General features: G+C 50.7%; 6 protein-coding genes and 3 long non-coding RNA genes across 17 annotated transcripts; 7 read left to right on the forward strand and 2 right to left on the reverse strand.

Moving 5' to 3' along the window:
* Window positions 1–8,204: 8,204 nt before the first annotated feature.
* Window positions 8,205–12,421, forward strand: LOC101937713 (phospholipase A2 inhibitor gamma subunit B-like). Its single transcript, XM_005313501.5, has 5 exons — window positions 8,205–8,355; window positions 8,797–8,913; window positions 9,357–9,509; window positions 10,138–10,278; window positions 12,061–12,421. The coding sequence occupies exons 1-5, from the start codon at window positions 8,307–8,309 to the stop codon at window positions 12,273–12,275; spliced, it is 675 nt and encodes a 224-aa protein (XP_005313558.1). The 5' UTR covers window positions 8,205–8,306; the 3' UTR covers window positions 12,276–12,421.
* A 4,274-nt stretch (window positions 12,422–16,695) lies between these two features.
* On the forward strand, window positions 16,696–33,180 carry LOC101937431 (uncharacterized). The gene is made up of 7 exons (XM_065574021.1): window positions 16,696–16,918; window positions 17,778–18,539; window positions 18,651–18,727; window positions 21,374–21,727; window positions 22,704–23,051; window positions 23,429–28,771; window positions 31,591–33,180. Exons 3-6 carry the CDS (start codon window positions 18,658–18,660, stop codon window positions 23,620–23,622), a joined length of 966 nt encoding a protein of 321 aa, XP_065430093.1. The 5' UTR covers window positions 16,696–16,918; window positions 17,778–18,539; window positions 18,651–18,657; the 3' UTR covers window positions 23,623–28,771; window positions 31,591–33,180.
* Window positions 31,637–33,180, forward strand: LOC135972132 (interferon-inducible GTPase 5-like). Its single transcript, XM_065573983.1, has one exon. It carries the CDS (start codon window positions 31,637–31,639, stop codon window positions 32,960–32,962), a length of 1,326 nt encoding a protein of 441 aa, XP_065430055.1. The 3' UTR covers window positions 32,963–33,180.
* A 5,122-nt stretch (window positions 33,181–38,302) lies between these two features.
* On the reverse strand, window positions 38,303–99,214 carry LOC101938176 (interferon-inducible GTPase 5-like). Of its 9 annotated transcripts, none has more exons than XM_065573968.1 (8): window positions 57,607–57,979; window positions 52,362–52,421; window positions 51,551–51,627; window positions 44,751–45,104; window positions 43,642–43,989; window positions 43,013–43,263; window positions 42,212–42,308; window positions 38,303–41,251 (listed from the first exon to the last, which is right to left on the reverse strand). In XM_065573968.1, the coding sequence occupies exons 1-8, from the start codon at window positions 57,894–57,896 to the stop codon at window positions 41,094–41,096; spliced, it is 1,635 nt and encodes a 544-aa protein (XP_065430040.1). In that variant the 5' UTR covers window positions 57,897–57,979; the 3' UTR covers window positions 38,303–41,093. The 9 variants fall into 9 exon arrangements, with proteins under 9 accessions (XP_065430040.1, XP_065430041.1, XP_065430043.1 ...); XM_065573969.1 differs by having other exon boundaries at window positions 42,239–42,308; window positions 57,607–57,976; XM_065573971.1 differs by lacking the exons at window positions 52,362–52,421; window positions 57,607–57,979 and adding an exon at window positions 96,443–99,214.
* LOC135976740 (uncharacterized) lies at window positions 66,853–72,321 on the forward strand. The gene is made up of 2 exons (XR_010594039.1): window positions 66,853–67,869; window positions 70,885–72,321. It is a non-coding gene; the product is annotated as an uncharacterized LOC135976740 (long non-coding RNA).
* LOC135976727 (uncharacterized) lies at window positions 75,172–85,433 on the forward strand. Its single transcript, XM_065573955.1, has 7 exons — window positions 75,172–75,661; window positions 76,813–76,889; window positions 78,771–79,124; window positions 79,856–80,203; window positions 80,582–80,829; window positions 81,495–81,606; window positions 82,578–85,433. Exons 1-7 carry the CDS (start codon window positions 75,639–75,641, stop codon window positions 83,366–83,368), a joined length of 1,953 nt encoding a protein of 650 aa, XP_065430027.1. The 5' UTR covers window positions 75,172–75,638; the 3' UTR covers window positions 83,369–85,433.
* LOC135976737 (uncharacterized) lies at window positions 95,118–104,675 on the forward strand. Its single transcript, XR_010594036.1, has 3 exons — window positions 95,118–95,860; window positions 96,371–96,500; window positions 99,209–104,675. It is a non-coding gene; the product is annotated as an uncharacterized LOC135976737 (long non-coding RNA).
* LOC101947196 (CD276 antigen-like) lies at window positions 100,393–118,963 on the reverse strand. The gene is made up of 9 exons (XM_065573999.1): window positions 114,969–118,963; window positions 112,881–113,052; window positions 108,791–109,060; window positions 107,571–107,647; window positions 105,096–105,449; window positions 104,034–104,381; window positions 103,405–103,655; window positions 102,613–102,726; window positions 100,393–101,667 (listed from the first exon to the last, which is right to left on the reverse strand). The coding sequence occupies exons 3-9, from the start codon at window positions 108,811–108,813 to the stop codon at window positions 101,566–101,568; spliced, it is 1,269 nt and encodes a 422-aa protein (XP_065430071.1). The 5' UTR covers window positions 108,814–109,060; window positions 112,881–113,052; window positions 114,969–118,963; the 3' UTR covers window positions 100,393–101,565.
* Window positions 114,262–120,836, forward strand: LOC135976739 (uncharacterized). The gene is made up of 3 exons (XR_010594038.1): window positions 114,262–114,709; window positions 117,812–117,888; window positions 118,958–120,836. It is a non-coding gene; the product is annotated as an uncharacterized LOC135976739 (long non-coding RNA).
* Window positions 120,837–121,896: the final 1,060 nt, after the last annotated feature.

Here is a 121,896-nt window from a genome sequence, read left to right on the forward strand (position 1 = left end):
CCGGACGTCTGGCAACCCTATGCAGTGCCCTTCCCCTCCCTTAACCACAAGGACTCCAACTAGAGTCCCCCCCACTGCAGTGACCCCCCCCATTCTGACCATAGAGACCCTGCCTAGAGCACCCCCACTCTGCAGTGACCCTCCCCTCCCCTAAGCACAGAGACCCCACCTACAGCGCCCCCACTCTGCAGTGCTCCTCCCCCACCCTAACTATAGAGACCCCACCTAGAGCGCCCCCACTCTGCAGTGACCCTCCCCTCCCCTAACCACAGAGACCCCACCTAGAGCGCCCCCACTCTGCAGTGCTCCTCCCCCACCCTAACTATAGAGACCCGGCCTAGAGCACCCCCACTCTGCAGTGACCCTCCCCTCCCCTAACCACAGAGACCCCGCCTAGAGCACCCCCACTCTGCAGTGACCCTCCCCTCCCCTAACCACAGAGACCCCACCTAGAGCGCCCCCACTCTGCAGTGACCCTCCCCTCCCCCAACCACAGAGACCCCACCTAGAGCGCCCCCACTCTGCAGTGACCCTCCCCTCCCCTAACCACAGAGACCCCACCTAGAGTGCCCCCACTCTGCAGTGACCCTCCCCTCCCCCAACCACAGAGACCCCACCTAGAGCGCCCCCACTCTGCAGTGCTCCTCCCCCACCCTAACTATAGAGACCCGGCCTAGAGCACCCCCACTCTGCAGTGACCCTCCCCTCCCCTAACCACAGAGACCCCGCCTAGAGCACCCCCACTCTGCAGTGACCCTCCCCTCCCCTAACCACAGAGACCCCACCTAGAGCGCCCCCATTCTGCAGTGACCCTCCCCTCCCCCAACCACAGAGACCCCACCTAGAGCGCCCCCACTCTGCAGTGACCCTCCCCTCCCCTAACCACAGAGACCCCACCTAGAGAGCCCCCACTCTGCAGTGACCTCCCCTCCCCTCACCACAGAGACCCCACCTACAGCGCCCCCGCACTGCAGTGACCCTCCCCTCCCCTAACCACAGAGACCCCACCTACAGCGCCCCCACTCTGCAGTGCTCCTCCCCCACCCTAACTATAGAGACCCGGCCTAGAGCACCCCCACTCTGCAGTGACCCTCCCCTCCCTTAACCACAGAGACCCCGCCTAGAGCACCCCCACTCTGCAGTGACCCTCCCCTCCCCTAACCACAGAGACCCCACCTAGAGCGCCCCCACTCTGCAGTGACCCTCCCCTCCCCCAACCACAGAGACCCCACCTAGAGCGCCCCCACTCTGCAGTGCTCCTCCCCCACCCTAACTATAGAGACCCGGCCTAGAGCACCCCCACTCTGCAGTGACCCTCCCCTCCCCTAACCATAGAGACCCCGCCTAGAGCACCCCCACTCTGCAGTGACCTCCCCTCCCCTCACCACAGAGACCCCACCTACAGCGCCCCCGCACTACAGTGACCCTCCCCTCCCCTAACCACAGAGACCCCACCTACAGCGCCCCCACTCTGCAGTGACCCTCTCCTCCCCTAACCACAGAGACCCCACCTAGAGCGCCCCCACTCTGCAGTGACCCTCCCCTCCCCTAACCACAGAGACCCCACCTAGAGCGCCCCCACTCTGCAGTGACCTCCCCTCCCCTCACCACAGAGACCCCACCTAGAGCGCCCCCACTCTGCAGTGCTCCTCCCCCACCCTAACCACAGAGACCCCACCTAGAGCGCCCCCACTCTGCAGTGACCCTCCCCTCCCCTAACCACAGAGACCCCACCTAGAGCACCCCCACTCTGCAGTGACCCTCCCCTCCCCTAACCACAGAGACCCCACCTACAGCGCCCCCACTCTGCAGTGACCCTCCCCTCCCCAACCACAGAGACCCCACCTAGAGCGCCCCCACTCTGCAGTGACCCTCCCCTCCCCAACCACAGAGACCCCACCTAGAGCATCCCCACTCTGCAGTGACCCTCCCCTCCCCTAACCACAGAGACCCCACCTAGAGCGCCCCCGCACTGCAGTGACCCTCCCATCCCCTAACCACAGAGACCCCGCCTAGAGCGCCCCCACTCTGCAGTGACCCTCCCCTCCCCTAACCACAGAGACCCCGCCTAGAGCGCCCCCGCACTGCAGTGCCCCTCCCCTCCCCTAACCTAACTTACTCCTGATTTACACCAGGCTGGGAGCAGATTTTGGCCCTTGTGGCTTTTGCCAGACACGGTTCTTCTGCTTCCTGTGAGCTCCCAGTTTCCCAAATTGTCTTCTCTGCTGCTGGGATTCCCTGACTTTTTAATTCTATTGTTTTCTTCTTATTTTTAGAGCAGACGTTTATTCTGTTGGATCATCTAACTTCCAGCCTGACTGAATTTCTGGCCTAGTGTCAAAACTTTGTCCTGATTCGATCCACCAATGAGGATAGCATTTTTGCAGCTGTTATTTGGCCGCTCGGTCCAGCCCTTAGTGTTTTTCCGCATGCCACTGCTTGTGTGTACAACTTGATTCTCAAATATTCACTAAAGGCAGTTTGCTATCTCCTATAACATCTTTCTCAAAGGCAAAAATCGATTGTAATTTTTGCTGAATGTTAGAATTGCTGTAGTGGGTCAGACAAACAATCCGTCTGGTCCAGTATCCTGTCTTGTGACAGCGGCCAGCGCCAGGTGCTTCTAAGGAAATGAACAGAACAGGGAAACACTGAGTGAACCATCCCATTGTCCACTCCCAGCATCTGGCAGTCAAAGGACGTTTTAGGGATGCACAGAGCATGGAGCTCTGATGATCTTGGCTAACAGCTGATGTACCTATCCTGAGGGACTGATCTAATTCATAGTACATAGTTTTGGCCTTCAGAACACAATGTACACACATCTACAACCCCAAGATACCTTGACAACCACAAGAATTCTAAAAACATGAGTTATAACACCCGGAAGTCAAGACATTTTAATAAATAAATGGTATTTTGTTCTTATGCACCTCTTCGTTCCTGAGCCTTTAGGGAGCAGTACGGCCAGTTCCACCAAAGCTGGAGCTTAAAGAGCCCACCCACAAACCAATGGTTTGGCTGAAAACACAAACAAATCCATCCAAACGTAATTTTACAGCTGGGAAAGTTACAGTATGAATAGCAAGGAGAATGCGCTAGGACAGAAGCTACAAACTGCTTCAAAATTTTAGTACAGTGCAAGTTCACTTGTCTTTTATTTCAAGAAAAAATAATTGTACCAATAAACTAGGATGGCCTCTTTACGCCTTTTGGATTGCCTACAATTTCTCTCAGTAAAGACAGTCCTTTCCCCTGCCCCCCCACAAATAATCCAACACCATTTGTTACAGAGCATTGCGGAAGTTGGTTGATGATACTGGGAGTACTTGGGACGAATTTCTTGGTGACATTTTATTTTCTTTGCGATCAAAACCAAACATGAGAACCAAAATGTCACCCTTTCAACTACTGTATGGCTTTGAAACAACATTCCCAGACCATGTCTTAGAAAACGACACACTATGTTTCTTTAAGAGCCATCAGCTTTCAGGTGAATATGTTATTCTGTGATTGTTCATTGTACAAACACAACTTCTCCATTTGTTTACCAAGCCAACAGATTTTGAGGAACTCGATGAACCATTCTACAAAGGGTACATCCTAAATATGGAATCTAGACGTGCTTCTGACATTGAAATGGGTCTTACTAATATTTCTAAAGCACAAGGAAAGCAACAGATACAGTATGCCAAAACTAAGACTCGTAAACATGGGATAATAACATTGGGAGGTTGGGGACAGTGCCATGTTACTGAATGCGCGAAGGAAAACAAGAAAGGGAGGGGCGCTGCAACCTACCTACCGTGGACCATACAAAGGCACCGCTGTAGAGGGTAAAAGAGTTAAATTAGAAACCATCTCAGGGAAACTTTTAGGATTTATGTACAGTATCTCCCCCTTAAAACTATTTAAAGAGCCCCCAACATTAGGTGCTGAAAACAGATTACAGGACAACATGGAAATGGAAACTGCCGTGGATGAAAAAAGTCTCCTCCGAAGAGGTAGGAGAAATGGGAGGCGATGTGTCCCACAAGCCTCACAACAGCCAAGCGATAAAGGTGGAGGTCACAGACATGGATGAAAAGGAGTGTTTTTTGGCAGAAGTTGCAAGCAGTGATCCAATCCAAACTATGACCCCCCCAAAAAGGAAAAGTATTTGCAAACAAGTTAATTTGTTTGGAGTAATCAACAGGAATGAATAAATCAAGATTTCTATTTACAGGTTTAGTTCCAGTGGAACCATCATTTGACAACGTTGTATTGATTTTTTCCAGAGAGCATGGAGGACTGTGGCTTATAAGGCAATTATGTGACTTGCAATAAAATAAAATAAATAAAGCTGGCATGATGGTAAGAAACAGAAAATGGGGTATGAGAAACACACACCAAATCCCCAATGAGATATTACCCCAGGAGCTTGCCGGAATCTACCCTCCATTTGATCAGAAACCTTTCTCAGTCAAGGCAACAGGACAAGTGCATTGCTGCCTGTGTGTGTCTGCTCGGTTGATGGACTGTAATGGTCAGAGATCGCACCAGCATAGAAGTACATTGAAGACGAACCCTAACGAAATTAAGATTTTAAATTATCCTCCACGGGTCCCGTGTCCCACTACGATGATTCCAGGCAGGGTCGTTTGGAAGCTGAATACTTTAAGCTTCCATCCCACAGCACTGTCAAGTTTTAGCAAACTAGGACAAGTCAGCACATAAGAACAACCATATGTATCAATAACTGCTAATGGTAACAATTCACTACCTCTCCCTACTACAGGCAGCAAATTCCTACACGGAGCAGTTTCACACACCATAGAATGTGAGAAACTGCTATCTGTAGCAATTAGCTACATCAGATAGTTTCTAGCAAAATAGGACCTGTCCCTACTCCAGGGAGCACATTCCTACAGTTAGCAGTTTCACACACCTCTTCCTGTAAGAAACTGCTCTCTGTAGGAATTTGCTACATCAGATAGCAGATTTTAGCAAATTAGGAAAAGTCAGCAAATACGAACAATCTTATGTTCTTGGTGGTGATGAGGGACTTCAACTCCCCAGACATCTGTTGGGAAAATAACACAGCAGGGCACCGATTAGCCAACAAGTTTTTTGAATGTATTGGATGCTATTTTTTATTTCAGAAGGTGGAGAAAGCTACTGGGGGGAAGCTGTTCTAGATTTGATTTTGACAAAGAGAGAGGAACTGGTTGAGAATTTGAAAGTGGAAGGCAGCTGGGTGAAAGTGATCATGAAATGATAGAGTTCATGATTCTAGGGAATGGTAAGAGGGAAAACAGCAAAATAAAGTCAATGGATTTCAAGAAGGCAGACGGTAGCAAACTCAGGGAGTTGGTAGGTAAGATTCCATGGGAAGCAAGTCTAAGGGGAAAAGCAATTGAAGACCAGTGGTAGTTTTTCAAAGAGACATTATTAAGGGCGCAAGAGCAAAGTATACCACTGCGTAGGAAAGATAGGAAGGATGGCAAGAGACCAGCCTGGCTTTACCAGGAGATCTTCAATGATCTAAAAATCAAAAGAGTCCTACAAAAAGTGGAAATTAGGTCAAATTACAAAGGATGAATATAAACAAATAACACAAGTAGGTAGGGACAAAATTAGAAAGGCCAAGGCACAAAACGAGATCAAACTAGTTAGAGACATAAATGGTAACATGAAAACATTCTGCAAATACATTAGAAGCAAGAGGAAGCCCAAGGACAGGGTAGGCCTGTTATTCAACGAGGGGGGGAAACAATAGCAGAAAATGTGGAAATGGCAGAGGTGCTTAATGACTTCTTTGTTTCTGTTTTCTCCAAGAAGGTTGATGGCGATTGGACGCCTAATATAGTGAATGCCAGTGAAAATGAGGTAGGACTAGAGGCAAAAATAGGAAAAGAACAAGTTAAAAATTACTTAGACAAATTAGATTTTTAGACATTGAGGGATAGCTCAGTGGTTTGAGCATTGGCTTGCTAAATGCAAGGTTGTGAGTTTAATCCTTGAGGGGGCCATTTGGGGATCTAGTGCAAAAATCTGTCTGGGGATTGGTCCTACTTTGAGCAAGGGGTTAGACTAGATGACTTCCTGAGGTCCCTTTCAACCCTGATATTCTATGAATACCTCAGCTTTAGAGATGCATCTGACCTTCACTTTTGGGGGGAGGGACAGCTCAGTGGTTTGAGCATTGGCCTGCTAAACCCAGGGTTGTGAGCTCAATCCTTGAGAGGGGCCATTTAGGGACCTGGGGCAAAATCAGTACTTGGTCCTGCTAGTGAAGGCAGGGGGCTGGACTTGATGACCTTTCAAGGTCCCTTCCAGTTCTAGGAGATGGGATATCTCCATTTATTATTATTATTATTATTATTATTATAGATGTCTTCAAGTCACCAAAACCTGATGAAATGTGTCCTAGAACACTCAAGGAGCTGACTGAGTAGATATCTGAGCCATTAGCAATTATCTTTGAAAAGTCATGGAAGATGGGAGAGATTCCAGAAGACTGGAAAAGGGCAAATCTACTGCCTATCTATAAAAAGGGCAACAAAGACAACCTGGGGAATTACAGACCAGTCAGCTTAAGGTGTGTACCTGGAAAGATAATGGAGCAAATATTTAATCAATCAGTTTGCAAACATCTAGAAGAAAATAAGGTGATAAGTAACAGCCAGCATGGATTTGTCAAGAACAAATTGTGTCAAACCAACCTGATAGCTTTCTTTGACAGGGTAACAAGCCTTGTGGATGTGGGGAAGTGGTCGACATAGTGTATCTTGCCATTAGTAAAGTTTTTGACACTGTCTCCCATGACCTTCTCATAAACTAGGGAAATTCAACCTATAAGGTGGATGCAAAACTGGTTGGAAAACAGTTCCCAGAGAGTAGTTATCAGTCATTCACAGTCAGGCTGGAAGGGCATAACGAGTGGGGTTCTGCAGGGATCAGTTCTGGATACCTTTCTATTTAAAATCTTAATCGGTGATTTAGACAATGGCACAGAGAGTACACTGATAAAGTTTGCGGACGATACCAAGCTGGGAGGGGTGGCAAGTGCTTTGGAGGATAGGATTAAAATTCAAAATCATCTGGACAAACTGGAGAAATGGTCTGAAGGAAATAGGATGAAATTCAATAAGGACAAATGCAAAGTACTGCACTTAGGAAGGAACAATCAGTTGCACACATACAGAATGGGAAGAGACTGCCTAGGAAGGAGAACTGCAGAACGCGATCTAGAGGTCATAGTGGGACACAAGCTGAATATGAGTAAACAGTGTAACATTGCTGCAAAAAACCTGATGCCACTGGACTAAACATCACACCCTCACCATGTGCTGGGATCTTATGTGCCAAACCCCCACCCTGCTTCACCCTGGTTAATGCTGGACAGTGACAGGGTTAGGCCACCCCTCCGGCCTCCTTAGTCCGTCTAAATTAATATAGCAGGGCCCCCTTTCCTCCTATGCTGGGGGATCTGTCATGTCCCCTATCTCCCCTTCCCCATGCCAGGGGCTCTGTGTGCCCCCACCACCCCATGCCAGGGGCTCTGTGTGCCCCGCATTACCCATACCCCTGCCCCCCCCACCCCCAATGCCAGAGGCTCTAGGGTTCCCACCTCTGAGATACAAAAACCCAGGACACCTGGGATGATCCTGACCCCGTGACACCGGCCGCCTGGTCGCGTGCATAGAACGCCTCGCAGATTTCCTGGGGACAGCTATCCAGGGCCGGCTCTACCATTTTTGCCACCCCAAGCAAAAAAAAAAAAATAATGCCGCCCGGACTGTGCCGCCCCAAGAATGGTGCCTGGAGCTGGCCCTGCAGCTACCCCAGAGAAGGGGCCAACCTGGGCAAACCTGGCACCCCTACTCTCCCCAGTGCCAGGGTCCCCCATCGTCACGCTCCACCGGCACCACCTCCCAGTGGAGGGCCGTCCTCGGCCCCTCCAATCCGGCGAGAAAGCAACTGCCACAAACCCAGCACCTGTCCCCCCAACCCGCTGCAGGTGCCGGGCGTCACCCCAGCCCATGGGGCCAGCACCCAAAGCCTGAATCAAACCCAGGGCAGTGCACTGAGCCGCCCACGGGCGTGTGATGAACACCGCATCCAGCCCTTACATTCCTGGGGGGCCTCCGTGTTGACATTCCAAGGCCTCCAATTAAAATCCTTCCTGCTTCCCATTTTGGGCTGGGTGACGCTAATTGCAACATCGCCCTCGCCTCTGTGGATAATTGCCAACCTCCAGCCAGAAAGTTTCCTGCATTAGAGACCCCTGGCTCACAGCACAGTCTGGCTCCATCCCCGGCAGCATGAAGACACCTCTCCTCTTCTGCCTCTTCTCGGCCCTGCTGGACACAGGTGAGAACGGCGTTTCGGGGGTCTTGGAACCCCTGCCCGGCGCTGACACAAAAAGACCCACCCTGGAATAGTTGCTCTCGAGGGAAGCAGCTCTCCTTCCCGGGGTGAAATATGCCTCAGTGCTGAGATCTTGCCCCTAGGCTGGGGGGCTGCTCGCCACCTGTCCCGTCTGGGGGAAATTCTCCCCACCGATCTTCTCTGGGGAGAGGGGGACCTCCAGCTCCCACTGAGCTCTAGGAGAGGTAAAGATTTCTCCCCCTTTCTCAGCTACATCACTCGGTTTTGCAATAGAGGGAGGGACGACACTGGAACAAAACCAAGAAATTCAGGGCCAGATCCCAGCTGAGGTCAATGGGCCGTAGCTCCACTGGAGTCAATGGGACTGGAGAGAGTGGAGTGAGGGCTGTGCACAGATGAATCGTGTTGCCTTTCCTTCCACAGGGACCTGTGTTTCGTGCGAGGTTTGCTTCAGCACAAATGACAGCTGTACGGGCGGTGTGCAAGTCTGCAGTGAGCGAATGGATTCCTGTGGGATCATTAAAACAGAAACCGTAGCAGGTGGGTGCCGGATACCTTGAACCAGCCCTGAACAGTCTGGAGTCAGCCATCCTTCATTCCCTTCCCAGTACCAGGAGGTGGGCAGGTCTAGTGGATTAGAGCAGGGGGCTGGGAGCCAGGACTCCTGCGTTCCATCCCTGGCTCCGGGAAGGGAGTGGGGTCTGGTGAGTTTGAGTAGTAGGGGCTGGGAGCCAGGACTCCTGGGTTCCATCTTTGGTTCTGGGAAAGGGAGAGAGATCTAGAGGGTTAGGTTGAGGGGGTGGAAGCAGCAGTGGGTATCAGCACTCCTGATTCTATACTGACCTTGGATGAATCATTCCTCCCGTATGCCGTGCCTCAGTTTCCCCATCTTGATCATGATCATGCATGTGAAGAGTTGTGATGGGGAGGTGGAGACAGCAACACCAGCGAATGAAGCCTCATCTCCTCTTCCTCCCATGCAGGCAAGATTAAGAGTCCTACCTTTATCAAGGCCTGCATGTCCTCCAAGCAGTGTGGCCTCAGTCCTCTTTACATGACTTTTGGGAACGGGATATCCATGAGCACGAACATCGCCTGCTGTGTGGGGCAGGCCTGTAAAACAGCCTCCGTTACCGGTACCCAGCTCCGTCTCTGTCTCCCTGCTCCTTCTCCCTCCAGCTCTTCCCCTTCCTCATGTCCTCTCCTCCTCCTCCTGACCCCTGCAGGAGTCTCTGTGGGAGAATGGAAAAAGGATTATGCAAGAATCCATTGGGGTGCCCCATGAAATAACACTCAGCCCCGGGAGTAGTCCTCCCGCCCTGCAGGGGGCACCCCATTGAATAACACTCAGCCCTGGGAGTAGTCCTCCCACCCTGCAGGGGGCGCCCCATGAAATAACAATCAGCCCCGGGAGTAGTCCTCCTGCCCTGCAGGGGGCGCCCCATGAAATAACAATCAGCCCCGGGAGTAGTCCTCCTGCCCTGCAGGGGGCGCCCCATTGAACAACACTCAGGTGGAGTTTAGTGGGCGGGGCTTTAGGGTCCTGCCAGGTGTGAACCCAGCTGGCCCCACCCAGGGCGGGGTCCAGGGATCCCTGCTGCAAACCTCTCCCCTGCCCCTGCTGCCCCCAGTGACCCCAGAGCTACAGCTCCCCCTGCAGGGGGCACCCAGGGCTGAGCTGTGCAGCCCCCAGCTGCTCTCCCTGCCCCGACGCCGCCTGGGGCTCGTCCCCGAGCTGACTGCTTTTGCTCCACTTCTTCCCAGTGCCCCCGGCTGACACCACCCTGAACGGCCTGCGCTGCCCAGCCTGCTACTCGGTGTTTACCCATCACTGCAGCGAAGAGATCATCGACTGCACAGGAGCCCAGACCCAGTGCATCCACATCAGCGGCACCGTGAAAAGCGGTAATGGCCATTTGGCTGTTTCTCTGTTCAGGTTTCCCCATCCAGGAGCGAGCCACGCACACCGGCAATCCCCTGCGGCGGGGAAGAATTGGGTAGAGTCTCAGCACACCTGGATTTTCTCCCTGTGATTTCTCCTCACTGTGCCTCTGTTTCCCCTACGCACCCATTGGGGTTTTATTTTAGAATTCATGAGGGTTTGGAGACAGGTGACAAGGAAGGTCTGGAAAAAACTGTGGAAAGAAGGGGAACCAACTGGGGCTATTTTTCCTTGGGAATAAGAGAGGCGACATGCTAGAACATATGAAATTATGATTGTGATAGAGAAGCAGAGAGCTGAACAAATAAGGGAGATAGCTAGATAGATAGATATTTAGTTCTATGCCAACATCAAAAAATAGGAAGAAAATAGTTGTTTCGGGTCCAATCGAAAATTAATTTTTTTTTGGCACTTCCAACAAGTTTCATTTGGGGTCAAACGAAACATCTGGTTTTGATTTTGAGGGGTTGTTAATGTTGTTCTTTGTTTTTTAAAACAAATGTTGGCAGGACAAGTTGTTTTGAACCAAAAGAGTGAAAAGTTTCTATTTTTTTTCCAGAGTTTTTTTTTATGGGGTTTCTTCCAACTGAAACAATTCTGTAACTTTGAATTCGCAAAATGTTTTCAAGTGGTCAAATCTGCATTTTTCACTGGAAAAAAAGTTTCAGCTGAAAAATGTCACTGAGCACTAGAGCGGGGAGATCGAGAACTTCTGAACGCCTGCTGTCACAGGATAGGACATATGCGAATGTTCAATGAAATTGAAAAGGGACAAGTTCATTATGATAAAGGAAACGCATTTTCCAGTCAATACACCGTTAGTCCGTGGAACTCCCCACCACAAGAAATGTACGTGGTCAAGAGTGGAACAAGATTCAAAAAGGGATTGTATGCTTATCGGAGTGATCATAATAAATGATTGTAAAAATGTTGGCAGGGATATTGAACCTCCTCTTTCAGGTCTTAAGGTGATCTCTAGCTATTAGCAATCAGGACGAGATCTAGAGTAGGAGGAGATTATCCCATCTATTGGGCGGTTTTGATCCCTTTCTCTGCAGAATCTAGTGCTGGCCACTGATGGACATGGGATACTGTCCTATGCACAGCACCCTGCACAATGGGCCCCCACACTGCCGTGGTGTCTCTAGAGCCGACTGTTCTACAAATCAAAAGTAATACAGAAAAAGTGATGGCACAAACACACCATCCCTGGGACTGCTGCAGAAATCCCCCAGCTGGTTTGACCTGGCGGTCCCAGAGATATTTCATTCTTACTGGTGGTAGAATGGTATAATGCCCCAACTGAGATCGGGACCTTTTTGATCCGGATGGTTGCACAGATCCCTTGGCTGAGATGTGGATCCCTGCTGTGCAAGGTGCTGCATGCCCCCACCTGGCTGAAATTGGGAGTCCCAACATGCCAGGTCTGTACAGACCCCTTGCCTGAGAGCTTCTTAAGGATCCCACTCTGCCACCATCGGTGAGCTACACCATTGCCAGGTGAATGGTGGGACTAACACAGGCCTGCTCCAAAGTTCATTAGGGATCAGAGCCCTACATGACTTGCCCAGAGGTCCACAGAGTGAGACTATATCAGAGCAGAGGATCGGAGACTGTTGGGAGTGGGTCTAGATGGGCAGCAGGGAATGGCGCAGAGGAGGAGGGGGAGGGTGTTGTATAGGGTGAGAGCCGTAAGAGGCCAGAGGTCCCTAGACACTGACCCCGCTGTTTTGCCCCCCCCACAGGTGGGACAACCGTGCACACCACCATGAAAGGCTGCGCCACCGAATCTGACTGCACCAATATACAAAAGTTCGAAGGGACCTTTGCAGAGTTCAATATGGATTACAGCAAGGCCGAATGCAGACCAGCCTTCCGTGCGACCAGCATGGCTCCAGAACCAGCCAGACTTGTCCTCCCAGGCCTCGTTACCGTCCTGCTGGCGAACGTCCTCTCGTGATCCCCATGCCCACGTCCCAGCCATGTGGCCCTATATAACCACACCGCAGGTGGCAGGCGGGCGCACCCCTGCTAAAGGCTCCCACGCTCAGCTCAGATTCACTTCCCCTTTAGTGGCATTAACGGAATAAAACAGACAAGAGAAAATTGTTGTGTGTGTCTGTCTGTAATCATGAATCTCAGATACTGTGTTTCTGTCTGTATGTCATTGTGAGTGTTGGTCTCTGGGTGTATGCAAACATGAGTCTCAGATTGTGTGTGTCTGTGTGTGATCATGAGTGTTGGACTGTGTGTGTGCATCTCTGTGTGATAGCAAATCTTACGTGTGTGTAATCATGTCTTGGACTGTGTGTGTGGTGTGTATAATTCTGAGTCCTGGATTGTCTGTGTAACCGTGAGTTTTGGATCATGTGTCTGTGTGTGAGATAGTGAGTGTGTGCGTGTGCGGGTTTGTGTCTGGGATTACGTGTATGTGTTTGTGATGATTGGGCTGATTTCCCCAAGTTTAATTCTAGCGGGGGTCGTGGGGGTATCAGAAACCCAGTTCTGTAACTGTTTAGATCTAGGATGACTCCCAACAGTGGAATCAGGAGAGCACACACACACACACACACTAACTAACTATAGGGACACAGCCATCGCCCATACCACACCGCCCCTCCTACAGGCCCTAGAGTCTGTTGGAAAATGGGGTTTGTTTATTGGGGGGGGGGGTATTTCTTAGAATATTCCAATTTTTTGTCATAAAACTGAAAAATATTCAGCTGAAAAACCCGATTTTTTTTTTAACGTAAATATTTTTTGTAGCAGGATCCACCAACCAGGGCTGGAGATCCTAAAGGGTTAAAGCAGCTCCCCCCGCCCCCATGCCGGGGGATGCCAGGGCAGCTCTGCTTCCTGCACAGAGCAGGTGTTGGAAAGATACCAGGCACCAGGATTGAACCTTGGACTTCGGGGGGGACAAATGCAGGAGAGTTTAACATTGGAATTAAAGGAGACACATCTGTAGCTGTGTGTGTGGCAACACAGCTCCCTAAACCACTTTACAGGATCCAACCACTAGAGGGAGTGACAGACACACACTGGTATGGATCTGGATTACATCGGTGCTACAGTTAACCATCCCACCGAGAGGGTGGGGGGAGAGCGCGAGAGCCCTCTAGGATCAACAGAGACCCACCCGCCATGGATAATGTGGATGACCCCTTAACCCTGTGGAGCTGCCCCTTTAAAACCTTAGATTTAAAGAGGATAAATGATAAGTTTTTTTCTGTTGAGATGGCATTAACCTGCGGAACTCCCTGCCATTGGAAACCGCCAGAGCCAGGATTCAGACATGATTGGCCATTTGGACAGACAATGAGATGATCCACAGCCTCATTAGAGAGATGGGTGTAAAAGGGACACAGGCCTGCCTGTTTCTGAGCCCATCAATCTCTGACTGAGGAGGTAGGAAAGAGCCCTCCCCCATGGCCCAGAATATTCCATCAGTGACCACTAGGGGGCATCATGCACCATCCCATGGAGCAGTTGGGCCTGGCTTCCCATCAGAGCTGGGACTGGACTAATGTCTTCCACTCACTTGCTCTGCTCTGGGATTACCCAGAAGCGGGGCAGGTATGTAAAATATAGACAGATCCCAGCTGGGGTCAATGGGCCATAGCTCCATTGGCATCAATGGGGCCAGATCCCAGCTGGGGTCAATTGGCCGTAGCTCCATTGGAGTCAATGAATCAGATGGGTGTCTCTGGCGGGGGGGGGGGGGGGGGGAGAGAGAGAGAATGATAGATTGTAGGGTGTATATGTAATGGAGAGATAGAGGGGTCTGTTTTGGGATAGATAGATAGATAGATAAGATTGGATTAGATAGCCATTCATTGGGCCTGGGTCTCCAATCTCTTCTACTGTAGTAAACTGGATCAGACCAATGGTCCATCTAGCCCAGTATCCTGTCTTCCGACAGTTATTGAGTGATCCATCCCCTGTCGTCCTGTCCCAGCTTCTGGTGGCCAGAGGCTGAGGGACATCCAGATCCTGGGATTGCATCCCTGAGCATCTTGGCTAATAGCCATTGATGGACCTATCCTCCAGGAACTTATCCAATTCCTTCTTTGAACCAGTTATACTTTTGGCCTTCACAACATCCCCTGGCAAGGAGTTCCACAGGTTGACTGTGCATTGTGTGAAGAAATACTTCCTTTTGTTTGTTTTAAACCTGCTGCCTGTTAATTTCATCAGGTGATGACTGGTTCTTGTGTTATGTGAAGGGGTAAATAACACCTCCTTATTTACTTCCTCTGTGCCTTTCAGGGTTTTATAGACTTCTATTGTATTCCCCCAGTTGTCTCTCTTCCAAGATGAATTGTCTCAATCGTTTTAATCTCTCCTCATATGGAAGCTGTTCATCTGCCATTTTCTCATCCAGTCACCCAGTTTTGTGAGACAGAGACAACCTGGCAACCCTATCCAGTGCCCTTCCCCTCCCTTAACCATAGAGACCCTGACTAGAGTACCCCTCACTGCAGTGACCCCCCCTCCTGACCATAGAGACCTCGCCTAGAGTGTCCCACATACTGCAGTTAAAAATTACTTAGACAAGTTAGATGTCTTCAAGTCACCAAGGCCTGATGAAATGTGTCCTAGAATACTCAAGGAGCTGACTGAGGAGATATCTGAGCCGTTAGCAATTATCTTAGCAAAGTCATGGAAGACACGAGAGATTCCAGAAGACTGGAAAAGGGCAAATATAGTGCCCATCTATAAAAAAGGAAATAAGGACAACCTGGGGAATTACAGACCAGTCAGCTTAACGTGTGTACCTGGAAAGATAATTGAGCAAATAATTAAGCAATCAATTTGCAAACATCTAGAAGATAATAGGGTGATAAGTAACAGCCAGCATGGATTTGTCAAGGACAAATTGTGTCAAACCAACCTGGTAGCTTTCTTTGACAGGGTAACAAGCCTTGTGAATGGGGGGAAGCGGTTGACATGGTCCATGTTGCCATTAGTAAAGTTTTTGATACTATCTCCCATGACCTTCTCATAAACAAACCAGTGAAATACAACCTACATGGAGCTACTATAAGGTGGATGAAAAACCGGTTGGAAAATCATTCCCAGAGAATAGTTATCACTGATTCACGGTCAGGCTGGAAGGACATAACAAGTGGGGTTCTGCAGGGATCAGTTCTGGATACGTTTCTATTCAAAATCTTAATCAATGATTTAGATAATGGCATAGAGAGTACACTTAAAAAGTTTGTGGATGATACCAAGCAGGGAGGGGTTTCCAAGTGCTTGGGAGGATAGGATGAAAATTCAAAATGATCTGGACAAAGTGGAGAAATGGTCTGAAGTAAATAGGATGAAATTCAATAAGGACAAATGCAAAGTATTTGACTTAGGGTACGTCTATACTTACCTCCGGGTCCGACGGTAAGCAATCAATCTTCTGGGATCGATTTATCGCGTCTTGTCTAGACGCGATAAATCGATCCCGGATCGAGCCCGGTACTCCTGCTCCGCGAGAGGAGTATGCGGAGTTGACGGGGGAGCCTGCCGGTAAGTTCGAACTAAGGTACTTCGACTTCAGCTACGTTATTCACGTAGCTGAAGTTGCATATCTTAGTTCGAAGTGGGGGGTTAGTGTGGACCAGGCCTTAGGAAGGAACAATCAGTTGCACACATACAAACTGGGAAATGACTGCCTAGGAAGGAGAACTGCAGAAAGGGAACTGGGGGTCATAGTGGATCACAAGCTGAATATGAGTGAACAGTGCTGCTGCAAAAAAACTGAACATCATTCTGTGCTGTATTAGCAGGAGTGTTATAAGCAAGACGCACTGATTAGGCCTGAACTGGAGTATTGTGTCCAGTTCTGGATGTCACATTTCAGGAAAGATGTGGACAAATTGGAGAAAATCCAGAGAAGAGGGGGGAAAAAAAGATGAAAGGTCTAGAAAACATGACCTTTGAGGGACTATTGAAACATGATAACCGTTTTCAAGTACATAAAAGCTTGTTACAAGGAAGAGGGAGAAGAATCGTTCTTCTTAACCGCCAAGGACAGGACAAGAAGCAATGGGCTTAAATTGCAGCAAGGGAGGTTTAGGTTGCTACATCAAGTAGCAGTTTTTTACAACAGCAGGTTCTTACAATCTATACACATCAATAACTGCTACAGATAGCACATTCCTACGGGGAGCAATTTCACACACTATAGTAAAAGAAACTGCTACCGGTGGGCATTTGCTACATCAGGTAGCAGTTTTATACAGTAGCAGTTTCTTACAATCCTACCTATCCATAACTGCTACCAGTAACACATTCCTACGGGGAGCAGTTTTAATACACTACACACTGGGGGACTATCGCTGGTCAGGAGGATGGTGCGTTTGGTGACAGGCGACAAACTCCGGGTGTGCGGGCCTGATCCTCCACTCCCCTGAAAGCCCTGAGCGAGCTGAACTTAGCTCCGGGCTCTAGATTGTTGCCTAATTTACTTTCACTTTCCATGTTCCTCAGAGCTCAGCGAGGCCGAGAGACACAGGAAGGGAGGAAGATGGAGGAACACGCGGGGATTATTCTGCTCCTCTGAGTTCATCGAGGAGGTCGGAGGGTCTGGTGCACTTGGGGTGGAAGGTAAGAGACTCTTCTCTCGTCTGGCTCTCATTTGCTGCTGCTCCTGCCGCTGCCTTTTGCCTGTAACTACAAGAGACATTTCAAAGGGCAGCTGCAAAATGAACAATAAAATGACTAACACGTTTATTTGAGCATCAGCTTTTGTGGGCTACAGCCCACTTCATCGGATGCCCACGGAAGCTTATGAGCAAATAAATGTGTTAGTCTCTAAGGTGCCACAAGGACTCCTGTTCTTTTTGCAGATACAGACTAACACGGCTGCTACTCTGAAATAAAATGACTGCTGAGTCATATGACCGTAGCATGACCAGACGTCCCGATTTTATAGGGACAGTCCCAATTTATTGGGTCTTTTTCTTATATAGGCTCCTATTGCATCCCCCCCACCCCCCGTCCTGATTTTTCACATTTGCTGTCTGGTCACCCTATATGACCGGCAATCATAGAATCACAGGGCTGGAAGGGACCTCGCTAGGTCGTCTCGTCCATCCCCTGTACTGAGGCAGGATGAAGTATTATCTAGACCATCTCTGATAGGGATTTGTCCAACGTGCTCTTAAAAATCTCCAGTGACGGAGATGCCGCAACCTCCCTAGGAAATTTGTTTCAGTGCCTAACCACCCAGACAGGAAGTTTTTCCTGATGTCTAACCAAAATCTCCCTTGCTGCAATTTAAGCCCATTGCTTCTTGTCCTGTCCTCGGTGATTAAGGAGAGCAATTTATCACCCTGCTATTTATAACACCCTTTGATTTACTTGAAACCTGATATCAGGTCCCCCCGCCCCTTCGTCTTCTCTTCTCCAGACTAAACAAACCTGTTTTTTTTTTCAATCTTTCTTCATACATCATGTTTTCTAGACCTTTCATCATGTTTGCTCCCCTCCTCTGGACTTCCTCCAATTTGTCCACCCCTTTCCCCAGGTGTGGTGTCCAGAACTGGACTCAGTACTCCAGCCGAGGCCTTATCAGCGCTGAATAGAGTGCAATGCGCAACCCAAACGGGTTTTGTTTAAAGCATCGCATAGACTATAATAGAGAATTATTTTCCCTCTCTGAACTTTTATAGCGTGGTTAAAAAAACCCTGCGGAAATGATGTGGGGGTGTGATTTCATTCACACTGAAGACCTATTGCACTGCTGTGACAGTGAACAAGGGGCTTAAAGTGGAAACACATGTTTTTTTCACCGATGTTAAAGCCCTGTTACACTGCCAGAGAGTTTTAAAGGGGCCTTAGTGTAAATGAAAACCAGGCTCTGAGTTTCTATTTGATTCTAGAGCGGTGAGTGTAATTTCTATAGACCCCCGTTAAGGGTTAGGTGTAAATTGGCACAACCACATTAATTCCAGTGGAGCTACGGCCCATTGACCCCAGCTGGGATCTGGCCCCTTCTGACTGCAGTGGAGCTACGGCCCATTGACCCTGGCTGGGATCTGGCCCCTTTTGCATGCAAATGCTACTTACCCCAGCTTAAAACTGTTCATCCTGATTCTCATCCACACTAAATCCCCTTTACAAACCTCTGGCTGACTGCAAGACCTCGGCGAAGGAGCCAGGACGTGACTGAGAATCAGGCCCGGTTAAGCGGCCTTCAGCGGAGTGACTCCCGGTTTGCGCTGGGGTGAGTGGGGCTGCAGGGAACCCGGGGCTGCAGGGCCCGTGTGAATGTTGTTCCCAGGGGCTGGTGTCTGGAATGCAGCTAATCGGAGCATTTTCTCTCCTTCTCTTGCAGATTTGAAATGGTCAGAGTCAGGATGGGAACGAGCCCTGGCTGGTCGCTGCGGTTGGTGGCTCTGTGGACTCTCTATGGTAGGTACTGCCTGTTCCTGCTTTGCTCTCCTGCTTCTATTGAGTGATCTGGTGTCACTTTAATTGTCCATTTCCCTCCTGGGTTTGCCCCATGTGCCCCCCCCCCTTTTTTTTTAGCTGGTCCCAGTCTGTCCCAGTGGCGCCGTTTCAGATTTTGGGGGTGGGGGCAACTTTAATCGTGATTCCAAGGGGCTATATAGGTACCTGAAAACTCTAGTTTTTTTCAGATAATAACTTGGGAATCAGCTGACAGGAGCTCTGTGTCTAATTTCTATAGAAAGAAAGAAAACGAAATACACCAATGAAAGCCATGTTTTACGTTTATATGTAAGCGTAGAACAATCAGGAGATAACACAGCAAGGTGTTCCCCACCCCAAGCCTGGTGGTATCAGTTCTGGAGCGTTAGCGCAGATCTCAGAAACACACGCTTGATACTTTGCACACCGTCTTTCATAGAGATGAATACCAATAAATAAAATCTACTTCAAATCAGCCCACTTTCTCTCGCGGACACGCTCTGTGTTCCTACCATTATCGCCTCTATTTTAGCCAATTGTTTTTCACTCCACTAAAAATGTAGTTACTTCATTTTAACATTACGATTAAGGGTTTTTTCCTAATTATTTTGACATTTATGTTTACCATTTACAATCATAGAATCGTAGAACTGGAAGGGACCTCACGAGGTCATGTAGTCCAGTCTCCTGCACTCATGGAAGGACTAAGTATTATCTAGACCTTCCCTGACAGGTGTTTGTCCAACCTGCTCTTAAAAATCCCCCATGATGGAGATTCCACAACCTCCCTGGGCAATTTATTCCAGTGCTTAACCACCCTGACAGTTAGGAAAATTTTTAACCTAAACCGCCCTTGCTGCAATTTAAGCCCCTTGCTTCTTGTCCTGTTCTCAGAGGTTAACATGAACAATTTTTCTCCCTCCTCCTTGTAACAACTTTTTATGGACTTGAAAACTATTATCCTGTCCCCTCTCAGTCTTCTCTTCTCCAGACTAAACAAACGCAGTTCTTTCAACCTTCCCTCATCGGTCATGTTTCTAGACCTTTACTCATTTCTGTTGCTCTTCTCTGGACTTTCTCCAGTTTGTCCACATCTTTCCTGAAACGTGTTGCCCAGAACTGGACACAAGACTCCAGCTTACACCTAACCACAAGACTCCAGAAGTCTAAGCACGGAGTAGAGCGGAAGAATTATTTCTCGTGTCGTGCTTACAACACTCCTGCTAATACATCCCAGAATGATGTTCGCTTTTTTTGCAACAGAATTACACTGTGGATTTATATTTAGCTTGTGATCCACTGTGACCCCCAGATTCCTTTCTGCAATACTCGTTCCTAGGCAGTCATACGTGACTCACTAACATTTGACTCCAATATTACTCTTAGTATCAGCTTGGAACCACGTTTATTTTTGTACAAATTTTAAGTTATTTTACAGATATATTTAAAAATACAATTTGAAAATAAGTGACCTTCATCTGCGCAGTGTCTAATTATCATAGAATATCAGGGTTGGAAGGGACCTCAGGAGGTCTCTAGTCCAACCCCTGCTCAAAGTAGGACCAATCCCCAGACAGATTTTTGCCCCAGATCCCTAAATGGCCCCCTCGAGAATTGAACTCACAATGCTGGGTTTAGCAGGCCAATGCTCAAACCACTGAGCTCTCCCTCCCTGTTTTGGTTATTATTTTTTTTTAAACTGGCACTGCTAAGGTGAGTACGAGCTAATTTTACATACTAGAAGGATACTATTATTTGATTGTACCACTTTAAATAATGACTGACAAAGCACAGTACGGTAATAATGGTAATTACTCCAACCAGGACAGGTCAGGTATTTTAGAACTCACTACTGAAAGAATTAAATACAAGCATAGGAGAGAAATAAAATTATGAAATGCAGAGACCAGCCAAAAAACTCAAATAACAGTGGAGTAATCCTTAAACTTTGAAAGAATAAAATTGCAGCGCGTATACGTGCATTGCGCATTTCGACAGGAAGTACCAAGACATAACAACAGCAACAACATTAATAATACAAGTGTGTGTATGAGTGTGTGTGTGTGGAGGGGGGGGCAGTGTGTGAGAGCCCGTGAGTGTGCCTGAGTGGGTGTGTCAGCGCGCTGTCTCTTTAAGCCCAGCACCCAGGAGCCTGAATGATTGTTCAATACAGCAGCAGCTGCAGCCCCCACTCCTGAGCCAGGGGCACCAGCCCAGACAGGTGCCCTGCCCCCGCCCCGGCTCAGCGGAGACCCACGTGGGCACGGCCACCTCTGGCATCGGGCGAGTTCACCCAGCGCCGCGCCAGCCACTGAACTCCTTCCCAAAGAAGGGGAGACTCTGCTGCAGCGGGAGATGGGAGGCCAGAGAGCGGCTGGTAGCTGCTGGCAGGATGCCCAGCTCTAGGAGGGGTAGCTACAAGTGGGCTAAGGCAAATGTTGGGGTGGCTTTACCCCCTGCAAATCCCATCCCCCAGTGCTGCCCCATATGTTAGCTACATATGTGCTTTTCCACTGATACAGTTATATCAGTACAACCCCTAGAGCATAAGCTATTTCTACACTTGTGAACTAGGGGTCTGATTCCCCACATGAAAGGCTCCCCCACCAACCTTTGCTTCCCTTTAAGGAGTCGCTGGAGCACAGCCATCCATCACAGCTCACTATGGCGAGGACATCACACTGGACTGCACCTTCCACCACATACCGGGGGTAAAACTCCATCGACTGAACATCACCTGGAAGATGCAAAGAGCCGAGGGAGCAGCTCTCCTGGTTCACAGCTACTATCTGCAGAGGGACCTGTGGCAGGGACAGGACAAGGTTTACCGGGACCGGACGCAGCTGTACCGAGAGGGAATCCACAAAGGAAATGCGTCCCTGCGACTCAGGGCTGTGCGCTTCCAGGACGAGGGCTCCTACCTCTGCTACGTCGCCTCTGAGCTGGGAACCTCGTCCCAGAAGATTTCACTGACTGTGATAAGTAGGTTTCTTCTGCCTGTGTCCCTGTCCGAGCGTCTGAGACACAGTCACTCGCTGTGTACAATGTGATCGCCCAGCAGAGCCAGGTCTGGCTAAAGCGCCACAATCCCCCAGTGCAGACACCGGCCACGTCTGCGCCAGCAGCGCTTTGCCTTGACTTTCAGCCACCGTGTAGTGTTATGTTTTTCCACATAGGTTTAGCCCACACAAGCACAGCGCTTGCCTTTGTCCTCTGCTAGTGGCTGTATCACCTACAGAGATAATAGCCTAAGAGTAGTAATAGCTGTTGGAGGTGTTCTTTTAGCTCATGTGATAGATGCACGTACCTTTAGTTCTAAGGGTCATGGGTTCAAATCCCACTGACAGCCCAAGTGGAGGGCTGGTGATGGTCTAGGCCAGGGGTTGGCAACCTTTCAGAAGTGCTGTGCCAAGTCTTCATTTATTCACTCTAATTTCAGGTTTCTCATGCCAGTGATACGTTTTAATGTTTTTAGACGGTCTCTTTCTATAAGTCTATAATATAGAACTAAACTATTGTTGTATGTAAAGTCAATAAGGTTTTTAAAATCTTTAAGAAGCGTCATTTAAAATTCAATTAAAATGCAGAGCCCCCTGGACCAGGGGCCAGGACCCGGGCAGTGTGAGTGCCACTGAAAATCAGCTCACGTGTCACCTTTGGCACACGTGCCATAGGTTGCCTACCCCTGTTCTAGACCTTTCTGTGGATGTGAATTTTGCGAAGTAATATAGTCTTCTCGGTAACTTGGAAGGTCTGTGTGTGTTGTTCTGTGTGTGTCATATAAGTGTGGTGGGTTGGGAGTGTTGTGAAGGTTGTGTGTGTTGTGGGTGTGCTGGGTGTCTGTCGTGTTGTGTGCATGTTATGAGTGTGGCATGTTTGTATGTGTAAAAGGGGGAATGTGACAAAAAGTTGCCTCTGGAGCTGGGGTAAATAATTCTGAGCCTTGTTTCTCATTAAGGGGAGAGTGAAATGAAGTCTCCTATCGTAGCTCAGCGGGGGCAGGACGTCACCCTGAGCTGCCCCTTTGAATTCGGATTAAACGGCCAGCCGTTGAACATCACCTGGAAGAAGGAAGAAGCCGAGGGGCCGGATCTCCTGGTTCACAGTTATTATAACGGGATGGACACGTTGCAGAGACAAGATGTCGCTTACAAGGGCAGAACACAGCTCCACCCGGAGAGATTCCCGCAGGGAAATGCGTCCCTGACGTTACGGAGAGTTCGCAGCCAGGATGAGGGATTCTACATCTGCCATGTCAAGCCGGAACTGGGGCGGTTTTCTGTGCGGATGCAAGTTACAGTGGAAGGTACGGGACAGTGTATAGTACAAGCCCCGAGGGGTTTTCCTACACTTGAGAAAAACGCTTGAGATTTGCTACCTGGATGTGACCGTAACCTTTTCCCAGCCTCGGCAGGTTCTACCTCCATAGCTCTGGTCCAGGGTGTCCCTGCTTCCCCCTAGGGTCAGTATGAGCCACACGTGCATTGCTGGCTTCTGACCCCACCACAGCCACACAAGGAAGAGGCCTTGCGGATACCTCAACGAAAGCTGCTGCTTAATGTGCAGCGACAGGGGAAAACGAAGCAGACGTTAGACTGCACAAGGGCTGGGAAGGGAAGGGCTGAGAATGTGCCAATAGCTTCCATGAGAGTTTTTATTTTGTTTTCTGTTTGTCTTTTACAGGCTCTGTGAGTGACCGGCCATCACTAGATGCGTACTATGCCATGTTTTCAGTTCCGTTATTAATTATAGCGTTTATTATCATTAACAAGCACCGTCGTTTCCTGCTGCGCAAATTAAAGAGTTTTCAGTTTTGGTCCCAACGGAAACAGCAGGAGGGCGGAGACCAGCCTCTCAAACCGGTTGACAGCCAATGAATCAGAAAAGCCAAACACACTCCTGCCACCACCTTGAAGAGGTCAGTGAGGCAGTCAAGAATGAAAGTCTCAGAGTTGCCGTAGTCGGAGAGACGGGATCTGGAAAGTCGTCTTTTATCAATGCCACCCGGGGTCTGAAAGAACACGATACAGGAGCTGCTGAGACTGGGGTGGCAGGAGAAATGATGGTGGAGCCCAAGGCTTATTCACATCCCGGACACCCCAACGTAACGCTATGGGACCTGCCAGGGATCGGGACAATGAATTGTCCCTCAGACACTTTCTTTAAGCAGCATCACTTCAGACAGTGCGACTTGGTCATCGTCATCTCCTGTGGGCGCTTCACAAACACCGACGCCAGACTTGTGGAGGAGATTCGAATGCTGGGGAAGACGTTTTACTTTGTCCGTTCCAAAGTGGACTCAGACGTGAAGTCTGCACAGAGGAGAAATGTCCATGAGGAGAGCGCCCTGCAGACAATTAGAGAGGAGTGTATAACGCACCTGGGAGGAGAAACAGACGTTTTCCTTATATCCAGCTGGGACCCTGACAAGTTTCGTTTCCCCCGCCTGCAGCAAACGTTAGCCAAGGAATTCCGCCGTCACAGGGCGCGTGGTTTGCAGCCGGCTCTCTCAAAGAGTTCTTTGCCCATTTTGCACAAGATAAAAAAGTGTCATTGTAGGAGGCAGAGCAGATATGGGGACAAAATCTACCCAGGTAGCTCCAATTTACACCACCAGAGAATTTGGCCCATGTCCTACTTTTGTGTCCCTCTGCCAGCAAAACCAGGTGCCTACGATTTATTAGGGGTCCCACTGGCCAGGAAGTCACAGTTCTTTCCCCGCTCCCCTGGTGTCCTGGGGGACGGTTGGTGCCAACGGTTGTGATGGTTTGGGGAGCTGTCTCTGGACCTTCTGAATTCTGGGTGATGCATGAAATTGTATCACCCGGTCGTAGAAAGCCGGATCCACCTCTGCCGACAGTGCACGCAGCAGGTACACGCCGGGAAGTTACTTGACACTCAGCCATGGCACTTGGACCACAATTGCTCTGCTAAAGAGCTGCAGCCTATGGGGGAAAGCAACAGTTTTATCTTCCCTGCCCAGAGAGAAGGGAGAAAATACACAGCAAATAAATAAATAAATAAATAAATAAATAAAAGGCCGACGGCACCTGGTCATGGCGCCCGGGTTAATTGACGTGGGCGTGTGCTGCGGGGCTAAGAACAGCCAAGGGGACCTGCCCGCTTGAGCCAAAGGGCCGAGACCCTCCCCAATCCCTGGGTTTCACAGCACGAGCCCAACTCAATTGACCCAAGCTCTGAGACTCGCTGCTGGGAGGGTTTTGTTTGCTATGGAGACGGACCCTCGACCTGTTCTTTGCTTAGGGGTCCTATGGGCCGGGCTCCCAGACCTGGGGTTAGAGCTCCTATGGGTAGGCCACTCAGGCAGCTTGATTCCCTAATTCTATTGGTTGTTTATACAGCAGCCAGGAGGTGGTGTTCAACCACCGCCACATATTCCATGTTGCTTTCAGGTTTCCCAGACCTATTTGTACCAAGTCCACAGTAGTGTCTGCCTGTTTGTGAATGAGACTATCTTGCAGTTGTGACAAGGAACTTAACTTATTCTTAATTACCCCCAGGTCTACAGTATTCATAATCCCTGCTCCAAAACCAACTCCTCCTAATATGGTGTCTATACATCTCGTTTTGCTTGGCCATTGGAGTGTGGATGTGTTTTTATCCTGGCCATTACAATAGAAAGGGAGTAGGGTGAACATTTGGGTTCCAATTTAGACACATTCAACTGAGTCCATTCCATACCAATTTTTATTTTTACTAATAGTGGATTTAACAAGACTTTTACTGGATCACTTTGAGTCACAAACAATTTGTTTTGAAATTTAACTGGGGTACCTCTTTCGAATGCATAATCTCTAGTCCAGGTTCTGGTGCATGTGTTCGGGAACCATAGGTTATTATGGGATATGGTCCAATACCCCGTAGTAAATCGAACCTGTGGTGTTTATAAGGTGAACCTTAAGTCCCACTTCCCCTTCCCAGGCATACACGTTGGTATTTCCTGAGGGTTTTAAGAGTTGGCTGGTGTTTTTTTCATACCTTTCCATGAGGATCACCGGATCACGGGTAGGAATCCATGACTGGTTGGCAGGGAGTGAATTATTCCTTAAATATTGGCTTATAAGGAGGGCTGCAACTTCTTCCATGATCGCTCTAATTATCTGGGCACTAAAAGTTCCCAGAAACAGGTAAAACCAGACCTTACACTGGAGTCTCATTTCTGGGGATTAAAATGGTGGTGGTTAAGCAGCGCCCCGTGCTCAGGTTCTGGGATGTCCTTTTCTGCAAAGAATTCAAACATTATTATTTATGTAAACAGTTTAATTTGTGAAACATGGACCCATTTCAGGTTTTTTTTAGTACAGTCGGGTATACCAATGGGCTAAGGCAGTCCACTATGGAGTAAGGGCCTATCCATTTTGATTCCAGTCAGTGACCCCTTTTTCCCATATTAAGGTACATGGCTTGGTCCTCTGTTTCCCACAAGGCTGCCTTTGTGGGCCTTTGTTTTTGAATTTTGTTGTTCATGTGTTCGATGGCCGGATTAACCCTCTACTGACAGGTGGTTTTATTTTCTTGTAACTTTGAGCCATTGAAAATAATCATGCTGGGTTATATTAGAGCTCTCTTCTTCACCCTGTACCAGGTACCTAGGATCAATCTCTAGGCGCATTGGATGTCCAAACAGAATTTGAAAGGGTCGAATTTTTGTCCTTAGTCTATTACTGCTGTGGATGGCAGCCAACATCAGAGGCAGTTTATCCAGCCCGTCTTTCCCCGTGTGATTTACTACCCTCCAGAGCGTTTCCTTAATAGTGCGGTTCATGCGCTCTCCTTGGCCTGAGGCTGGTACGGTATGTGGAGTTTTTGTTTAATTCCCAAGGCTTGTATCAGTGTGGTAAAGATTTCTACTACAAAGGTTCCCCCATTGTCAGAATCTATTATTTCGGGGGTGCCACTACTTCATTAAAGAACTTTTTGGCACTACCCTGGTGCTATCTTTCGTGGGAAATGCCTCCACCCATCCTGAAAAGGAATCGATTATCACCACTAAATACTGGAATCCTTCCTTCCTCCTTGGCAATTTATCAATAACATCAATTTAACCCTGTGCCACGGCCCGAGCCTTCGCTGGTGCATCATGCGTTGCCAGTGCGGAGGACGAGCCTTGTCCTGAGTGCACCGCACATAGTGTCGCATCCATGTTTTAACATCATCTTCCATACACTCCCATTCTGCTACTTGCTTTAGCCTTCTTAAAGTCCTTTCCACTCCTTCATGCATCAACTGATGGGCTACGTTAAACAACTCCTGTCTTTTGGTTTTCCCTGGAACTCGGTCTGTAGCGCCATCTGTTGGCTCAGATGTGTCAGCACAGACGTTCCTTTTCTGACTTCTAGTTACAACCGCTATGTCGTGCTGTCGGGCTATTATATCGACCCGGTTATTCCAAGTGGTCTCCATACCCGTTCCTTTACTGTATGCCTTTACATGTCGCACCTTTAACTGGTTAGGGTTCTTTGTTAGCCATATTTCCATTCCTCTGAATATGCAACATCCTTTACATCTACTACTTTCCACCCATTCCTATACCAATCAGGTTGTGACAGGTTTGGTCACCGAGACCCCCCTTGGGACGGTCACCTGACGTGCTGAAGTTACCTCTGAGCCCGTTTTGATCCACTCAGCTCAGGGGCTTCTCAGTTAACAGGGACTCTCCCAGCACCCAGTGTTCAGCCTTTCTGGGAAATTTGCAATTTGTACAGTTCTAGCTTCTTCTGAGCTTTACTCTCACTCCGTTTGCTTACTTTTCTGTCCCTATTTCCCTTACCCGAAATAAGCAAACAGAAAATCACAAACCAGTAACCACTTTGTCTGTTCTCCAGCCACCACACTTCAAACTCACTTAAAATCAATACCAGTGTCTCAAAGCAATCAGCTGTGCACAGACCCTGCTCGACTACGCCACTGTGAAAGGTTCGGTCACAGACCCCCTTGGGACTGTCACCTGATGTGCTGAAGTTACCTCTGAGCCCATTTTCCCTGCCAGCTTGGGACTCCAGAACCCTGCCTTGTTGAGCCAGACACCTAGCCTGCTGCAACCGGACCGGACCGCCCGACTTGCACCGCTGGGTGGTACTTTCAAAAAGAACTTAGTGTCCCAAAAAGCAAAGAGGAAGACTGCACAGAATACAATTGTGTTCAAAGTTGTTAGTGATACCAACTTCCCACTGCTCCTGGAAAAGCAACAGGTAATCGGTACGTAATCATTGCAAATCAGACCTCGCACAGCAAACTCTTCACAGCTCAGGAATTAATCTGGTGTAGCTGCATCACCTGCTCAGGCAGTTTTCTGCTATAAACGTACATCGGTACAACTACAAATCCACCCCCCTGAGCGATGCCCTGGAGTTACTCCACATTTACACAAACCGATGGATGGTTCACAAAGAACGATTTTCAAAATGTTGTAAGCTGGCCAAATCAAAAGCAGATTTCAGCTGGACACATCTGGCTGGATTTCCGAATTTCCGCTTTATACTTCCACCTTTGACCTGATCTGTTTCAAACAAAACAAAAACAAACACACAAAGCAATTTACAATAACTGAAGAGTATATTTTTTCACTATCTTTGCTGTCGGGAAATAAAGATTCACCCTCAGGTAACAGCCAGAGCTCTGTGCCTGTTGATTATAGACAACGCAGTGAAGAGGGGATTGAGGGAAAAGGGTAAGAAATGAAGTGTCAGACACTGAGCAATTCCTTAGCCAAGTGGGATGAAAAGAATTCCAGTCCCCTCTGCTTGTAGAAGCAAAAAGGACAATATGGGACTCACACACACTGATCTAAACCCCTTAAATCAATCGAAAAGTGTCTGGGTGGAGCTCACAGAAATTAGACTTGTTTCAATAGATTCCGTTGTACTTTCAGTTTCCGTATTACTTCATCGCAGATTTACAGGAAGAAAGAGAGAGAGAGAGAGATGGCTGAAAAACAAAAGGATTACCTTGTTTCTTTAACTTCCCCAAGATTGTCCCAGGAATGGCAGCACTCAGGAATGGAAGGTAAGAGATTTTCTGCTCCAGGGTGGGTTGGTGAAATTGATTCTCGGTGTCCTTTTAGCAGCTTCTTTGTGTCTCAGTTGAAGGGACAAATGATTGGAAATGATTGCTATGAAGGCCTCACTGAAAATAGCTTTTAGATACCCCGTGTTTACCATTCCACACTCAACTCCACCCTGATAACCCAGCCAAAGACCGCTCCAGGGGCTTTTCGTTAGAGCTGGGCAAAACTGTTTGGCCAAAACATTGTTTTGTGTGTGTGGAAAAAATGCAGGTTTGGTGACACTGAAATGTTTTGTGAATTTCAGTTGCTTTTGCCAAATTATGCGTTGGGGGGGGGAGGGGCAGCCTAATTGCAGGAAAAAACAGACATGACATTTTGTAAATGAAAGTTTCAAAGTGTCTTTTTGTGTCACAATTTCCTCCGATTTCTTTAATTCCACAGTGATTAAACAAATGGTAGAACTCAAACGTAACGTTTCCTTTGTCCCAAACCAAAACAAAAATGTAACTTGTTAATTAGCTGACAGTTTTTAAAAGTTCTGTTTTTGGATCAACCCCAAATGCTTTTTATTCAAAATTACCAACAAACTGCGAAATCCATTCTTTCCCCAGCTCTAGATGCATAGAGTCATAGGATTGGCAGAGAGCTCAAGAGGTTTTCTAGTCCAGTCCCCGGCACTCATGACAGGACAAAGTATTATTTAGACCCGAGGCCCCAGGTTGGGGGAGGAAGGGGGTCATGCGGGTCAAGTGTCCCCCAGCAGCTGGCCTGGGTGGGGAGCGGACCAGAGCCGGAGAGACGGGGCAGGGCCAGAGCCTCTTCCATCTTCTGGGACGCTGCTTGCTGCCCGCCCCCTCCCCAGGCGCGTCACTAAAATTTGTTGTTTATGTAGCTTTGTTTTCAAAATCCTAAAGGGGCCAATTCAAGGTGCTGCATGCACCTGCCATAAGTTACAAAACCAGAAATAAAATGAACCAGCTCGCTAACCCGGGGGTGGGGCTATTTTTGCCCCTTCCCCACTGCCCCATCTCCTCCCCACCCCACCCCCTTCATCCCCACTGCCTCTTTCCCCAGCCCCCGCTTCCCCCACCCCCTTCTCCTCCCCACCCCACCCCCTTCCTTCCCCACTGCCTCTTCCCCCCTAGCCCCAGCCTGCCCCTGCCCTTCCCCCCCATAGGCACTCACTGTTGTACAGAAAACAGGAGGCTCCCAGCACACAGCCGGGGAGCACAACCAGCACTAGGACCCAGAAAGTGGCATCCTCTGAGCAGCCCCTCCTTTTTTCAGACGGGCAGCTCTGTGCTTGCAGAAAGGGGGGAGGCTCCGTGTGCCCCCCATGCCTCGCCCCTGTTTGGGGGCACTGCCCCCCAAGCTAAGCCCCTGGGCGTTCTCAGCTGCAGGGGATCTGTTTTCATTCCCCCAGGAGTACCCTCCCCAGAACTCTCACTGCCCCCCACAGACCCTCCAGAGACCCACTGCCCCGCGCCCTTCCTGCCCCCCAGCCACACTCTCCGGGGGGCCGGCGGGAAGTGCCTATGTTCATGCATGGGCTGATCCCGCAGCACTGCTGGGGCCGGGCAAGGATCCCTCTGGCCCCTCGGAAGTGGCACAACCGGCCAGGACAGAGCGGGAGCTCGGCCTGCCCCCCTCCGGACCCACATGCCTGGAGGGGCCCAGCAGGGCCGTCCCTAGACATTGTGGTGCCCTATGCAGCTCTCCCATGGTGGGGGATTGGCTCCAGGCCTCCGTAGGGAGGGGGGAGGGGCTGCGCCCAAGGTCTGTGGGGGCCAGAAGCAGGCTTGGGGGGCTGGGGGGAAACTGCCTCCCAGCACAAGCCGGTGGAGGCTCGCGCCCCCTCACCCCCAGCCCTGCCCCGTCTCCAGCCTTTCCCTGCCCTGCCCCCATTCCAACCCCTTCCCCAAAGTCTCCGCCACAACTCCACCCCCTCCCTGCCCCTATTAGACTCCTTCCCCAAATCCCCGCCCCAGCCCCGCCTCTTCCCCTAGTGTGCCGAGTTCCCCCTTCTCCCCCCTCCCTCCCAGCTGGGCGAAACAGCTGTTTCAAGGCACAAGTGCTGGGACCTAGGGGGAAAAAGCGGGCACATGGCGTGCTCAGGGGAAGAGGCGGAGGGGAGCTGGGCGGGGGATGGGGAGGCTCCAGCCCCGGAGCCCCCACAGAGTCGGCGCCGATAACTCAGTGGGTACGTCTACACTGCAATAAAACATCTGCAGCTGGTCCGTGTCCCCCGAGGGGCCCAGAGCCGGGTTCCTGCCCAAGCCCAGAGGTCTGCACTGTAATTTTATTGCTCCTCATCCCAAGCCCCCGGAGCCCGAGTCAGCTGACACGGGCCACCCACAGGTGTCTTATTGCCGTGTAGATGAACCCAGTGTGTCTATTTCCCCATTCGGCTTGTCCAACGGGCAGACAAACCAACAGAGAAATGCCATCAAGTTGCATGTAGGACCTCACTTTGCTTGGCCAAAATATAATAGTCCTAATAATACAATAATTAAGGGGCAGCTCCCCAGCTGGGGTCAATGGGCCGTAGCTCCATTGGAGTCAATGGGGCCAGATCCCAGCTGGGGTCAATGGGCCGTAGTTCCACGGGGGAGACTGGGGACAGATTCCCAGCTGGGGTCAATGGGCCGTAGTTCCACTGGGGAGACTGGGGACAGATTCCCAGCTGGGATAAAACAGCCGTAGCTCCAGGATCTGGGCCTAGGTCTTGAGGACGTATGGTAGATATAACGGCAGGGTCATACAGGAGATTCATTCCATTTATTTTTAATAACTGAAATATTTGTTCTCCTTTTCAAAGGCAGGCAGCTGAGGTCGATTGAGCAGCTCCCAGGAAGGCTCAGTAAATGTCCATTGACCCAGTCGTGGTTGGGAATAAATCTCCCACTATGAGCGAAGAAGAATTCAAAGCTGCTGTCCAAGGAGGAAACCTTAAAGAAGCAGCTTCGATAGCGCAGCGGATGATGAAGTCACCCGGATTATTCAACATTGCCGTCGTCGGAGAGTCGGGCTCTGGAAAGTCATCGTTTATCAATGCCTTCCTGGGCTTAGCTGATGATGATATAGGCGCCGCTGAGGTCGGGATGCTGGAAACAACAGAGTGGCCAACCCTATATTCACATCCTGAATACCCTAATGTTTTCTTATGGGACTTTCCAGGAATCAGAATGCCAATTTTTCAGTTAATTGAACACAAGATGACTGATACATACGTCTCAGGATATGATTTTTTCCTTATTGTCACTGTTACACGCTTCAGAGATATCCATGCCAACCTTGTACAGAAGATCCAGGAGAACGCGAAGAAGTTTTATTTTGTGCACTCCAAAGTGGACGAAGACTTGGGGGCTGAAAAGAGAAAAATAAACTTTAGTGAGGCGAGAACCCTGCAGCAGATCAGAGAGGACTGCCAAGCCCATCTACAAAGAGCAGGAGTGAATGACCCTCAGGTTTTTCTTGTCTCCAGCTGGGAATCTGACAAGCATGATTTTCCCCTCCTGAAGGAAACACTGGATAAAGAACTCCGCCATGCTATGTTACAAAACCTGCTGGATACCTCATGCAGGACCCTGCAAGAGAAGAAAACAGACATGCAGAAGACCACATGGAAACCAGCTACCTTGTCGGGCAGTCCTGGTGCTATTCCTCTTCCGGGTCTTTCTCTTGTTGCCGACACAGCTGTCTTGGTGGATTGCATGAGAGATTACTGCAAAGATTTTGGCCTGAATTCTGACTCTCTCTCTGCACTCGCTGAGCAGGTTGGGAAGCGGGAGGAAGATCTGAAGGCCGTGATAAGGTCTCCACTGGCCACAGAAATAACAACTGACCTTGTACTGAAGCTGCTGGAGAAGTGTGCAGGTGAGGGAGTGACGTATCTGACTTACTTTGCCTGGAGTATGCCAGTGGTCGGGTCACTGTTTTCTGCACAGGTTTCTTTTGGCACAACAGTGTTTATGCTGGATAACTTTATAAGCGACCTTGCTGAAGATACCCAAAGAGTCCTGGCAAAGGCTTTGGAGGGAGAAGAGAAAAAGTCAAAACAACATCACCAAGAAATCAATTTGCCTGTAACGCATGAAAAAAAACCAACCAATCCAATCTTAGCTGGAGGCAGGTGTGACACTGGCAGACCAGGTGCCAGCTCATGCCAAGACTCTAGGCCTCAGCCCTGACAAATTCGTAGCTGGAAACCAGTCTGTGTGTGAGGATTGTTAATATAGCTGTTAAGCATACAAAAATGTGTTCAGACGTTAGGAAATACTTGTGAGGTGCTGCCTGCGTGAATCTCACTTTTAATGTCTGTATCCCCTGCTATATACAAGGTAATACTTGAGGGCTCTGTAAAAATGTTTGCTCTGAAACTATAAATCCAGTCAGGAAAGAAACCTCATCAGGTGTGAAATACTGGTTTGCCCGGGAGGGGTTATCTCCTGCCCATCAGGAAGGCTTATTGTTCCAAACAGGCCATTGTGGGACATCACAGACCAGTGATTCTCAACCAGGGGTACTGTGGCGAGCCTGGGACCGCAGCGCCCCTTTGTGGCAGGGGTGGGGTGGGGTTGGGGTGTCAGCGCCTCACCACTCTCCAATCCTTACGTCCGCCTCCCTGCGGGCGGGCGGCTACGGCCTCCTTCCCCCCCATCGGCTCTGCTGAGTGGGGTAGCGCGGCCTAGCGGCCAGAGTCCATACACCCCCTCCTTACGAGCAGGGTAGCGCGGACTAGCGGCCAGAGTCCATACACCCCCTCCTTACGAGCAGGGGGGTAGCGCGGCCTCACGGCCGGAGTCTCTAGGATCCCTCACGGTTCGGGGGTGAGAGGGTAGGGGGACTCGGGCCCGCCCTCTCCACTGAGCCCCGACCCAGGTCCCTGGTAGTGGCAAGCTCTCCTTGCCACTCACTCGGCACGGATCCACCCGCAACACGCCGAGCGTCAATACAGCTCTAACGCCGTTTGTCTCTAGAGTTCCCCTGGGTCACTTCCTACCGTGAGTACCAGTTCATCTGCGGCGGGGGGTACTCCGGTCTGGTCCTCCCCTGGGACGTCCTCCGTCAGGGTCTCAGGTAGTGCCTCAGCTTGGCTGTCTCCTGGATCCTGGCGCGCAGGCTCTCCCTCTGCAGGAGCTAGCGGCGTGCGTCCTTCTCCTCCGGCGGTCAGCCCTGACTGAGCTGGTCTGCCGGCTTTTATACCTGTTCTCCAGTCGGAGCATGCCCAGCAGAGCTTTCGGGGTGGGGCTTCCTCTGCTAGGAAGGAAGGGTTAGTTCCTGCGCGGCTGCTCTGCCCCGTCACAGGTACCCAGAGGTCTTCCAGGGGCTATATCAACTCATTTAGACATTTTCTAGTTTTACAACAGGCTACAGAAAAGCGAAGTCAGTGCAAACTAAAATGTCATACAACTTCTTTATACTGCTCAATAGACTATCCTGAATTAATGCAAAATCTTCTGTGAGTGACGAGGTTCGGAAACACAGATGCTCAATCCCAAAACACGCATGTTTAGTGGAGTATAAAACAAGTCTGACAAGAGGAGAACACACCGGCTACTGAACATACACATTATAGTAGAGTCACAATGGCCTGTGTGAGCAGGTCAAGCAATTACCTTTTAAAGGTATAAACCATCAGCTATCACGTGGTCTGTAGTGCTATTGCTTGAAATGACCTACTTAGGAGGGGACTGGCTGGCTCAGGAAGCGGGGAACGGGAAACGGGGCCTTTCCCCTCTAGGAGGCACCGGCCCCAATCCAGCCCCCAGTGGGGACTGGCTGGCTCAGAGCGCAGAGAGAGATATGACGCAAACTGAACAGCGAGTGAGGGACTCAAACCCATTTCCTAGACAGGAAACCTACAGCATTAATAGCAATACACACAGTGTTTCTATCAGTGACCGTCTTCTTGAGGTCCCCAGGCTACTCTGGCGGGAGGCTTGGGACGGAGGAGAACACGAGGATGCAGAAATTTGCGCACCCCTGGCTCTGCCCCCACTGTGAAAATGCGTCCCTAGGGCTGCAGGGAAAGCAGCACTAGCTCCCGCAGCAGACCACACAGATGGCAGAGCTGACAGGCCCAGATTTCAGCCGCTGAGCTGAGATGCCAGGACCTGTGCAGCCCCCCGGGAGCCCCCATCCCAGGCGGCACGGAGCCTGCTGCTGAGTGGTGAACAAGGAAGCAGAGCTAAAAGGATGAGAGAGGAAGCGAGGGATGCGGTTTGTTATCCCACTAGCCTTGGAGTCAGGAGACACAGGGTGTGTTTCTGGCCTGCTTGGGGTCTCGCTCTGTGCCTCCATTTCCCCTCCCACCTTTTGTCTGTTTGTAAACTCTTAGGGGCAGGGACTGTCTCCGGCTGTGTTTGTTCAGCACCCGGCATGACAGGGCCAAGATCTCGGCTGTCTCTTGCTGTGTGTCTGGCAGCGCCACCATTTTAGATGTCGGGGGAGGGCAACTTTAACGTTGATTCGAGGAGCTACTCAGGCACCTGAAAACTCTAGGTTTTTTGGGAGATAACAACTTAGAAATTAGCTGACAGGCGCACTGAACCTAATTCCTATATAAAGAAAGAAAAAAATATAAATACAACCACCAATTAAAGCCATATTTTATGTTTATATGTAAGTTTAGAACAATCAGGAGACAATGCAGCAGGATATTCCCAACCCCAAGCCTTGAAGTACCATAAGAACATAAGAAGGGCCAGACTGGGTCAGACCAATGGTCCATCTATGCCAGGTACTCCAGAAGGAATGAACAGAACAGGGAATCACCAAGTGATCCATCCCCTCTCGCCCATTCCCAGCTCCGGCAAACAGAGCTAGGGACACCATCCCTGCCCAGCCTGGCTAATACCTGTAGATGAACCTAACCTCCATGAACTTAGCTAGTTCTTTTTTAAACCCTGTTATAATTTTGGCCTTCACAACATCCTCTGGCAAAGAGTTCCACAGGTTGACTGTGCGTTGTGTGAAGAAATACTTCCTTTTGTTTGTTTTAAACCTGCTGCGTACTAATTTCATTTGGTGACCCCTAGATCTTGGGTTATGGGAAGGAGTAAATAACACTTCCTTATTCACTATATCCACATCAGTCAACATTTTATACACCTCCATCTTATTCCCTCCTTCGTCATCTCTTTTCCAACCTGAAAATTCCCAGTCTTATTAATCTCTCCTCATACAGAAGCTGTCCCATCCCCCTCACCCTTTTGTTGCCCTTCACTGTACATTTTCCAATTCCAATAGATCTTTTTTGAGATGGGGTGACCAGATCTGCACACAGTGTTCAAGAGGTGGGCGCACCATGGATTTCTATAGGGGCAATATGATATTTTCTGTCTTCTTATCTTTCCCTTTCCTAATGATTCCCAACACTCTGTTTGCTTTTTTGACGGCCGCTGCACATTGAGTGGATGTGTTCAGAGAACTGTCCACAATGACTCCAAGATCTCTTTCTTGAGTGGTAACAGCTAATTTAGACCCCCTCATTTTGTATGTAGAACTAGGATTATGTTTTCCAATGTGCATCTGTAGCGGGGTGGATACCGCTCCTGCCCAGAGGGGTTTAAAAAGTGGCCCGGGAGGGCTTGAACGCTGTAGCTCTAAAAGCCGGGCTGATTGGGGAAGCGGCTGCAGCTGGGCCACCCCCCAATCACAGCGCAGCCGGCCGTATAAAGAGGCTGGGAGCCAGGCCCTTAGCAGTCTCTTGCTGCACTCAGAGAGAGATGGGCCTGACTGCAGGGAGCTTAGGGCAGGGTACCTGAGTGGAACAGGGCTGGGGAAAGGCTGGGGAGCTCCAGCCTGGAAAGCCCCAGGCTGCGGCCTAGTAGTGGGCTAAAGGTACTGGCATTGCAGAGGGCAGCCCAGGGCTAGGCCAAGGCAGCAGGTCCAAACCCACCCTTGCCTGTGATGAGTGGCCTATACCGCAGTCTGCCCCAGGGAGCGGGGCTAATTGGTGACTGGCAGTGGCCCTACACTGAGGCGAGGTGGGGTTAGTGGGTAGGGGTTCCCCTAGGAGGGGAGATCTAGTGTGTGGGTACTGCCAGAGAGCTGCATCCAGAGCAAGGGGTACCGGGGTCCTGGGAGGGACACAGGAGCCAGTAGGGACAAGGCGGATCACTGGCCTGCAGAGGGCGCTCTGGTGGCTGGATTGAGCTAATTCCCAGGATAACCAGCAGGAGGCGCCGCGGGGTGAGACTGACCCCTTACAGCATCACTTTGCATTTATTTTCATTTATCAGGTTTGGAGCCTTAATAAAGAATTAATAACTTTAACCGCTAAATAAAATTCATGCAGCATATTTGCTCAATATCATTATCCTTACCACGTCACACCAATCCCCCTCAAACACTCCCATACTTTTTTATTTTCATTTATATTACCTTTTGGAAAATTATAAGCAAGCAAATATGTGCACTTTTAATGTGTGTATCTCATTCCTTGTGAAAAAGTTGAGAAGTCTAAAGTAGTTGTGTTTCTCCTCAAACATTCTTCTGAAACGTGGAATGGCTAACAAATTAGAGAACAAATTTGTTTTGGCACAATCTAAATAAAAAGGATAGCCAAAAAGCTATTCAAGTGATAATTGGAAAGAAAATATTATAATAGATTGGCCAACATGGGTTTCCCATCAGCTCTGACACATCTGAAGGTGTATTTCCAATATAAAAAAATGACTTTTTCCGATGGCAATGTGTGTTCTTTTCTTATTAAGTTACTCAGTAACTAGAAATAAAGTCTTATTGTACTCTATTTATACAATGCATTTGCTAGTTCTCCAGCACAAATGAAAACCAATTTAAGAATTGAACTTTTAGCCTCTGGAAACTGTTTGGTTCTATTATGGAATATAGGAATCCTGAGTATGTATCTACAGTGATGTTCCCCAGCGTTCCCTTCCCAGCTCTGACACCGCAGAGCGTTTACCCCGTGTCCCCCTTCCCAGCTCCGATGCCGCAGAGCCCAGCCCATGTCCCTGTTCCCCATTCCCACCACCTCCTTCTTAGCAGGCCCCAATATACCTGCAATGCACGTGCTTAGTCACACCCCTTACAACTTATGGTCATGCTCCATTCTGGGGGGTTGTATGTCTGGGGTCTTTGTCCTACCTCTCTTGTATCCCTTGGGAGGGGTAAGGAGCGAGGCTGTTTTCTGGCCGAGGCCAGGCTTTTAGCATTTCTTATGTCTGCACCCCCTGCATCCACCATGCCCCTCCTAACTGGTTGGTTGACCTTGGCTTGAGAAAGGAGCAAGGCAGCCTCCCACCTTATGCTCATAGATTACTTTCCCATCATGCGCTGTAACACATTAGCTCTATCCCATATCTCTTCCCATGATACTGTAACCCTTCTGCCCATCTAAGTTGGCAGCAACAAGGGCTGGGTTCTGTATCTAGGGGTTCCGTTTCAATAACGCAATGCAAAACCGGCTCGAGCCCCCACCCAGTGACCTGGGACAATTACATACCACCCCCTGGGCGCCTCTAGGAGGCAATACTTCCCCTCTCGCAAGCACAGAGTCTGAGTGTAACAGAAAATGTTTAATAACATGAGGTAAACGACATCAGCGTTAAATTGGAAAAACACCACAAACAGGCTTCATGAGCAAAAAACTCACCCCAGCAAATTGGGCTGTGTCCTTTCCCTTTGGTTCTTGAAACCAGCAACCCAAGGATCACCAAAGTCCCCAAAGTCCAACAACCCCCCAAAGTCTCTGTCCCTGGTCAGTGCAGCCCCAGAGTTCAAGCAGGGGGGGGGGGAGGCACGCAGGGTGTTAAGGGGCACCTTACGTGATCCAAGGCCGACCGGCTGCCTCTCCGTGGGGTTCCGCCGCAGCCTTCTCCACGAGCCGCTCCACTCCACTCCACCAGCTGACTCACTCAGTCCTTCTGTCATACAACAGGTTCACTGGCCTTGGTTCACAGAATCAGGGTAACCAAACTTTTTTCTTCCTGCCCCAATAACAGAGAAAACTGGGGATCCCACACCAGCCAAAGTAACCACTTTGAGTTGCTGTTGTTTCATGCCAGGCGGGTGGGTGTGCCTATGCAAACCAGATCAGCCCCTGGAGTTCTTTTCCACACTCGCCATAATTCACCACCAGATGTCAGGGTAGAGCTCATCCGGACTCTGCTTACAATACTAACAAACCCAGCTGGCCAGGCAGAAGCAACACACACTGTCCTTGTTCACACATATTAGTAAGGATATAAAAGTATCAAAAAAAATCAAACCCAAAATTCTCTCTCAGGCAGACAAACCAGCTATATACAAACAAGTGACCCAACTGGGTCATTCTTAACTGTGCCTTAATGAAAATACAATCTGACACGAGACGTCTTAAATGTTAAGAAAATTTGCCCTCTAAACAATGTATTTTTAGGGCATACTCAGACACTAAGGAAGTTAGGAAAGTGACCACTTCTAAGGCTGTAATAACCAGGGACGATTAAGAACCTTCCAGGAACCGTTAAAAAAAAAATGTCCCAGAGGTCCATAGATTTACCAAAGAAAGAACCCATTTGTATTTGCTGGTTGAGACACCGAGGTACAGACAATAACACCCTCTGGTTTCCATCAGGAGCGACTGAAACGTCTCAGGGCAGCACCGACGGTGACACTGGAAATAAAACTGCCCGGCTTTGTGGGGGAGACTCCTGGAGCTCAGCTCTCACCAGGTCCCTTCTCTAGGCCAAGGCTGCCCAGGACCTGCCCTCCCCTGGCTCCCATCCCAACCGCGGGGCCCGAGGAGCTATTTCCCCACAGGAAGGGCTTTGAGTGCCCGCTGGTGCCGGGGCTGCGAGCGCTGCTGCTGGCTGCGGGGGCTGACAGGGGGGCTAATGGGCGCCCAGGCTCTCAGCCGCCCAGCCGGAGGGGGCATGTGGGGATCTCGTTATACCCGCTCTGCTCAGGGTGGGGGCGCACAGAGCCATGCTGACAGCTCTCAGCCACACAGGACATAGCTGGGGAGTTTACATTTCCCACAGCCCGGGGCGGGACAGGCGGGGGCGGGGACAGCCGTGTGCCAGCAGCAACTTCTCAGACCCCACCCAAGGCCTTCAGGGGAGCACGGAGCAGCAGTTCCTCTTCCTGTTTGCACTCCATTGCGATAGGAACCTGGGGTGGGGGAGGGGCAGGTGCCCTCCCCCACTCTGTAAATAGTGCCTCTGCCAAGCGGGCATGTCTACATGGCTATTCTTAGCCTTGCAGAGCCCGTCCAAGTCAATTGACTCGGGCACTAAGACCTGTGTAATTTCTCCCTTCCCTCTGGGCAGGGAAGATAAAACTGTTGCTTTCTCCCGTAGGCTGCAGCTCTTTAGCAGAGCGATTGTGGTCCAAGTGCCATGGCTGAGTGTCAAGTACTCTTCCGGCGTGTGTCTGCTGCGTGCACTGTCGGCAGAGGTGGATCCGGCTTCCTACGACAGGGTGATACAATTTCATGCATCACCCAGAATTCAGAAGGTCCAGAGACAGCTCCTCAAACCATCACACCAACCCTCCCCCAGAACACCAGGGGAGCGGGGAAAGAACTGTGACTCCCTGGCCAGTGGGACTCCTAGTAAATCGTAGGCACCTGATTTCACTGGCAGAGAGACACAAAAATGGGATATGGGCCAAATTCTCTGATGCCATAAATTGGAGTTACATGAGTAGGGAGTTTGGCCCCATATCTGCTCTGCCTCCTACAACGACACTTTTATCTTTTGCAAAATGGGTAAAGAACTCTTTGAGAGAGCCCACTGCAAAGCACGCGCCCTGTGACGGCGGAATTCCTCGGTTAACGTTCGCTGCAGGCGGGGGAAATCAAACTTGTCAGGGTCCCAGCTGGATATAAGGAAAACGTTGGTTTCCCCTCCCAGGTGCGAGATACAGTTCTCTCTGATCGTCTGCTGGGCGCTCTCCTCACGGCCTTTTCTTCTCCGTGCAGACGCCACGTCCAAGTCCACTTTGGAACAGACAAAGTAAAATGTCTTCCCCAGCGTTCGAATCTCCTCCACAAGTCTGGCATCAGTGTTTGTGAAACGCCCACAGGAGATGACAATGAACAAGTCTGAACACTGTCTGAAGTGACGCTGCTCAAGGAAAGTGTCTGAGGGACAATTCATTGTCCCGATCCCTGGCAGGTCCCATAGCGTTACGTTGGGGTGTCCGGGATGTGGCTAAGCCTTGAGCTCCACCATCATTTCTCATACCACCCCAGTCTCAGCAGCTCCTGTATCGTGTTCTTTCAGACCCCGGGTGGCATTGATAAAAGACGACTTTCCAGATCCCGTCTCTCCAACTACAGCAACTTCGAGCTTTTCATTCTTGACTGCCTCACTGACCTTTTGCAGCGTGGAAGCCAGCACAGAAGGGTTTCCTCTTGCAACAGCCGCTTTCAGTTCTGCAATTTCCCCTGCAGACCATAGGAAACTCTTCCAAAACCACATCCATAGCAGCTCTTCCCTGTAGTTCATGCTGCTTTGGCTGCCAGTCTTAAGGAAAGGGAACAACACATTGTAGTTATGGATAGATTCGTTTCCACAGGCAGTATAGAATCAGAACCAACAGCTACACTCAATAGGGTCTCTAGTCAATAGGCAACAAGATTGTGATGACATTTAAGGACGGCTGCTTTTGTCACATGCGAGAGCTCCAGCTCTGTATGACCTTGATTCAGCAAAGCTCTCGAATCTTTACTGAATTCTTTAGAAGCTTCGGACTTGTGGGGCCTGGTTGTTCTTTCCCCAGGCCTGGCACATTTGTCCCGCTTCCCACCCCGCAAAGACAAACAATTGTCAAGGGCCCCCAACCCATCATCAGGACAGCCCTTTTATGTACAAAGTTATCCAGTGCTAAGAAGTGGAATTGCAGCACATTATAGAGGTTTCATCCTTTATATAAATCACAGCAAAATACTGACACAGGGCCCAAATTTTACTCTCTTAAATTCTTAATTTCCAAGATTTTCCAGGGGTCAAATTACACTCTGGACTCCTGGATGGCTGTTTGTTTTTTAAATAGCAATATCCAGGGGGCCCCAAAATACTCAATCCTCCCCCTCCCCAATACCTGGATGGTAGAACTAGTCCTGCCAGTCACTTAAATCAGTTCTGCTTGCACTGAGAGTCAACGGGAGTTAGGTTCCAAAGTGACTTGGACATCCTTGAAAATGGGACTCAGGCTCCTAAGTTACTTTGGCACTTCTGAAAATTTTAACCATGATCTCCTGACGTGCCCTCCCGAGGATACTGAAGTGCCCAGGGCCAGATCCTCAGCGGGTTTAAATCAATGTAGTTCTGGAGCTGGCCCATTTTCCTTTATCTTGAACCATTCCTGATCCTAATAAATGAGTGGCTCTGTCCCATCTTAATTCAGCTAAACATCAAGTGCTGCTAATGCCACTGGCTAATTTGGTTATAAACCCCCAAAGCAAGAAAAACACAGTATTTTACCCAAGATGCTGGAAAACTGTGTCTCACCATGAGAACCTGGTTTCATGACTCGAGATCCTCCAGGGCATCGGGTGGTGTCCTCTCCATAGCCATAGGGCTGGGAGTTCAAGTCCATCACGTAGAAAAGATTCACATTTGGGGAGAGGAAAGAAAATCTGTGTTAGGAGTTATGGATCCGCAACACTGTGCACGACACATGAAGTGTTTGGCATTGTAGAAAGAGAACTCTCCTTAAGTGACACCGGGTTACAGCACCAGACCTCTATCCTGGCTACCTTTCTGTATTTCACTCTTCCTCCATGACCTAAATGCATCACATGTGACGTAGCTGGTGCTTGGTAGGTGCCGGATTATCTGGTCAGTGCCAGCACTGAAGGACCAAGGAGCACAATTCCTATTGAAAGGCCCTTCCAGAGGGGTTTGCCATATATGGCAACACTGGGACCTCAACCCAGCTTGGGTGAAGCTTGACCTGCTGCCTTAACTGCTACGCGAGACTTCCCCCTGCAGCTTCAGCTTTCCCTACGACATGCTGTGCTTTGTGCCTCCTGCTGCCGCTCAACTTTTGCCATTCTCCCCCATATCCCGCCATCATCCCCCAGGACGTGTGTCTCCCGGCTGCTGCTGCTCCATAACTAACAATACCAATAACAAAACCAACCAGGAAACAATGCCACAATTTAAAGCAAATCCAAATATTTGTACCGATCTAAGAATCCCCCTTGTCACCCAGCAACCCAACCCCATAACACCCCCCAGCACATGCAAACAGGAAGGAAACAAAAATGTCTTGAGCCTCACCAGGAAGGAGCTGGCAGGTGGTGGCAGGAATGCGTTTGGCTTTTCTGACTTATTGGCTGTGAACCAGTTTGACTCAGGCTGGTCTCTGCCCTCCTGCTGGTTCTGTTGGGACCAAAACTGAAAAGTCCTAAATTTAAGCCGCCGGGACGCACGGTGCTTCTTATTGATAATATACAGTATAACTAATAATAATGGAGCTAAACCCAAGGAGACATAGAACACAACTGATGGTGGCTGGTCACTCACAGAGCCTGTAAAAGACAAACAGAAAACAAAATAAAAACTCTGGTGGATGCTACTGGTATATTCTCAGCCCTTCCCTTCCCAGCCCTTGTGCAGCCTAACATCTGGTTGGTTTTTCCCCTGCCCCTGCACATTAAGCAGCAGCTTTCGTTGAGGTATCCGCAAGGCCTCTTCCTTGTGTGGCTGTGGTGGGGGTCAGAACCCAGCAATGCACGTGTGGCTCATACTGACCCTAGGGGGAAGCAGGGACACCCTGGACCAGATCTATGGAGGTAGAACCTGCCGAGGCCGGGAAAAGGTTACAGTCACATCGAGGTAGATACCTCAAGCGCTTTTCTCAAGTGTAGGAAAACCCCTCGGGGCTTGTACTATACGCTGTCCTGTACCTTCCACTGTAACTTGCATCCGCACAGAAAACCATCCCAGTTCCGGCTTGACATGGCAGATGTAGAATCCCTCATCCTGGCTGCGAACTCTCCGTAACGTCAGGGACGCATTTCCCTGTGGGAATCTCTCCGGGTGGAGCTGTGTTCTGCCCTTGTAAGCGACATCTTGTCTCTGCAACGTGTCCATCCCGTTATAACAGCTGTGAACCAGGAGATCCGGCCCCTCGGCTTCTTCCTTCTTCCAGGTGATGTTCAACGGCTGGAGGTTTAATCCGCATTCAAAGGGGCAGCTCAGGGTGACGTCCTGCCCCAGCTGCGCTACGATGGGAGACTCCATTTCACTCTCCCCTGAACGAGAAACAAGGCTCAGGATTATTTACCCCAGCTCCAGAGGCAACTTTTTGTCACATCTTCCGTTCTATTTTATAGAAAACAAACTGCAAACACATACAAACATGCCACACTCATAACATGCACACAACACAACAGACACCCAGCACACCCACTACACACATTCACACTGCATTCACAATTCTCCCAACCTACCACATTTACATGACACACACACAATGCTCACACAGCACATGCAGAACAACAGAAAAGACCTTCCAGGTTACCGAGAAGACTAACAGCGTTATATAACTTAGCATTTTCTGTGCAGTAAAAAGTTTGCACCCACCTACCATTTCCTTTGAAATTCACATCCACAGAAAGGCCTAGAACATCGCCAGCCCTCTGCTTGGGCTGTGAGGGGGATTTGAACCCATGACCTTTAGAACTAAAGGCACTCGTTTCTGCCCCATGACTTAAAGAAACAACTCCAATAGCTGTTACCACTAGGAGGCTATTATCCCTTTAGGTGATACTGCCACTAGCAGGGGACAAAGGCAAGCGCTGTGCTTGTGTGGGCTAAACCTATGTGGAAAAACATAACACTACATAGTGGCTGAAAGTCAAGGCCAAGCGCTGCTAGCGCAGACGTGGCCTGTGTCTGCACTGGGGGATTGTGGCGCTTTACCCAGACCTGGCTCTGCTGGGCGATCACATTGTACACAGTGAGTGACTGTGTCTCAGACGCTCGGACAGGGACACAGGCAGAGGAAACCTACTGAGCACGGCCAGGGAAATCTTCCGGGACGAGGTTCCCAGCTCAGAGGTGACGTAGCAGAGGTAGGAGCCCTCGTCCTGGAAGCGCACAGCCCTGAGTCGCAGGGACGCATTTCCTTTGTGGATTCCCTCTGGGTCCAGCTGCGTCCGGCCCCGGTAAACCTTGTCCTGTCCCCGCCACACGTCCAGCTCCGCATAGTAGCTGTGAACCAGGAGAGCTGCTCCCTCGGCTCTTTGCATCTTCCAGGTGATGTTCAGTCGCTGGAGTTTTACCCCCGGTATGTGGTGGAAGGTGCAGTCCAGAGTGATGTCCTGTCCATAGTGAGCTGTGATGGATGGCTGTGCTCCAGCGACTCCTTAAAGGGAAGCAAAGGTTGGTGGGGGAGCCTTTCAGCTGGGGAATCGTACCCCTAGTTGATAGTGTAGACAGAGCCTATGCTGGTAGACGTCTCTAGTGTAGACATATCTGCAGTGTTTAGACCAGTACAGCTAGTCCTGTATATGAAGGGGAATACGCTAGGCCAGTATAAGGCAGCTTTACTCCAGAGTCAGTGCGTGCGCTCTAGGGCTTGTACCAGTATAACTGTATCAATGGAAAAGCACATATGTAACTGACATACTGAGCGGCACTGGGAGGTTGGGGTTTGCGGGGGCTAAAGTCACCCCAAAATTTGCCTTAGACCCCTGTGGCCACCCCTCCCAGAACTGGGAGCCCTGCCAGCAGCCCTGGCCACCCATCTCCTGCCCCCACAGCAGCCTCCCCTTCTTTGGGAAGCTGACCCATGGCTGGAGCGGCACTGGGGGAACTCGCCTGATGCTAGAGGTGGCCGTGAGGGAGGTGGGGTGGGGGCAGGGGCCTGTCTGTGATGCTGCCTCTGGTTCAGGAGTGGGAGCTATGGCTGCTGTGGCGTTCAGGCTCCTGAGAGCTGGGTTTAAATAGACAGCGCGCTGACACACTCACTCACGGGCACACTCAGTCTCCCTCACACACTCCTCCCAGTACACACATCTCTCTCTCTCTCATACACACACACACACATATACACACTCCCCCACCACACACACGCTTGTATTATTGTTGGTACTTCCTGTCAAGATGCGCAATGTCCATATAACAGGTTTCAGAGTAGCAGCCGTGTTAGTCTGTATCCGCAAAAAGAACAGGAGTCCTTGTGGCACCTTAGAGACTTACACATTTATTAGAGCATAAGCTTTCGTGGGCTACAGCCCACTTCTTCGGATACATATATTCTCTGAAATTTTATTCTTTCACAGTTTAAGGCTTACCGTCTGTAGCGGGGTGGTCACCCGTTCCTGCCTTAAAAGGCTTAAGAGCAGCCCCGGGGGAGGGCTGTTGCAGGGGGAAGCAGCTACTAGGCTGATTGGGGAGGCAGCTGGGCCGTGCCCCAATTAGGCCACAGCTGGCCCTATAAAAGGCCAATGAGCCAGGCGCTGGCAGAGACTCTCTCTAGCTTTGAGAGGGAGGGACCTGCCTGCAGGGAACTGAGAGAAGGTACCTGAGCTGGAGCAGGGCTGGGGGAAGGCCGAGGAAGCTCTGGCCTGGAAACCCCCCAGGCTGTGGCCTAGTGGAAGGCCAATTAGGTACTGGGGTTGCAGGGGGCAGCCCAGGGGTAGGCAGAGGCAGCAGGTCCAAACCCCCCTAGCCTGTGATGAGTGGCTTTTACACTGCAGTCTGCCCCAGTGAGCCGGGGCTAGATGGTGACTGGCAGTAGCCCATGACTGAGGCAAGGTAAGGATAAAGGGTTGGGAGTTCCCCTGGGTGGGGAGACCCTGAGACTGGGGGTATTGCCAGGGGGCAGCATCCCAAAAGACAAGGGGCACCAGGTCCTGGGAGGGACATGGGGGCCAGTGGCAGTGGGACATTGGCCTGCAGAGGGTGCTCCAGAGCCTGGAAGAGCTAATTCCCAAGACTACCAGCAGGAGGCGCCGCAGGGGTAAGCCCTGCACGTCTACACCATCCTGCTAATTTTCATTTTTTGACTGGTCTGTGCAGTTCATAATTTTATTTCTCTTGTGCTTAAATTTAATTCTTTGAGTAGTGAGTTCTAAAATACCTAACCTGTCCTGGCTGCAGTAATTACCGTTATTACTTTTATTGCAATATTGTGCCTTGTCATTCATTATTTAAAGTGGTACAATCAAATAATAATGTCCTTCTAGTATGGAAATTTAGCTTGTACTAACCTTAGCAGTGCCAGTTTAAAAACACTAATTAGCTAAACACATCATTTTAGACACTGTGCAGATGAAGGCCACTTATTTTCAAATTGTACCTTTTAATATAACTGTAAAATAACTTAAAATTCTTAGCAAAATAAACGCGGTTCCTAGTCTGATACTAACAGTAATGATGGAGTCAAATGTTAGTGAGTCACATAGATGATACAAAATGGGAAATGACGGTCTAGGGAGGAGTACGGCAGAAAGGGATCTAGGTGTCATCGTGGATCACAAGCTAAATATGAGTGAACAGTGTAACACTGTTGCAAAAAAAGTGAACATCATTCTGGGCTGTATTAGTAGGAGTGTTGAAAGCAAGACACAAGAAGTAATTCTTCAGTTCTACTCTGCACTGATTAGGCCTCACCTGGAGTACTGTGTCCAGTTCTGGGTGCCACATTTCAGGAAAGATGTGGACAAACTGGTGAAAGTTCAGAGAGGAGCAACAACAATGATGACAACAAGGAGTCTGGTGGCACCTTAAAGACTAACAGATTTATTTGGGCATAAGCTTTCGTGAGTAAAAACCTCACTTCTTCGGCATCCGAAAGAAAGCTTATGCCCAAATAAATCTGTTAGTCTTTAAGGTGCCACCAGACTCCTTGTTGTTTTTGTAGATACAGACTAACACGGCTACCCCCTGATACTTAACAAAAATGATGAAAGGTCTAGTAAACATGAACTATGAGGGAAGACTGAAAAAACAGGGTTTGTTTAGTCTGGAAAAGAGAAGACTGAGCGGGGACATAACAGTTTTCAAGTGCATAAAAGGTTGTTACAAGGAAGAGGGAGAAAAATTGTTCTTGTTAACCTCTAAGGATAGAACAGGAAGCAATGGGCTTAATTTGCAGCAAGGAAGGTTTAGGTTGGACATTAGGAAAACTTCCTAACTGCCAGGGTGGTTAAGCACTGGAATAAATTGCCTAGGGAGGTTGTGGAATCTCTATCTGTCATGAACAGATAGTTAAGGGTTAATTCCTCTTTTACCTTTAAAGGGTTAAGAAACTCACATAACCTAGCTGACTCCTGACCAGAAGGACCAATAAGAAGATAAGATACTTTAAAAGAGGGTGGAGGGGAAAAAAGGTTTTTGTTTGTTCAGTAAGTGTGTGTGCCAGAGTAAAAGATCCAGGAATTAGCCATCTAACATTTCTTAAAAGTAGTGAGTATTAGAGAATAGATTATTTTATTTTGTGACTTCTTTTTTGTATAAGAGGGAGAATCAAATTGGTGTATTTTTGTGTAACTAAGGTTTTGCCCAGAGGGAGATCCTCTGTGTTTTGAATCTGTTGTCTGTGAGATTATCTTGCATGCTAATCTCACAGAGGTATCCCTTTACCTTTATTTTTTTTTCCCTATGTCAAGGTGTCCTCCCCACTCTGAACTTTAGGGTACAGATGTGGGGACCTGCATGAAAATAACTCCTAAGCTAATTTACCAGCCTAGGTACAGTAGATGCCACCACCAAATGTTTTAAACAACGTTTAAAAGAGAGCCATTTGGGAACTTTGCCTTCCCCCCACCAATTCCTGGAGAGCCCAGATCCAAACCGATCTTAAAACAAGAAAAAATCAATCAGGTTCTTAAGAGAAGACTTTTTTAATTAAAGGGGGGAAAAAAGGTGAAAGGGATACCTCTGTGAGATTAGCATGCAAGATAATCTCACAGACAACAAATTCAAAACACAGAGGATGTCCCTCTGGGAAAAACCTTAGTTACACAAAAGAAACCCAATTTGATTCTCCCTCTTATGCAAAAAAGAAGTCACAAAATAAAATAATCTATTCTCTAATACTCACTACTTTTAAGAAATGTATATGGCTGATTCCTGGATCTTTTACTCCGGCACACACATTTACTGAACAGACAAAAACCTTTTTTCCCTCCACCCTCTTTTAAAGTATCTTATCATCTTATTGGTCCTTCTGGTCAGGTGTCAGCTAGGTTATGGGAGCGTCTTAACCTTTTAGAGGTAAAGAGGAATTAACCCTTAACTGTCTTTTTATGATATCATCTTTGGAGATTTTTAAGAGCAGGTTGGACAAACACCTGTCAGGTATGGTCTAGATAATACTTAGTCCTGCCATGAGTGCAGGGGACTGGACTAGAAGACCTTGCAAGGTCCCTTCCAGTCCTACAATTCTATGATTGATTGGTAAACATAAATGCTAAAATCATTAGAAAAATAAATTCCTGTTCTTAATAAAAGAGAAAACAACCCTTAATCACATATGTTAAAATAAGTGAATACGATTTTAGTGGAATAAAAAACATTCATTGGATTCAACAGGTAGTGATCAATGGCTCCATGTCTAGTTGGCAGCCGGTTTCAAGCGGAGTGCCCCAAGGGTCGGTCCTGGGGCCAGTTTTGTTCAATATCTTTATTAATGATCTGGAGGATGGCATGGACTGCACCCTCTGCAAGTTTGCAGATGACACTAAACTGGGAGGAGTGGTAGATACGCTGGAGGGTAGGGATAGAATACAGAGGGACCTAGACAAATTAGAGGATTGGGCCAAAAGAAATCTGATGAGGTTCAACAAGGACAAGTGCAGAGTCCTGCACTTAGGATGGAAGAATCCCATGCACAGCTACAGACTAGGGGCCGAATGGCTAGGTAGCAGTTCTGCAGAAAAGGACCTAGGGGTTACAGTGGACGAGAAGCTGGATATGAGTCAGCAGTGTGCTCTTGTTGCCAAGAAGGCTAACGGCATTTTGGGCTGTATAAGTAGGAGCGTTGCCAGCAGATCGAGGGACGTGATCATTCCCCTCTATGTGTCATTGGTGAGTCCTCATCTGGAGTATAGTGTCCCGTTTTGGGCCCCACACTACAAGAAGGATGTGGAAGAGTCCAGTGGAGGGCAACAAAAATTATTAGGAGGCAGGGGCACATGATTTATGAGGAGAGGCTGAGGGAACTGAGATTGTTTCTTCTGCAGAAGAGAAGAATGAGGGGGGGATTTGATAGCTGCTTTCAACTACCTGAAGGGGAGTTCCAAAGAGGATGGATCTAGACTGTTCTCAGTGGTGGCAGATGACAGAACAAGGAGCAATGGTCTCAAGTTGCAGTGGGGGAGATCTAGGTTGGATATTAGGAAAAACTTTTTCACTAGGAGGGTGGTGAAGCACTGGAATGGGTTACCTAGGGAGGTGGAATCTCCTTTTTTTTTTTTTTTTTTTTAAGAGGTTTGTAAGGTCAGGCTTGACAAAGCCCTGGCTGGGATGATTTAGTTGGGAATTGGTCCTGCTTTGAGCAGGGGGTTGGACTAGATGACCTCTTGAGGTCCCTTCCAACTCTGATATTCTATGAATTGACTAAAATGGAGGAGATAATGGCAGGAACACAGAGTGTGTCTGTGAGAGAAAGTGAGCAGATTTTGAGCAGATTTTATTTAATTTTATTCATCTCTACTAAAAATCATGTACAAAGAATCAAATGTCTGTTTCTGAGATCTGCGTTAAAGCTCCAGAATTGATACCCATTGGTGTGTGTGTGCATATATATATATATATAAAGTGACAGATCCAGACCACTGGTGTACAGGAGTCTGGTAGATATACTGACTACTGGATGAGTAGTTTTCTGTTCCCTGAGTGACCAGAGCAGGGGCTGCACTAAAGCAATCAGGAACCTGCTAGAACCAATTAAGACAGGCAAGCTAACCAAGACACCTGGAGCCAATTAAGAACTTTCTAGAATCAATTATGGCAGGCAGGCTAATCAGGACACCTGGTTTAAAAAGAACCTCCCATCAGTTAGTAGGGGTGTGTGCAAGGAGCAGGGAGTGAAAAGATGTGCTGCTGGAGGAGTGAAGCGTTCAAGCGTGATCAGGCTTCAGGCGGAAGATCCTGCAGTGAGGATAAAGACGGTGCTGGGAGGGGACCATGGGGAAGTAGCCCAGGGAGTTGTAGCTGTCATGCACCTGATACAGGGAACATTGTAGCCAACTGCTATCCACAGGGCCCTGGGCTGGAACTCAGTGTAGAGGGTCTGCCCAGGTTCCCCCCATTCCCCAACTCCTGACTGGACACAGAAGGAGTTGACCAGGTCTGTGAGAAACACCAGAAGGGAAGGCCTAAATTGGAAAGGGATCTGGCCTGTCCCCGACCCACTAGGTGGGACACAGAGACAACGGGGATTGTATTCTGGTCCCCCCGTGCTGGCCAGTGATGAGGTTAGCTGAGTCAACGGCAGGTTTGAGCTACTAGCAAAAGTGGCCAAACTGAGGGTTGCCGTGAATCTCTGAGGTGAGCAAATCCGCCAATAGGTGCAGGACCCACTCAGGCAGAGGAGGAACTTTGTGACTCTCTATAATTTTTTTCTTTCATTCTATAGGAATTACATACAATGCTTCTGTCAGCTAATTCCTAAGTTATTCTCTACAAAACCTCCTGGATTCAGTTAGTTACCTCCCCCCAAAACAAATCTGAAATGGCCCCACTGGAACCAGCTAAACCAAAAAAAAGGGGGAGCAAACCCACTAGGGAAATGAACAATTAATGTGACACCACATTGCTCAATAGAAGCAGGAGAGCAAAGCAGGAACAGGAAGTACGTACCATAGAGAGTCCACAGAGCCACCAACCGCAGCGACCAGCCAGGGCTCGTTCCCATCCTGCCTCTGACCATGTCGCATCTGCGAGAGAAGGAGAGAAAATGCTCCGATTAGCTGCATTCCAGACACTGACACTGCAGCCCCAGGTTCCCATCCCTTTCCCCGCCCAGCGCAAACCAAGAGTCACTCCGCTGAGGGCCACCTAACTGAGCCTTATTCTCAGTCACATTCTGGGTCCTTCACCGGGGTCGTGCAGTGAGCAGAGAGTTGTAAAGGGGACTTAGAGTGATTGAGAGTCAGGATGAACAGCTTTAAATTGGGGTAAGCGGTATTGGTGTGCAAAATGGGCCAGATCCCAGCCAGGGTCAATGGGCCGTAGCTCCATTGGAGTCAATGGGGCCAGATCCCAGTTGGGGTCAACTGGCTGCAGCTCCATTGGAATTAATGTAGTTATGCCAATTTACACCTAACCCTTAATGGGGGTCTATAGTGTAATTTCTAACAGCTCTAACAACGAGGAGTCCTTGTGGCACCTTAGAGACTAACAAACTAAAAATGTTAGTCTGATGTCAGACATCAAGAATTGTAACATTCAAAAACCAGTAGGAGAACACGTCAATCTCCCTGGACACTCAATAACAGACTTAAAAGTGGCCATTCTTCAATAAAAAAACCCCTCCAAAAACAGACTTCAATGAGAAACTGCAGAACTGGAATTAATTTGCAAACTTGACACCATCAAATTAGGCCTGAATAAAGACTGGGAGTGGCTGGGTCACTACAAAAAGTAATTTTCCCCCTGTTGATATTCATACCTTCTTGTCAACTGTTGGAATCTCCCTCCCTTCCTGTGTTTCTCTGCGTCTCTTGCTCTTCTGAGTAACATGCAAAGTGAATGTAAAACAACCATAAAACACCCTGCAGGATTGTTGAAATCTCTCGGGGCTTTCAGGGGACTAGAGAATCAGAACTGTATAGATGGAGGCTGTCACCCGTATGTCACCAAATGCACAACCCTTCTGACCACAGATAACCCCCAGTGCTTAATTTGTGCCAGGGCTTGACAGTTCAGACTGCTCCTGCACCTCTGGGCTTGCTGCATCAGTTATGAATGGAAAAATATTGCTTAAGCCCCAGCACCTCTTTCATTACAAACTAAATACTATAAACCCCATAACCACCTCCCCAAATTTGTGGGTAATGTTTGGGAGTTACGGCTAGCAATTTCAAGACTGGCCACTTCACCTTTTCAGAAGGGTTCCCTGGCATGTGACACCCTTAAGCATCTCAGGCTCTGTCCACACTGCAGCTGGTTGGTGTGACACCAGCCTGGGAAGACGGACTCACACTAGCTCAAGCAGTTGGTAGCTCACAGGAAGCAGAAAAAACATGTCTGGCAAAAGCTACAAGGGCCAAATTCTGCTCCCACTCTGCTGTAAATCAGAAGTAAATTAGATTAGGGTGGGGGATGGGTACTGCCCTGTGTGGGGTGCTCTAGGCAGGGTCTCTATGGTTTAGTTGCAAGTGAGGGAACTTTGGGGAGGAAGAATACTATAGCATGGAAGGGAAGTTCCCCATAGTGCTCCACTTCTCTGTGTTCCCCATAGCACCCCGTCCCCTCCCCTGTAGATCCAGACTCTGCTCCTCCCTGCACTTTTTGGATCATCCTCACAGGATTGAGCCATCTCATTGATTTAGCTGTTGGCGGAGACAATGGGAGGGAGAAACAGAGGGCAGGTCTACCAGCATCATACCTAGAAACCCCAGATATGTAAGTAGATCAGGGAATGTCTAGTTAGATGCAATGAGATTTAATTCGTCATTCTGGACTTGTGGATTCCTCTGTGCTAACCCCAGGTGCTTTTGGTTTGTTTTTGTTTGCTTGTAACCTTTAAGCTGGACCCCAAGAAAGGAATTAAACACCAAAAATTACTAACAGCCTGAGTTTTCAAAAGCGTTTTCTTTCTTTTTTCAATTAAATTTACCCTTTTTAAGAACACGATTAGATTTCTGTCTTAGGAGGTAAAGAGGCTGTGCAAATGTTAATCAGCTGATACAACAGCTGAGCTTCCCTTTTCTTTTGTTTTCTTTCTCGGCTGCCCCGAGGGGGGTGGAAAAACTGAAGGGCCTCAGAAAAAATCATCCCAAGTGAGGGTTTTTTTTCTGGATTGGCGAAAGGCAGTGTCATAACTATAAAGGGAAGGGTAACAGCTCTCCTGTGTACAGTACTATAAAATCCCTCCTGGCCAGAAACTCCAAAATCCTTTTCCCTGTAAAGGGTTAAGAAGCTCAGGTAACCTGGCTGGCATCTGACCCAAAGGACCAATAAGGGGACAAGATACTTTCAAATCTTGGGGGCGGAAGGCTTTTGTTTGTGCTCTTTGTTTGGGAGTGCGTTCGCTCTTGGGACTGCGAGGGACCAGACATCAATCCAGGTTCTCCACATCTTTCTAAACAAGTCTCTCGTACTTCAAACTTGTAAGTAAAAAGCCAGGCAAGGCGTGTTAGTTTTCCTTTGTTTTCTCAACTTGTAAATGTACCTTTTACTAGAGTGTTTATCTCTGTTTGCTGTACTTTAAACCTAAAACTAAAGGGAAGTCCTCTAAGCTCTTTAAGTTTAATTACCCTGTAAAGTTATTTTCCATACTGATTTTACAAAAATAATTTTTACCTTTTTCTTTAATTAAAAGCCTTCTTTTTAAAAACCTAATTAATTTTTTCCCTTGTTTAAGATCCAAGGGGGTTGGATCTGTATTCACCAGGAGTTGGTGAAAGGGAGGAGGGGGAATGGTTAATTTCTCCTTGTTTTAAATCCAAGGGGTTTGGAACTTGATCCACCAGGAGTTGGTGGGAGAAAGGAGGGGGGATGGTTAAATTCTCCTTGTTTTAAGATCCAAGGGGGTTGGATCTGTATTCACCAGGAAATTGATAAAGGTCTCTCAAGACTTCCCAGGGAAGAAAATTAGCCTTGGGATGGTGGCAGCAAACCAAAGCTAAGCTGGTAGTTAAGCTTAAAAATTTTCATGCAGGCCCCTACATTTGTACCCTAAAGTTCAAAGTGGGAATACAGCCTTAACAGGCAGTTTTCACTTGAGTGGTAGCAGCATTACCAGCCTGGAGTGGGGAATCAGCCTTGACACCTATTTATACTTTTGGCCTTCACAACATCCCCTAGCAAAGAGTTCCACAGGTTAACTGTGTGTTGAGTCAAGAAGTACAGCCTTGTGTTTGTTTTAAACCTGCTGCCTGTTAATTTCATTGGGTGACCCCTGGTGGTTGTGTTATGTGAAGGGGTAAATAACACTAATCTATTCACTTTCTCCTTCCATTCATAGGATCATAGAAGTGGATGGGACCTCGAGAGGTCACATAGTCCAGTCTCCTGCACTCAAGGCTGGGCTACGTAATAACTAGACCATTCCTGACAAATGTTTGTCTAGTCTGTTCTTAAAACTCTCCAATGACAGAGATTCCACAACCTCCTAAGCGATTTGTTCCGGACAGTTAGGAAGTGTTTCCTGATGTCCAACTTAACCCTTATGATTGTACAGACTGACAGTCTGATATGGAAAAAGAACAGGAGTACTTGTGGCACCTTAGAGACTAACAAATTTATTTGAGCATAAGCTTCCGTGGGCTACAGCCCACTTCATTCTATGCATCCGATGAAGTGGGCTGTAGCCCACGAAAGCTTATGCTCAAATAAATTCGTTAGTCTCTAAGGTGCCACAAGTACTTCTGTTCTAACACGGCTGCTACTCTGAAACCCATCTGATATGGGTGGCTTTATTGCATCAGAGTAACGAAGCACTTACATTGTCCAGAGACAAATTAGTGTGTAGACACGTGCACAAATCAGTTGACGCAAGGCAAATTATGTCAGCCTAACTCTGCAGCACAGACCAGGCCTCAGGCTCTCCTGGTGAAGCTTTGGATCAATAATTAAAGAGTGACTGGGCCAGACAGAAGGCGAGTGAGAGTGACTGTACAGCCCAGGGGTTAGAGCAGCCACCTGGAACAGTGTCCAGTCCTGCCACTCCACAGTCCCAGAATTATTTATCCACCGTGGAACAGCGATACCAGGAGAGACTGGGGGAGCCCGCGTCAGCACGTCGCCTCGTGCCAGGCTACCGCAGCTGCAACTGGCAGGCGTATTTGAGCTCGAATAGCAAAAGGAAGTGGGCTGAAGACAGGGCATTCTCCGCGGGAGGCTGGCAGCTCTGGAAGTCACTGGCCATCGCAGAAAATAGCCCCGGGTTAGTGATCTGGTTAATTTTATTTCTGGTGTTGTAACTTGTGGCAGGGCACACAGCACCCTGGATAGCCCCCTTTATGCTTTTGCATACAAAGCTAAATACATTAACACAAACAACAATTTTTAGTGACCGTCAACGTTGCAGCAAGACATGCCCTGCGCTGTCCCGCCCAAAACCTTAAAAGTCTGGAAATCAGAGGTTAATAGAAAATCTCCTACATGCCTTGTAACCTTCATCCTGCCTATCACACTGTCAGGTGTGCTGATCCCTGGCTACAAGGGTGTGTGAGGAACCTGTTCAAATTAAATTAAATAAACTAGTTTTTAGAGAGGAAATGACAGCATATAGAGCTTAACATCCTTTCCCATGGATTATTAGGAGGGGTTGAACCCTGGTCCCAAAGCCCATGTCTACACAGCGAAAAAAATACAACAACCCAGAGCAGTGAGTCTCAGAGCCGGGTCAACTCACTAGTGATCTGTACAAAGTTGAAGAGCTTGAACAGGACAGACTGAGAACGACCCAGGCTGGCCTAGTCAAAAGCCTGTTGGTTTGTGATCCTCCTGCAGGATCACAAATCCAAATTCAAATCCCTTTTCCACATCAAGCAGAGGGGATAACTGAACCTGAATCGCATAGGCCAGGTGTGAGCTCTAACCACTGCGCTAGAAGTTACAAGGAGAACAAGGAGGAGTCCTTGTGGCACTATAGAGACTATCAAATTTGTTAGTCTCTAAGGTGCCACAAGGACTCCTCATTGTTTTTGCTGATGCAGACTAACATGGCTACCACTCTGAAAAAAGACCACTTCCCCTTCAGCCAGCTATTTTGTGGTGCCAGCCTGAACATTAAAATGTTTCAGGAACGTCAAAAAGCACCATTTTGTTTCAACGTTACCAAAATATTTAGATTTTTTTGGTTCAGTTGAAACTATTCGGTGAACTCAATATGAACTCGCAAATAGTTCAGAGTCGACCAAAGCTGCATTTTTGGGTAAATATTTTATGCCAGTAAAGATGTGCCCAGCTGTAGCTAAAAGCCTTGTCTTCAACAGGCCCAGGCTGTTTGCCAGGTCTCCAAGTTGCTGATCAGACCCTGATTGTGCCCAAGTTTCTCCAGCATGGAGGCTGCAGGCGCCCAGGCTTGGGAATGGAGAGAAGAGAAGTCAAGTCCCCTTTGCAGCTACCCCGCAGGCCCGGGTGGTGGTGGGGGGTTACTAGAGCTGGGAAAATAAGGGATTTCTCAGTTTGTGACAAGTTTGAAAAGTCGGGCAGGGGGAGGGCGAAGAGGGAGAATTTGAGGTTGAGCCAAAACCAAAACTTTTTGAAGTGTTCAGGTAAATCAACAAGTCAATTTTTCTTTAATTCTGGGAGGAAAAAAAAGTTTCGTTTCAGTTTTGCCCCTTTTTAAAAATCATTTTGGAATTAAAAAAAAAAAGACATTTTGAAACAAAAAGCTGCTTCTGGCCAAAAAATTGAAACATTTCATTTAGAATATGTCAAAGGGAAACACTTCCGGTTTTTTCCAGCATTTGGGGTACCCTGCCTCCCCCACAAACGAACAACTGGGCGAAAACCAACTGAAATTCACAAACCATTTCAGTGTCAGAGACCATGGCCGGTTACGAGGGTGGAGTTAGTGTTGTGGGGTGATAAACATGAAGTAGCTAGAAGCTATTTTCTACGTGCCCTACAGAGCAACCATTTTCAATCATTTGTCCCTTCAACTTGCAGCCGAGAAGAAGCTGCTAAAAGGACACCGAAAATCAATTTCACCAACCCACCCTGGAGCAGAAATCTCTTACCTTCCACCCCGAGTGCTTCCATTCCTGACACCGTCTCGGGGAAGTTGAAGAAATAGGGTAGTGCCTGTGGTTTCTGCCCCCACCCTCTCTCTTCCTGTAAGTCTGAGATAACTAACAGCAAAACTGAAAGAAACACTGAACCAACACATAGCAAAAGTTAGATCTAAGGCCTTGGCTACACTTGCAGATGTCCAGCGCTGTGAGTTAAACCTGACTTCGTACAGCTGAGTAGGGAAAGCGCTGCAGTCTGTCCACACTGACAGCTGCCCAGCGCACTGTCGTGGCCACATTTGCGGCAATTGCAGCGCTATTGGGAGCGGTGCATTATGGGCAGCTATCCCACAGAGCACCTCTTCCCATTCTGGCACCGTGGGTTGTGGGAAGGGGGCGTGGGTGCGGGGGATTCTGGGTCCTGTCCCAATACCCCGTGATGCATCACTTTGCATCGCAGAAATCCTTTTGTTTCCGTCCACCTTTGGCGCCATCTTTCAATGGTTTCTGTGCAGCGCCATCTGTCTGCGGGAAATGGAGTCCGAACTGCTGAGGCGTATGCTGACGAGTCTCGCCAGCATGTCACGTTTGGCTGTCGAACTATTCCTTAAGATCCAAAGTGATAGTGAGAGTGAGGAGTCCGACGATGCTATCGAGCCGCGTAACGCATACGACACGAAATTGCTTGTGGCATTCACGGACATGCTCAGCACCGTGGAACGCCACTTTTGGGCTTGGGAAACAAGCACTGAGTGGTGGGATCACATTGTCATGGAAGTCTGGGATGACGAGCGGTGGCTGCAGAACTTTCGGATGAGAAAAGCCACTTTCATGGGACTGTGTGAGGAGCTCGCCCCCACCCTGCGGCGCAAGGACACGAGATTGAGAGCTGCCCTGCCAGTGGAGAAGCGGGTGGCTATTGCAATCTGGAAGCTGGCAACTCCAGACAGCTACCGGTCAGTCGCAAACCAGTTTGGAGTGGGAAAGTCGACCGTTGGAATCGTGTTGATGCAAGTTTGCAAGGCCATTAATCGCATCCTACTCGTAATGTGCAGGACATAGTGGATGGCTTTGCACAAATGGGGTTCTCTAACTGTGGAGGGGCGATAGATGGGACGCACATTCCTATTCTGGCACCACCCCACCTAGGATCCGAGTACGTTAATCGGAAGGGGTATTTCTCTATGGTTCTCCAGGCGCTTGTGGATCACCGTGGGCGTTTCATTGACATTAACACAGGCTGGCCCGGAAAGGTGCATAACGCACGCATCTTTCAGAACACTTGGCTGTTCAGGAAGATGCAGGCCAGGACTTTTTTCCCAGAGCGGAAGATCACGGTAGGGGAAGTTGAAATGCCCATTGTGATCCTTGGAGATCCCGCTTACCTGTTAATGCCGTGGCTCATGAAACCCTACACAGGGAGCCTTGACAGCAGCAAGGAACGGTTCAACTACAGGCTGAGTCGGTGCCAAATGACTGTGGAGTGTGCCTTTGGCCGTTTAAAGGGCCACTGGCGATCTCTGTATGGGAAGCTGGACTTGGCCGAAAGCAGCATTCCCGCAGTTATATCCACGTGCTGTGCCCTCCGTAATATTTGTGAAGGGAACGGTGAAAGCTTCACTCAAGCATGGACCTCCGAGGTTCAACACCTGGAGGCTGAATTTGCACAGCCAAAGAGCAGGGCTATTACAGGGGCCCAGCGCGGGGCTGCAAGGATTAAGGATGCCTTGAGGGAGCAATTTGAGGCTGAAAACCAGCAGTGATATCTGGTGCCCTGCACGGGAGTGAAGTGCAGTAGTTCCAATCTTTAGGAATCAGTGTCTGCTTAGCAGACAAGCAGACTTGCAGTGCCTGTTTATTTCCTGGGCTAAGGAGTCTTTTACTTTATGCAATAATAAAGAATGTTTTCAAAGCCAAAGAATCCATTTATTGAAAAGAAAAAAAATTATTTATTGAAAAGAAACAAGGGGGTGGAGTGGGGAACGGTACAATCACAGATCCGCGTATGTCCTGTCTGGTGTGCTGTGCAGTGAGTGCTGCACTTCAGGACAGCTATACTGCACGGTGATGGGGGTTGAGTGCAGAGGGTAAGGGTCGTGGTTTTCAGGGCTGGGTGGTGAAGATACTGGTGTTGGAGGCAGCGGGTGGCGTGAAGAACACGGAAGTTGGGGAAAGTGGGTGGAGGTGACAGTGGGGCACAACGGAAAGAGTTTTGGGACAAGGGCTGTAGGGGGGGTGGATGCGATACTTGGGATTAACCCCACCTCCACTCCGAGCACCACCATGGATACTTCAGAGCCGGTGGGGGGGGGGGAGGCGGAGGAGGAAAACGGGAGTGATGGTGGTGGGGTACGTTTGCGGTACTGCTCCTCTTTCTGCATGGCTACCAGCTCCTGGATATCGTCTGCTTGGCGCTCCAGGATGCTGATGAGCCTATCAGTGCTTTGCTGCCGGTGTGCTGTGTTTTCCTGGCAGATCCTGCTTTCTCTCTCCCTCCAGTTCTGTGCTTTCTCATTCTCTTTAATAGATTGCCGCATCACTTCTTGCAGTATGTCTTCTTTGCTTTTTCGCGGTCTCTTCCTGAGTCTTTGCAGTCTCTGAGCAGGCGATAAGAGGGACGGCTGAGGTCTCAAGGTTGATGCAGCTGTATAGGCAAAACGTAACATTTAACAGAGGCAGCATTGTTTATACCAGACAGAGTAATGATTCCCCCCGCACTTAAGGAGTAGAAAACACACAGCGTCTACACAATAGCATAATTTTCCCGTCCAAAACAGAGCGCACATATCCCACGGGAGCCTCAAAATGGTGAGTAAGGGGGACTGATTGTCCTCTGGGTTTCTGTGCCTTGGGGAGAACCAACAGCTTCAGGGGGCACCTACACTGAACACTGTCACAACATTTTCCACAGGAGTTTGTCCTGGACGATATCGCGCTGCTGAGGGTGACCTGGGAAACAAGGGAGGGTCTTCTACTGCAATGCGGCTTCCGCCCTGGCCCATATGCAGCTTGCCTGTGTGCAGCAATGGTCCCCCCGCCCCTCGCGGCACAGTGGCGCGGACACGTTAGCCTGGCTGGGACAAGGACCACGGTGGTTCTCCCGATAAACCTGCACAAGCACATTGCACACGTTCTGGATGAGACATTCGAGGAGATTACCGAGGCCGATTACCGCGATGTGATAAACCACATCAATGCACTATTCCACATCTAGGCATGCATGCCTAACCCTCCTCTCCCAAAGAGCCCGCACCGAAAAAATTCCTTCCCGAAAAAAAACCCGCTTATCGGGAACCTGATCTTCTGTTTGTCCTCCACCAAGTACCAGCTGCTGCGACTGGCTACCTTCCTCCTGGCTCGAGAAGAGCTCCTGGCTGCATGGCTCCAGGATTCCGGGGTGTCTCCATCCGGCCCACCACCATCACTCCTGTTTTCCTCCTCCTCCTCCTCCCCTCCCCCTCCACTGGCTCTGAAGTGTCCATGGTGGTGCTCGGAGTGGACGTGGGGTTAACCCCAAGTATCGCATCCAGCTCTTTGTAGAATCTGCAGGTCACGGGGGGAGCACCCGAACGGCCGTTTGTGTCGCAGGCTTTGCGGTAGGCACTCCGCAGCTCCTTCACTTTAATCCTGCACTGCAGGGTGTCCCGGTCATGGCCCCTTTCCATCATGTCCTTTGATACCTTCCCGAAGGTTTCGTAATTCCTATGGCTGGAGCGCAGCTGGGACTGGACAGCTTCCTCCCCCCAAACACTGATGAGGTCCAGCAACTCGCCATTGCTCCATGCTGGGGCTCGCTTGGCGCGTGGAGGCATGGTCACCTAGAAAGATTCACTGATAGCACTCCACGCCACGCCGGCCTCAGCAAACAGGATTTTTAAAATTCCCAGGGAATGTAAAGGGTCAGTCACATGGTTGGTTACCTGAGGCCAGGGCAGTAGAGTTTGAACTGATGACCAGAGTGGCTGAAACAGGCATTGTGGGATACTGCCGAATAATTCTGGAGGACAGTCACAGTGCATTGGGCGGCCACACTGGCTATTGCTCTTGGAGAGATGGAGTACATGCAGCGCTGCAACCACGGAGATACAGCGCTGCAAATGCCTTGGCAGTGTGGACGGGGAGTGAGTTACAGCGCTGGGGGCGGCTTTACAGCGCTGCAACTCGCAAGTGTAGCCAAGGCCTAAGTTCTGTGAGCTCCACCCAGCCACTTTTCAATTGATTTAAGGGGTTTAGATCAGTGTGTGTGAGTCCCACATTGTCCTCTTTGCTTCTACAAGCAGAGGGGCCGGGAATTCTGATCCCACTACAGTGGCTCAGGAATTGCTTAGTGTCTGATACTTCATTTCTTACCCTTTTCCCTCAATCCCCTCTTCACTGCCTTGTCTGTAATCAACCTGCACAGAGCTCTCTGGCTGTTACCTGAGGGTGAATTGTTTTGTGTGTGTGGCACATTTAAGCACTTAAACAGTTTTATCTTTTTTCTAACAACAAAGATAGTGAAAAATAGACACTTTGGTTATTGTAAATGTCTTTGTTATTGTTTGAAACAGGTCAAAGGTGCAAGTACGGAGCAGAAATTTGGAAATCCAGCCAGGAGGTGTCCAGCTGAAATCTGGTTTTGATTTGGCCAAGTTACAACAGTTTGAAAATGTTTCTTTCTGAACCATCAATTGCATTTGTGTAAATGTGCAGTAACTCCACTGCAGTTGCTGGGTCTGACTCCGCTTTTCACTCACCCCATTGTAAATCAGGAGTAACTCCACTAGGTGAAGTTGTACCAGTGTGTAACCTGTGTGAGTGGGATCGGAGCAAACTCTGCAGCCTCTGCGCCCCCAAGAATGAGGGTCAGTCTACACATGAAACCCTGCACCTGTGCAGCTGGAGCACTTCAGTGAAGACGCTGCCTACGCTGCTGGGAGAGCTTTTCCCATCAGTTGAGCCACCTCTCCGAGAGCTCTTCCACCAACATAGCACTGTGTACACCGGGGTCAGGTCAGTGTCACTATGGTGCTCAGGGGTGTGGATTTGTAGTTGTACAGGTGTAAGATTATAGCAGAGACGTGATGTGAGCAGGTGATGCAGCTACACCTGAGCTGTGAAGAGTTGGCTGTGCGAGGTCTGATTTGCAATTACCACATACCAATTATCTCTTGTTTTTTTCCAGGAGAAACAGTGGGAGCTTGGGATCACTGACAGCTTTAACCATAGGGCATAATTGGATTCTGTGCAGTCTTCTTCTTTGCTTTTGGAGACACTAGTTATTGTTAAAAGTACCATCTCTTGTCACTGTTTCCCACCCACAGTCAGTTGTACCAGTGAAGGATTCTGAATTGGTGGCAACCCTACAATACCCATTCAAAGCTGTGATTTTGCTTATTGCTAGTGATATTGTCCGGGCTTCCAAAGAATCAAGAAGAGTGAAGCATTTCCTTATTCTGGGGGCAGATAAGTAGATATTGTGACAAAGTGGGAATTTTTCATAATGTTTTGTCTGAATACCATGTGTGCCTCAGTTTCCCCTATATGCTGCTTGGTTAAATAGGTGGATGGGGGGGAAGGTTGTTTATCTTTGCAGGGATCCAGGTGTGACTGACGCCTGGCTGTCTGAGGCCTGGCCCCATGCCAATGGAGAGCCCGGAAGACAATGGCCATTCCAATTGCCCAGACATTTGGTATCTAGCAACTAACGACCATGGCTAACCCCTCTGCAGGAAACCAGCTGGGTGTGACCGGCTGGAGAGCAAAGGGCTAAGGAGGAATGGCTGGATGACTGTTTCCCAGGAACAAGAACAAGGAACGGAGGAGGGGCCCTTGGGGCTGTTAGGGGTGGGCTGTTGGAAGTAGGAGACATTTCTAAACGGGGACTGAAAAGAGGTCAGAGAGCTGTGGATTTTGCTCTAACTTCTGTTCTCTGTGTTAACTCAGGACTATCTACGCTGGGTTCCTCCTGCTTTCACAACACCGGCTGAAAGTCACTCCAGATGGAGGAAGTTGGGGGTGGTTGCACAGCACCTTTTGGGGGCACAAGTCTTCCCCAGCTGCCCAGCCCAGGTGGACTCACTGATGGGAGCTTATGAAGCAGGGGTGCTGAAGGCTCCGAGGGGTTGAAAGCAAAGGGCTTTCCCCGGAGAGTGTGACCCTACAGGGAGTGACACACTGAAGGGGATCTCCCAGGGGCTGTTCCGGAGCCATGTGAGAGCACCGGACCTGTGGATCCGTGACAGATACGCATACAGGATACCGTGTCTATAAATAGTTTTATTCACAATATTTACATTTTCAGCAGAGATTTTGAGAGCAAATCTTGCAATTCAAAGATTATGCAGGAACACGGTTTAGACTGGAAAAGTGTTTCATTTTAAAGTCAAATTTTCTAACCTGTCCTTTAAAAACCCAGATAAATAATCAGATCAGCTTGAAAACTGGGATGGTAATTCAGGGACTAGGGTAGAACCTGTGTTACGAATCTGTGTTCATTTGACACGGGGTTCTTGAGATACAGCCAGGGTCAGACTGAGACAAAGGCCCTAAAGCCTGAGCCAATTGCTCTGAGGGGGGAAGCTGCCCCGAGTGTATCCAATGCGACACTGACTGAGTCTGCAGAGAGCCTGAGCCCATCGCTCTGAGATAGAAACTATTGTTTTAGGGGAAATTGGGTTGCTTTTTAAATGAAAAATGTTGACCCAGTAGAATTTTTAAGTTGATCTCTGGACTTTAAGAACATTACAAAAATGTCATGTATTCTTTATTAGAAATATGTTATTGGTTTTCAACCAAAAAGGTAGAAGGCTGCTGGTGGAGAACTTTCTCTGTGCCTGGGAACTTCCTACCACTAGCATCTGTCCGAAGCTGCTTTTCCACCACCAGTGTAGTGAGACGGCAGAGCCATGTAGGGGGTGTGGGCAGAAGTCATCGTGGATCCCCCACTGGCCTCACCAATTTTAGACCCCCATAGCCCTAAATTGCACCAGAGCTGGGTGGCTGGAGAAGCGGACCTCAGAGCGGAGAACCAAGGCGAGCAAGTCTACAAGCTACCCCCCTTGAGTCAGCAATGAGATCTACCCATAGGGAAAATATCTAAAGAGACATTACAGTGCAGAACCCTAATAGTGGTTTAAAAGCTGCGTGGGTGTTTGATATGAGCCAGCTCATCGAAGGTGCGATAAATGCAATTCCCGTCACTTAGACCAGCAGGTTTTCCCGTAGCCTCACCCAGTCCTCAGGGATGTTCCGGTCCTGCTTTTGAGGGGGGCATCCTGCCAGTTTGCTGCTGACCAGCTTGCCACTGTACCGGTACCTCCAGGTGCACTGTGGGCCTGCCTGAATGGTGCATTCAAGATCACACCGGGGTGGGGGGGCAGGGCACTCCTAGAAATGGCGTCCCTCATCTGATACTGGACGAAACCGCTTCTGGTTTGTCCTATGGATGGGAGACAATTTACCCTGGAAGAGGACTGCTCAGTTCAGAGCCGGAGGAATGGCCTCCTTACATCGGAGTGAATGGGAGATCGGGAGATGTTTAAATACGTTGCTGAATTGGGAATTAGGGGCATAATGAGACCAACATATTCCCCTGCCTGCTCAGCCACATTATTGATCCCTGCATTACCCTGAGCCGGCGGACACATCCTTGGCATTCTTTCCCCTTGCCCCACACTGGCCAATGGAGCTGAACTGGCAGAAGAGGGGAGTAAGCGGTGACCACCTGTCCCAGAGCCCAGTCAGGTCCCTCCCTCCTGCCACCCTACTGGGGGGGAACCCAAGCTTCTGGCTCCCCAGGAGTTAAGGAAACAGAGGCTGAACCATGTCCAGACACAGACCATAGGGTTGCAGCCGCCTGGAAAACAATGGATGAGGTGAGCGTGGCACCTGCTGTCACCCCAAAGGGGCAACTTGAGACAAAGCCCTCCCCGGCACTTAGAATGCCCTCTCCCAGAGCTCTTCCCCAGGTGTGTGAGCCGGCTGACTCACTGGTTAACTGTCTCCTGGGACTTGTGGTAATACTGAAGCAAATAACAGAGAGAATTTTTTCATTTGAGAGTCCGTTTCTTCCACAAACATCCTTCCCGCCCCCCCCGGCAGGGAGTTTCAGAGCCTGGGTCAATTGACTTGGTCTCATGCTGTGAAACCTGCGGAGGGGGAGGGGGTCTCGGCCCCTTGGCTCAAGTCCAAGTGGGTATATCAATGTCCATGTCATTTAACCTGAGTGCTAAGACCTGCTGCGGCCGGGCCTTTTTTGTTTCTGTTTTTTGCTGTGTTTTCTCCCCTCTCTCTGGACAGGGAAGATAAAGCTGTTTTTTCTCACATAGGCTGCAGCTCTTTAGCAGAGCGATTGTGGTCCAAGTGCCATGGCTGAACGTCAAGTACCTTCCCGGTGTGTACCTGCTGTGTGCACTGTCGGCAGAGGTGGATCCGGCTTTCTACGACCGGGTGATACAATTTCATGTGTAAGCAGAGTCAGGATAAGCTCTACCCTGACATCTGGTGGTGAATTATGGCGAGTGTGGAAAAGAACTCCAGGGGCTGATCTTGTTTGCATAGGCACACCCACTCGCCTGGCATGAAACAACAGCAACTCAAAGTGGTTACTTTGGCTGGTGTGGGATCCCCAGTTTTCTCTGTTATTGGGGCAGGAAGAATAAAGTTTTGTTACCCTGATTCTGTGAATCAAGGCCAGTGGAACTGTTGTATGACAGAAGGACTGAGTGAGTCCTTCACCATTACCTAAGTAGCACTTGCTTGACAAGGGGCATGGGTTACAAAACCCAGTGAATGGAGGGAGAATGTGAACAGATATTTGTACCTGATGGTATGGGTCGGGTCCCCTCTGAGGGTTCAAAACACCAATTGCACTACTTCCTCTCTCCAGTGTTGTGTGTCAGAGCTAACTTTGATTCCATTAGGAGTCTAGTTACAGGCTGCTGAGCTGAATTTACTTTGGGCCAATGGTGCACCAGCAGTGGGGATCCCCTACTAAGAGCTGAAATCACGAAAGTGCTAAAGTTATTAAGAGCTGAGATCACTGAGTGCTGTGTTAACTGGGGGGGGGGGGGGGAGCCTGAAGCTATATTGTGAAGTGGCTGGTTAAGCAGTGAGTTGTGCAGGGATGGTTGGAGCGGCCCAAGGAACGGCAAGCGGAGCTGTTTGCAGGGATGGCTGGAGCTGCTCCACAGGTTGGTGAGTGGAGCAGCTTGTAGCATGGAGCAGTTTGTGGGACGGCAGTTTGTGGACTGGCTCGAGGTGAAGGCTGTGGCGGAACCCCATGGAGAGACGGCCAGCTGGCCTCGGATCACATAAGGTGCCCCTTAACACCCTGCGTGCCCCCCCCCTTTTACTCTGGGGCTGCACTGACCAGGGACAGAGACTTTGGGGTCTGTTGGACTTTTGGGACTTTGGGGGGTTGCTGGACCCAAGAGACTTTGGGGGTGTTGGACTTTGGGGACTCTGGGTGATTTTTGGGTTGCTGGATTCAAGAACCAAAGGGAAAGGACACAGCCCAATTTGCTGGGGTGGGTTTTTTGCTCCTGGTTTGTGTTATGAATCCTGTTTGTGGTGTTTTTCCAATTTAATGCTGATGTCGTTTACCTCATGTTATTAAACATTTTCTGCTACACTCAGACTCCGTGCTTGCAAGAGGGGAAGTATTGCCTCTTAGGGGCGCCCAGGGGGTGGTATGTAATTGTCCCAGGTCACTGGGTGGGGGCTCGAGCCGGTTTTGCATTGCGTTATTGAAACGGAACCCCTAGATACAGAACCCGGCCCTTGTTGCTGCCAACTTAGATGGGCAGAAGGGTTACACTTATATCCAGCTGGGACCCTGACAAGTTTCGTTTTCCCCCGCCTGCAGCGAACGTTAGCCAAGGAATTCCGCCGTCACAGGGCGCGTGCTTTGCAGCCGGCTCTCTCAAAGAGTTCTTTGCCCATTTTGCAAAAGATAAAAGTGTCATTGTAGGAGGCAGAGCAGATATGGGGCCAAACTCTCTACTCGTGGAGCTCCAATTTACACCACCAGCGAATTTGGCCCATGTCCTATTTTTGTGTCCCTCTGCCAGCAAAATCAGGTGGCTATGATTTACTAGGAGTCCCACTGGCCAGGGAGTCACAGTTCTTTCCCCGCTCCCCTGGTGTTCTGGGGGAGGGTTGGTGTGATGGTTTGAGGAGCTGTTTATAGACCTTCTGAATTCTGGGTGATGCATGAAATTGTATCACCCTGTCGTAGGAAGCCGGATCCACTTCTGCCGACAGTGCACGCAGCAGACACACGCCGGGAAGGTACTCGATGTTCAGCCATGGCACTTTGACCATTATTGCTCTGCTAAAGAGCTGCAGCCTACGGGGGAAAGCAACAGTTTTATCTTCCCTGCCCAGAGGGAAGGGAGAAATTACACAGGTCTTAGTGCCCGGATCAATTGACTTGGACGGGCTCTGCAAGGCTAAGAATAGCCATGTAGACATGCCCGCTTGGCAGAGGCACTATTTACAGAGGGAGGGCACCTGCCCCTCCCCCACCCCAGGTTCCTATCGCAATGGAGTGCAAACAGGAAGAGGAACTGCTGCTCCGTGCTCCCCTGAAGGCCGTGGGGGGGGTCTGAGAAGTTGCTGCTGGCACAGGGCTGTCCCCGCCCCCGCCTCTCCCGCCCCAGCCTGTGGGAAATGTTCCAGCTATGTCCTGTGTGGCTGAGAGCTGTCTGCATGGCTCTGTCCGCCCCCACCCTGAGCAGAGCGGGTATAACGAGATCCCCACATGCCCCCTCCGGCTGGGCGGCTGAGAGCCTGGGCGCCCATTAGCCCCCCTGCCAGCCCCCGCAGCCAGCAGCAGCGCTCGCAGCCCCGGCACCAGCGGGCACTCAAAGCCCTTCCTGTGGGGAAATAGCTCCTCGGTCCCCGCGGGTGGGATGGGAGCCGGGGGAGGGCAGGTCCTGGGCAGCCTTGGCCCAGAGAAGGGACCTGGTGAGAGCTGAGCTCCAGGAGTCTCCCCCACAAAGCCGGGCAGTTTTATTTCCAATGTCACCGTCGGTGCTGCCCCCTTACACAGTGCCCCTCCCCTCCCCTAACCATAGAGACCCCGCCTAGAGCACCCCCCACTGCAGTGCCCCTCCCCTCCCCTAACAATAGAGACCCTGCCTAGAGCGCCCCCCCTCTGCAGTGACCCTTCCCTCCCCAACCATAGAGACCCCGCCTACAGCAGCCCCCCACTGCAGTGCCCCTCCCCTCCCCTAACCATAGAGACCCCGCCTACAGCAGCCCCCCACTGCAGTGCCCCTCCCCTCCCCTAACCATAGAGACCCTGCCTACAACACCCCCCACTGCAGTGCCCCTCCCCTCCCCTAACCATAGAGACCCCGCCTACAGCAGCCCCCCACTGCAGTGACCCTCCCCTCCCCTAACCATAGAGACCCCACCTACAGCACCCCCACACTGCAGTGCCCCTCCCCTAACCATAGAGACCCCGCCTAGAGCGCCCCCCACTGCAGTGCCCCTCCCCTAACCATAGAGACCATGCCGAGAGCACCCCCCAATGCAGTGACCCTCCCCTCCCCTAACCATAGAGACCCCGCCTACAGCACCCCCACACTGCAGTGCCCCTCCCCTAACCATAGAGACCCCGCCTACAGCACCCCCACACTGCAGTGCCCCTCCCCTAACCATAGAGACCCCGCCTACAGCACCCCCACACTGCAGTGCCCCTCCCCTAACCATAGAGACCCCGCCTACAGCACCCCCACACTGCAGTGCCCCTCCCCTAACCATAGAGACCCCGCCTACAGCACCCCCCACTGCAGTGACCCTTCCCTCCCCTAACCATAGAGACCCCGCCTAGAGCGCCCCCACACTGCAGTGACCCTTCCCTCCCCTAACCATAGAGACCCCGCCTACAGCGCCCCCACACTGCAGTGCCCCTCCCCTAACCATAGAGACCCCGCCTACAGCACCCCCCACTGCAGTGCCCCTCCCCTAACCATAGAGACCCTGCCTACAGCACCCCTCACTGCAGTGACCCTCCCCTCCCCTAACCATAGAGACCCCACCTACAGCACCCCCACACTGCAGTGCCCCTCCCCTAACCATAGAGACCCCGCCTACAGCACCCCCCACTGCAGTGACCCTTCCCTCCCCTAACCATAGAGACCCCGCCTAGAGCGCCCCCACTCTGCAGTGACCCTCCCCTCCCCTAACCACAGAGACCCCACCTAGAGCGCTCCCACTCTGCAGTGCCCCTCCCCTAACCATAGAGACCCCGCCTACAGCACCCCCCACTGCAGTGACCCTTCCCTCCCCTAACCATAGAGACCCCGCCTACAGCACCCCCACACTGCAGTGCCCCTCCCCTAACCATAGAGACCCTGCCTACAGCACCCCCCACTGCAGTGACCCTTCCCTCCCCTAACCATAGAGACCCCGCCTACAGCACCCCCACACTGCAGTGCCCCTCCCCTAACCATAGAGACCCCGCCTAGAGCGCCCCCCACTGCAGTGCCCCTCCCCTAACCATAGAGACCATGCCGAGAGCACCCCCCACTGCAGTGACCCTCCCCTCCCCTAACCATAGAGACCCCGCCTACAGCACCCCCACACTGCAGTGCCCCTCCCCTAACCATAGAGACCCCGCCTACAGCACCCCCACACTGCAGTTCCCCTCCCCTAACCATAGAGACCCCGCCTACAGCACCCCCACACTGCAGTGCCCCTCCCCTAACCATAGAGACCCCGCCTACAGCACCCCCACACTGCAGTGCCCCTCCCCTAACCATAGAGACCCCGCCTACAGCACCCCCCACTGCAGTGACCCTTCCCTCCCCTAACCATAGAGACCCCGCCTAGAGCGCCCCCACACTGCAGTGACCCTTCCCTCCCCTAACCATAGAGACCCCGCCTACAGCGCCCCCACACTGCAGTGCCCCTCCCCTAACCATAGAGACCCCGCCTACAGCACCCCCCACTGCAGTGACCCTTCCCTCCCCTAACCAAAGAGACCCCGCCTAGAGCGCCCCCTCTGCAGTGACCCACCCCATCCATAGAGACCCCGCCTAGAGCACGCACCCCTGCAGTGACCCTCCCCTAACCATAGAGACCCTGCCTAGACTGCCCCACACCCTGCAGTGCTCCTCCTCCACCCTACTCTAACTTACTCCTGATTTACATCAGGCTGGGAGTAGATTTTGGCCCTTGTGGCTTTTGCCAGACACGGTTCTTCTGCTTCTTGTGAGTTCCCAGTTTCCCAAATTGTCTTCTCTGCTGCTGGGATTCCCTGACTTTTTAATTCTATTGTTTTCTTCTTATTTTTAGAGCAGATGTTTATTCTGTTGGATCATCTAACTTCCAGCCTGACTGAATTTCTGGCCTAGTGTCAAAACTTTGTCCTGATTCGATCCACCAATGAGGATAGCATTTTTGCAGCTGTTGTTTGGCCGCTCGGTCCAGCCCTTAGTGTTTTTCCGCATGCCACTGCTTGTGTGTACAACTTGATTCTCAAATATTCACTAAAGGCAGTATCCTATCTCCTATAACATCTTTCTCAAAGGCAAAAATCGATTGTAATTTTTGCTGAACATTAGAACTGCCGGACTGAGTCAGACAAACAATCCATCTAGTCCAATATCCTGTCTTCTGGCATCGGCCAGTGCCAGGGGCTTCTAAGAGAATGAACAGAACAGGCAAACACTGAGTGAACCATCCCATTGTCCACTCCCAGCATCTGGCAGTCAGAGGACGCTTTAGGGACAAGCAGAACATGGAGCTCTGATGATCTTGGCTAACAGCTGAGGTACCTATCCTGAGGGACTGATCTAATTCTTTGTTGAACCCATTCATAGTTTTAGCCTTCAGAACATAATGAACACATCTACAACCCCAAGATACCTTGACAACCCCAAGATACCTTGACATGAGTTATAACACCCGGAAGTCAAGATATTTTAATAAATAAATGGTATTTTGTTCTTATGCACCTCTTTGTTCTTGAGCCTTTAAGGAGCAGTATGTCCAGTTCCACCAAAGCTGGAGTCTAAACACCTGAATGAATCTTAGTCCACCCTCATACTTTTCCTGGGCTTACTGAGACTATGAAATAAGAGAAATCCAAAGTCTGACTCCAACCCATTCCCTTGCATACAGGTCAGTCGGCCCTTTGAATTGGTGGGAATGGATTTAATAGGGCCATTCCCGGCAACAACGGAGGGATACACTGACAGCCACTTACAAGATGGGTTAAAGCATTTCCAGTAAAAAAAAATGTATGAAATTATGCAGTGACTTGGATGTCCACGGCGTATACTGACATATCGTGGGCCAGGATTCAATAATGAGGTAAACACTTTTTTTCTGAGGTTGTTTTTGACCATGTCTTCAACCACACTTTCAGATCACAGATAGCTGACAATGAACATGGGCTTCATTGCCCTGGTGAGTTTTTCTTTATAGGCATTTTTGCTGACAAGTTTCTATGAACTCCTACTCAACTTTGGCAAGGTTTACTGTTGGGCACTCCATCCAGGTTGCTATAACATTTCAGTCTTTGGTCTCTTTTTACCCACCAAACGTGGCATAACATTTTTTCTTTCAGTATAACTTAGACATTGCAAAAAATTGGGAATACAGCGTAGCTTCACCAGCCCGTACCACGCGCGAACCAATGGATTGGCTGAAAACACAAACAAATCCATCAAAAGGTAACGCCTAATATAGTGAATGCCAGTGAAAATGAGGTAGGACTAGAGGCAAAAATAGGAAAAGAACAGGTTAAAAATTACTTTGACAAGTTAGATGTCTTCAAGTCACCAAGGCCTGATGAAATGTGTCCTAGAATACTCAAGGAGCTGACAGGAGATATCTGAGCCATTAGCAATTATCTTTGAAAACTCATGGAACATGGGAGAGATTCCAGAAGACTGGAAAAGGGCAAATATAGTGCGCATCTATAAAAAAGGAAATAAGGACAACCTGGAGAATTACAGACCAGTCAGTTTAACAGGTGTACCTGGAAAGATAATGGAGCAAATAATTAAGCAATCAATTTGCAAACACCTAGAAGATAATAAGGTGATAAGTAACAGCCAGAATGGATTTGTCAAGAACAAATTGTGTCAAACCAACCTGATAGCTTTCTTTGACAGGGTAACAAGCCTTGTGGATGGGGGGAAGTGGTCGACATGGTCTATCTTGCCGTTAGTAAAGTTTTTGACACTGTCTCCCATCACCTTCTCATAAACAAACCAGGGAAATACAACCTACATGGAGCTACAATAAGATGGATGAAAAACTTTTGGAAAATCGTTCCCAGAGAGTAGTTATCAGTGATTCACGGTCAGGCTGGAAGGGCATAACGAGTGGGGTTCTGCAGGGTTCAGTTCTGGATACCTTTCTATTCAAAATCTTAATCAGTGATTTAGACAATGGCATAGAGACTACATTTATAAAGTTTGCAGGTGATACCAAGCTGGGAGGGGTTGCAAGTGCTTTGGAGGATAGGATTAAAATTCAAAATGATCTGGAGAAATGGTCTGAAGTAAATAGGATGAAATTCAATAAGGACAAATGCAAAGTACTGCACTTAGGAAGGAACAATCAGTTGCACACACACAATGGGCAATTACTGCCTAGGAAGGAGTTCTGTGGAAAGGGATCGGGGGTCATTGTGGGTCACAAGCTGAATATGAGTGAACAGTGTAACGCTGCTGCAAAAAAACTGAACATCATTCTGGGATGCATTAAGAGGTGTGTTGTGAGCAAGACACGAAAAGTCATTCTTCCGCTCTACTCCGCGCTGATTAGGCCTCAACCGGAGTATTGTGTTCAGTTCTTGGCACCACATTTCAGGAAAGATGTGAACAAACTGGAGAAAGTCCAGAGAAAAGCAAAAAAAAAAAAAAAAAAGATTCAAGGTCTAGAAAACATGACCTATGAGGAAAGATTGAAACAGTTTTCAAGTACATAAAAGGTTGTTACAAGGAGAAGAGAGGTAAATTGTTCTCCTTAACCTCTGAGGACAGGACAAGAAGCAATGGGCTTAAATTGCAGCAAGGGAGGTTTAGGTTGCTACGTCAAGTAGCAGTTTTTTACAATCCGACCGATCAGTAACTACTACCAGTAGCACATTCCCATGGGGAGCAGTTTAATACACTACACCTGGCAGGGAGAGCGAAGCAGCCCCCTTGGCTGGGGAGGAGCTCCCACACCACAGGGACACACTGTAGGGTTGCCAGTGTCGGGGGAGGCACCGGGACATCAACCCGCGCCAGCCATAGGTGTAGTTTGGGGGGGCATTGCCCCCTCACTGCCCCCTCCCCCTGATTTCTGCGAGTGCCAAGCAGGGCTTGCTGTGCACAGCCTGTCCAGTTGGGAGGCAGGTTCTGTCCTTCCCATGCTGCACCAGCTCGCTCGGTGCCGCTCCCCGGCTGGGCTGGCAGCTCGGGACGCTCCCTGCCTGGTCCTGTTTCTGTATCAGGCTGAGTGCCCGTGTGGGGGCAGTGCGAGGCAGTGGGGGAGAAGAGGGATGGGATAGGACAGGGGGAAGGGAAAGGGGAGTGGAATGGGGCAGGGAGAAGAGAAGGGGGAGGGGATGGGAGAGTGGGATAGGGACAGGGAAGGGGATTGAGGAGTGGGATGGGGCAGGGGGAGGAGATGGGGGAGTGGGATGGGGCAGGGGATTGAGGAATGGGATAGGGGCAGGGGGAGGGGATAGAGGAGGGGAAGGGGATTGAGGAGTGGGATGAAGGCAGGGGGAAGAGAATGGGGAGGGGATGGGGGAGTGGGATAGGGATGGGGAAGGGGATTGAGGAATGTGATGGGGCGGGGGAGGGGATTGAGGAGTGGGATGAGGGCAGGGGGAGGGGATGGGGGAGTGGGATGGGGCAGGGGATTGAGGAATGGGATAGGGGCAGGGGGAGGGGATAGAGGAGGGGAAGGGGATTGAGGAGTGGGATGAAGGCAGGGGGAAGAGAATGGGGAGGGGATGGGAGAGTGGGATAGGGACGGAGAAGGGGATTGAGGAGTGGGATGGGGCAGGGGGAGGAGATAGAGGAGGGAGAGGGGATTGAGGAGTGGGATGGGGGCAGGGGGAAGAGAATGGGGAGGGGATGGGGGAGTGGGATAGGGACGGGGAAGGGGATTGAGGAGTGGGATGGGGCAGGGGGAGGGGATAGAGGAGGGGGAGGGGATTGAGGAGTGGGATGAAGGCAGGGGGAAGAGAATGGGGAGGGGATGGGAGAGTGGGATAGGGATGGGGAAGGGGATTGAGGAATGGGATGGGGCGGGGGAGGGGATTGAGGAGTGGGATGGGGCAGGGGGAGGGGATTGAGGAGTGGGATGGGGGCAGGGGGAAGAGAAGGGGGAGGGGATGGGGGAGTGGGATGGGGCAGGAGACCAGGCGTGGAGGGGCATGTGCCTGCCCAGGCACCCACAGCCCGGGGTGATTTGTATATTTAGAGCCCTGCCGTGGATACAAACGTGGATCTGCAGGCACCAGAAACAATGTGAATCCAACCCGTGATCCGCATCCGCACCTGCAGCAGCCAGCCACTCACACGGGCTAGCGGGGTGGGGGGGGAGTGTTGTCTTGCAGGGAAGAGGCAGTGCGAGGGTGAGGGCTGGGGGTGAGGGTGGCGCGGGGCCAACAAGCGGCCCCAGCGTGTTCTGCTCCCGGGGTCAATGTGGGTCTCACAGACACTGATCGAAACCCCTTCAATCAGTTGAAAAGTGGCTGTTTGGAGCTCCCAGAAATTAGACTTGAACTTCGCTGCATTTTGTTTCAATGGATTGTGTAGTTACTTTCAGTTTCCCTATTACTTCATCTCAGACTTACAGGAAGAGAGAGACAGAGAGAGAGAGTATCAGAGGGGAAGCTGTGTTCGTCTGGATCTGTAAAAAGCAAATTGCGTCTGATGAAGTGGACATTCACCCACGAAAGCTTATGCTCCAATACATCTGTTAGTCTTCAAGGTGCCACAGGACCCTCTGTTGCTTTTTAGAGAAAGAGAGAGACATCTGAAACAGGAAAGGATCACTCACCCTATGTCTTTACCTTCCCCGAGACCGTCCCAGGAATGGCAGCACTCAGGGGTGGAAGGTAAGAGATTTTCTGCTCCAGGGTGGGTTGGTGACATTGGTTCTCGGTGTCCTTTTAGCAGCTTCTTCGTGTCTGGAAGTGGAAGGCCCAACTGACTGAAAATGGTTGCTATGAAGGATTCCTTGAAAATAGCTTCTAGATGAGAGGTGGGCAAACTTTTTGGACCAAGGGCCACATCGGGGAAGAGAAATTCTATGGCGGGCCATGAATGCTCACGAAATTGGGGTTGGGGTGCGGGAGGGGGTGAGGGCTCTGGGTGGGTGTGGGCTCTGGGGTGGAGCCAGGGATGAGGACTTCAGGGTGTGGAGGCTTCGGACTGGGGTGGGGGAGTAGGATGCAGGGGGGAGGTGAGGGCTCCGGCTGGGGGTGCTAGCTCTGGGGTGGGGCCGGGGATGAGAGGATTGGGGTGCAGGAGGGTTGCTCTGGGTTGGGATTGAGGGGTTTGGAGGGCGGGAGAGGGATCAGGGCTGGGGCAGGGGGTTGGGCCATGGCGAGAGGCTCAGGGGTGCAGGCTCCGAGCGGCACTTACTGCAAGCAGCTCCCAGAAGCAGCGGCATGTCCCTTCTCCAGCTCCTACGCGGAGGCACAGCCAGACGGCTCTGCAGGCTGCCCCATCTGCAGGCAGTGCCCTGCAGCTCCCATTGGAGCAGGGCCACTGGAGCACGTAGGAGCCAGAGAGGGGCCATGTCGCTGTTTCCGGGAGCTGCGTGGTGCAGCCCCTGACCCTGTGCCCCAGCAGGAGCTCGAGGGCTGGCTTAAAACTTGTAGGCCGGATCCAGCCCACAGGCCGTAGTTTGACCACCCCGATCTGGCTCCATTGACTGCAATGAAACTACGGCCGATGGACCCCAGCTGGGATCTGGCCCCTTTTGCATTCAAATGCTGTTTACCCCGGTTTAGAGCTGTTCATCCTGATTCTCATTGACACCGAGTCCCCTTTACAACTCTCTGCTCACTGCACGGCCCCGGTGAAGGAGCCAGGACGTGACTGAGAATCAGGCCCAGTTAAGCAGCCAGAGTGACTCCCGGTTTGCACTGGGGTGAGTGGGGCTGCAGGGAACCCGGGGCTGCAGGGCCCGTGTGAATGTTGTTCCCAGGGGCTGGTGTCTGGAATGCAGCTAATCGGAGCATTTTCTCTCCTTCTCTCGCAGATGCGACATGGTCAGAGGCAGGATGGGAACGAGCTCTGGCTGGTCGCTGCGGTTGGTGGCTCTGTGGACGCTCTATGGTAGGTACTGCCTGTTCCTGCTTCGCTCTCCTGCTTCTATTGAGTGATCTGGTGTCACTTTAATTGTCCATTTCCCTCCTGGGTTTGCCCCTCCCCTTTTTGTTAGCTGGTCCCAGTCTGTCCCAGTGGCGCCGTTTCAGATTTTTTGGGGGGTGGGGACCAACTTTAACTGTGATTTCAAGGGGCTACTTAGGCACCTGAAAACTCCAGGTTTTTTTGCAGATAAGAAGTTAGAAATTCACTGACAGGAGCCCTGTAGCTAAATCTTTCTACAAGAAAGAAAACTATAGATACCAACCCCAATGAAAGCCATATTTTAAGTTTATATGTAAGTTTAGAACAATCAGGAGATAATACAGATTTTATTTGTGTACGAATTTTAAGTTATTTTACAGATATAATTAAAAATACAATTGGAAAATAATTGTACAATCTGCACAGTGTCTAAAATTGTGTATGTGGGTTACGTATGTGCTTTTCCATTGATACAGTTACACTGGGACAACCCCGAGAGCGCACACACCGACTCTGGTGTAAACCTGCCCTATACCAGTCTAGTGCAGTGTTACTGGGTCGTGGCACGTCAGGCACTGGGTCGCCTGGCTCAGCACCCAGCGATCCTAGCGGCGCTGGTCAGCACCGCCAATCAGGCCGTTAAAAGTGCCGTCGGCAGTGCTGCTCGGCTAACGCAGGCTAGTCCCTACTTGTTCTGACACCGCGCTCCACCCTGGAAGCGGCCAGCAATGGGTCTGACTTCTTGGAACTGGGGCCTTGGGGTCCGCAAGCTGCTCCCGCCGCGAGCACCGGCTCTGCAGTCCCATTGGCCGGGAACTGGCCAATGGGAGCTGCGGGCGGGAGGGGCACTGCCTGCGGGCAAGAACCGTGTGGAGCCTCTTCCGCACCTCCGCCAAGGAGCCGGACCTGTTGCTGGCCGCTTCCGGGGCACAGCACGGTCTGTGGTGCCAGAACAGGCGGTAAGGCTGCCTTAGCACCCCGCTGTGCTGCTGACGGGGAACCGCTGGAGGAAAGCCCACACCCAAAGCCCACATCCCAATCCCCAACCCTGAGCCCCCCCAAAACCCGGAGCCCCTTCCTGCATCCCTCATCCCCGGCCCCACCCCAGAGCCTGCACTGTCAGCCCAGAGGCCTGACCCCCTCCTGCACCCCAACTCTATGCCACAGCCCTGAGTTTCCTCCCACACCCCAAACCCCTCATCCCCAGCTCTGTTGAGTCTCAGGCATCAACAATTTTCTTCAACTGGGTCCCCAGAAAAATAGTTTGAAAACCACTGGTCTAAGGTAGTCCCCCTCATATACAGACCTAGCTATACTGGTTTTAAACCCCTTCATATCACTGCGGTTGCAGCCATGTCGACACTACACTCTTCTGCCAGCACAGGCCCTGTCTACACTGTGAACGAGGGGGCCGATTCCCCAGCTCACGGTAGTTCAGGGATCGCTGGGGCGAGTATAGAAAGCCGTGTAAATGCAGTAGCACAGACAGCCACAGCTGCAGCCAGTGGGCACATACTCAGCATGGCTAAGCCAGGCCTCTGCTGCCGCCACTTGCCACCATCCCCTGTGAGCACAGCAAGCCATCAATAAAAGCCCAGACGCTGGGATAGCCGTGTGCACAAGGGACTTCCTCCAGCCCAGCGGGGTTAACAGGGGAATTGTACGTGGCAGTGCTGTGATGCTTTTTGTTACTAATCTGTAACTGTGCACTGGCCGTGGGTCTGTGGGAATGGGGTGCACCTGTTACGGATGCACGTGTCCGACGGTGGCAGGCTTTTCAGCTCATGAGTGCAAATATTTGGGGAGGGAGAGGAAATGTGGGTTCATGGTGAAAGGCTCCCCCACCAACCTCTGCTTCCCTTTAAGGAGTCGCTGGAGCACAGCCATCCATCACAGCTCACTATGGCGAGGACATCACTCTGGACTGCACCTTCCACCACATACCGGGGGTAAAACTCCAGCGACTGAACATCACCTGGAAGATGCAAAGAGCCGAGGGAGCAGCTCTCCTGGTTCACAGCTACTATGGGCAGAGGGACCTGTGGCAGGGACAGGACAAGGTTTACCGGGACCGGACGCAGCTGTACCGAGAGGGAATCCATAAAGGAAATGCGTCCCTGAGACTCAGGGCTGTGCGCTTCCAGGACGAGGGCTCCTACCTCTGCTACGTCACCTCTGAGCTGAGAACCTCAACCCAGAAGATTTCACTGACTGTGATAAGTAGGTTTCCTCTGCCTGTGTCCCTGTCCGAGCGTCTGAGACACAGTCACTCACTGTGTACAATGTGATCACCCAGCAGAGCCAGGTCTGGCTAAAGTGCCACAATCCCCCAGCGCAGACACAAGCCATGTCTGTGCCAGCAGCGCTTTGCCTTGACTTTCAGCCACCATGTAGTGTTATGTTTTTCCACATAGGTTTAGCCCACATAAGCACCTTTGTCCCCCTCTCACGGCTGTCTCATCTAATGAGATAATAGCCTACTAGTGGTAACAGCTGTTGGAGTTGTTCCTTTCGTTCATGGGACAGAAACGTGTGCCTTTAGTTCTAAGGGTCATGGGTTCAAATCTCCCTGACAGCCCAAGCAGAGGGCTGGTGATGTTCTAGGTCTTCTTGTGGATGTGAATTTTGAAGGAAATGGTAGGTGGGTGCAAACTTTTTACTGCACAGAAAATGTGAAGTAGTGTAACGTTGTTAGTCTTCTCAGTAACGTGGAAGGTCTCTGTGTGTGTTGTGCTTGTGTGTTATGTAAGTGTGGTGAGTTGGGAGTGTTGTAAATGTTATATTTATAGAGGGTGTATTGGGTGTCTATTCTGTTGTGTGCATGTTACGAGTGTGGCATGTTTGTTTGTGTTACCATTGCTGGTTGGTTTCTATAAAATAGAATGAGAAATGTGACAAAAAGTTGCCTCTGGAGCTGGGGTAAATAATCCTGAGCCTTGTTTCTCGTTCAGGGGAGAGTGAAATGGAGTCTCCCATCGTAGCTCAGCTGGGGCAGGACGTCATCCTGAGCTGCCCCTTTGAATTTGGATTAAACCTCCAGCCGTTGAACATCACCTGGAAGAAGGAAGAAGCCGAGGGGCCGGATCTCCTGGTTCACAGCTATTATAACGGGATGGACACGTTGCAGAGACAAGATGTTGCTTACAAGGACAGAACACAGCTCCACCCGGAGAGATTCCCGCAGGGAAATGCGTCCCTGACGTTACGGAGAGTTCGCAGCCAGGATGAGGGATTCTACATCTGCCATGTCAAGCCGGATCTGGGGCGGTTTTCTGTGCGGATGCAAGTTACAGTGGAAGGTACGGGACAGTGTATAGTACAAGCCCCGAGGGGTTTTCCTACACTTGAGAAAAATGCTTGAGATTAGCTACCTCGATGTGACTGTAACCTTTTCCCAGCCTCGGCAGGTTCTACCTCCATAGCTCTGGTCCAGGGTGTCCCTGCTTCCCCCTAGGGTCAGTATGAGCCACACGTGCATTGCTGGGTTCTGACCCCACCACAGCCACACAAGGAAGAGGCCTTGCGGATACCTCAACGAAAGCTGCTGCTTAATGTGCAGGGGCAGGGGAAAAACGAAGCAGACGTTAGACTGCACAAGGGGTGGGAAGGGAAGGGCTGAGAATGTGCCAATAGCATCGATGAGAGTTTTTATTTTGTTTTCTGTTTGTCTTTTACAGGCTCTGTGAGGGAGCAGCCATCACTAGATGTGTACTATGTCTTCTTGTGTTTAGCTCTATTATTATTAGTTATACCGTATATTATCATTAAGTGCCGTCCTTCCCTAGTTCGAAAATTCAAGTCTTTTCAGGGTGGGTCCCAACAGAACCAGCAGGAGGGCAGGGACCAGTCTGAGTCAAACCCATTGACAGCCAACGAGTCATCAAATCCAAACACATTCCTGCCACCACCTGCCAGCTCCTTCCTGGTGAGGCTCAAGACATTTTTGTTTCCTTCCTGTTTGCATGTGCTGGGGGGTGTTATGGGGTTGGGTTGCTGGGTGACAAGGGGGATTCTTAGATCGGTACAAATATTTGGTTTTGCTTTAAACGGTGGCATTGTTTCCTGGTTGGTTTTGTTATTGGTATTGTTAGTTATTATGGAGCAGCAGCAGCCGGGAGACCCACGTCCTGTACACGGGGGGATGATGGCGGGATATGGGGGAGGATTGCAAAAGTTGAGCAGCAGCAGAAGGTACAGACCACAGCACGTACTAGGGGAACAAGAACCTGCAGGGGGGAGGTTGACCTTGTGGTCAAGCTTCTCCCAAGTTGGGTTCAATTTCCAGTTTTGCCATATATAGCAAACCCCTCTGGAAGGGCCTTTCAATAGGAATTTGCTCCTTGGTCCTTCAGTGCTGGCTCTGACCAGATAATCTGCCAAGTGCCAGCTATGTCACACGTGCAGCATTTAAATCATAGGGGGGGAGTGAAATGCACAAAGGGACATGTGGTGGTATAACTAACAAGGTGTCACTTAGAGAGCGTTCTCTTTCTGCAATGCCAAACACTTCATGTGTCGTGCACAGTGCTGCGGATCCATAGCTCCTAACACAGATTTTCTTTCCTCTCCCCAAATGTGAATCTTTTCTAGGAGACAGACTTGCACTCACAGTCCAATGGAGAGGCTACCACCACACACCGGAGAGGCTCTGAAGTCGTGACACCAGGTTCTCATGGTGACACACAGTCTTCCAGCTCCTTGGGTAAAATATTGTGTTTTTTCTTGCTTTGGGGGTTTATAACCAAATCAGCCAGTGGCATTAGCAGCACTTGATGTTTAGCTGAACTAAGAAGGGACAGAGTCATTAGTTTATTAGGATCAGGAATGGTTCAAGCTGGTGCAAGATAGAGGAAAATGCGCCAAATCCAGGACTACAGTGATTTAAACCCGCTGAGGATCTGGTCCTGGGCACGTCAGTATCCTTGGGAGGGCAAGTTCCGAGATCATGGTTAAAATTTTCAAAAGGGCCAAAGTGACTTAGGAGCCTGAATCCTATTTTCAAGGATGTCCAAGGCACTTTGGAACCTAACTTGCATTGACTCTCAGTGAAAGCAGAACTGATTTAAGTGACAGGCAGGACTAGTTCTACCATCCAGTGACTGGGGAGGGGGAGAATTGAGTATTTTGGGGCCCCCGGGATATTGCTCTTTAAAAAAGAAACAGCCATCCAGGAGTGCAGAGGCAAATTCGACCCCTGGAAAATCTTCGATTTTAACAATTTAAGAGAGTAAAATTTGGCCCCAGTGTCAGTATTTTGCTGTGATTTATATAAAGGATGAAACCTCTATAATGTGCTGCAATTCCACTTCTTAGCACTGGATAACTTTGTACATAAAAGGGCTGTCCTGACGATGGGTTGGGGGCCCTTGACAATTGTTTGTCTTTGCGGGGTGGGAAGCGGGACAAATGTGCCAGGCCTGGGGAAAGAACAACCAGGCCCCACAAGTCCAGAGCTTCTAGGGAATTCAGTAAAGATTCGAGAGCTTTGCTGAATCAAGGTCATACAGAGCTGGAGCTCTCGCATGTGACAAAAGCAGCCGTCCTTACATGTCATCAAAATCGTGTTGCCTATTGACTAGAGACGCTATTGAGTGTAGCTGTTGCTTTTGATTCTATACTGCCTGTGGAAACGAATCTATCCATAACCGAAATGTATCGTTCCCTTTCCTTAAGACTGTCAGCCAAAGGAGCATGAACAACAAGGAAGAACTGCTACAGATGTGGTTTGGGAAGATTTCGACATGCTCTCTGAAGGAGAAATTGCAGAACTCAAAGCTGCTGTTGCAACAAATAACCCCTCAGGGCTGGCTTCCACGCTGCAAAACATCAGTGAGGCAGTCAAGAATGAAAAGCTCGAAGTTGCTGTAGTTGGAGAGTCGGGATCTGGAAAGTCGTCTTTTATCAATGCCACCCGGGGTCTGAAAGAACATGATGCAGGTGCTGCTGAGACTGGGGTGGTGGGAGAAATGATGGTGGAGCCCAAGGGTTATTCACATCCCGAATACCCCAACGTAACGCTATGGGACCTGCCAGGGATCGGGACAATGAATTGTCCCTCAGACACTTTCTTTAAGCAGCGTCACTTCAGACAGTGCGACTTGGTCATTATCATCTCCTGTGAGCGCTTCACAAACACCGACGCCAGACTTGTGGAGGAGATTCGAATGCTGGAGAAGATGTTTTACTTTGTCCGTTCCAAAGTGGACTTGGACATGGTGTCTGCACAGAGGAGAAAAGTCCATGAGGAGAGAGCCCTACAGACAATTAGAGAGGAGTGTATAAGGCACCTGGGAGGAGAAACAGACGTTTTCCTTATATCCAGCTGGGACCCTGAGAAGTTTGATTTCCCCCGCCTGCAGCGAACGTTAGCCGAGGAATTCCGCCGTCACAGGGCGCGTGGTTTGCAGCGGGCTCTCTCAAAGAGTTCTTTGCCCATTTTGAAAAAAATAAAAGTGTCATTGTAGGAGGCAGAGCAGATATGGGGACAAAATCTACTCAGGTAGCTCCAATTTACACCACCAGATTATTTGGCCCATGTCCTATTTTTGTGTCCCTCTGCCAGCGAAATCAGGTGCCTACGATTTACTGAGAGTCCCACTGGCCAGGGAGTCACAGTTCTTTCCCCGCTCCCCTGGTGTTCTGGGGGAGGGTTGGTGTGATGGTTTGAGGAGCTGTCTCTGGACCTTCTGAATTGTGGGTGATGCATGAAATTGTATCACCCGGTCGTAGGAAGCCGGATCCACCTCTGCCGACAGTGCACGCAGCAGACACACGCCGGGAAGGTACTTGACACTCAGCCATGGCACTTTGACCATTATCGCTCTGCTAAAGAGCTGCAGCCTATGGGAGAAAGCAACAGTTTTATCTTCCCTGCCCAGAGGGAAGGGAGAAATTACACAGGTCTTAGTGCCCGGGTCAATTGACTTGGACGGGCTCTGCAAGGCTAAGAATAGCCATGTAGACATGCCCGCTTGGCAGAGGCACTATTTACAGAGGGAGGGCACCTGCCCCTCCCCCACCCCAGGTTCCTATCGCAATGGAGTGCAAACAGGAAGAGGAACTGCTGCTCCGTGCTCCCCTGAAGGCCGTGGGTGGGGTCTGAGAAGTTGCTGCTGGCACAGGGCTGTCCCCGCCCCCGCCTGTCCCGCCCCGGGCTGTGGGAAATGTAAATTCCCCAGCTATGTCCTGTGTGGCTGAGAGCTGTCAGCATGGCTCTGTGCGCCCCCACCCTGAGCAGAGTGGGTATAACGAGATCCCCACATGCCCCCTCCGGCTGGGCGGCTGAGAGCCTGGGCACCCATTAGCCCCCCTGCCAGCCCCCGCAGCCAGCAGCAGCGCTCGCAGCCCCGGCACCAGTGGGCACTCAAAGCCCTTCCTGTGGGGAAATAGCTCCTCGGTCCCCGCGGGTGGGATGGGAGCCAGGGGAGGGCAGGTCCTGGGCAGCCTTGGCCCAGAGAAGGGACCTGGTGAGAGCTGAGCTCCAGGAGTCTCCCCCACAAAGCCGGGCAGTTTTATTTCCAGTGTCACCGTCGGTGCTGCCCTGAGACGTTTCAGTCGCTCCTGATGGAAACCAGAGGGTGTTATTGTCTGTACCTCGGCGTCTCCATCAGCAAATACAAATGGGTTCTTCCTTCAGTTAGTCTATGGACCTCTGGGACATTTTTTTTTTAACGGTTCCTGGAGGGTTCTTAATCGTCCCTGGTTATTACAGCCTTAGAAGTGGTCACTTTCCTAACTTCCTTAGTGTCTGAGTATGCCCTAAAAATACATTGTTTAGAGGGCAAATTTTCTTAACATTTAAGACGTCTCGTGTCAGATTGTATTTTCATTAAGGCACAGTTAAGAATGACCCAGTTGGGTCACTTGTTTGTATATAGCTGGTTTGTCTGCCTGAGAGAGAATTTTGGGTTTGATTTTTTTGATACTTTTAGATCCTTACTAATATGTGTGAACCAGGACAGTGTGTGTTGCTTCTGCCTGGCCAGCTGGGTTTGTTAGTATCATGGGAAGAGATATGGGATAGAGCTAATGTGTTACAGCGCATGATGGGAAAGTAATCTATGAGCATTCACTGGGAGGCTGCCTTGCTCCTTTCTCAAGCCAAGGTCAACCAACCAGTTAGGAGGGGCATGGTGGATGCAGGGGGTGCAGACATAAGAAATGCTAAAAGCCTGGCCTCGGCCAGAAAACAACCTCACTCCTTACCCCTCCCATGGGATACAAGAGAGGTAGGACAAAGACCCCAGACATACAACCCCCCAGAATGGAGCATGACCATAAGTTGTAAGGGGTGTGACTAAGCACGTGCATTGCAGGTATATTGGGGCCTGCTAAGAAGGAGGTGGTGGGAATGGGGAACAGGGACACGGGCTGGGCTCTGCGGCATCGGAGCTGGGAAGGGGGACACGGGGTAAACGCTGTGCGGCATCAGAGCTGGGAAGGGAACGCTGGGGAACAGACTGTGCCGGCGTGTAGAGCTCTGGATATATGTGCTTGGAACTAACCCCAATAAACATCTTATTGCCTGCACTTGGGACTTCTGCTTTCTATCTGCATGACAAGAACCAGGGGAGGGGGTGAAACGAAACCCCTCTAACATCACTGTAGATACATACTCAGGATTCCTATATTCCATAATAGAACCAAACAGTTTCCAGAGGCTAAAAGTTCAATTCTTAAATTGGTTTTCATTTGTGCTGGAGAACTAGCAAATGCATTGTATAAATAGATTACAATAAGACTTTATTTCTAGTTACTGAGTAACTTAATAAGAAAAGAACACACATTGCCATTGGAAAAAGTCATTTTTTTATATATTGGAAATACACCTTCAGATGTGTCAGAGCTGATGGGAAACCCATGTTGGCCAATCTATTGTAATATTTTCTTTCCAATTATCACTTGAATAGCTTTTTGGCCATCCTTTTTATTTAGATCGTGCCAAAACAAAATTGTTCTCTAATTTGTTAGTCATTCCATGTTTCAGAAGAATGTTTGAGGAGAAACACAACTACTTTAGACTTCTTAACTTTTTCACGAGGAATGAGATACACACATTAAAAGTGCACATATTTGCTTGCTTATAATTTTCCAAAAGGTAATATAAATGAAAATAAAAAAGTATGGGAGTGTTTGAGGGGGATTGGTGTGACGTGGTAAGGACAATGATATTGAACAAATATGCTGCATGAATTTTATTTAGCGGTTAAAGTTATTAATTCTTTATTAAGGCTCCAAACCTGATAAATGAAAGTAAATGCAAAGTGATGCCGTAAGGGGTCGGACTCACCCCGCGGCGCCTCCTGCTGGTTATGCTGGGAATTAGCTCAATCCAGCCACCAGAGCGCCCTCTGCAGGCCAGTGATCCGCCTTGTGATCCTCCCAGGACCCCGGTACCCCTTGCTCTGGGTGCGGCCCTCTGGCAATACCCACACACTAGATCTCCCCTCCTAGGGGAACCCCTACCCACTAACCCCACCTCGCCTCAGTGTAGGGCCACTGCCAGTCACCAATTAGCCCCGCTCCCTGGGGCAGACTGCAGTATAGGCCACTCATCACAGGCAAGGGTGGGTTTGGACCTGCTGCCTTGGCCTAGCCCTGGGCTGCCCTCTGCAACCCCCAGTACCTTTGGCCTTCTGCTAGGCCACAGCCTGGGGCTTTCCAGGCTGGCGCTCCCCAGCCTTTCCCCAGCCCTGTTCCACTCAGGTACCCTGCCCTAAGCTCCCTGCAGTCAGGCCCGTCTCTCTCTGAGTGCAGCAAGAGACTGCTAAGGGCCTGGCTCCCAGCCTCTTTATACGGCCGGCTGGGCTCTGATTGGGGCGTGGCCCATCTGCAGCCGCTTCCCCAATCAGCCCAGCTTTTAGAGCTACAGCGTTCAAGCCCTCCCGGGCCACTTTTTAAACCCCTCTGGGCAGGAGCGGTATCCACCCCGCTACAGATGCACATTGGAAAACATAATCCCAGTTATACATACAAAATGAGGGGGTCTAAATTAGCTGTTACCACTCAAGAAAGAGATCTTGGAGTCATTGTGGATAGTTTTCTGAACACATCCACTCAATGTGCAGCGACAATCAAAAAAGCAAACAGAGTGCTGGGAATCATTAGGAAAGGGAAAGATAAGAAGACAGAAAATATCTTATTGCCCCTATATAAATCCATGGTGCGCCCACCTCTTGAACACTGCTTGCAGATCTGGTCACCCCATCTCAAAAAAGATCTATTGGAATTGGAAAATGTACAGCGAAGGGCAACAAAAGGGTGAGGGGGATGGGACAGCTTCTGTATGAGGAGAGATTAATAAGACTGGGAATTTTCAGGTTGGAAAAGAGATGACGAAGGAGGGAATAAGATGGAGGTGCATAAAATGTTGACTGGTGTGGATATAGTGAATAAAGAAGTGTTATTTACTCCTTCCCATAACCCAAGATCTAGGGGTCACCAAATGAAATTAGTACGCAGCAGGTTTAAAACAAACATAAAGAAGTATTTCTTCACACAACGCACAGTCAACCTGTGGAACTCTTTGCCAGGGGATGTTGTGAAGGCCAAAATTATAACAGGGTTTAAAAAAGAACTAGCTAAGTTCATGGAGGTTAGTTTCATCTACAGTTATTAGCCAGGATGGGCAGGGATGGTGTCCCTAGCTCTGTTTGCCAGAAGCTGGAAATGGGCGAGAGGGGATGGATCACTTGGTGATTCCCTGTTCTGTTCATTCCCTCTGGAGCACCTGGCATAGATGGACCATTGGTCTGACCCAGTCTGGCCCTTCTTATGTTCTTATGGTACTTCAAGGCTTGGGGTTGGGAATATCTTGCTGTATTGTCTCCTAATTGTTCTAAACTTACATATAAACATAAAATATGGCTTTAATTGGTGGTTGTATTTATATTTTTTTCTTTCTTTATATAGGAATTAGGTACAGTGCTCCTCTCAGCTAATTTCTAAGTTGTTATCTCCCAAAAAACCTAGAGTTTTCAGGTGCCTGAGTAGCTCCTCGAATCAAGGTTAAAGTTGCCCCCACCCCTGACATCTAAAATGGTGGCGCTGCCAGACACACAGCAAGAGACAGCCGAGATCTTGGCCCCGTCATGCCGGGTGCTGAACAAACACAGCCGGAGACAGTCCCTGCCCCTAAGAGTTTACAAACAGACAAAAGGTGGGAGGGGAAATGGAGGCACAGAGCGAGACCCCAAGCAGGCCAGAAACACACCCTGTGTCTCCTGACTCCAAAGCTAGTGGGATAACAAACCGCATCCCTCGCTTCCTCTCTCAGTCTTTTATCTCTGCTTCCTTGTTCACCATTCAGCAGCAGGCTCCGTGCCGCCTGGGATGGGGCGCTCCCGGGGGGCTGCACAGGTCCTGGCATCTCAGCTCAGCGGCGCTAGCCTACAGGAAAAGAAAATCTGGGCCTGGCAGCTCTGCCATCTGTGTGGTCTGCTGCGGGAGCTACTGCTCCTTTCCCTGCAGCCCTAGGGACGCATTTTCACAGTGGGGGCAGAGCCAGGGGTGCGCAAATTTCTGCATCCTCCTGTTCTCCTCTGTCCCAAGCCTCCCGCCAGAGTAGCCTGGGGACCTCGAGAAGACGGTCGCTGATAGAAACACTGTGTGTATCGCTATTAATGCTGTAGGTTTCCCGCCTAGGAAATGGGTTTGAGTCCCTCCCTCACTGTTCAGTTTGCGTCATATCTCCTTCGGCGCCCTGAGCCAGCCAGTCCCCACTGGGGGCTGGATTGGGGCCGGCGCCTCCTAGAGGGGAAAGGCCCCGTTTCCCGTTCCCCACTTCCCGAGCCAGCCAGTCCTCTCCTCAATAGGTCATTTCAAGCAATAGCACTACAGACCACGTGATAGCTGATGGTTTATACCTTTAAAAGGTAATTGCTTGACCTGCTCACACGGGCCAGTGTGACTCTACTGTAATGTGTATGTTCAGTAGTCTGTGTGTTCTCCTCTTGTCAGACTTGTTTTATACTCCACTAAACATGCGTGTTTTGGGATTAAGCGTCTGTGTTTCCGAACCTCGTCACTCACAGAAGACTTTGCATTAATTCAGAATAGTCTATTGAGCAGTTGTGACGAAGTGGGGGGTTTTCTTGTTTTCTGTGGAGTTTCAATGGTTTGCATGCGGAGGGGGTGGGACTCAGTTTCCCTGGGTGTTACTGGTTTAACGAGGGGAGGGGGGAGGGAGTTTGTTTTGCAGAGGACCGGAGAGAGGACGTGGGGACCCAGCCGGTGGCCTGGAGGATGGATACCCCAGCGACCGGTGACCTGGCGACCTGGTGCAATGGGCTGCAGAGTGAGGACCCTGTGACTTAACCAGCCGGTTCCGGCCAGAGGACAGAAGAGGGGAGAGGAGGCCCCGGTTTACGACCCTGTTTACCTGGAGAGAAGACAATGGACAGAGGCGGGGCCTGGGGCCGGGGGTATCAGATGCCCAGCTGGGAGCAGGGGGGGCTCAGGGCTGGAGAGGGGGAGCAGGCAGAGCCCACCTGGATGCAGAGAGACTGGGATGTGCTGGGCTGAGGGAGGCCAGGCCTGAGGGTCAGAGAGTTTCCTGTGCTGTGTTCAACTCTCAATAAACCCTCCTGTTTCATGCTGGCTGAGAGTCACTCCGGTCTAGAGAACAGGGTTGCATCAACCCCTTCGGGGGTGGAGGCCCCCGGGGGTCCAGAACGAGTGGACTCCCTGAGATGGCCCACAGCAGAGACAGACGTGCTAAGGCTCAGAGAGGTGCGGCTCCAGGAGGTGGAGGGGCCTGACCCCGAGAGAGAGTGGACCCCCGAGAAGGGCTGTCGCACTGAAAGGGGCACCCCCCCCACAGACCGCACGGGGCCAAGAGTGGGCACGATCTGTGAGTCCGTGACAGCAGTCTAAACAAGTCATTGTATGACATTTTAGTTTGCACTGACTTCGCTTTTCTGTAGCCTGTTGTAAAACTAGAAAACGTCTAAATGAGTTGATATACCCCCTGGAAGACCTCTGGGTACCTGTGACAGGGCAGAGTGGCCCCGCACTGGTACCGCAGGAGTTAACCCTTTCTTCCTAGCACAGGAAGCCACGCCCCGAAAGCTCTGCTGGGCATGCTCCAACTGGAGAACAGGTATAAAAGCCGGCAGACCAGCTCAGTCGGGGCTGACCGCTGGAGGAGAAGGACACACGCACGCCGCTAGCTCCTGAAGAGGGAGAGCCTGCGCGCCAGGATCCAGGAGACAGCCAAGCTAAGGCACTACCTGAGACCTCGATGGAGGATGTCCCAGGGGAGGACCAGACCGGAGGACCCCCCGCAGCAGATGAACTGGTACTCACGGTAGGAAGTGACCCAGGGGAACTCTAGAGACAAACGGCGTTAGAGCTGTATTGACGCTCGGCGTGTTGCGGGCGGATCCCTGCCGAGTGAGTGGCAAGGAGAGCTTGCCACTACCAGGGCCCTGGGTCGGGGCTCAGTGGAGAGGGCGGGCCCGGGTCATCCCTACCCCCTTACCCCTGAACCGTGAGGGATCCTAGAGACTCCGGCCACGAGGCTGCGCTACCCCCTGCTCGTAAGGAGGGGGTGTATGGACTCTGGCTGCTAGCCCGCGCTACCCTGCTCGTAAGGAGGGGGTGTATGGACTCTGGCCGCTAGCCCGCGCTACCCTGCTCGTAAGGAGGGGGTGTATGGACTCTGGCCGCTAGGCCGCGCTACCCCACTCAACAGAGCCGATGGGGGGGGGGAAGGACGCCGTAGCCGACCGCCCGCAGGGAGGCGGACGTAAGGGGTGCTGCGGTCCCAGGCTCGCCACAGTACCCCTGGTTGAGAATCACTGGTCTGTGATGTCCCACAATGGCCTGTTTGGAACAATAAGCCTTCCTGATGGGCAGGAGATAACCCCTCCCGGGGCAAACCAGTATTTCACACCTCATGAGGTTTCTTTCCTGACTGGATTTACAGTTTCAGAGCAAACATTTTTACAGAGCCCTCAAGTATTACCTTGTATATCGCAGGGGATACAGACATTAAAAGTGAGATTCACGCAGGCAGCAACTCACAAGTATTTCCTAACGTCTGAACACATTTTTGTATGCTTAACAGCTATATTAACAGTCCTCACACACAGACTGGTTTCCAGCTACGAATTTGTTAGGGCTGAGGCCTAGAGTCTTGGCATGAGCTGGCATCTGGTCTGCCAGTGTCACACCTGCCTCCAGCCGAGATTGGATTGGTTGGTTTTTTTTCATGCATTACAGACAAATTGATTTCTTGGTGATGTTGTTTTGACTTTTACTCTTCTCCCTCCAAAGCCTTTGCCAGGACTCTTTGGGTATCTTCAGCAAGGTCGCTTATAAAGTTATTAAGCATAAACACTGTTGTGCCAAAAGAAACCTGTGCAGAAAACAGTGACCCGACCACTGGCATACTCCAGGCAAAGTAAGTCAGATACGTCACTCCCTCACCTGCACACTTCTCCAGCAGCTTCAGTACAAGGTCAGTTGTTATTTCTGTGGCCAGTGGAGACCTTATCACGGCCTTCAGATCTTCCTCCCGCTTCCCAACCTGCTCAGCGAGTGCAGAGAGGGAGTCAGAATTCAGGCCAAACTTTTTGCAGTAATTTCTCATGCAATCCACCAAGGCAGCTGTGTCGGCAACAAGAGAAAGACCCGGAAGAAGAATTGCACGAGGACCGCCCGACAAGGTAGCTGATTTCCGTGTGGTCTTCTGCATGTCTGTTTTCTTCTCTTGCAGGGTCCTGCATGAGATATCTAGCAGGTTTTGAAACATAGCATGGCGGAGTTCTTTATCCAGTTTCTCCTTCAGGAGGGGAAAATCATGCTTGTCAGATTCCCAGCTGGAGAGGAGAAAAACCTGAGGGTCATTCACTCCTGCTCTTTGTAGATGGGCTTGACAGTTTTCTCTGATCTGCTGCAGGGTTCTCGCCTCACTAAAGTTTATTTTTCTCTTTTCAGCCCCCAAGTCTTGGTCCACTTTGGAGCGCACAAAATAAAACTTCTTCATGTTCTCCTGGATCTTCCGTGCCAGGTTGGCATGGATATGTCTGAAGCGTGTAGCAGTGACAATAAGGAAAAAATCATATCCTGAGAAGTATGTATCAGTCATCTTGTGTTCAACTGACTGAAAATGTTGTGTTCCAATTCCTGGAAGATCCCATAAGAAAACGTTAGGGTATTCAGGATGTGAATATAGGGTTGACCAATCTGTTGTTTCCACCATCCCGACCTCAGCGGCGCCTATATCATCATCAGCTAAGCCCAGGAAGGCATTGATAAACGATGACTTTCCAGAGCCCGACTCTCCAACGACGGCAATGTTGAATAATCCGGGTGACTTCATCATCCGCTGCGCTATCGAAGCTGCTTCTTTAAGGTTTCCTCCTTGGACAGCAGCTTTGAATTCTTCTTCGCTCATAGTGGGAGATTTATTCCCAACCACGACTGGGTCAATGGACATTTACTGAGCCTTCCTGGGAGCTGCTCAATCGACCTCAGCTGCCTGCCTTTTAAAAGGAGAACAAATATTTCAGTTATTAAAAATAAATGGAATGAATCTCCCGTGTGACCCTGCTGTTATATCTACCATACGTCCTCAAGACCTAGGCCCAGATCCTGGAGCTACGGCTGTTTTATCCCAGCTGGGAATCTGTCCCCAGTCTCCCCAGTGGAACTACGGCCCATTGACCCCAGCTGGGATCTGGCCCCATTGACTCCAATGGAGCTACGGCCCATTGACCCCAGCTGGGGAGCTGCCCCTTAATTATTGTATTATTAGGACTATTATATTTTGGCCAAGCAAAGTGAGGTCCTACATGCAACTTGATGGCATTTCTCTGTTTGTCTGTCCATTGGACAAGCAGAATGGGGAAATAGACACACTGGGTTCGTCTACACGGCAATAAGACACCCATGGGTGGCCCGTGTCAGCTGACTCGGGCTCCGGGGGCTTGGGATGAGGAGCAATAAAATTACAGTGCAGACGTCTGGGCTTGGGCAGGATCCCGGGCTCTGGGCCCCGCGGGGGACACGGACCAGCTGCAGATGTTTTATTGCAGTGTAGACATACCCACTGAGTCATCGGCGCCGACTCTGTGGGTGCTCCGGGGCTGGAGCACCCACAAGGAAAAATTGGTGGTTGCTCTGCACCCACCGGCAGCTCCCCGCCCAGCTCACCTCCGCCTCCGCCTTTTCCCCTGAGCACACCATGTGCCCGCTTTTTCCCCCTAGGTCCCAACACTTGTGCCTTGAAACAGCTGTTTCGCCCAGCTGGGAGGGAGGGGGGAGAAGGGGGAACTCGGCACGCTTGGGGAAGAGGCGGGGCTGGGGCGGGGATTTGGGGAAGGAGTCTAATAGGGGCAGGGAGGAGGTGGAGTTGTGGCAGAGACTTTGGGGAAGGAGTTGGAATGGGGACAGGAGTGGGGAAAGGGTGGAGTCGGGGCAGGGCTGGGGGTGAGGGGGCGCGAGCACCCACCGACTCGTGCTGGGAGGCAGTTTCCCCCCAGCCCCACAAGCCGGCTTCTGGCCCCCACAGACCTTGGGTGCAGCCCCTCCCCCCCAGGGCTAATGCCCCACCACGGGGGGCTGCATAGGGCACCACAGTATCTAGGGATGGCCCTACTGGGCCCCTCCAGGCATGTGAGTCCGGAGTGGGGCAGGCCGAGCTCCCGCTCTGTCCTGGCCGGTTCTGCCGTTTCCGAGGGGCCAGAGGGATCCTTGCCCGGCCCCAGCAGTGCTGCGGGATCAGCCCATGCATGAACATAGGCACTTCCAGCCGGCCCCCCGGAGAGCGTGGCTGGGGGGCAGGAAGGGCGCGGGGCAGTGGGTCTGTGGGGGGTCTGTGGGGGGCAGTGGGAGTTCTGGGGAGGGTACTCCTGGGGGAATGAAAACAGATCCCCTGCAGCTGAGAATGCCCAGGGGCTTAGCTTGGGGGGCAGTGCCCCCAAACAGGGGCAAGGCATGGGGGGCACACGGAGCCTCCCCCCTTTCTGCAAGCACAGAGCTGCCAGGCTGAAAAAAGAAGGGGCTGCTCAGAAGATGCCACTTTCTGGGTCCTAGTGCTGGTTGCGCTCCCCTTCTGTGTGCTGGGAGCCTCCTGTTTTCTGTACAACAGTGAGTGCCTATGGGGGGGAAGGGCAGGGACAGGCTGGGGCTAGGGGGAAAGAGTCAGTGGGGAAGGAAGGGGGTGGGGTGGGGAGGAGAAGGGGGTGGGGGAAGCGGGGGCTGGGGAAAGAGGCAGTGGGGATGAAGGGGGTGGGGTGGGGAGGAGATGGGGCAGTGGGGAAGGGGCATAGGATGGGGAAGAGAAGGGGATGGTGGACATGGGGGCAGGGGGGAAGCTGGAGCCCAGCATGTGGCATCCCCTTGGCAGAAGCTGGGGCTCCCCTGTTAAGCAGGCCCATCGAACTCTCACCCTGACAAGCCCCACCTCCCCTGCCTCTGTACCACCCCAATGAGCCCCCTGACACCCTCCCCACTGAGCCCCAAACACCTTCACCTGGATCCCCTACAGACTCCCATTGCCTCTGCACCTGGCACCTCCCTGTGCATGCAGATCCCCCACTGAGCCACCTGCACCCAGACCCCCCCCAGAGAACTCTCCTACCCCCACCTGGATCCCCCCACACCTAGTCCCTCTGCACTCGGATCCTGCTGCCGGGCTGAGCTGCTCTGCCCACACCTGGTGCGCCTGGCGCAAAAAGGGGCAGGGTCCCAGGGTGTATCCATGGCAGGCCTGGCCCTTGTGCTGTGTCAGGGCTGGGTGCAGCCTCACTGCCGAGTCCCTGTCCCAGGGTGGAATGGGGTGGGGGGAGGCTGCAGGGTGATCTCCCACCTCCATGCAGCCAGAGGTCTGTGCTCCCCACTGCCACGTTGGGGCCTCCACATTTATTTATTGACAAATACAATTTGCAGAATTTTAAAATATTATGTGCAGAATTTTTAATTTTGGAGTGCAGAATCCCCTCAGGACTATGGGGCGCTGTGCAGCTGTGATGGTGGGACCGTGAGGAAGGTGGTGGGCAGTGGGGCAGTCTATGGGCGGGGGGCACTGGGCGAGCAGTGTGGTGTTCAGGGTGTTGTGTAGTTGTGGTGGGAGGCCAGTGGGGGAGGTTTCTGGGAGGGGTGGGGGCTGGGCATAAAGATCTGTGGTGGAGGTCTCTGGGTGAGGGGGCGCTGGACATAAGGGTGGGGCACTGGGAAGGGGGGCGGTGTGGTGTGGGCCCACCCTCAAGGGGAAGGGAGATGCTGAGAGCACAGGGCTGGGCAGGCCAGTGTGCATCTGGCAGCTGCAGGTTTGTAAACAGGGCCCTCCTGCTGGACTGCGCAGAGCGGGGCTGCTCCCCCCACGCTGTGCCGCATTGCCCCCAGCCCGCCCCTCACTCTGGAGACTGACCATCCCGCCCCCTTGCATCTTGCCCCACAAATATGTTTGGCGCCGGGCCCAGAAAAAGTTAATCCGGCCCTGCATTTGAGCTCTGCTAGCAACGGGAATGGGCTGAAGACGGGGCGGGCGGCTGTCTGCTCTGGAACACACAGGCCCCCCCAGAAAATAGCCCCGCCCCCGGGTTAGCGAGCTGGTTCATTTTATTTCTGGTTTTGTAACTTATGGCAGGTGCACGCAGCACCTTGAATCGGCCCCTTTAGGATTTTGCAAACAAAGCTACATAAACAACAAATTTTAGTGACACGCCTCGGGAGGGGGCGGGCAGCAGGCAGCGTCCCAGAAGACGGAAGAGGCTCTGGCCCTGCCCCGTCTCTCCGGCTCTCATCCGCTCCCCACCCAGGCCAGCTGCTGGGGGAACACTTGACCCGCATGACCCCCTTCCTCCCCCGACCTGGGGCCTCGGGTCTAAATAATACTTTGTCCTGTCATGAGTGCCGGGGACTGGACTAGAAAACCTCTTGAGCTCTCTGCCCGTCCTATGACTCTATGCATCTAGAGCTGGGGAAAGAATGGATTTTGCAGTTTGTTGGTAATTTTGAATAAAAAGCATTTGGGGTTGATCCAAAAACAGAACTTTTAAAAATTGTCAGCTAATTAACAAGTTAAATTTTTGTTTTGTTTTGGGACAAAGGAAACGTTACGTTTGAGTTCTACCATTTGTTTAATCACTGTGGAATTAAAGAACTCGGAGGAAATTGTGACACAAAAAGCCACTTTGAAACTTTCATTTACAAAATGTCATGTCTGTTTTTTCCTGCAATTAGGCTGCCCCTCCCCCCGAAACGAATAATTTGGCAAAAGCAACTGAAATTCACAAAACATTTCAGTGTCACCAAACCTGCATTTTTTCCACACACACAAAACAATGTTTTGCCCAAACAGTTCTGCCCAGCTCTAAGGAAAAGCCCCTGGAGTGGTCTTTGGCTGGGTTATGAGCATGGAGTTGAGTGTGGAATGGTAAACACAGAGTATCTAAAAGCTATTTTCAGTGAGGCCTTTATAGCAATCATTTCCAATCATTTGTGCCTTCAACTTACAGACACAAAGAAGCTGCTAAAAGGACACCGAGAATCAATTTCACCAACCCACCCTGGAGCAGAAAATCTCTTACCTTCCACCCCTGAGTGCTGCCATTCCTGGGACGGTCTCGGGGAAGTTAAAGAAACAGGGTAATCCTTTTGTTTTTCAGCCGTCTCTCTCTCTCTCTTTCTTCCTGTAAATCTGCGATGAAGTAATACGGAAACTGAAAGTACAACGGAATCTACTGAAACAAGTCTAATTTCTGTGAGCTCCACCCAGACACTTTTCGATTGATTTAAGGGGTTTAGATCAGTGTGTGTGAGTCCCGCATTGTCCTTTTTGCTTCTACAAGCAGAGGGGACTGGAATTCTTTTCATCCCACTTGGCTAAGGAATTGCTCAGTGTCTGACACTTCATTTCTTACCCTTTTCCCTCAATCCCCTCTTCACTGCATTGTCTGTAATCAACCTGCACAGAGCTCTGGCTGTTACCTGAGGGTGAATCTTTATTTCCCGACAGCAAAGATAGTGAAAAAATATACACTTCGGTTATTGTAAATTTCATTGTGTGTTTGTTTTTGTTTTGTTTGAAACTGATCAGGTCAAAGGTGGAAGTATAAAGCGGAAATTCGGAAATCCAGCCAGATGTGTCCAGCTGAAATCTGATTTTGATTTGGCCAGCTTACAACATTTTGAAAATCGTTCTTTGTGAACCATCCATCAGTTTGTGTAAATGTGGAGTAACTCCAGGGCATCGCTCAGGGGGGTGGATTTGTAGTTGTACCGATGTACGTTTATAGCAGAGACCTGCCTGAGCAGGTGATGGAGCTACACCAGATTAATTCCTGAGCTGTGAAGAGTTTGCTGTGTGAGGTCTGATTTGCAATGATTACGTACCAATTACCTGTTGCTTTTCCAGGAGCAGTGGGAAGTTGGTATCACTAACAACTTTGAACACAATTGTATTCTGTGCAGTCTTCCTCTTTGCTTTTTGGGACACTAAGTTCTTTTTGAAAGTACCACCCAGCGGTGCAAGTCGGGCGGTCCGGTCCGGTTGCAGCAGGCTAGGTGTCTGGCTCAACAAGGCAGGGTTCTGGAGTCCCAAGCTGGCAGGGGTAACTTCAGCACATCAGGTGACAGTCCCAAGGGGGTCTGTGACCGAACCTGTCACAGTGGCGTAGTCGAGCAGGGTCTGTGCACAGCTGATTGCTTTGAGACACTGGTATTGATTTTAAGTGAGTTTGAAGTGTGGTGGCTGGAGAACAGACAAAGTGGTTACTGATTTGTGATTTTCTGTTTGCTTATTTCGGGTAAGGGAAATAGGGACAGAAAAGTAAGCAAACGGAGTGAGAGTAAAGCTCAGAAGAAGCTAGAACTGTACAAATTGCAAATTTCCCAGAAAGGCTGAACACTGGGCGCTGGGAAAGTCCCTGTTAACTGAGAAGCCCCTGTGCTGAGTGGATCAAAACGGGCTCAGAGGTAACTTCAGCATGTCAGGTGACCGTCCCAAGGGGGTCTCGGTGACCAAACCTGTCACAACCTGATTGGTATAGGAATGGGTGGAAAGTAGTAGATGTAAAGGATGTTGCATATTCAGAGGAATGGAAATATGGCTAACAAAGAACCCTAACCAGTTAAAGGTGCGACATGTAAAGGCATACAGTAAAGGAACGGGTATGGAGACCACTTGGAATAACCGGGTCGATATAATAGCCCGACAGCACGACATAGCGGTTGTAACTAGAAGTCAGAAAAGGAACGTCTGTGCTGACACATCTGAGCCAACAGATGGCGCTACAGACCGAGTTCCAGGGAAAACCAAAAGACAGGAGTTGTTTAACGTAGCCCATCAGTTGATGCATGAAGGAGTGGAAGGCACTTTAAGAAGGCTACAGCAAGTAGCAGAATGGGAGTGTATGAAAGATGATGTTAAAACATGGATGTGAAATTGTGTGCGGTGCGCTCAGGACAAGGCTCGTCCTCCGCACTGGCAACGCATGATGCACCAACGAAGGCTCGGGCCGTGGCACAGGGTTAAATTGATATTATTGATAAATTGCCAAGGAGGAAGGAAGGATTCCAGTATTTAGTGGTGATAATCGATTCCTTTTCAGGATGGGTGGAGGCATTTCCCACAAAAGATAGCACCAGGGTAGTGCCAAAACGTTCTTTAATGAGGTAGTGGCACCCCCGAAATAATAGATTCTGACAATGGGGGAACCTTTGTAGTAGAAATCTTTACCACACTGATACAAGCCTTGGGAATTAAACCAAAACTCCACATACCATACCGGCCTCAGGCCAAGGAGAGCGCATGAACCGCACTATTAAGGAAGCGCTCTGGAGGTTAGTAAATCACACGGGGAAAGACGGGCCGGATAAACTGCCTCTGATGTTGGCTGCCATCCACAGCAGTAATAGACTAAGGACAAAAATTCGACCCTTTCAAATTCTGTTTGGACATCCAATGCGCCTAGAGATTGATCCTAGGTACCTGGTACAGGGTGAAGAAGAGAGCTCTAATATAACCCAGCATGATTATTTTCAATGGCTCAAAGTTACAAGAAAATAAAACCACCTGTCAGTAGAGGGTTAATCCGGCCATCGAACACATGAACAACAAAATTCAAAAACAAAGGCCCACAAAGGCAGCCTTGTGGGAAACAGAGGACCAAGCCATGTACCTTAATATGGGAAAAAGGGGTCACTCACTGGAATCAAAATGGATAGGCCCTTATTCCATAGTGGACTGCCTTAGCCCATTGGTATACCGGACCGTACTAAAAAAAACCTGAAATGGGTCCATGTTTCACAAATTAAACTGTTTACATAAATAATAATGTTTGAATTCTTTGCAGAAAAGGACATCCCAGAACCTGAGCACGGGGCGCTGCTTCACCACCACCATTTTAATCCACAGAAATGAGACTCCAGTGTAAGGTCTGGTTTTACCTGTTTCTGGGAACTTTTAGTGCCCAGATAATTAGAGCGATCATGGAAGAAGTTGCAGCCCTCCTTATAAGCCAATATTTAAGGAATAATTCACTCCCTGCCAACCAATCATGGATTCCTACCCGTGATCCGGTGATCCTCATGGAAAGAAATGATAAAAACACCAGCTAACTCTTAAAACCCTCAGGAAATACCAATGTGTATGCCTGGGAAGGGGAAGTGGGACTTAAGGTTCACCTTATAAACACCACAGGTTCGATTTACTACGGGGTATTGGACCATATCCCATAATAACCTATGGTTCCCGGACACATGCACCAGAACCTGGACTAGAGATTATGCATTCGAAAGAGGTATCCCAGTTAAATTAAAAAAAAAATTTGTTTGTGACTCAAAGTGATCCAGTAAAAGTCTTGTTAAATCCACTATTAGTAAAAATAAAAACTGGTATGGAATGGACTCAGTTGAATGTGTCTAAATTGGAACCCAAATGTTCACCCTACTCCCTTTCTATTGTAATGGCCGGGATAAAAACACATCCACACTCCAATGGCCGAGCAAAACGAGATGTAGTAGACACCATATTAGGAGGAGTTGGTTTTGGAGCAGGGATTATGAATACTGTAGACCTGGGGGTAATTAAGAATAAGTTAAGTTCCTTGTCACAACTGTAAGATAGCCTCATTCACAAGCAGGCAGACACTACTGTGGACTTGGTACCAATAGGTCTGGGAAACCTAAAAGCAACATGGAATATGTGGCGGCGGCTGAACACCACCTCCTGGCTGCTGTATAAACAACCAATAGAATTAGGGAATCAAGCTGCCTGAGTGGCCTACCCATAGGAGCTCTAACCCCAGGTCTGGGAGCCCGGCCCATAGGACCCCTAAGCAAAGAACAGGTCGAGGGTCCGTCTCCATAGCAAACAAAACCCTCCCAGCAGCGAGTCTCAGAGCCTGGGTCAATCGTGCTGTGAAACCCAGGGATTGGGGAGGGTCTCGGCCCTTTGGCTCAAGCGGGCAGGTCCCCTTGGCTGTTCTTAGCCCCGCAGCACACGCCCACGTCAATTAACCCGGGCGCCATGACCAGGTGCCGTCAGCCTTTTATTTATTTATTTATTTATTTATTTATCACTGCGTATTTTCTCCCCTCTCTCTGGACAGGGAAGATCAAACTGTTGCTTTCTCCCGTAGGCTGCAGCTCTTTAGCAGAGCGATTGTGGTCCAAGTGCCATGGCTGAGTGTCGAGTACCTTCCCGGCGTGTACCTGCTGTGTGCACTGTCGGCAGAGGTGGATCCGGCTTCCTACGACAGGGTGATACAATTTCATGCATCACCCAGAATTCAGAAGGTCCAGAGACAGCTCCCCAAACCATCACACCAACCCTCCCCCAGAACACCAGGGGAGCGGGGAAAGAACTGTGACTCCCTGGCCAGTGGGACCCCTAATAAATCGTAGGCACCTTGTTTTGCTGGCAGAGGGACACAAAAGTAGGACATGGGCCAAATAATCTGGTGGTGTAAATTGGAGCTACCTGAGTAGATTTTGTCCCCATATCTGCTCTGCCTCCTACAATGACACTTGTTTATCTTGTGCAAAATGGGCAAAGAACTCTTTGAGAGAGCCGGCTGCAAACCACGCGCCCTGTGACGGCGGAATTCCTTGGCTAACGTTCGCTGCAGGTGGGGGAAATAAAACTTGTCATGGTCCCAGCTGGATATCAGGAAAACGTCGGTTTCCCCTCCCAGGTGCGAGATACAGTCCTCTCCGATCGTCTGCTGGGCGCTCTCCTCACTGAAGTTTCTTATCTGTGCAGACACCACGTCTGAGTCCACTTTGGAACAGACAAAGTAAAACGTCTTCCCCAGCGTTCGAATCTCCTCAACAAGTCTGGCATCGGTGTTTGTGAAGCGCCCACAGGAGATGACAATGACCAAGTCCCACTGTCTGAAGTGACGCTGCTCAAGGAAAGTGTCTGAGGGACAATTCATTGTCCCGATCCCTGGCAGGTCCCATAGCGTTACGTTGGGGTGTCCGGGATGTGAATAACCCTTGGGCTCCACCATCATTTCTCCCACCACCCCAGTCTCAGCAGCACCTGTATGATGTTCTTTCAGACCCCGGGTGGCATTGACAAAAGACGACTTTCCAGATCCCGTCTCTCCAACTACAGCAACTTCAAGCTTTTCATTCTTGACTGTCTCACTGACCTCTTGCAGCGCGGAAGCCAGCCCTGAGGGGTTATTTGTTGCAACAGCAGCTTTCAGTTCTCCAATTTCTCCTGCAGAGAGCATGGCAAACTCTTCCTAAACTGCCTCTTTTGTAGCAGCTCTTCCCTGTAGTTCATGCTGTTTTGGTTGCCAGCCTTAAGGAAAGGGAACAACACATATCAGTTATGGATAGTTTCGTTTCCACAGGCAGTATAGAATCAAAACCAACAGCTACACTCAATAGGGTCTCTAGTCAATAGGCAACAAGATTGTGATGACATTTAAGGACGGCTGCCTTTGTCACATGCAAGAGCTCCAGCTCTGTATGACCTTGATTCAGCAAAGCTCTCGAATCTTTACTGAATTCTCTAGAAGCTCTGGACTTATGGGGCCTGGTTGTTCTTTCACCAGGCCTGGCATATTTGCCCCCCCCCCCATTTTTTTTTCAAGGGCCCCCAATTATTGTCAGAAAGGCCCTTATATGTACAATGTTATCCAGTAGAATTGTAGCAGATTATAGAGGTTTCATCCTTTATATAACTCACAGCAAAATACTGACACAGGAGCCACATTTTACTCTCTTAAATTCTTAATTTCCAAGATTTTCCAGGGGTCGAATTTGCCTCTGCACTCCTGGATGGCTGTTTGTTTTTTAAATAGCAATATCCAGGGGACCCCAAAATACTCAATTCTCCCCCTCCCCAGTAACTGGATGGTAGAACTAGTCCTGCCTGTCACTTAAAACAGTTCTGCTTTCACTGAGAGTCAATGCGAGTTAGGTTCCAAAGTGCTCCAGGCATCCTTGAAAATTGGACTCAGGCTCCTAAGTCACTTTGGTGCTTTTAAAATTTTAACCATGATCTCCTGACGTGCCCTCCCGAGGATACCGAAGTGCCCAGGGCCAGATCCTCAGCGGGTTTAAATCAATGTAGTTGTGGATTTGGTCCATTGCCCCTATCTTCTACCAGCTTGAACCATTCCTGATCCGAATAAACAAGTGGCTTTGTCCCGTCTTAATTCAGCTAAACGTCAAGTGCTGCTACCTGCCACAGGCTGATTTGGTTATAAACCCCCAAAGCATGAAAAACACAGTGTTTTACCCAAGATGCTGGAAAACTCAGCGTCTCCCTGCGAGAACCTGGCTTCATGACTCGAGAGCCTCTAGGGCGTCTGATGGTAACCGCTCCATAGGTCTGTGAGTTGAAGTCTGTCTCCTAGAAAAGATTCACATTTGGGGAGAGGAAAGAAAATCTGTGTTAGGAGTTATGGATCCGCAGCACTGCTGTGCACGACACATGAATTGTTTGGCATTGTAGAAAGGGAACTCTCCTTAAGTGACACCTTGTTACAGCACCACATGTCCCTTTGTGCATTTCACTCCCCCCCTAGGATTTAAATGCTGCATCTGTGACATAGCTGGCACTTGGCAGATTATCTGGTCAGTGCCAGCACTGAAGGACCAAGGAGCACAATTCCAGTTGAAAGGCCCTTCCAGAGGGGTTTGCTGTATGTGGCAGCACTGGTATCTGAACTCAGCTTGGGCAAAGCTTGACCGGCTGCCTTAACCACTATGCCAGCCTTCCCCCGGCAATTTCTTTTTCCCCTAGTACGTGCTGCGGTTTGTACCTTCTGCTGCTGCTCAACTTTTGCAATCCTCCCCCATATCCCGCCATCATCCCCCCGTGTACAGGACGTGGGTCTCCCGGCTGCTGCTGCTCCATAATAACTAACAATACCAATAACAAAACCAACCAGGAAACAATGCCACCGTTTAAAGCAAAACCAAATATTTGTAACGATCTAAGAATCCCCCTTGTCACCCAGCAACCCAACCCCATAACAACCCCCAGCACATGCAAACAGGAAGGAAACAAAAATGTCTTGAGCCTCACCAGGAAGGAGCTGGCAGGTGGTGGCAGGAATGCGTTTGGATTTGATGACTCGTTGGCTGTCAACGGGTTTGACTCAGACTGGTCCCTGCCCTCCTGCTGGTTCTGTTGGGACCAAAACTGAAAAATCCTGAATTTTCGCACTAGGGAATGACGGCACTTCATAATGATAATACACAGTATAATTAATAATAATAGAGCTAAACCCAAGGAGACATAGAACACAACTGGTGATGGCTGGTCACTCACAGAGCCTGTAAAAGACAAACAGAAAACAAAATAAAAACTCTGGTGGATGCTACTGGTATATTCTCAGCCCTTCCCTTCCCAGCCCTTGTGCAGTCTAACATCTGGTTGGTTTTTCCCCTGCCCCTGCACATTAAGCAGCAGCTTTCGTTGAGGTATCCGCAAGGCCTCTTCCTTGTGTGGCTGTGGTGGGGTCAGAACCCAGCAATGCACGTGTGGCTCATACTGACCCTAGGGGGAAGGAGGGACACCCTGGACCAGAGCTATCGAGGTAGAACCTGCCAAGGCTGGAGAAAAGGTTAAGGCTACATCAAGGTAGATACCTTAAGCACTTTTCTCAAGTGTAGGAAAACCCCTCGGGGCTTGTACTATACACTGTCCCGTACCTTCGACTGTAACTTGCATCCGCACAGAAAACTGCCCCAGTTCCGGCTTGACATGGCAGATGTAGAATCCCTCATCCTGGCTGCGAACTCTCCGTAACGTCAGGGACGCATTTCCCTGCGGGAAGCTCTCCGGGTGGAGCTGTGTTCTGTCCTTGTAAGCGACATCTTGTCTCTGCAACGTGTCCATCCCGTTATAATAACTGTGAACCAGGAGATCCGGCCCCTCGGCTTCTTCCTTCTTCCAGGTGATGTTCAACGGCTGGAGGTTTAATCCGCATTCAAAGGGGCAGCTCAGGGTGACGTCCTGCCCCCGCTGAGCTACGATAGGAGACTCCATTTCCCTCTCCCCTGAACGAGAAACAAGGCTCAGGATTATTTACCCCAGCTCCAGAGGCAACTTTTTGTCACATTTTCCGTTCTATTTTATAGAAACCAACCAGCAATAGTAACACATACAAACATGCCACACTCGTTACATGCACACAACACAACAACCACCCACCACACACACTACCTTCAGACCACTCCCAGCCCACCACACTTACATTTCACACACACAACGCACACACATCACACGTACAACAACACACACAGACCTTCCACATTACCGAGAAGACTAACAGCATTATAGCACTCAGCATTTTCTGTGCAGTAAAAAGTTTGCACCCACCTACCATTTCCTTCAAAATTCACATCCACAGAAAGGCCTAGAACATCACCAACCCTCCCCTTGGGCTGTTAGTGGGATTTGAACCCATGACCATAGGAACTAAAGGCACGTGCATCTATCACATGAACTAAAGGAACAATTCCAACAGCTGTTACCACTCTTAGGCTATTATCTCTTTAATTTATAAAGCCACTAGCAGAGGACAAAGGCAAGCGCTGTGCTTGTGTGGGCTAAACCTATGTGTAAAAACATAACACTACACGGTGGCTGAAAGTCAAGGCAAAGCGCTGCTGGCGCAGACGTGGCCTGTGTCTGCACTGGGGGATTGTGGCGCTTTACCCAGACCTGGCTCTGCTGGGTGATCACGTTGTACACAGGCAGAAGAAACCTACTGAGCACGGCCAGTGAAATCTTCTGGGACGAGGTTCCCAGCTCAGAGGTGACGTAGCAGAGGTAGGAGCCCTCGTCCTGGAAGCGCACAGCCCTGAGTCTCAGGGACGCATTTCCTTTGTGGATTCCCTCTCGGTACAGCTGCGTCCGGTCCCGGTAAACCTTGTCCTGTCCCTGCCACAGGTCCCTCTGCCCATAGTAGCTGTGAACCAGGAGAGCTGCTCCCTCGGCTCTTTGCATCTTCCAGGTGATGTTCAGTCGCTGGAGTTTTACCCCCGGTATGTGGTGGAAGGTGCAGTCCAGAGTGATGTCCTTGCCATAGTGAGCTGTGATGGATGGCTGTGCTCCAGCGACTCCTTAAAGGGAAGCAGAGGTTGGTGGGGGAGCGTTTCACCTTGAACCCACATTTCCTCTCCCTCCCCAAATATTTGCACTCATGAGCTGAAAAGCCTGCCACCGTCGGACATGTGCATCCGTAACAGGTGCACCCCATTCCCACAGACCCACGGCCAGTGCACGGTTACGGATTAGTAACAAAAAGCATCACAGCACTGCCACGTACAATTCCCCTGTTAACCCCGCTGGGCTGGAGGAAGTCCCTTGTGCACACGGCTATCCCAGCGTCTGGGCTTTTATTGATGGCTTGCTGCGCTCACAGGGGATGGTTTTACGCACTATGCTATAGGCCCGGCCACACGAGAAGAGCTTTGCTGGGATAGTAAACGGGCAAAGTGCTCCTAGCGCCGACAGGGCCTGCGTCTACACTAGCGGGTTGTAGACGGGAACTAGACCCAGTGTAGGGGGTGTAAATAGCCGCGGGGCCGCGGTAGGACACGTGGCGGCAGCAGAGGCCTGGCTTAGCCATGCCGAGTATGTGCCCACTGGCTGCAGCTGTGGCTGTCTGTGCTACTGCATTTACACGGCTTTCTATACTCGCCCCAGCGATCCCTGAACTACCGCGAGCTGGGGAATCGGCCCCCTCGTTCACAGTGTAGACAGGGCCTGTGCTGGCAGAAGGGTGTAGTGTCGACATGGCTGCAACCGCAGTGATATGAAGGGGTTTTAAACCAGTATAGCTAGGTCTGTATATGAGGGGGACTACCCTAGACCAGTGGTTCTCAAACTATTTTTCTGGGGACCCAGTTGAAGAAAATTGTTGATGCCTGAGACTCAACGGAGCTGGGGATGAGGGGTTTGGGGTGTGGCAGGGGCTCAGGGCTGGGGCAGATGGTTGGGGTCTGGGGGTGAGGACTGCAGGGTGGGGCTGGGAATGAGGGGTTCAGGGTGTGGGAGGGAGCTCAGGGCTGTGGCATGGAGATGGGGTGCAGGAGGGAGTCAGGCCTCTGGGCTGACAGTGCAGGCTCTGGGGTGGGGCCGGGGATGAGGGATGCAGGAAGGGGCTCCGGGTTTTGGGGGGGGGGCTCAGGGTTGGGGATTGGGATGTGGGCTTTGGGTGTGGGCTTTCCTCCAGCGGTTCCCCGTCAGCAGCACAGTGGGGTGCTAAGGCAGCCTTACCGCCTGTTCTGGCACCACAGACCGTGCTGTGCCCCGGAAGCAGCCAGCAACAGGTCCGGCTCCTTGGCGGAGGTGCGGAAGAGGCTCCACACGGTTCTTACCCGCAGGCAGTGCCCCTCCCGCCCGCAGCTCCCATTGGCCAGTTCCCGGCCAATGGGAGTGCAGAGCCGGTGCTCGCGGCGGGGGCAGCTTGCGGACCCCAAGGCCCCACTCCCTAGAAGTCAGACCCATTGCTGGCCGCTTCCAGGGTGGAGCGCGGTGTCAGAACAAGTAGGGACTAGCCTGCGTTAGCCGAGCAGCACTGCCGACGGCACTTTTAACGGCCTGATTGATGGTGCTGACCAGCGCCGCTAGGATCCCTGGGTGGTGAGCCAGGCGACCCACTGCCTGACGTGCCGCGACCCAGTAACACTGCACTAGACTGGTATAGGGCAGGTTTACACCAGAGTCAGTGCGTGCGCTCTCGGGGTTGTCCCAGTATAACTGTATCAATGGAAAAGCACATACGTAACCCACATACACTGTGCAGATTGTACAATTATTTTCCAATTGTATTTTTAATTATATCTGTAAAATAACTTAAAATTCGTACACAAATAAAATCTGTATTATCTCCTGATTGTTCTAAACTTACATATAAACTTAAAATATGGCTTTCATTGGGGTTGGTATCTATAGTTTTCCTTCTTGTAGAAAGATTTAGATACAGGGCTCCTGTCAGTGAATTTCTAACTTCTTATCTGCAAAAAAATCTGGAGTTTTCAGGTGCCTAAGTAGCCCCTTGAAATCACAGTTAAAGTTGGTCCCCACCCCCCAAAAAATCTGAAACGGCGCCACTGGGACAGACTGGGACCAGCTAACAAAAAGGGGAGGGGCAAACCCAGGAGGGAAATGGACAATTAAAGTGACACCAGATCACTCAATAGAAGCAGGAGAGCAAAGCAGGAACAGGCAGTACCTACCATAGAGAGTCCACAGAGCCACCAACCGCAGCGACCAGCCAGGGCTCGCTCCCATCCTGCCTCTGACCATTTTGCATCTGCGAGAGAAGGAGAGAAAATGCTCCGATTAGCTGCATTCCAGACACCAGCCCCTGGGAACAACATTCACACGGGCCCTGCAGCCCCGGGTTCCCTGCAGCCCCACTCACCCCGGCGCAAACCAGGAGTCACTCTGGCTGCTTAACTGGGTCTGATTCTCAGTCACGTCCTGACTCCTTCAGCGGGGCCGTGCAGTGAGCAGAGAGTTGTAGAGGGGACTCGGTGTGAATGAGAGTCAGGATGAACAGCTCTAAACCGGGGTAAGCAGCATTTGCAGGCAAAAGGGGCCAGATCCCAGCTGGGGTCCATCGGCCGTAGTTTCATTGCAGTCAATGGAGCCAGATCGGGGTGGTCAAACTACGGCCTGTGGGCTGGATCCGGCCTACAAGCCGTTTTAAGCCAACCCTCGAGCTCCAGCTGGGGCACAGGGTCAGGGGCTGCACCACGCAGCTCCCGGAAGCAGCGACATGGCCCCTCTCCGGCTCCTACGTGCTCCAATGGCCCTGCTCCAATGGGAGCTGCAGGGCACTGCCTGCAGAGCCGTCTGGCTGTGCCTCCGCGTAGGAGCTGGAGAAGGGACATGCCGCTGCTTCTGGGAGCTGCTTGCAGTAAGTGCCGCTCGGAGCCTGCACCTCTGAGCCTCTCGCCATGGCCCAACCCCCTGCCCCAGCCCTGATCCCTCTCCCGCCCTCCAAACCCCTCAATCCCAGCCCAGAGCAACCCTCCTGCACCCCAATCCTCTCATCCCTGGCCCCACCCCAGAGCCAGCACCCCCAGCCGGAGCCCTCACCTCCCCCCTGCATCCTACTCCCCCACCCCAGTCCGAAGCCTCCTCCACACCCTGAAGTCCTCATCCCCGGCTCCACCCCAGAGCCCACCCCCCGACCCAGAGCCCTCACCCCCTCCCGCACCCCAACCCCAATTTCATGAGCATTCATGGCCCGCCATAGAATTTCTGTTCACCGATGTGGCCCTCGGCCCAAAAAGTTTGCCCACCCCTGATCTAGAAGCTATTTTCAAGGAATCCTTCATAGCAACCATTTTCAGTCAGTTGGGCCTTCCACTTCCAGACACGAAGAAGCTGCTAAAAGGACACCGAGAACCAATGTCACCAACCCACCCTGGAGCAGAAAATCTCTTACCTTCCACCCCTGAGTGCTGCCATTCCTGGGACGGTCTCGGGGAAGGTAAAGACATAGGGTGAGTGATCCTTTCCTGTTTCAGATGTCTCTCTCTTTCTCTACAAAGCAACAGAGGGTCCTGTGGCACCTTTAAGACTAACAGATGTATTGGAGCATAAGCTTTCGTGGGTGAATGTCCACTTCATCAGACGCAATTTGCTTTTTACAGATCCAGACGAACACAGCTTCCCCTCTGATACTCTCTCTCTCTGTCTCTCTCTTCCTGTAAGTCTGAGATGAAGTAATAGGGAAACTGAAAGTAACTACACAATCCATTGAAACAAAATGCAGCGAAGTTCAAGTCTAATTTCTGTGAGCTCCAAACAGCCACTTTTCAACTGACTGAAGGGGTTTCGATCAGTGTCTGTGAGACCCACATTGACCCCGGGAGCAGAACACGCTGGGGCCGCTTGTTGGCCCCGCGCCACCCTCACCCCCAGCCCTCACCCTCGCACTGCCTCTTCCCTGCAAGACAACACTTCCCCCCCCCCGCCCGCTAGCCCCTGTGAGTGGCTGGCTGCTGCAGGTGCGGATGCGGATCACGGGTTGGATTCACATCCTTTCTGGTGCCTGCAGATGCACGTTTGTATCCGCGGCAGGGCTGTAAATATACACATCACACCCGGGCTGTGGGTGCCTGGGCAGGCACATGCCCCTCCACGCCTGCTCTCCTGCCCCATCCCACTCCCCATCCCCTCCCCCTTCTCTTCCCCTTGCCCCCATCCCACTCCTCAATCCCCTCCCCCTGCCCCATCCCACTCCTCAATCCCCTTCCCCGTCCCTATCCCACTCCCCCATCCCCTCCCCCTTCTCTTCCCCCTGCCCCCATCCCACTCCTCAATCCCCTCCCCCTGCCCCATCCCACTCCTCAATCCCCTCCCCCTCCTCTATCCCCTCCCCCTGCCCCATCCCACTCCCCCATCCCCTCCCCCTTCTCTTCTCCCTGCCCCATCCCACTCCTCAATCCCCTTCCCCGCCTCCATCCCATTCCTCAATCCCCTCCCCCATCCCTATCCCACTCCCCTATCCCCTCCCCCTTCTCTTCTCCCTGCCCCCATCCCACTCCTCAATCCCCTCCCCCTGCCACTCCCCCATCCCCTCCCCCTTCTCTTCCCCTTGCCCCCATCCCACTCCTCAATCCCCTCCCCCGCCCCTATCCCATTCCTCAATCCCCTTCCCCGTCCCATCCCACTCCCCCATCCCCTCCCCCTTCTCTTCTCCCTGCCCCCATCCCACTCCTCAATCCCCTCCCCCTGCCCCATCCCACTCCTCAATCCCCTCCCCCGTCCCTATCCCACTCCCCCATCCCCTCCCACTTCTCTTCCCCCTGCCCCCATCCCACTCCTCAATCCTCTCCCCCTGCCCCATCCCATTCCTCAATCCCCTTCCCCATCCCTATCCCACTCCCCCATCCCCTCCCCCTTCTCTTCCCCCTGCCCCCATCCCACTCCTCAATCCTCTCCCCCTGCCCCATCCCACTCCTCAATCCCCTCCCCCGCCTCCATCCCATTCCTCAATCCCCTTCCCCATCCCTATCCCACTCCCCCATCCCCTCCCCCTTCTCTTCCCTCTGCCCCCATCCCACTCCTCAATCCTCTCCCCCTGCCCCATCCCACTCCTCAATCCCCTCCCCCGCCCCTATCCCATTCCTCAATCCCCTTCCCCGTCCCTATCCCACTCCCCCATCCCCTCCCCCTTCTCTTCTCCCTGCCCCCATCCCACTCCTCAATCCCCTCCCCCTGCCCCATCCCACTCCTCAATCCCCTTCCCCGTCCCTATCCAACTCCCCCATCCCCTCCCCCTTCTCTTCCCCCTGCCCCCATCCCACTCCTCAATCCTCTCCCCCTGCCCCATCCCACTGCTCAATCCCCTTCCCCGTCCCTATCCAACTCCCCCATCCCCTCCCCCTTCTCTTCCCCCTGCCCCCATCCCACTCCTCAATCCTCTCCCCCTGCCCCATCCCACTCCTCAATCCCCTCCCCCGCCCCTATCCCATTCCTCAATCCCCTTCCCCATCCCTATCCCACTCTCCCATCCCCTCCCCATTCTCTTCCCCCTGCCCTCATCCCACTCCTCTATCCCCTCCCCCTGCCCCTATACCATTCCTCAATCCCCTGCCCCATCCCACTCCCCCATCCCCTCCCCCTGCCCCATCCCACTCCTCAATCCCCTTCTCCGTCCCTATCCCACTCTCCCATACCCTCCCCATTCTCTTCCCCCTGCCTTCATCCCACTCCTCAATCCCCTCCCCCTCCTCTATCCCCTCCCCCTGCCCCATCCCACTCCTTAATCCCCTCCCCCGCCCCTATCCCATTCCTCAATCCCCTGCCCCATCCCACTCCCCCATCTCCTCCCCCTGCCCCATCCCACTCCTCAATCCTCTTCCCTGTCCCTATCCCACTCCCCCATCCCCTCCCCCTTCTCTTCCCCCTGCCCCCATCCCACTCCTCAATCCTCTCCCCCTGCCCCATCCCACTGCTCAATCCCCTCCCCCGCCCCTATCCCATTCCTCAATCCCCTTCCCTGTCCCTATCCCACTCCCCCATCCCCTCCCCCTTCTCTTCTCCCTGCCCCATTCCACTCCCCTTTCCCTTCCCCCTGTCCTATCCCATCCCTCTTCTCCCCCACTGCCTCGCACTGCCCCCACACGGGCACTCAGCCTGATACAGAAACAGGACCAGGCAGGGAGCGTCCCGAGCTGCCAGCCCAGCCGGGGAGCGGCACCGAGCGAGCTGGTGCAGCATGGGAAGGACAGAACCTGCCTCCCAACTGGACAGGCTGTGCACAGCAAGCCCTGCTTGGCGCTCGCAGAAATCAGGGGGAGGGGGCAGTGAGGGGGCAATGCCCCCCCAAACTACACCCATGGCTGGCGCGGGTTGATGTCCCGGTGCCTCCCCCCGACACTGGCAACCCTACAGTGTGTCCCTGTGGTGTGGGAGCTCCTCCCCAGCCAAGGGGGCTGCTTCGCTCTCCCTGCCAGGTGTAGTGTATTAAACTGCTCCCCGTAGGAATGTGCTACTGGTAGTAGTTACTGATCGGTAGGATTGTAAAAAACTGCTACTTGATGTAAAATAGCCCCGGGTTAGCGAGCTGGTTCATTTTATTTCTGGTTTTGTAACTTATGGCAGGTGCACGCAGCACCTTGAATCGGCCCCTTTAGGATTTTGCAAACAAAGCTCCATAAACAACAAATTTTAGTGACACGCCTCGGGAGGGGGCGGGCAGCAAGCAGCGTCCCAGAAGACGGAAGAGGCTCTGGCCCTGCCCCGTCTCTCCGGCTCTGGTCCGCTCCCCACCCAGGCCTGCTGCTGGGGGAACACTTGACCCGCATGACCCCCTTCCTCCCCCGACCTGGGGCCTCGGGTCTAAATAATACTTTGTCCTGTCATGAGTGCCGGGGCCTGGACTAGAAAACCTCTTGAGCTCTCTGCCAGTCCTATGACTCTATGCATCTAGAGCTGGGGAAAGGATTTTGCAGTTTGTTGGTAATTTTGAAAACTCAGGGGAATAAAAAGCATTTGGGGTTGAGTGGAAAACAGAACTTTTAAAAATTGTCAGCTAATTAACAAGTTAAATTTTTGTTTTGTTTTGGGACAAAGGAAACGTTTCCTTTGCGTTCTGCCATTTTTTTAATCATTGTGGAAACAAAAAGCCACTTTGAAATTTTTCATTTACAAAATGTCATGTCTGTTTTTTCCTGCAATTAGGCTGCCCTTCCCCCCAAACAAATAATTTGGCAAAACCAACTGAAAGTCACAAAACATTTCAGTGTCACCAAACCTGCATTTTTTACACACACACAGAATGTTTTGGCCAAACCGTTCTGCCCAGCTCTAAGGAAAAGCCCCTGGAGTGGTCTTTGGCCGGGTTATCAGGGTGGAGTTGAATGTGGAATGTGTAAACACAGAGTATCTAAAAGCTGTTTTCAGTGAGGCCTTCATAGCAATCATTTCCAATCATTTGTCCCTTCAACTTACAAACATGAAGAAGCTGCTAAAAGGACACCAGGAATCAATCTCACCAACCCACCCTGGAGCAGAAAATCTCTTACCTTCCACCCCTGAGTGCTTCCATTCCTGGGACCTTCTTGGGGAAGTTAAAGACATAGGGTAATCCTGTGTGTTTCAGCTGTCTCTCTCTCTCTCTGTCTCTCTCTTCCTGTAAGTCTGCGATGAAGTAATACGGAAACTGAAAGTATCCGGAGTAGCTGTGTTAGTCTGTATCTACAAAAACAACAAGGACTTAGTCTTTAAGGTGCCACTGGATTCCTTGTTGTTTTTGAAAGTACCACGGAATCTATTGAAACAACACTAGGGTTACCATACGTCCGGATTTTCCCGGACATGTCCGGCTTTTGGGGGCTCAAATCCCCGTCCGGGGGGAAATCCCCAAAAGCCGGGCATGTCCGGGAAAATCGGGAGGCTCGGCCGGGGCCTCTTTGTCCGGGGCCGGGGGCATGGTGCCGGGCCGGGCTGGGCGCGGGGCCAGGGTCCGGGCCGGGAGCCGGGCCCGCGGGGCCGGGAGCCGGGGGCGCGGTGCCGGGCCGGGCCCGCGGAGCCGGGAGCCGGGCCGGGGGGTGCGCCGGGCCGGGAGCCCGGGTCGGGGAGCCGGGGGGTGCGCCGGGTCGGGGAGCCCGGGTCGGGGAGCCGGGGGGGGGCGCCGGGGTCGGGGAGCCGGGGGGGGCGCCGGGCCGGGAGCCCGGGTCGGGGAGCCGGGGAGTGCGCCGGGGTCGGGGAGCCCGGGTCGGGGAGCCGGGGAGTGCGGCGGGGTCGGGGAGCCGGGGTCGGGGAGCCGGGGAGTGCGCCGGGGTCGGGGAGCCGGGGAGTGCGCCGGGGTCGGGGAGCGCGCCGGGGTCGGGGAGTGCGCCGGGGTCGGGGAGCCGGGGTCGGGGAGCCGGGGAGTGCGCCGGGGTCGGGGAGCCGGGGTCGGGGAGTGCGCCGGGGTCGGGGAGCGCGCCAGGGTCGGGGAGCCGGGGTCGGGGAGCCGGGGAGTGGGTCGGGGAGCCGGGGAGTGCGCCGGGGTCGGGGAGCCGGGGAGTGCGCCGGGGTCGGGGAGCCCGGGTCGGGGAGCCGGGGAGTGCGGCGGGGTCGGGGAGCCGGGGAGTGCGCCGGGCCGGGAGCCAGGGGATGCGCCGGGCCCGCGGGGCTGGGAGCCGGGGGGTGGTCGGTCGGGGCCGGCACCCCAGGGCCCGAGCCGACCCAGGCTGGAGCCGCGGGGGGACCAGGCTGGGCCGCGCCTCCTCCCCCCGCCCCCCTTACCTGCTTCAGGCTTCCCGTGAATTAAATGTTCGCGGGAAGCAGGGGAGGGGGTGGAGACTTTGGGAGGGGGCGGAGTTGGGGCATGGGCGTGGGCGTGGGCGGGGCTGGGGGCGGGGCCGGGCCCCCGGGGAGTGTCCTCCATTTGGAGGCACAAAATATGGTAACCCTAAACAACACACAAAAAAGTTCAAGTCTAATTTCTTTGAGCTCCACCCAGCCACTTTTCAATTGATTTAAGGGGTTTAGATCAGTGTGTGAGAGTCCCACATTGTCCTCTTTGCTTCTACAAGCAGAGGGGACTGGAATTCTTTTCATCCCACTTGGCTAAGGAATTGCTTAGTGTCTGACATTCTTCATTTCTTACCCTTTCCCCTCAATCCCCTCTTCACTGCATTGTCTATAATCAACCTGCACAGAGCTCTGGCTGTTACCTGAGGGTGAATTTTTTTTTCTAGAACATTTAAGCAATTAAACAGTTTTCTCTTATTTTCTGACAGCAAAGATAGTGAAAAAATATACACTTCGGTTATTGTAAATTTCTTTGTGTGTTTGTTTTTGTTTTGTTTGAAACAGATCAGGTCAAAGGTGGAAGTATAAAGTGGAAATTCAGAACTCCAGCCAGGTGCGTCCAGCTGAAATCTGATTTTGATTTGGCCAGCTTACAACATTTTGAAAATCGTTCTTTGTGAACCATCCATCGGTTTGTGTAAATGTGGAGTGACTCCAGTGCATCGCTCAGGGGGGTGGATTTGTAGTTGTACCGATGTACGTTTATAGCAGAGACCTGCCTGAGCAGGTGATGCACCTACACCTGCTTAATTCCTGAGCTGTGAAGAGTTTGCTGTGCGAGGTCTGATTTGCAATGATTACGTATCGATTACCTGTTGCTTTTCCAGGAGCAGTGGGAAGTTGGTATCACTAACAACTTTGAACACAATTGTATTCTGTGCAATCTTCCTCTTTGCTTTTTGGGACACTAAGTTCCTTTTGAAAGTACCACCCAGCGGTGCAAGTCGGGCGGTCCGGTCCGGTTGCAGCAGGCTAGGTGTCTGGCTCAACAAGGCAGGGTTGTGGAGTCCCAAGCTGGCAGGGGTAACTTCAGCACATCAGGTGACAGTCCCAAGGGGGTCTGTGACCGAACCTGTCACAGTGGCGTAGTCGAGCAGGGTCTGTGCACAGCTGATTGCTTTGAGATAGTGGTAGTGATTTTAAGTGAGTTTGAAGTGTGGTGGCTGGAGAACAGACAAAGTACTTACTGGTTTGTGATTTTCTGTTTGCTTATTTCGGGTAAGGGAAATAGGGACAGAAAAGTAAGCAAACGGAGTGAGAGTAAAGCTCAGAAGAAGCTAGAACTGTACAAATTGCAAATTTCCCAGAAAGGCTGAACACTGGGCGCTGGGAAAGTCCCTGTTAACTGAGAAGCCCCTGAGCTGAGTGGATCAAAACGGGCTCAGAGGTCACTTCAGCACGTCTGGTGACCGTCCCAAGGGGGTCTCGGTGACCAAACCTGTCACAACCTGATTGGTATAGGAATGGGTGGAAAGTAGTAGATGTAAAGGATGTTGCATATTTAGAGGAATGGAAATATGGCTAACAAAGAACCCTAAACAGCTAAAGGTGCGACATGTAAAGTCACACAGTAAAGGCAGGGTCAGCTCTGGCTTTTTTACCGCACCCAAGCAAAAAAAAAAAAAAAAAAATACAGGGTACAAACTTTCGGTGCCACTTACTTGGCGACTTGCGGCTGCCTCCCCGGCTGTGCTGGCGAGCCGCTGGGCAGGCAGCGTCTGCACTCTAGCTAGCGGGACTCCCTGCGCTGCAGACATGCCCCGGGGCAGCGGAGTTTGCGCCCCAGCTAGTGGGGAGAGAGAGAGAAGGGGGACAGCCAGGGCTTCCTTCAGCCGGGGCGCTCGCCACTCGGCTCTTCCCGCCGCGTTCCCTACCGGGAGGGCTCCACGCCGCTCCTGCCTGCAGGTGAATTGAAGGTCAGTGAGGAGGGAAGGATGCAGACTGCCGGGCTTGCTGCAGACTTGGCACCAGCTGGGGCAGACGGAGCGCACACCCCGCTCCCAGCAGGGCGCTCCCCTCCTCCATTCCGCCACCCCCTACAGGGCGGCCGGAGCAGCGGACCAAAAGAAAAAAGGAAGAAAAAGGGCAGCTGTGGCATCCTAGGATTGGAGGGAATCCCGCCCCTTAGAATCTGCCGTCCCAAGCACGAGCTTGCTTGGCTGGTGCCTGGAGCCGGCCCTGAGTAAAGGAACGGTATGGAGGCCGCCTGGAATAACCAGGTAGATACAATAGCCTGACAACACGACATAGCAGTTGTAACCAGACATCAGAAAAGGAACGTCTGTGCTGACACATCTGAGCCAACAGATGGCGCTACAGATCACCCTAACCGAGTTCCAGGGAAAACCAAAAGACAGGAGTTGTTTAACGTAGCCCATCAGTTGATGCATGAAGGAGTGGAATGAAAGATGATGTTAAAACATGGATGCGACACTATGTGCGGTGCGCTCAGGACAAGGCTCGTCCTCCGCACTGGCAACGCATGATGCACCAACGAAGGCTTGGGCCGTGGCACAGGGTTAAATTGATGTTATTGATAAATTGCCAAGGAGGAAGGAAGGATTCCAGTATTTAGTGGTGATAATCGATTCCTTTTCAGGATGGGTGGAGGCATTTCCCACAAAAGATAGCACCAGGGTAGTGCCAAAAAGTTCTTTAATGAGGTAGTGGCACCCCCGAAATAATAGATTCTGACAATGGGGGAACCTTTGTAGTAGAAATCTTTACCACACTGATACAAGCCTTGGGAATTAAACAAAAGCTCCACATACCGTACCGGCCTCAGGCCAAGGAGAGCGCATGAACCGCACTATTAAGGAAACGCTCTGGAGGGTAGTAAATCACACGGGGAAAGACGGGCTGGATAAACTGCCTCTGATGTTGGCTGCCCTCTGCAGCAGTAATAGACTAAGGACAAAAATTCGACCCTTTCAAATTCTGTTTGGACATCCAATGCGCCTAGAGATTGATCCTAGGTACCTGGTACAGGGTGAAGGAGAGAGCTCTAATATAACCCAGCATGATTATTTTCAATGGCTCAAAGTTACAAGAAAATAAAACCACCTGTCAGTAGAGGGTTAATCCGGCCATCGAACACATGAACAACAAAATTCAGAAACAAAGGCCCACAAGGCAGCCTTGTGGGAAACAGAGGACCAAGCCATGTACCTTAATATGGGAAAAAGGGGTCACTCACTGGAATCAAAATGGATAGGCCCTTACTCCATAGTGGACTGCCTTAGCCCATTGGTATACCGCAGGGATAGGCAACCTATGGCACGGGTGCCAAAGGCGGCACGCGAGCTGATTTTCAGTGGCACTCACACTGCCCAGGTCCTGGCCACCGGTCCAGGGGGCTCTACATTTTAATTTAATTTTAAATGAAGCTTCTTAAACATTTTAAAACCCTTATTTACTTTACATACAACACTAGTTTAGTTATATAATATAGACTCATAGAAAGAGACCTTCTAAAAATGTTAAAATGTATGACTGGCATGTAAAACCTTAAATTAGAGTGAATAAATGAAGACTTGGCACACCACGTCTGAAAGGTTGCCGACCCCGGTATACCGTATTAAAAAAAACCTGAAATGGGTCCATGTTTCACAAATTAAACTGTTTACATAAATAATAATGTTTGAATTCTTTGCAGAAAAGGACATCCCGGAACCTGAGCACGGGGCGCTGCTTCACCACCACCATTTTAATCCACAGAAATGGGACTCCAGTGTAAGATCTGATTTTACCTGTTTCTGGTGCCGGGCCCAGAAAAAGTTAATCCGGCCCTGCATTTGAGCTCTGCTAGCAAAGGGAGTGGGCTGAAGATGGGGCGGGCGGCTGTTCACTCTGGAACACACAGGCCCCCTCAGAAAATAGCCCTGGGTTAGCGAGCTGGTTCATTTTATTTCTGGTTTTGTAACTTATGGCAGGGGCAGGCAGCACCTTGAATCGGCCCCTTTAGGATTTTGCATAGAAAGCTAAATACATTAACACAAACAACAGTTTTTAGTGACAGTCAAAGCCACGCGTGGGGCTGGGATGGGGCAGCAGGCAGCATCCCAGCAGAGGGAAGTGGCTCTGGCCCCTCCCCGTCTCTCCATTTCTGGTTCGCTCCTCACCCGGGCCAGCTGCTGAGGGGGACACTTGACCCCACATGAGCCCCCAACGTGTGGCCTCAGGTCTAAATAATACTTTGTCCTGTCATGAGTGCCGGGGACTGGACTAGAAAACCTCTTGAGCTCTTTGCCAGTCCTATGACTCTATGCATCTAGAGCTGGGGAAAGAATGGATTTCGCAGTTTGTTGGCCATTTTGAAAAGTCAGGGGAACACAGCCGAAAACAGAACTTTAAAAATTGTCAGCTAATTAACAAGTTAAAAATTTGTTTGGGACAAAGGAAATGTTACATTTCAGTTCTACCATTTTTGTAATCATTGTGGAATTAAAGAAATCGGAGGAAATTGTGAAACAAAAAGCCACTTTGAAACTTTTCATTTACAAAATGTCAAAACAAAACATGTCTGTTCTTTCCTGCAATTGGGGTGTGTTTCCCCGAATGGAAAATTTGGCAAAAGCAACTGAAATTCACAAAACATTTCAGTGTCATCAAACCTGCATTGTTTGCAACAAAATAAATAACGTTTTGGCTTAACACTTTTGCCCAGCTCTAAGGACAAGCCCCTGGACTGGTCTTTGGCTGGGTTATCAGGGTGGAGCTGAGTGTGGAATGGTAAACACAGAGTAGCTAGAAGCCATTTTCATAGCAACCATCTAAAATCATTTGTCCCTTTGACTTGCAGCGGCGAAGAAGCTGCTAAAAGGACACCAGGAATCAATCTCACCAACCCACCCTGCAGCAGAACATCTCTTACCTGTCACCCCTGAGTGCTTCCATTCCTGGGACCGTCTCTGGGAAATTAAAGACATAGGAACAGTAGTACTTGTGGCACCATAGAGACTAACACATTTATTTGAGCATAAGCTTTCGGGGCTACAGCCCACTTCATCGGATGCATAGAATGGAACATATAGTGAGGAGATAAATATACACATACAGAGAGCATGAAAAAGAGGGAGTTGTCTTAACAACTCTGAGAGGCCAATTAAAAGCTAATGGAGATATCCCATCTCCTAGAACTGGAAGGGACCCTGAAAGGTCATTAAGTCTAGCCCCCTGCCTTCACTAGCAAGACCAAGTACTGATTTTGCCCCAGATCCCTAAGTGGCCCCCTCAAGGATTGAACTCACAAACCTGGGTTTAGCAGGCCAATGCTCAAACCACTGAGCTATCCCTCCCCACATTTGAGTAAAAGAAAATTTTTTTGAAGTGATAATCAAGCTAGCCCAGTACAGACAGTTTGATAAGAAGTGTGAGAATACTTACAAGGGGAGACAGATTCAATGTTTGTAATGGCTCAGCCATTCCCAGTCCCTATTCAAGTCTAAGTTGATTGTGTCTAGTTTGCATATCAATTCCAGCTCAGCGGTTTCTCATTGGAGTCTGTTTTTGAAGCTTTTCTGTTGTAATATAGCCACCCGCAGGTCTGTCATTGAATGGCCAGACAGGTTAAAGTGTTCTCCCACTGGTTTTTGAATGTTATGATTCCTGATGTCAAAATTGTGTCCGTTTATTCTTTTGCGTAGAGACTGTCCGGTTTGGCCAATGTACATGGCAGAGGGGCATTGCTGGCACATGATGGCATATATCACATTGGTAGATGTGCAGGTGAATGAACCCCTGATGGCGTGGCCGATATGATTAGGTCCTATGATGATGTCCAGGAGCGGTGCCAGGGTTTTTGGTGCCCTAGGCAGGGGTCCTTCTGCGCTCCCAGTTGTCGGCGGCAATTCTGTGGCGGGGGGGTCCTTCCGCACTCCCGGTCTTCAGGGCACTTCGGCGGCGGGTCCCGGAGCGAGTGAAGGACCCGCTGCAGAATTGCCACCGGAGACCCGGAGCGCAGAAGGACCCCCTGCCGCCGAATTGCCGCCACCCCAAATCCTGGTGCCCTAGGAAACCGCCTAGGTCACCTAAATGGAAGCGCCGGCCCTGATGATGTCACTTGAATAGATATGTGGACAGAGTTGGCATCGGGCTTTGTTACAAGGATAGGTTCCTGGGTTAGTGGTTTTGTTCAGTGATGTGTGGTTGCTGGTGAGTATTTGCTTCAGGTTGTGGGGCTGTCTGTAAGCGAGGACAGGTCTGTCTCCCAAGATCTGTGACAGTGAGGGATCATCTTTTAGGATAGGTTGTAGATCTTTGATGATGCGCTGGAGAGGTTTTAGATCAGCCCCCAACTGATTCCTACATCAACAAAAGGTTTTTTTTCCATTGATGTCTTTAATCCACCTTTCCAAGAGACAGGAGCTAAGCCGACAGAAGAATTCTTCTGTCAATTTAGCCACTTCTACACCAGCGGTTAGGTTAACCTAACTTCGGTGCTCAGGGTGTGACATATTTCACAGCCCAGTACAAGATATCTGGGTTGATCTAATTTTTAAGTGTAGGACAGGCCATAGTGTTGCTGAGAATCCATACCTCTGCTCGGCATTATTAGTAACACAGGTGAGGAGTGTGTGCTTAATTCGGTATTTCATTGGACAGTGTCCCCTTAAGCTTTTCCTGTGGGGCGATCAAAGAAATTGTAGAAGCTGCGAATTTGACCTCAGTTTTGTCTGGTTCCAGCTGAAGTAAAAATAATCTTCATTGAAAAGAAAAAAAACAGCTGTTCCCTCCCGTTCCCCAATCTTAGTCAGTTTCTCTCTCTTCTGTCACATTACATGTGAGAAGGAAGGAAACACCCCCCCCCCCTCAGTCCAGTCTCCACTAGTTATGGGGTTGGTGTCAGACGTGTTGGTCTTTTGTTCTCTGTCACAGGGTTGCTGGTCCCTGTAACTGAAGTGGATCCAATCCTCCCTCCCCCTCCCTGTGCCCAAATGGGAGGTCCCAACTGGGCCAATGAAAGGGGCAGGACTGCACTTGGGGTGATACAGGTCAGAGAGGGCACGTCTACACTGCACTGGAAACCTGGGTCTGTGGGACCCAAGCTTGTGGCCTCAGTGTTTTCAAGCCTGTGTTTGAGTGTCCACACTGGGGCGGGTATGTCTACTCAAGCTGAAAATGACACCTTCCCTCTCTACTGCAGACATATCCCTAGACAGAGCTGGTCGCGTCACCTTGGGATGGTTGCCTAACACTTCACATTATAAGCCCCTGTTTTCAGTTACTTATAACTTTGCCAAACTGAAGTTTCCTAGGACAGGCATCTGCCTCAGGCAGATTTTTGGTACGTTTCTGCTCGGATGGCTCGGGCCATTTCCAAGAGCGAAGCTAAGGGGGGAAAAGCACATTGTTTTTCCAGATGAAGAATTCTTACAATGGTTTCATTGAGAAGCTCTAGTGCCCCCAAGCTTTGGAGCAGGGACCTCAACACCTGAGCTTTGGCAGGAGGACATGCCAGGGACAGGCCTTGACCATCTCTGTGAAAACCCTTCCCAAACTGGCCAACTTAAGTTCTTCCCACCGCAACCGACCCCCAGCCCCAAATAAAATTCCTGATTGCAGATGTGCAGTAAGATGTGCAGCCTAAGAATTTGACATCTAAATTCTCTGAAGACTGTCTGTACTGAATATGCTCCATCCCAGCGCTGAGCAGAACTTTTCCTGCAATTGTTTCTCACAGCTGGCACTGGGACAAAGAGGGGTAGAGAGACGGGACTGAGAGATGCCAGAGAGGACAAG

Source organism: Chrysemys picta, chromosome 20 (genome assembly GCF_011386835.1).
Source record: "Chrysemys picta bellii isolate R12L10 chromosome 20, ASM1138683v2, whole genome shotgun sequence".
NCBI classification, from domain to species: domain Eukaryota; kingdom Metazoa; phylum Chordata; order Testudines; family Emydidae; genus Chrysemys; species Chrysemys picta.

Excerpts from the sequence above, each read along its gene's own strand:
- LOC101937713 (XM_005313501.5), top strand. The coding sequence starts at position 8,307 with ATGAAGACACCTCTCCTCTTCTGCCTCTTCTCGGCCCTGCTGGACACA. Across the intron at positions 8,914-9,356 it reads TAAAACAGAAACCGTAGCAG|GCAAGATTAAGAGTCCTACC; the intron begins GTGGGTGCCGGA and ends CCTCCCATGCAG. Across the intron at positions 10,279-12,060 it reads CAGCGGCACCGTGAAAAGCG|GTGGGACAACCGTGCACACC; the intron begins GTAATGGCCATT and ends CCCCCCCCACAG.
- LOC101937431 (XM_065574021.1), top strand. The coding sequence starts at position 18,658 with ATGGTCAGAGTCAGGATGGGAACGAGCCCTGGCTGGTCGCTGCGGTTG. Across the intron at positions 18,728-21,373 it reads GGCTCTGTGGACTCTCTATG|GAGTCGCTGGAGCACAGCCA; the intron begins GTAGGTACTGCC and ends CTTCCCTTTAAG. Across the intron at positions 23,052-23,428 it reads GATGCAAGTTACAGTGGAAG|GCTCTGTGAGTGACCGGCCA; the intron begins GTACGGGACAGT and ends TGTCTTTTACAG.
- LOC135972132 (XM_065573983.1), top strand. The coding sequence starts at position 31,637 with ATGTCCATTGACCCAGTCGTGGTTGGGAATAAATCTCCCACTATGAGC.
- LOC101938176 (XM_065573968.1), bottom strand. The coding sequence starts at position 57,896 with ATGTGGCCACGACAGTGCGCTGGGCAGCTGTCAGTGTGGACAGACTGC. Across the intron at positions 43,990-44,750 it reads GATTTCCCTGGCCGTGCTCA|GGGAGAGTGAAATGGAGTCT; the intron begins GTAGGTTTCCTC and ends TTTCTCGTTCAG. Across the intron at positions 42,309-43,012 it reads CACCTGCCAGCTCCTTCCTG|CCCTATGGCTATGGAGAGGA; the intron begins GTGAGGCTCAAG and ends TTGAACTCCCAG.
- LOC135976727 (XM_065573955.1), top strand. The coding sequence starts at position 75,639 with ATGGCAGCACTCAGGGGTGGAAG. Across the intron at positions 76,890-78,770 it reads GGCTCTGTGGACGCTCTATG|GAGTCGCTGGAGCACAGCCA; the intron begins GTAGGTACTGCC and ends CTTCCCTTTAAG. Across the intron at positions 80,204-80,581 it reads GATGCAAGTTACAGTGGAAG|GCTCTGTGAGGGAGCAGCCA; the intron begins GTACGGGACAGT and ends TGTCTTTTACAG.
- LOC101947196 (XM_065573999.1), bottom strand. The coding sequence starts at position 108,813 with ATGGCAGCACTCAGGGGTGGAAG. Across the intron at positions 105,450-107,570 it reads GGCTCTGTGGACTCTCTATG|GAGTCGCTGGAGCACAGCCA; the intron begins GTAGGTACTGCC and ends CTTCCCTTTAAG. Across the intron at positions 104,382-105,095 it reads GATTTCACTGGCCGTGCTCA|GGGAGAGGGAAATGGAGTCT; the intron begins GTAGGTTTCTTC and ends TTTCTCGTTCAG.